This window comes from Vitis riparia, chromosome 3, assembly GCF_004353265.1.
Source record: "Vitis riparia cultivar Riparia Gloire de Montpellier isolate 1030 chromosome 3, EGFV_Vit.rip_1.0, whole genome shotgun sequence".
Taxonomy (NCBI): domain Eukaryota; kingdom Viridiplantae; phylum Streptophyta; class Magnoliopsida; order Vitales; family Vitaceae; genus Vitis; species Vitis riparia.
Genome location: NC_048433.1, coordinates 12,244,280 through 12,388,458, shown reverse-complemented (window position 1 = coordinate 12,388,458; position 144,179 = coordinate 12,244,280). Strand labels below are relative to the sequence as shown.

Below are 144,179 nucleotides of genomic sequence, written 5' to 3'. Positions count from 1 at the left end.
TTTAGAGTTGTATCTTTCGTTAATGGGGCCTCCATGGATGTAGTTGATGACAACTCTGAGAATTGCTGAAGATGCGAGGGCTTGAACGACTAGGTCTTGGTTCATCTCTCTTTGCTCGTCAGTTGTGCGGACATATTGTTTCAGGTGTTCGGCTTTGATTAGTCTTTCCATCAAGTAGTGGAGACTCCTACATTGTTTGGTGGTATGGTTGTGATCTTTATGATAAGTGCACCTTCTGCTTTGATCTCGTTTAGCCATATCTGTTTTGATTAGCTCTAGCCACTTGAAGTCAAACATATCACGGATCATCGGAAGAAGTTTCTCATATGAGATACTGAGGGGGGTCCGTCTCACCTAATTCTACTGATGTTGGCCATCCCACCTCTTGTTAGCTTCCCTTGATTGGTTTAAGGGCTTAGAGTTTCCTGCTTGGTCATGCCTGGTCGGACAATTAGTGACCAAGACTTATTGAGTAGCCACCCGAACGTCGTCTTCGAGCATGGAATACTTATTTGCTCATCTGAACAGGTCGTCCATCGTTGTCGGCAGTTCCTTTGCAAGAGACTCAAAGAATGGCGTGCCCGGACAAATGCTTCGCTTGAAGATATGCAGGATGACGTCCATACTGCAGGACTCCACTTGAAGCACAACTTGTTCGAACTGTTTTATGAAGTCTCTGAGGAACTCGTTTTCCTGCATCTTGATGTTCTACAGAGTGCTTATGTTCTGCTTATGGTGAGCTGAACATAAGTAGTGGCCCACAAAGGCCTCCGATAAATCCCGAAAATTGTTCATAGAATTCTTCGGGAGATGGTGGAACCAAAAGAGAGTTTGGTCGTGTAGGTTGACCAAAAATACTTTCCACAATAGTGCATCATTCCCTATATCAAGGGTCATGAGCTGCTTAAAGTGCATGATGTGATCAAACGGATCATTTGTTCTATCGTATGTTGTGAATTTTGGGACTATGAACCCTCAAGGTGGTTCATAATTAATAATATGAGGATCGAACGACGTAGAGAGCTTGTCATCCAGACGCCGACTGATGGAGTTAGGTGGAGCTCGATCTGTTGGGGCCCCTACTTATTGCTATCTTGACGGATGAGGTCACTCCGACATAATTGTTGCAGCTTAGGGACCTAGACTGGCCTCTAGGGTTTCCACCATGCCTGGTTTTTCCTCTATGCATGGCGTCTGAGGTCTTAATCGGGCTCGCATCGCATTTGATAGATGTGACCTTCTGTCGCACCTCATTTTCATTGATACTCAAGTAGATTCGGTGCTTTCGTCCAGCTACACTTGGTGAGCTGGCAAAAAATCCTCCTCAAACCATGTCGTGTGGTTGCTAGAAGGGAACTTTTCGTTTCCGGGAAAAGATGCCTCATCAGTGCGTCTTGAGGCTGTTCATTAGCTTTGATGTTGCCAACTTTTAGAGGGGCTCGATGATGACATTTGGGCTCGCAACTCTTCATTCTCTTCTTTAAGTCACCTTGTTTGGCGAAGCAGAGACTATATCTACCGATCACTTTCTCGATGGTGTCTTTCCATACTTTCACGCCAAGCAAAGTAGCCCTCACTACCCATAGCTGATGATCGAGTTATGGAGGGTGTTGACATCCTTAGTTCTTTCCACAGACGGTGCCAATGTTGAAGCTAATCTAACTAAAGTCAGGTCCGTGTAGCTTTACTAAAATCAGACAAACTTCTTCCTTTCTTTATGCTTCTTAAAGAATCTGTCTAGTTGCCCTGGAATCAAACGAATTTCTTTCCTGCACAAAAGGATCTTCGGACGGGTGGTCCGAGCACGCCCTTCCGAAGCTTAAGTCAGACAAGAGTAACTCTAACTATTTGTGGGAGAGAGTGAGAGTATGCTTGCCCGCATACCTTGTTCGTGCTTTTTGGAGGGTTTATATAGAGCTGATGATACTGTCATTGTAGTGTTAACTATGCACTCTAACCTTTTCTATAATGATAATTGTCCTTAGGGTAGCTGGGCAATCATCTTAGTTAAGGGCAGTTGGCAGGTGTCATCTATTGGCATGCTAAGATCTCAGACCGTGCAGTTGTTTGTCTATTTAACCTATCAACGTCTGGGATTATGTGCATAAATTAATTGACGTAGACTTGTGGGTTAAATGGAGTCTCGTCTACCGCTTGGATGTCAGGTGTCTGGGCCGACGTTCAGACATCAAGTGTGATTGATCATGCATGCCAGAAGTCTTAAAGACTTGACTGGACAGATTTTCCCGTCTGAGAGTCCAACAAGCCTAGGTTGTTGATTCTATATGGCTTTGTCGGAGAAGGGAATCCTCTCACTTCTATTGCCAGACGGAATGATCCCAAACAGGTTACATACTTGTCCTAGACGACCAAAGGGTCTTGAGCTTGAAAGGGACACATGGAGGGGAACCTCCCACAAGAACCATTTTTTTCTCATAGCACAAGAGTAACTTTTAACCTTCGTTTTCATAGAGAAAATTGGAAAAAATTCAAGGGAAATTACTTTTGTTTCTTCAAAAAACAATTCTTTTTCTTTTTATTTTCAAAGAAAGAGAAAAAAAAAACGCGTTCTTTCTTTTTCAAGGTGAAAGAGTTCTAAAAAAAATAAAAAAATAAAACTTTTTTTTTTAATGGCAAGTTCTAGGTGGTTTTAAAACTTGTAAAACTACTTCTCCATTTTCTCATTTATTGAGTCGAGTCAGATCAATAATAAAATATTTCTACATTTAAGATACTTTGAAAGAATCCAATGATTTAAAAATAATTATAAAACTATCATATTTTAATAAATATTTAAAAAAAAATTATTTCTCAAAATTCATAATAGAGCATGATTAAATTAAAAATAAAAATTTACCTATGAAATGATTTTTTATAAATTTAAATAAATAAAAAAACACTTAAAAAATAATCTATTGAATTTATGAATTTTTAAAAATTAAAAGAATTAAATAAAATATGATATTTGAAAATTAAATTTTCAAACAAAAATAAAGAGTTAAAAAATAAAGTATGGAAAGGAGAAAGGAGACAACCGTTGAAAACCATCCTTAATTTATTCTTATTTTAATATAGCTTTTTATGCATAAGAGATCTATTTATGATTAAATGCTTTTAATATGCTTATAGATTTTAATTTTATCGGGTGTTTGGTAAACCAACTTAATAAATTAATTTAATACATTAAGTGAATTAAGCATGTTTAGTAAAATAATTTAATAATATGACTTAAAGTAAAAAACAATTTTTAACTAATAAGTAAAAACAATGAACTTATTTTTAAGTTCACATATTTATTTTATCTTTTTATCCCCGTTTGCCCTAATTACCTCAATGATTTCTTTAACTATTCCACGACCTTCATTTTTGTCCAACCTCCTTTACCCTAATTATAATTTATGATAAATATGTCAATTTGATGATTTAAAATAAATTTTAAGTTAATTTTATCAAACAATCTTAATACTTAATATAAGAATTAAGTAATGAGTTTTAAGTCAACAACTTAAGTATAATTTAACTTAAAGAAAGTCAATTTAAGTTATTGAGTAATAAGTATTAAGTTTAACCAAACACCCCTTAAATGTGCAACTTAACTAAAATCTTTGTATTTCATTTCCATAGTCAATTGGGACATTATTTTCTACAACTAAAAATAACAAGTATAAATGAAGTTAAATATAATCTTATAGTCTACAAAAATATTTTTCTAATTAAAAGTGCCTAAAATTTATTTTCTTTATAAATTAATACTTTAAAACCGGTTTATAATTTGATTAATGTAATAAAAGATATGAGATACACATTCTCTAATGTAATTAAGAAATAATCTCATAAGATATAACAATCTAATCTCGTATCCATGATTATCATCTTGATGAAAACAATAAAAACATGTAGGGAGTCATGTTGACAACCCAATCCAAACTAAGAATAAGGTGGATCCAATACAAGCATGGGTTTACATCTACTTCTAAGATTCCTTGTCTTAAGGCGAAAATAGAAGAAGTCTACAAACTTTTAATTCTTGGATTTGGACTACCTTTTTGGTGTGGAGAGTGCTCACTCTGCTAATACATTGCTTTTAAATCAATAAAAGTATATACATGACTTCTTCGGTTGCACTAAGATGCCTAACATCTTTACAGCTTTTGGAAAGACATTGTCTCAATATGATGGCAAGCCTCTCTTGGATGCAATCTTATATCATAGCATAATTGGTGCACTCTTGTACGTGATCATCATGCGACCTGACCTTTCCTTTGTTGTTAACAAGACATGTCAATTCATGGCCAAAGTAACACATACACATTAGCTTGTAGTAAAGAGATTCATCTACTAATTAAAAGGCACTTCCTCTCATGGCTTACAATTGCAATCATCTTCCTTTCTTGATCTTCAAGTTATACCAATGCAAATTGGGCTTCCTACCCTATTGATCACAAAAGCACCAATGTTACCTTGTGTTTCTTGGCTCCAACTTAGTCTCTTGGTCATCCATGTTTCTCAAAGTAATGTTGAATCATACTATTGTGCATTAGCCTTTGTTGTAGCTAAGATTGTGAGGACTCAATCATTTTTCAAGGAACCATGGATTCTTCAATCTACTACCCTTTGGTTTGGTGTAATAATTAGAGTGATCCTTGTTTAACAGTTAATCCTATGTTTCACGTTCAATCAAAACATATTGAGTTTGATCTTCACTTCATCCAAAATAAAATTTTAAAAAAAGATTTGATAATTCATTATATTCCATCTACTGACTAGATCATCAATATCCTTACCAAGCATTTGTTAAGCTCCTAGTTTTTGGGCTTTTGCACAAAGCTTTCCATTGCCTCAATGCCTATGAACTCGCATGTGGAGGATAGACAACTAGTTTCCACCTAGTGTCACATAATTAGTCTCCATAATGGCCATAACTATTACTATTAGCTTCCTAATTAAACTTTAGGGAAATCATTAGAAGTTTTGTTATATCCATTAATCATTTTGTTAAGCTATCTTACATAACTATTTTATAAATACTATGAAGCTTAGCTCATAAGGGTAACAAGCAAATCTTTTCTAAACTTTGTTCTCAAGTTTCTTCATAAACTTTCATACCTTTGATATCTTATCTTTCTTGGTGCAGTGATTGTGAAGCTGGTTGCCACCATTTTTATTTAATCTTTTATTATGATCAAAGTATAAAGACATTTATAAATTATGGATGCTTTAAATGGTGTAGTTTATGGGTGAGCATATAAATTATGGATGTCTAATTGATGCTTTTCCCATATAGTAAGGTAACCTTTAGAGTTCTCAGCTACTTTTGCATAAATCATCAGCCCTAAAATATATTTATATTGCACAAACGTATGTGGATTAAAAAAATATAGAAAATGTTGAAATTAGTTTTGAATTTATCTTACATATATATATTTTTTTAACAAATAAGTTTTTAAAAATCAGTTTATCTTAAGATTTATTATCGAGAAAAAAAAAATTGAGAGAAGGAAGAGAAAGATAGATTTATAAGAGAATAAATGTGTGAGTAATACTAATGTTTTAAATGAATGTGTAAATAAGGTGATTTCGTAGAATATATCGAGGGTGCAAATATAAATTCTTATTTCTTAGTTAGACAATAAAGGTCCAATTGAGTGGAAATCCCTACTTTAGTCATGATGGGTGGGTCTAGTTTTCAACTCTACTCATTTTGTGCCCAATTATTCCACTATCGTGCTCAGAGTTGAGCATAGAAAATATGAGTATGTTTGATAATTATTTTTTAAAATAATTTTTTTTTTTTTTTTTTGTGATTCAAAATATATTTGATAATAAAAAATTATTTTTTTATTTTTTATTCTTAAAAACATAAAATATGATATTTTCAAATAATATTTTTTAATTATTTTTAGTTGTTCTCATTGTTTTTATTAAAGAGTTATTTTAAAAAAATAATTATATAAATATGTAAAATAATTAAAAATAAAATAATAGATATAAACATTATTTTAAAAACATATTTAAAATATTAAAAATGGGTTAAAAGCATTTTAGGTTTCTAAATAAACTTTTATTTTACAAAACATCAAAAAATTGTTTTTAAAAACTGTTATAAAAAACAGTTTTTCAAAATTGTTTTTGTTAAAACGGCTGCCAAGAGGCTTGTGTTTTTGTTTTGATTATATTTTTACCCATCTCTTTGGGGTAAGGCATGGGAAATTAAGTCGGGATTTTCATTGGCTCTTTTGGTATTCATTGATAAATGGCAGGTAATCACTGAATTAAAAATATTATTTATATTTAATTTTATCATTTTTGTTCATACCCGGTTAATCACTTTTGGGTGCCAAAAGACATGCTGGTATTTAATTTGTTAGGTATTCTTTTTTCTTTATTTTAATATTAATTAAATATATAAAAATAATTGTTCACTAGAAGAGCAAGAATGCAAGATAGTGAATGAATAATGTGATGGTGGTGGGAATGGGACTTGAAGAGGGAATTTTTTATAAGAGTATAGTAGTTTTGAAAAATAATTCAGGAAAAATATTTCAAAATCTATTGTAGTTTTGTCTCGATAGGAAAGAGAAAATAAATTGTAAGTGAAAAATTGTCTCTTCAAAAGACTATTTATGAACTTTAAAAAAAATTATAAAAAAAAATCGTCTTTCCAAGATATGATTTCTAAAATTCCATTTTTTATATGAGAAATCATCTATTGAAGAGACGATTTTCACAAAAAATAAAATAAAATAAAATAAAGAAGTAAGAAATCGTCTATTGAACAAACGATTTCCAAAAAAAAAGAACCAAGTGAGATATCGTCATTGAAGAGACGATTTCCACACAACAAAAAAAATTATATATAACAAGCATGAATTGAAATTTCGGTTTTTATTGTGACATTTCACCGATATATCGAAATTCAGACGACCCCAAAATGATTTTGAGCATCGATTATTGAACAGGAAGAATATTGAAAAAATATTGGGAAAATCATCGAAATATCGATGATATATCAATTTGGAACCGATAAATCGACAATAAAATCACAAGTGGAGCAACGCGTAAAGCAGTTGGGGAGAACGAAAAATATCGTCCAAAAATCTCAGATTTTTTTGGGGTTTTTTTTTAAAAAAAAATTTTGAAAATTTCCTGATTTAAATTTTTGACGATCCGATGGCCCAAATTTCACTTGTGTTTTATATTATCATTTTATTTTATATTATCGTTTTATTTTTAACACTTTCCATATTTATCTCATTAATCCTATTTCTAAAAATTATTATCACTTCACTCTTAATTTTTTTTTATATTTATCCTTTCAATTTTATTTAAATTTTAAATATTTTTTTTAAATATTAAAAATATAATTTTACCCAAAAAAATTGCTATAATATAAAAAATTAAGAAAGTTCTAATATTTTATAAATTAAAATTAATTTGATAAGATAAATTATTAATAATTTTAATTATTTAAATAAATTAATGTTAATAGAAAAAGTTGTTACTACATATTTTTAATAAAATTTTAGAAATTAAATCTCAAATAAAATATTTCATATAAATTAATTTAATTTTTTATTTAAAATGTAAATAAAAATTTTAGAAATTAAATCTCAACATGTTTTAATAAAAGTATTTTAAAATTTTTTAAATAAATATTGTCTTCAACAAGATGGACTCTCTTCATCTAACAATATGATGGAACCATATCGATCTTCATTTTGGTACTACATATTATTGCAATGTCATATGTATTATATTTATGTATAAATTGTTTTTATTCAATAAAATCAAAATTTTTTTAACTCAATTATAAATTTATACACTTCCAAAATTCATATTTATTATTCTTAAAATCCAAGTATCGAATCTACCAATATATCTCTACTTACCGATATTTTTATTCTTGATCATATCTATGTCAATTACACCTACAAAATAACTTTAAAATGTATATTCTTGTTTATTTTATCATTTTTTTTTTGGAGTTTTTCCAAACATTCTTATGAATTTTGAATAATTTTCGCTCCACCATATTTGTGAAAAAATATCCACTGATATTTCCAATATATCCGTAAAATCAAAGTATTGATAATGACCGATATTTTCATCCTTGATAACAAATGAGAAATTCTCACTTAAAAAAAAAAAAAAAACAAAAAAAAAAACAAGTAGGAAATTGTCTCTTCAAGAGACGATTTTAAGAGACCATTTCCATACAATATAAATATATATATAACAAGTGAGAATTCTAACTTAAAAAAAAAAAAAAACTTCAAAAATCCATTTTTTCGTTCTTTATCTACTTATACAATAATACAATTATTACAAATATATATATTATAAAATTTATTAATTTTATTTACTAAATTTAATATATAAATAACATACTAAATTTAATATAAGATAACTAATATTTATCTATTATTATTTTTCTCTTACTTTGAAATTAAACAAAAAACTATTATCAATTTATGTGAAAAATGAGTTTTAAAAAAATTGTTATTAATTTATTAAATAATTATTTATAAAATACATAATTTTGTTTTGCTTTAATTTTTAAATTAATTTTATTATATAAATTTTAAGATTAAAAACATTAATCTTTTAAGTTAAAATTTGATTATAAAATGAATAATTTCACATCTTTTTAAGAGAATTTAACTTACCACAAAACCTCCACTGCACGCATCATATCATTTCCCCAAGTCTAACAATGTACTACACCCATAGCCTGCAGGAGAATCTTACTTATTGCACTCCATCACTTCACACACTATTACACTACAATTCTATTAGAGCACTCAAACAATTTGAATACCGTTTGAGGTGTTGTCATTTTTTCTGAAATGTTTAAACACTCCACCAATTTGACCGTTTCAAGTATTGTCATTTCTTTTCAAACAGTCAAACGTTCACCCCCTATCCCACACACTACACTTATTCTACCTCTTTCCAACTTTACTTACAATATAAATTGACTTCAAACCTCTTTATTCTCATTTTCTCATTCTTCCCCATTTGAAACTCAAATTTTCACTTTCCATCTCATTTATCTAGGAACTTCTTCGCATATCTCCTCTCTTTTCTTCAAACACTCACACTGTTTATCTTGAAAGGTAATATTTTTGCTTTATTTTATTTCATGTTATTTTGTAATGTATGGTTTTTATTATTATATAAGTTTTTAAATTTATTTGGATTATGTAATATTTGTTTGAATAATATTTATACAAAATTTTTATTTTAAATAGATTAAATCATTAAAAAAATAAAAGTTATGTTACTTTATTCCTAGGTAATATTTTTGCATTTGTTTCGTATTTATTTTGTAATGCATGATAGATATTTATTACTATATATATATTTTTTTATTTATTGGATTTATGCTAATTTTTTTAGAATATTATTTGTTGTAAATTATCATTATATAGAGATGAATGGATTAAATCATTCAAAAAATAAAAGTGATATTAGTTTATTTAATTAATATGAAATAATAGGATTATTGTCTATGTTTATCAATCAAATAATATGTTTTATAAAATATTAAAAAAATAAAAATAAAAATAAAATAAAATATTAGAAAAACGAGAATGGAAAATAATAATAATAGAATAATTATATATCTATATATTTGCATAAAATATGATTTAAAAAAAATATTAAATTCTAAAAAATAGAAATACAATATTATCCGAAATTATAAATTTATCGCATATATTTTTTAAAATTTATGTTAGTCTTAAATCATTGAAAAAATTGTTGTAAAATAGTGAGATGTAAAAATAAAAATATAAATAAAAGTATAAATAAAACTAAAATATTATTTGATTTATTTAAATATATTTAAATGTATAATTGACATCTCTGAATGTCAAACTGAGAAAATAAGACTCTGAACATCATAACTGAGAAGCGATGATGACTCTGAATGTTGAGCTGTAAGAAAGTGGTGGCTCCCATAATAATAATATATATATATATATATATATATATATATATATATATATATATATATATATATATATATATATATTATTAAATATATATAATATGTAAATGTACATTTAAAATGTTAAATAGTAACGGTATATTTAAATGTATATAATATATAAATTTACATTTAAAATGTTATATTATATACATTTAAATATCTATTTTAAAAAGAAAATAAAGATATAGTTGTAAAATTTTAGAATATGTAATAAAAAAAATAAAAAAAAACCAAGCAGAAAATTTGGTATTGCAATTTCTTGAAAATTGGATGAACCAAGAATGCTGGTAGTATTAAATTATTTTTTTCCATATAATATTATTTCAAAAATATTAAAATATAAGAGATATAAATAGAACATTATTCGAAATTATGAATTTATCTTATATGTTTGAAAAAAATTAATATTAGTCTTAAATTGTTGAAAAAATTTCTTGTAAGATATTGAGAGCTCAAAATAAATATATAAATAAAAGTAGAAATAAAACTAAAATGTTATTTGATTTATTTAAATGGATATAAAATGTTAAATATTAACAATATATTTAAATGTATATAATATATATTTAAATATTAAATGTATATAATATATAAATTTACATTTAAAATATTATATTGTATACATTTTAAAAAGAAAAGAAACACAAGACAAAGATATTTTAACCAAGAAGATATTAAACTTATACAGAAAATAAAAGAACTTGTGAAATAAATTTACACTTAAAATGTTTTATATATATATATATATATATATATATATATATATATATATTTAAATATCCATTTTAAAAAGAAAATGAAGATATAGTTGTAAAATGTTAGAATATAAAAAAATAAAAAAATGAATTTAGTAATGGTTATTAGTATTAAATTATTTTTTGTATATAATATTATTTAAAAAATATTAAAATATAATAAATATATATAGAACATTATCCAAAATTATGAATTTATCTTATATGTTTTAAAAAAATTAATATTAGTCTTAAATTATTAAAAAAATTCTTGTAAGATATTGAGAGCTCAAAATAAATATATAAATAAAAGTAGAAATAAAACTAAAGTATTATTTAATTTATTTGAATGTATATAATATAACAATAAAAATAGTAACCGTGTATTATTATTTTTAAAAAAGAAAAGAAAGACGACTTGTAAAATACTAGAATATATAATAAAATAAATAATTGAATTTAGTAATGGTTGTTAGTATTAAATTATTATTTTTGTATATAATATTATTTAAAAAATATTAAAATCTAAGAAATATAAATATAAATAGAAATAAAGGTAAATTGTTATTTAATTGATTTTGAATGTATATAATATAACAATAAAAATAGTAGATGTGTATTATTATTTTTGAAAAATATGACTTTTAAAAAATAGATTTAGTAATGGACAATGCACCATAATATTAGTAAAATGGATTTGCAAAATACATATTTGTTATATGGTATATAAATCATTATCATAAAGTTTATTGATGATAATACTTTTTTGTTGATATTTTGAATAGGTTGATAATGGATGGTTACACCACTGTGTTGTGTTATACCAGTGGTGAAATTATTGATTGTGAATTTAAGGTATATTATAATCGTCTTCTTGAGAAAGGTGTTTCAATCAATAGCATGACAACATTTGATAAGTTAGAAACAAAATTGTGTCATGCTCTAAATATTAATCGTACTTACACCGAGTTAAATATGTGTTTCGATATCCAATTCACTTTCCAAATGGAAGAGGTATTGTTACTTATGTCCCTTTGCCTATTCAAGATGATGGTGATATGAGTATAATGTTTACTGTTGTTGGACAATCTCATCCTCCAAATATTATTGAAATGTATTGTCAAACTTCTTCAAATAATCATCACTCCATGCCAGGTAGCTTTACTACCCCAATGCCTATTGAAGAAGTAGGTCCAACTCAACAAATGGTAGAAGTGAATACCTTTTCCCCTATGTATATGCAAAGTTATGATAATGACATGGAACCTATAGTTAGGGTAGATTTGGTGGGGGTCACTAATTCAATCATAATGACAGTTGAAAATTATGTTGATATTTTATCTAGAAATGATGATGACAATGTGGAGTTATTTGATGAAAATGATGGTCATGAGGATATTATGGACATGGAGGATAATGAAAATATAGAAAATGATGCATCATTGCTAGGTGGTGGTGAACATGATGTCTCTTCCCCAATATTTTAAGAATTGAATTGGGATGTAATTAACTCCATGGCCGAAAAGGATTTGACAACACGCACTGGATTATGGAATGAATCGGATGAATTGTTTAAGGGTTTGGGGTTTGAGAGTAAGGTCGACTTACAATATGCTATTAAACATTATTCCATATGTAGGAATCAAAATTTGATTGTTATTGAATCTGAGCCAGATATGTGGGTTGTAAAGTGCAAAAAGTGGTCTGAGGATTGTAATTGGAGGCTTTGTGCATGTCGTCGTAAATCTCATGGTTTGTTTGAGATAAAAAAGTACATAGATCCTCACACTTGTGTTTACCCTAAACTATCACAAGACCACTCACAGTTAGACTCCACATTCATTACATGAGAAGTTCAAAATGTAGTCCAAAGTGATCACACAATTTCAATTGTTGCATTACATCAAATAGTGAAAGATAAATTTAGTTATAATGTTCATTACAAGAGGATTTGGGAAGCACAGAGGAAAACAATCATAAGGATATTTGGTGATTGGGATGAATCTTACCAAGCTTTACCTAGGTGGATGAATATTGTTAAACTTACTAACCCTGGGACTAAGGTTGTTTGGAAGACATCAGTACTAGTAGGTTACAATGGAAACATACGTTTTATGCACGTGTTTTGGGTTTTTGGGGGCATGTGTTGAAGGATTTAAGCATTGTAAACTAGTAATACAAATAGATAGTATTTTTTTTTTATATGGAAAATACATAACAAAACTTTTGATTGCAACATCAATTGATGCTAATGGTCATATCTTCCCTCTTGCATTTTGCAATAGTTGAAGAGGAATCATCGGATAGTTGGTCTTGGTTTCTTTATACATTAAGGAGTCAAGTCATGCAAAGAGAAGACATATGTCATATTTTTTATCGTCATGCAGGAATAGAAGCTATCGTTAGGGATCTTAATGTTGGATGGAACCCGCCTTATGCACACCATCGATATTTTCTTAGGCATGTGACAAGCAACTTCAATGATAAATATAGAAATAAGATGTTAAAAGACTTAGTATATAAAGCTAGGTCTCAATATCAACCATGAAAGTATGAGTCATGTATGACTAAGTTAAAACGATTAGATAAGAAATGCTTAGAATGGTTTAACAGGTTGGACACGAAAAAATGGACTTTGGCACATGATGGAGGACATCGGTATGAGTGGATGACTACAAATATTGCTGAATGCATAAATGGAGTGCTTAAAGGGGCTAGAATGTTGCCTATCACTACTCTTATTCGATTAACTTTCTATTGTTGTGTTTCATATTTTGAAACTCGTCGAACAGAGATACAAACTCAAATTGAAAAAAGAGATTTGTATACTTCCTATGCCATTAACAAAATAACAAAATGTGAGTCAAGGGCTACTGGACATACCATCAAAATCTTTCACTATTCAAATGAGATATTTGAAGTGACAACTACTCTCCATGGGTTTTATATGGATAAAAGAAATAATATACAAATTGTGAAGTTGAAAGAAAGAACATGTACTTGTAATAAATGGCAACCATTTGGTATCCTATGTTCACATGTGCTAGCTATATGTGCATATGCAAGGATGGATAGTTGGAAATTTATTGACAAACATTATAGGATGGATGTATATGGTTGTTTCTATACACCACACTTCAATCCAATTCCACATCAAGCATATTGGTCAGAACCTAATTTTCCAATTGTTCATCATAATCCAACTCGAGTATGTGATAAAAGAAGACCAAGATCTTCAAAGATTAGGAATGAAATGGATTGGAGAGAACCAAGTGTCAAAGTTCGACGTGGGCTTTGTAAATAGGAGGGTCATAATCGTCGAAAATGTCCTAACATATGGGAGTCTTCTAACACAACCGCTCAATAATATTGTAAGTTCAAGTTGAAAATTTTATTATTTAAATGGAAGTTTTTTGTAACATTAAAGATGAACATTGAGTTATTTCCAAATAATGTCATTAGAATGTCTTGTAATAAACTAATGAAATTATTTAAATGATGCAGGGAATACATTATCATGGATCCTAGACCTGTAGATTTTTATGTTCTATGTAACCAGGAAGTACAATGATCTTTGCTTATATGGAAAGTAAATGATCATGGAGAGCTCCATTATCAACATTGTGAAGCTAGTTTCTATCGTAATAGTGTTTCAGATGCACACATTATTCCATATTTGCAACAATCTGGATTCTACTGTGTTGCCCGATTAGGTTTCATTTCATTGGATTGGCACCTTATTACAACATTTATAGAGAGATGGCACCTTGAGACCCACACTTTCCATGTACCTTAGGGAGAGTGTACCATCACACTTCAGGATGTTAACATTATTTTAGGCTTACCGATTGATGGTGTTGCAGTTAGCGGTAACACATGCTTGGATTAGAGAAAGGTGTGTGCTACATTGTTAAGAGTAGTGCTTGAAGGTAGAGATATATCTAGACAAAGACTTCGTTTGACTTGGTTGACAGAGCATTTTCCTTCATTGGCATTTGATGCTGATGTAGAGTTCGTGTGATGATATGCTAGGGCATTCATCTTATAGTTGATTGAAGGTTTTATTTTTGCGGATATATTGAACAATAGGGTATATTTAATGTTTTTACCACTACTTGAGGATTTTGGAATTATTGGTACTTATAGTTGGGGTAGTGCTTGCCTAGCTTGACTATATCGAGAGATGTGTCAAGCATCCCATATTGATGCACATGATGTATCAGGTCCTCTCATTTTGTTACAATTATGGACATGGGATAGATTTCCCTTTATAACACCTATGCGCTTGCTTTTAGTCCTACATGATGGAGACCACAACCACCTTTAGGCATGTGGTATGTATTCAACCTTAGTTATAACATATGTATACACATATATACATAGATAAACAATTATACAAACTTCTAATATATATTCTTTTTGTAGTTGGAGAGATGAGTTTTGTACTACTTTGACGCCTATGCATGTGTTACCTTAGTATAGGTATCTACTTGATCAACTTATGATAGAGCAGGTGAGAAATTCATTATTTTGAATAATTTTTTTTAAACAATTTGTAATCAAAATATTATTAAATAATGTGAGTCATATTTCAAATTTAATGGTAGATTATATGGGAGCTATATACTGATGATTTCATCTTTGGACTCCCAGATTACTGTACTATTGCCTTTGACTTGTGGTTGACTATTTCACCCCTTATCTATTTCCACATAGTGGAGTGGCATAGACCTGATCGTTTTTTGAGGCAGTTTAGGCTACTATAACATATTCCCAAGCATTATGATACATAGTTGAGATTACATAAATATGATTTAAGGAGTCGACATGATTTGGATTGGATGAGTATTCATCATCACAATATACAAAGGTGGAAGGCTAGGTACAATAATCTTGCTAGAGCTGAGGTAACATCTACTTCTTATGAGTATAACCACCCATATATGGTGTGGTATCATTCTATCACTCGTCTTTTTCTTACTCCACATGGATCTTCCTGGGAGATAGTGGTAATTACAATGTCTTTTTATTTATTATTCTATTTTCTTCTACTTAGAAAAACATCTAACTTTTTATTCTTAATTCTTATAGAATTGTAGTTTGCAATAGATACATTTGTGGACTGGTCCAGATACTCCGAATATAGGTCATCATCATGAAATTCATCAATTATGTGCAACCACTTTAGAGGTTATACATGAGGCTGATAGGTTGCTTATTCCCCCCAATGTCATTGATACAAAGAGACAATCATCGGATGATGAGGTAGTAATGAGAGATTGTGGGGTACGAACTAGAGGTGGTGGGGTACAGACCAGTGGTGGTGAGGTACGGACTAGAGGTGGTGGGGTATGAACTAGAGGTAGAGGTGCACGAACACGTGAAGGCCATATTTATGATGATCCACACTTCCCTATTGATGATGCATCGCTAGATTTTCTATCATCATCACCTCTACAATATACTGCCTTCTTTTTTTCTACACTACTTAACCAATCACTTCCTCATTCATCAGTTCCATCCATTGATGAGGGGGTGATATAAGAAGATGTTGGGACATCACTCATCTAGGATTATATAGAGATGAATGGATGAAATCATTCAAAAAATAAAAGTGATGTTAGTTTATTTAATTAATATGAAATAATAGGATTATTGCTTATATTTATCAATCAAATAATATGTTTTATAAAATATTAAATTAACAATAAAATAAAATATTAGTAAAACGAGAATGAAAAATAATAATAATAGAATAATTATATATCTATATATTTGCATAAAATATGATTTAAAAAATATTAAAATCTAAAAAATAGAAATACAATATTATCCGAAATTATAAATTTATCGCATATATTTTTTAAAATTAATGTTAGTCTTAAATCATTGAAAAAATTGTTGTAAGATAGTGAGATGTAAAAATAAAATTATAAATAAAACTAAAATATTATTTGATTTATTTAAATGGATATTTAAATGTGTGTATATATATATATATAAGTAATTTTGTATAACATAAAATAGTAACCCTGAGTATTAAATGTATATAATATGTAAATGTACATTTAAAATGTTAAATAGTAACAATATATTTAAATGTATATAATATATATTTAAATATTAAAAGTATATAATATGTAAATTTACATTTAAAATGCTATATTATATACATTTAAATATCCATTAAAAAAAAAAAGATATAGTTGTAAAATGTTAGAATATATAATAAAATAAAATAAAAAATGAATTTAGTAATGGTTATTAGTATTAATTTTTTTTTCATATAATATTATTTCAAAAATGTTAAAATATAAGAAATATAAATAAAACATTATCTGAAATTATGAATTTATCTTTTAAAAAAAATTAATATTAGTCTTAAATTGTTGAAAAAATTCTTATAAGATATTGAGAGCTCAAAATAAATATATAAATAAAAGTATGAATAAAACTAAAATGTTATTTGATTTATTGAAATGGATATTTAAATGTATATATATATATAAAATAGTAACCGTGAGTATTAAATGTATATAATATGTAAATGTACATTTAAAATGTTAAATAGTAACAGTATATTTAAATGTATGTAATATATAAATTTACATTTAAAAATGTTATATTATATAAATTTAAATATCCATTTTAAAAGGAAAAGAAAGATATAGTTGTAAAATATTAGAATAAAATAAAATAAAAAAATGAATTTAGTAATGGCTATTAGTATTAAATTATTTTTTTGTATATAATATTATTTTAAAAAATATTAAAATATAAGAAATATAAATAGAAGATTAGCCAAAATTATGAATTTATCTTATATATTTTTAAAAAATTAATATTAGTCTTAAATTGTTGAATTTTTTTTTTTGTAAGATATTGAGAGCTCAAAATAAAAATATAAATAAAAGTAAAAATAAAACTAAATTGTTATTTAATTGATTTGAATGTATATAACATAACAATAAAAATAGTAACTGTGTATTATTAATTTTAAAAAAGAAAAGAAAGATGACTTGTAAAATGTTAGAATATATAATAAAATAAAAAATTGAATTTAGTAATGGTTGTTAGTATTAAATTACTTTTTTTGTATATAATATTATTTAAAAAACATTAAAATCTAAGAAATATAAATAGAAATAGAAATAAAAGTAAATTGTTATTTAATTTATTTGAATGTATATAATATAACAATAAAAATAGTAGCTGTGTATTATTATTATTGAAAAATATGACTTTTAAAAAATAGATTTAGTAATGGACAATGCACCATAATATTAGTAAAATGGATTTGCAAAATACATATTTATTATATGGTATATCAATTGTTATCATAAAGTTTATTGATGATAATATTTCTTTGTTAATCTTTTGAATAAGTTTGATAATAGATGGTTACACCACAGTGTTGTGTTATACTCGTAGTGAAATTATTGATTGTGAATTTGAGGTATGATATAATCGTCCTCTCGAGAAAGTTATTTCAATCAATAGTATAATAACATTTGATGAGTTAGAAACAAAATTGTGTCATGCTCTGAATATTAATCATACTTACACCAAGTTAAATATGGTGTTTCGATATTCAGTTCCCTTTCCAAATGGAAGGAGTATTGTTAATTATGTCATTTTGCCTATTCGAAATGATGGTGATGTGAGCAAAATGTTTACTATTGTCGCACAATCTCCTCCTCCAAATACTATTGAAATGTATTGTCAAACTTCTTCAATTGATCATCACTCCATACCAAGTAGCTTTACTACCCCAATGCATATTGAAGATGTAGGTCCAAGTCAACAAATGGTAGAAGAGAACACCTCTTCCCCTATGTATATGCAAAGTTATTATAATGACATGGAACCTATAGTTAGAGCAGATTTGGCGCGGGTCACTGATTCAATTGTAATGATAGTTGAAAATTATGTTGATATTTTACCTGGAAATGATGATGACAATGTGGAGTTCTTTGATGAAGATGATGGTAATGAGGATATTATGGACATGGAGGATAATGAAAATACAGAAAATGATGCATCATTGCTAGGTAGTGGTGAACATGATGTCTCTTCCCCAATATTTAGAGAATTGAATTGGGATGTAATTAATTCCATGGCCGACAAGGATTAAATTACTGTAGACTTACAATATGTTGTTAAATGTTATTCCATATGTAGGAATCAACATTTGATTGTTATTGAATTTGAGCCAGATATGTGGATTGTAAAGTGCAAAAAGTGGTCCGAGGGTTGTAATTGGAGGCTTCTTGCATGTCGTCATAAATCTCATGGTTTGTTTGAGATATCAAAGTACACGGGTCCTTGATTGGAGCCAAAATATGTGCTCTAATGGCACATATTCGATATGATTTGTGCACCAAAAGACATTCAAATCACCCAACTTGACCTAAATCAATGCTAAGGCCCTAGCCATGAGTTTAATCTATACTTTGGAGATTTATCTCAGGTTCAAGGGAAGAAAATTGTGCAAATTGAATGACTTTAGATTTTGAAAGATCAAGAGAGGGCTAAATGAGGAAATAAATGAGTCAAGACTCATTGAACGTAAAGAAAGGCAAAAAAAGGATATCATGAGGTTGGAGGATGATAAATGACCATTATGGAGTAAGAAAGAAGGCAAGAGAGCATGGGAAATGAGGCATAAAGCAAGATTGAGCTGCATGGAAATTTGGAACTCAAAAATCTGATGGCATTATATACTCTGACTTTGAGGACAAATTTGGAGCACTTTATGGAGTCCATTATATACATACTATATATCATTTCGAAGGTCAGTAAGTCAGGAGTCCAACGCTTCAAACGGTTTGCAAATCGGAGCTGAAATGAAGAAGTTATAGCCATTTGAAGACAACTGCACCAAGTTGGAGGGTCATTTCGAAATGATTTCGAAATTCAACTTATGATTTCGAAATTCAACTTATGATTCGAAATCCACTTCGAAATGACACCAATTTCGAATTCACCCACTGCCACTTTGATGTTCCGCCTCCTCTACCCCGAGAATTGCATCTATTCAACTTATGAATTCGAAATCCACTTCGAAATGACACCAATTTCGAATTCACCCACTGCCACTTTGATGTTCCGCCTCCTCTACCTCGGGAATTGCATCTAAAGCACTCCATCCGCCCTAGGTGGACCCCACACGACTAGAAATCACCATTTTATTGTTTTTTAATCATTTTTAGGAAATTATTTTGTAATAAGTGGCCAATGAGAGTGTGCCACATGTTAGGTAATTGAGGATATTATATAAACTCTCTCAATTCTAGGTTTTAGGGATCTTTTGATTTTTTCTGGAGAGTTTGACATTGAAGGTGGAAGAAGACGAGAACTTTGGTTTGTTTTCTTTTTCTTCTTTATTGAATATATTGTTTTTAGTTTCTTTTGATTCAAATTATGGATTTTTACCCTATTATGGATTGTGAATGTGACATCACCCCCATGAGAGGCTAAGAGCCAACTTGGGGCTTGAAGCATGAAAACCTAAGGGCTAGGAAACCTATAGGGACAATGGGTAAATTACTATAACAATGAGATTAATTATTGGTTGGGTGACAATTTATTATTATTTTTATCCTATCCCTGTGAGTTCGTTTATGGAATGATACGGTAGGTTATTACTTGATACTAGTGATTCTTGGTAATTCTTGATCATTTGTTATCCTCATCTTACCAACCATTATTTGCCCCTAAACAAAGCTATAAGGAGTAGGAAGGGTTAAAAAGCCAAATCTTAAATTGATAATCAATCTCATTCATTTGATGGTTTTAGGAATCTGTTTTAAAAAGGAAAAATTAGGTTTCAGATGCAATTTTGAGTTATAGAACTCAACTTGATCGCAAGTGGCCAAGGATCCCAAAAACCCTAAGATCATATTACTTAAAATACCCTTGTTTTCTCTAATTTCTATACCCTAGGTTGGATTGTGGAAAACCCCAAACTTGAATCAATTGAATTTAAAATCAATATTCATTTTCTCTTATTAATTTAATTTCTTTTACTTAGTTTCACATTATTCACATATTGTTTTTCACTTAAGGATTTAAACAAAAACAATTCATTTATTCTAGTATTGACAATTTTCATAAGCCAATCCTTGAGAATGATACCCGGAATACTACAAAAGCCGTAGTGACTCTTTCTCTAGTTTTTCTTGACTAGAGTTACTACGTAAAAAGGCTAAGTATTTTGGTACAATAGAGAATTTTCGGTCAGTCCTCACACTTGTGTTTACCCTAAACTATCACAAGACCACTCACAATTAGACCCCACATTCCTTGCACAAGAAGTTCAAATTGTAGTCCAAAGTGATCACACAATTTCAATTGCTACATTACATCAAATAGTGAAAGATAAATTTGGTTATAATGTTCATTACAAAAGGATTTGGGAAGCAAAGAGGAAAGCAATAAGGATATTTGGTGATTAGGATGAATCTTACTAAGCTTTACTTAGGTGGATGAATATTGTTAAACTTACTAACCCTAGGACTAAGGTTGTTTGGAAGACATCAGTATTTAGCAAGTTGCAATGGAAATGTACGTTTTATGCGTGTGTTTTGGGTTTTTGGGGCATGTGTTGAAGGATTTAAGCATTGTAGACCAGTAATACAAATAAATGATATTTTTTTATATGGAAAATATATAGGGAAACTTTTGATTGCAACATCAATCCATGCTAATGGTCATATCTTCCCTCTTGCATTTGCAATAGTTGAAAAGGAATCATCAGATAGTTGGTCTTGGTTTCTTTATACATTAAGGAGTCAAGTCATGCAAAGAGAAGACATATGTCTCATTTCTGATCGTCATGCAAAAATACAAGCTGCTATTAGGGATCCTAGTGTTGGATGGAACCCGCCTTATGCACACCGTTGATATTGTCTTAGGCATGTGGCAAACAACTTCAATGATAAATATATAAATAAAATGTTAAAAGACTTAGTGTATAGAGCTGGGTCTCAACATCAACCACGAAAGTATGAGTCATTTATGACTGAGTTAAAATGATTAGATGAGAAATGCTTAGAATGGTTTAATATGTTAGATACGAAGAAATGGACTTTGGCACATGATGGAGGACATCGGTATGGATGAATGACTACAAATATTGCTAAATGCATAAATGGAGTGCTTAAAGGGGCTAGAATATTGCCTATCACTACTCTTGTTCGATTAATTTTCTATCTTTGTGTTTCATATTTCGAGACTCGTCGAATAGAGACATAAACTAGAATTGAAAAAGGAGATTTGTATACTTCCTATGCCATTAAAAAAATAAAAAAAAAATGAGTCAAGGGCTTGTGAACACACTATCAAAATCTTTCACCATTCAAATGAGATATTTGAAGTGACAACTGCTCCCCATGGGTTTTATATGGATAAAGGTAACAATATACGAATTGTGAATTTGAAAGAAAGAACATGTACTTGTAATAAATGACAATCATTTGGTATCCCATATTCACATGTGCTAGTTGTATGAGCACGTGCAAGAATTGATAGTTGGCAATTTGTTGACAAACATTATAGGATGGATGCATATGGTTGTTGCCATACGCCACAATTCAATCCAATTCCACATCAAACCTATTGGTCATAACCTAAATTTCCAATTGTTCATCCTAATCCAACTCTTGTATGTGATAAAGGAAGACCAAGATCTTCAATGATTAGAAATGAAATGGATTGGAGAGAACCAAGTGTCAAAGTTTGATATGGGCTTTGTAAATAGGAGGGTCATAATTGTCGAAAATGTCATAACAAAGGGGAGTCTTCTAACATAACCGCTCAATGATATTGTAAGTTCAAGTTAAAAATTTTACTATTTAAATGAAAGTTTTTTGTAACATTAAAGATGAACATTGAGTTATTTCCATATAATGTCATTAGAATGTCTTGTAATAAACTAATGAAATTATTTAAATGATGCAAGGAATACATTCTCATGGATCCTGGACCTATAGATTGTTTTGTTTTGTATAACCAGGAAGTACACTAATCTTCACTTATATAGGAAGGAAATGATCTTGGAGAGCTCCATTGTCGACGTTATGAAGCCAATTTCTATCGTAATAGTGTTTTAGATGCACACATTATTCCATATTTGCAAAAATCTGGATTCTACGGTGTTGCCCGATTAGATTTCATTTCATTGGATTGACACCTTATTACAACATTCATAGAGAGATGGCGCCCTGAGACCTACATTTTCCATGTACCTCAAGGAGAGTGTACCATCACACTTTAGGATGTTAGCATTATTTTAGGCTTACCAATTGATAGTGTTGTAGTTAATGGTAACACATGCTTGGATTGGAGAGAGGTGTGTGCTACATTGTTAGGAGTGGTGCTTGAAAACAGAGATATATTTGGACAAATGCTTCGTTTGACTTGGTTGATAGAGCATTTTCTTTCATTGGCACTTGATGCTGATGTGGGGTCCATGCGATGCTATGCTAAGGTATTCATCTTACAATTGATTGGAGGTTTTCTTTTTGCGGATAAATCGAACAATAGGGTATATTTAATGTTTTTACCACTACTTGAGGATTTTGGTGTTATTGGTACTTATAGTTGGGGTAGTGCTTGCCTAGCTTAGCTATATCGAGAGATGTGTTGAGCATCCCGTATTAATGCACATGAGGTATCGGGTCCTCTCATTTTGTTACATTTATGAATATGGGATAGATTTCCCTTTATAGCACCTATGTGCTTACATTCGGTCCAACATGATGGAGTACTGCCACAACCACTTTTAGGCTTACGATATGTATTCAACCTTAGTTATAGCATATGTAAACACATATATACATAAATAAACAATTATACAAACTTCCAATATATATTCTTTTTGTAGTTGGAGAGATGAGTTTTATACTATTTCGACGCTTATGCATGTGTTACCCCAGTATAGGTATCTACTTGATCAACTTATGCTAGAGTAGGTAAGAAATTCATTATTTTGAATAATTTTTTTAAATAGTTTGTAATCAAAATATTATTAAATAATGTGAGTCATATTTCAAATTTAATGACAGATTATGTGGGAGCCATATACTGATGATGTCATCTCTGGACTCCCTTGTTACTGTACTATTACCTTTGACTTGTGGTTGACTATTTCACTCCTTATCTGTTTCCACATAGTGGAGTGACATAGACCTAATCGTGTTTTGAGGTAGTTTAGGCCACTATAGCATATTCCCGAGCACTGTGATACAGAGTTAGGATTACATAAATATGATTTGAGTGGTCAACATGATTTAGATTGGATGAGTATTTATCACTACTATATTCAAAGGGGGGAGGCTAGGTACGATCATCTTTCTATAACTGAGGCAACATTTACTTCTTACGGGTATAACCATCCATATATGGTGTGGTATTGTTCTATCACTCGTTTTTTTCTTACTCCACATGGATCTTCATAGGAGATAGTGGTAATTACAATGTCTTTTTATTTATTATTCTATTTTCTTCTAATTAGAAAAACATCTAACTTTTTATTCTTAATTCTTAAAAAATCGTAGTTTGCAACAGATACATCTGTGGACTGGTCCAAATACTCTGAATATAGGTCATTGTGATGAAATTCATCAATTATGTACAACCACTTTAGAGGCTATATATGAGGCTGATAGGTTGCTTATCCCCCCCAATGTCGCTGATATAGAGAGACTATCATCGGATGAAGAGGTAGTGAAGAGAGATGGTGGGGTATGAACTAGAGGTGGTGGGGTGCAGACTAGAAGTGGTGGGGTACGAACTAGAGGTGGAGGTGTACGAACATGTGGAGGCCATATTTATGATGATCCACACTTCCCTATCGATGATGCATCACTAGATTTTCCATCATCATCACCTCTACAACATAGTGCCTTTACTTTTTCTACACCACTTGACCGGTCACTTCCTCATTCATTAGTTTCATCAATTGATGAGGGGGTGATACAAGAAAATGTTGGGACATCATTCATCCAATAGTTATTGCATTCTTATATTGATGGGCCTTCTTTTCATATATCTATGTTGTCTAGTATCGAGGTGTCATTTACTTCACATACAACACCACTCATTGCTTTGTCACCACAATCATTAGGACATCCATTTGGAGACGATGTGGTGATACAAATGCAATACTTTCCTACACAACTTGTTGAACAATAGAGAAAGGATTAGGTTCAAGATCAAGGACGTGGACGAGGAAGAGGCCGAGGACGAGGAAATGGAGCAACATTAAATGGTCCCTTAGATCAATCGGAGTTGGAAAGATGTCACCAATGCCCACAATGAAGAAGAAAGCCTCCTTCATGTGGCACACATTGATGACTTTTATATCTTTTATTGAACATAAATTGATGATACATGTTGCTCTTTTGTTGCTTGTTGGTTTATTTGTATTGATGATGCATGCTAACTTTTATTAGTTGTTAATTTATTAGTGACGTATGTTAATTTATTGTCTGCTAATATTAAAGTTGTCATCTAGTAATGTTGAATTTTAATATTTTAGCTTTATTGGTATTCATCATTATTATTTTATTAGTTGTTAGGATGTTTGTTGGTTTATTAGTTTATATATATGGAGAACGTATTAGTTTTTTTATTCATAATAATAGTTGATCTTTGATCATTTAGTATTTGAATGCGTTTGATTGTTTAGAGATTGAACATATTAATACAAGTTGTCGATTACTTAGGATTAAAATATTAATACAAGTTATTGGTTGATATATATATATATTTGTTGATGGTTCATATGAACAAGGTTATTGGTTTTTTGCATTCATGATAATAATTAATTTTTTATCATGGTTGATATTTTATTAATTGTTGGGCTATTTGTTGGTTTTTTAGCATTTACTTGAAAAATGTTATTGTTTTTTTATATCATGATATTTTATTTTAATTTATTTTTTATATTTTATTCCTTTTATAGTGAAATTTGAAATTAAAGATTAATATTTAAAATTTTAAATTTTATATAATAAAATTAATTTTAAAATTAAAACAAAACAAAATTATTTATTTTTAAAATAATTATTTAATAAATTAATAACAAATTTGTTTTTTATAAAATCATTTTTCACATAAACAAAAAATAGATAAATATTATTTATCTTATAAATGAAAAAACAATATCAAACTAAATTAATTTTATTAGTTGTAATTAATTGAATTAATTTATAGAAAATTTTGAAGATTAAGAACAATTAAAATTATTTAATTTATTTTTTTTATATTTTATTCCTTTTATAGTGAAATTTTAACTTAAAGATTAATATTTTTAATCTTAAAATTTATATAATAAAATTAATTTAAAAATTAAAAAAAAATATTTGTTTTGTAAATAATTATTTAATAAATTAATAACAAATTTGTTTTTTAAACTCATTTTCACATAAAATTGATAGTAGTTTTTTTTTTTTTTTTTTTTTTTTTCAATTTCAAAGTGAAAGAAAAAAATAATAGATAAATGTTATTTATCTTATATTAAATTTAGTATATTATTTATAAATTAAATTTAGTAAATAAAATTAATTAATTTTATAATATATATTTATAATAATTGTATTATTGTATAAGTATAATAGAGAATGGAAAAAAGGATTTTTGAAGTTTTATTTATTTTTTGAAAATAGTCTCTTGAAGAGACAATTCCTCACTTTTTTTTTTGTTTTGTTTTTTTCTTTTTTCTTTTTTCTTTTTAAAATAAATTAATAACAATTTTTTTAAAACTCAATTTTCATATAAAATTGATAATAGTTTTTTTTTTCAAAATTCCAAAGTGAAAGAAAAAAATAATATATAAATATTATTTATCTTACATTAAATTTAGTATATTATTTATATATTAAATTTAGTAAATAAAATTAATTAATTTTATAATATATATTTATAATAATTGTATTATTGTATGAGAATAACATGGAATGGAAAAATGGATTTTTGAAGGTTTTTTTTTTTTTTTTAAAGTAAGAATTTCTCACTTGTTATTTTTTTTCTTTGTTGTGTGAAAATTGTCTCTTAAAGATTAATATTTTTAATCTTAAAATTTATATAATAAAATTAATTTAAAAATTAAAACAAACAAAGTTATGTATTGTATAAGTAATTATTTAATAAATTAGTAACAATTTTTTTTAAACTCATTTTTCACATAAATTGATAATAGTTTTTTTTAATTCCAAATTAAGAGAAAAAAAGATAAATATTATTTATTTTATATTAAATTTAGTATGTTATTTGTATATTAAATTTATTAAATAAAATTAATTAATTTTATAATATATATATTTATAATAATTGTATTATTGTATAAGTGGAATAAAGAATGGAAAAATGGATTTTTCAATTTTTTTTGTGAGAATTTGTCACTTGTTATATATAATTTTTTTGTTGTGTGGAAATCATCTCTTTCCCACTTGGTTTTTTTTTTTTTTTTTGTGAGAACTTCTCACTTGTTATATATATATATATTTTTGTTGTGTGGAAATCGTCTCTTCAAGAGATGATTTCTCACTTCTTTTTTTGTTTTTTGTTTTTTTTTGGTGAAAATTGTCTCTTCAAGAAACGATTTCTCACTTCTTAATGTTTTTTTGGATATCGTCTTTTTAAGAGACGATTTTTTACTTACAATTTATTTTCTCTTTCCTATCTAGACAAAATTACAGTAGATTTGGAATTATTTTTCCTACTACGGTAATTTATGAATTATTTTTTAAAACTGTTGTACTCTTATAAAAAATCCGGACAAAATTTAGAAGATTATAAAATTTGGTCATACAAATAAAATCAAAATTTCCAATCGAAGCTAAAAGAGAATTCAAAAATACATATTCTTTTGTTGACAAATTTCGAAAGGGAATAAATCTTTCAATGGAAGTCAAAAGACAATTAAAAAAAGTATTCTCTTGTTGGCAATTTTCCTTAATGAAGGAGACAAGTTACTAAAAATCAAGGAACAAAATTTTTTGAATTTAATTCCCTAATTTCAACTTCCTTTAATAAGGAAGACTTTTTCAGATCAGCAAAATGACTTTACACAAGCAAAAAGACTTCACAAAGAAAGAAAAGGTTTCATAAAATCTCTTTTCAAGTCTGACAAGCTGTAAAAGTGATACACATATTTCTTTCGCCATTCAACAAGTTCATTCGAGAAAAAACCACTTTAAGCCCTCAATTGATCTTCAAATCCAAGAAAATACTTTTGTCATCATTATTCAAATTGTGATAAAAACAAAAGAATTAAAGGAAAAATATTCTTTTGTAAAGAATATTAGCATTGAGATTGTACCTTATAATTATTAATTTTAATATAAATTTTTGGTCACATAATTTTTTGTATTTTTTTTTGCTAATTTTATAAGACTTTCATGAAATTTGTGCATACAAATTTTTGTCACACCCAATAAGACTTATTTGCCATTCATCTTTTTCATTAAAAGATTGATCACTACTACGTCAATAACATCCAAAAAGACTCAAGTCGTGTATATCAACAAGGGCAGTGACAAGATCGTCATTGCTTAATCAACACACAACACCACTGTGGATCCCATGACTTGTAGCAAAGTGAAATCAACACTTTCAACAAAACAAACAAATGAGCCTACTTGTTTTCTAAAACTATTAAGGTTGTGTGACAAGCACTAACCATTCATCACCTTAGCCTCCTTAGGGGGTAAAGGGCCACAGTCCTTGTAATAGGGAAAAACTTCCTTCACCATTAAAGGACTCTGGGGATAAGTCCCCTTACTCTATTATCGACACCAACACCATCATTAGCTCACATTCTAGATTACCAACTGGGATGTCTAAAGAGGATAGCTCCACCTATTCCAACTCATTTACTTCTTCCTTCTTGGCGACTATGCTAGTAATGACAATAGGCACTACATCCGTATAAGAACAATTGGTTGAGCTAGTCCATGCCATCACCAAACTCACCAAGATAATTGAGGAGAAGGATTTGCAAATAGTTTCGCTCATGAACAAGGTTGAGGCATAAACACAAAATACAAGTGAGTCAAGTGAAGGACTCAATCACATTTCGAGTAGTAGACTCAAATCACTTTCTGAATGTTACATCTCCTCCTAGCGATGCACCAAATGCAACTAAGATGGTGCAAGTCGGGAGGCAAACGGTGGAATCTGCCTTAGTGGCATCATTATTTATTTAAAAACTTCAAGACATGATAACTAACACCATTAGAGCGCAATACGATAGACTGTCACATAGTACTATGGATGCGCATTTTTCATGTGCATCACTCAATGACAAGATTCATTTTTATGAGTGAAAAATTATATTTTATAGAAACTAGAGTTACCACTTATTTTTTTATTTTTTTTAAGGGAAACTAAAATAATAAACTAAAACCCTAAGAAAAATGTGACTCCATAGTTTTGCAAAAGCATGTCTTCAAAAAACCTAAGCCTAGGTCTGGGAATTAGGTTACCTATCAAGATGGTACCTCAAGGAGGTAAAACCCCTCTAAGCCTTGAAAATGTCTCTACTAGCTAAATTGAGGGAAGTATGATAATTAGTCAATTGATGGAGGGTACCTAGGTAAGCCAAGGTGATTTTAAAACTCTATTAACACTAGCATGTTAGATAAGAATTCAAAACACAATCATGAAGAAAGGATAGCATTGCATACTTGAACCGCAACTTAAGCACAATCATAAGACATCATTGGTTAGTTTAGAAAATAAAACACACAACATGCATTTTCCCCTAGCCTCTTTATCATGGCAAGTCAAACAAACAATAAAAAAGATATGCTAAACATGTTGACAATCACATATGAAAAAAATACATAATGATCATATATAAAGCAATACATAATTTAGGGAACCAAGATACAAAGGTGAGTAGCATACTTGAATAGAATAGATAACTTATAATGCGCTTCTACAAAACATGGGGGGATAGATCAATATAGTAGTAATAAATAATAAAAGAAAGAAATCTTAGCATGCTTGGTATCTAAATAGAAAAAATGATCATAATATATGGAATCATCAATTATTACATACATCTTATATATAATTCCTAAAAAAATTGATGGTTATGACTACAACAAGTAGCAAAAATGTTAACAAAGATGAGCTTTGAAAAGATTCTTTTATGTTGGGGTATCATCAAGTCCCCAATTAATATTCATAAGTTTAGCCTGTGTATTACCATTAGCTTTGGATCACAAGTTCAAACCTAGGTGGAATAAAAAAACAACGTTTTGGAAAACCAAAAAGTAGAATGCAACTTATATGAAATGAGTTGCATGATTTTAAAGGAAAATATAGTCTTTGCCTTAAACCTAGAAAGAATATATATATATTTTTTCCAAATCCTTTCGATGGTTTAAATACTTTTGAAGACGATTTTTAAAGGAAGCAAAAATGGATCAAATTAACTAGTAAACCTTAAACCTTAAACAATATATACAAAATAAGGATTTTTGTTATTTCTTTATGAGAGGGATTTAAAAAAATAAGAAAAGTGAACTCGGATCCCGTTTTGGCTGCCAAAATTCATTTTTTGATAAGATATATATTTTTTTTCTTTTCTGACTCAAAACAATTACATTGTTTGAACCAATCAAACTTTAAAGACAAATAGATAGGATTCAATAAAATAAAATAAAAAATTATTAGTCACATTAAGTAAATTTGCAAAACAAATAAATAAGATTTAATCAAAATGGCTATTAATAAACTTAAACTACAAATTAAATACTACGGAATCAATCAAAATGACAACCAAAAATTCCAAAAGTAATTGAACTAGGATAAGATCTAATTGAAGACAAAATTAATGAACTCAAATATAAATTAGACATCATAACGCCTCAAAATAATAGCTAAAATTCCTAAGGCAATTAAACTAAGATAGAATTTAATCGATAACAAATCTAGTAAATGTTGGGAACCCTGGATTACTCCATTCACATGCCTTGGATCATGTAGGGTGCATGCAAATCTATCTTAGGCTCTCTAAATCTATCGCAATGGATAAACAGGTATTCAAAAACAATAAGAATACCATAGATCTAGAGAATAAAGTCACATACCTTTGGTTCGAATGTTCCCAGATCGATTCCAATCGATGTAGATAACCCCAAATTCGTAGTAGATCTCGTAAACACCATGATATTCTACCCGATGACTCTTTTTTGTGTCTAAGCACTAAAATGGTGGAGATCTCAAGGGTGGAGGCTAGAGTTCTCTCTCTAGACTGAAGAGAAGAATGGTAAAGCAATAAAACCCTAACCCCTAAAGGAGTATTTATAGGCTTCCTGTTAGGCTTAAGTGACTTAAGCCCACCATGGGCTTGGGTCACTTAATCTAGCCCAAAGAGGTTGCTAATTAATTAATTAACCATACAAGGCCCTAATTAATCAATTAACCTAGTCCAAAGATGTCACTCACTTATCCTTGTGCAACCTTGCGTAATTATCAAAATGCCTTTATGTTCAAAAGTGAACTAAAAATCTATCCAACTCTCATAAATTGTGTCATTAAGGAATATGAGCTCAGAACGGGGACCACTGAGATCCATAGGAGTATTGGCTTCTTCATAATCAAATTCTGAAATTGACTTAACATCCTACTATAGAGAGTTAATTAAACTCTAGTATCCTATGTAAATTACAACGAGACACCTCGTGCTCAGGTCCATGACCTACTATAGACTGCATGCAGACTCCCCGTTAACTGGTGTCCGTAAGCTAACAAAGTAATGTTATCACCTATCAAGATTACTTCTCAAATCCTTGAGTTACAAATCCCACTTATTATGTGATCAATTGACATACTTTAGCTCCAAGGAGCATATGTCAAATTCCACTAAAGGAATTATTGTGGCCATAGATTTCATGATCACATGTCCTTTAGATTACCCAAAGGGACACTCTGTTTCAATCCCATGAGATATCATCGTACCTCTATTGAGAATACTAGTTGCCACAAGCCTACATCAACAGTGACCCAATCCATAAGGATATATTACCACTTTAGGGTCTCACCCATAGGTTAAAGTCTCCTGTTGATTTTGGCACAAACTCAATATCCTCTCAAGGTTGAAAGTCCATGCAGTATAGTAGCTTAGTGAATCATGACAATTGATAGCCTTACATCATGATTCACTATAGGTCCTGTTCAGTGTGCATCACATACACTAGTATACTCACTATAAGAAACTCATGTTGATGGCCAAGACAAGTCATCCCTTCAATTAAGAGGTGGTGCACTATAGTCTCAACTGGATTGCCCAAATCTATAAACCAACTGTGGACAACTTATCTACTTACAGGGAACCCATGAAAAATTAACTTGAAGACATAGCATGGATTTAACAAAAACTAAGACTACAAAATATTAAAAACTAAATGAGATCAATCAAACTAAAATTAATAACTAAGACAATAGCATGGATTAAATTCAAAACTAAATATCTAAAACTCAAGAATTAATTAAAAACAACCAAACTAAAAAAAAAAATCAACATAAGGACATCGCATGGATTTAACAAAAACTAAGACTAAGATTCTAAAAAGTACATGTGATCAATCAAGCTATAATTAATAACTAAGACAGTAGCATGAATTAAATTAAAAATTAAAAATCTAAAACTCAAGAATTAATTAGAAACAACAAAACTAAAAACAAAAAAAAAATAACAACTTAAGAACAACCCATGGATTTAACAGAAACTAGGACTATAAGATTCTAAAAAAATACATGAGATCAATGAGGCTAAAATTAATAACTAAGACAATAACATGGATAAAATTCAAAACTAAAAAAAATCTAAAACTCAAGAATTAATTAAAAACAACCAAAACTAAAAAAAAAACCAACTTAAGGACAACACATGAATTTAACAAAAGCTAAGACTATAAGATTCTAAAAAAAAAAAAAACATGAGATCAATCAAGCTAAAATTAATAACTAAAACAATAGTATGGATTAAATTCAAAACTAAAAATCTAAAACTCAAGAATTAATTAGAAACAACCAAACTAAAAGAAAATATCAACCTAAGGACATCACATAAACAATTGAATATTAAACCAACAACTAAAAGTATGGGAGCCATAAATTCATATGAGATGGAGGGAGACTAATCTTAGAAATGTTCAATGAATTAACTAACATAAAATATTAAACATTTAATAACTAAGAATATAGAAACATAAGAAAAAAAAAACTCAATTGAAAACTAGCCTGTGCTGTGGAGAGAGCTTTCGTATGTGTGTTGGAAATATGTCAATGGAGCATCTTACTATTGTATCAGAGCGGTGTCGTACGTAGCCTTCAAGAGATTGTAGCCTTCGAAAATTTTAAGTCGTTGTAGCCCATTCGGATCGGCTTCATTGCAGCCCCAACTCCCCATCGAATAAATAAATAAATAAATAAAATGATTCCCTCTAAAACAGTAGACCGAGTACCCTCCGAAACACGAACTGATTCTCTATCCAAAACAAGGGATCTTCCTAATAAATAAAAGCCTGACTCCAGAAAAATCATCCTGAAACCTCTTTAATCTTTCTCAAATAGGCTAGAATCTTCCTCCACTCAGAAATCCTTCAAAAATCCTTCCTTCATCAAGATGGTATCTCCAAAAAAATCACGCTAACTTCTCCTTCCAACACCTCTCAATCCCAACTATTTTTTTCTCTCCTCAATAAAAAAATAAAAAAAAAACTCCCAAAATCATAATGGCCTGGATATCTCCTTCCCCAAATCATTCATTTATCCTTCCTTATGGTAGATTGCATTCCTTCTTTCATTCTTTACGTCCATCGCGGGCTGCATATCTCCACTGATCACAACCCGTCGACTACCTTTCTCACGTTTATTATTTTGTGAACGTGGATTGAATTTGCCTCCCTTTGACCTGCCTTATTGTTCTTTCCAATTTTTTTTTTCTTTCCTAGTGCAACTCATATATATCCTAAATGTCATCTAAATTCCTCCTCAAATAAGGCTTGAATTCTCCTTTGAAAAGGCAGCATGTCTTTCCCTCCCAAAGAAGCCAAACTCTCCATTGATAAATCTCCCTACAAAATTCCAAAGTTAATAGATTAAATGTAATAATAATAATTAAACAAATAAATAAACGTGTTTTACAAAGTTATTAGATAAGATAAAACATTTTACAAAATTATTAGGTTAAATAAAAACATTTTACTAAATTATTGGGTTAAATAAAATCATTTTACTAAATTATTTGGTTAAATAAAAGCATTTTACAAAATTATTGGGTTAAATAAAAACATTTTATAAAATTATTAAATTAAATAGACATGTAAGAAAAAGTGTTATGGAAAATTGACGAAATAATAGGAACATAAAATAAAGTAGGAAATAAACAAAATAATAGATGAAATAAATAAATAGATAATAATAAAAATGAAAAGTCATGCAACCATACAAAAACAAGCCATGTAGGTCATGCGAGCCATACAAGATGTGTCTAAAAGGGATAGGGTGCATCTAAATGAGCCTAAGGCGTGATAAAAAATGTGCCCAAGTGTCCTATGATGTGAATTAGTGTTGCTAAGTGTTTCCTTGATGGGATATCCTAAAAGAAAAACCTAAACCTTACTCGAGGCTAGCAATGGTCACAATGAGAGGTCAGATAAATCCCTCAATTAGAGTCTCCAAGGTGGTTAAAAAAAAATTAAGTTATATGTGTAGCAAAGGGCCACTTGGAACTATTATGGAGTACTGAAAGAGTACTTAACAAGGCATGTGCTAGGGGACAAAATGAAGGATCTACAAATATGCATTTTTTCGGTAGAGATCATGAGTGTAAGAAAATGTGAGCGGAATTGCAAACAATGACTGAAATGAGGTGAGCTCAAACACGGGGTCACAACAACAAGGATGGAACAACTATGCACAAAAAGGGTAATAAGGGAAGAAAAAAATGTGTGATGACTGCACAAGGATAGAAAGAGATGAAAAGAATGGCTCTAGATCATAAATAAAAGTGGACGACTTTGGGTCAGGAGCTTAGGGCTCTAATTGCTACAAACGACTCTAGTTCATGGATGAAAAAAACAACTCTAGGTCATGAGCTTAAGGTTCTAAATGTTATGAAAGACTGTGGGTCATGATAAGATAAATCACTTTGGGTTGTGAGATCAGGGCTCTAAATGCTAAAAATGACTATGGGTCAAAGATGAGATGAATGATTCTAGGTCGTGATCTCAAGGCTCTAAATGATTTGAATAACTCTAGGCCATGATGAGATAACGACTCTCAATTATAAGCTTAGGGCTCTAAATGCTATGAATGACTTTAGGTCATAGATGAGATTAACGACTCTGAGTTGTGAGCTCAACACTCTAAATGCTATGAATGACTCTAGGTCATAGATGAGATAAACGACTCTGGGTCACAAATGAGATAAATGACTTTGGGTCACAAATGAGATAAACGACTCTGGGTTATGAGCTTAGAGCTCTAAATGCTAGCTAATCAAGGTGCTTTCCAACTCATAGTGTCAAGTCAAAGTCACTTAGAGGTGACTAGAATGATGAAAATGGACATTTTAGGGATGCAGATGATGCAAATGACTTTGGGTCATGAGCTCAAGGCTGTGAATGTGATGAATAACTCCATATTGTGGATGACATGAATGACTCTAGGTCATGAGCTTAAGGCTTTAAATGCTATGAACAACTCAAGGTTGTGGAAGGGCTTTAGATGTTATGAATGGCTTAGGGTTATGGTTGACATGAACAACTCTAGGTCGTGAACTCAAGGCTCTAAATGCTATGAACAACTCAGGGCTATGGATGACATGAATGACTCTAGGTCATGAGCACAAGGCTCTAAGTGTTATGAATAGCTCAAGGTTGTGGATGACATGAATGACTCTTAGTCGTGAGCTCAAGGGTATAAATGCCATGAACAACTTAGGATTGTGGATGACATGAACGACTCTGAGTTGTGATGCAATAAGTAACTCAGGGTTACGATGAATAGCATAGGGCTATATGAACAACTCAAGGCTATGAGCTTCGAGTTCTATAACTGATCGACTAAAAGGAAAGTGTGATACGAAAACTTCAGGTCAAACCACTTAAGGGTGACTAAATGATGAAGGCTCAGTTCAGGGCTGGAAAGACTCTAAGCTTAAAAGGAAAAAGGTTGCCTTAGGGCTACGAGGCTCAAGGCCTAAGGAGACTTAAGGATATAAGGCCGAGAGCTTAGAAAGAAGAAAAATAACTCAAATCTATTAGGCTTAGAAGGAAATGATAACTCAAGGCTATGGGGCTCAGGGCCTAAAAGGAAATGATAGCTCAAGGCTACGAGGCTTAGGGCTTAAAAGGAAATGATAGCTCAAGGCTATAAGGCTCAAGGATTAAAAGAAAAGAATAACTTAAGGTTACGAGGCTCAGGCCTAAAAGAAAAAGAAAACTCAGGCCTACAATGGTCAAGGCCTAAAAGGAAATGTTAGCTCAAGGCTACGTGGCTCAAGGCTTAAATAAAAAGGATAGCTTAGGGCCTAAATAGAAAGGATAGCTCAGGGCTACAAGGCTTAGGGCCTAAAAGGAAATGATAGCTCAAGGCTACAAGGCTCAAGGCCTAAAAAGAAAGGATAGCTTAGGGCTATAAGGCTCAAGGCTTAAAAGGAACTAAAAAACAAAAGTAGACTTGAAAGCAAATAGGAAAGAAATGGGCTTTAAACTGTAGACTCTAAATACCAAGGATAACACTATTAGGCTTTGAAGGGGAAAAAAAAACCCTATCCAGGGTGCTCACACTACTAAAACAACTGATAAATCAATCATCTACTGAAATCAACAGGTCAAAAAATTGGTGTGTCATAATAAAAAACCTTTAAAAAAATTTGAACAAAAAAACTCTTTATGTCTCAAAAGATGCTCTGTTGGCAAATCACAAAAGGACAAATCTCAAAGTTTGTACATCACAACTCATCTAAAAACAAATCTTAAAGTGCATACATCACAACTCATTTGGATAACCTAATCTACGGAATAGTTGTGGTGGAAACAATTTGTCTCATAATGACTAAAGAGTCCATCAATGCTCCCTGGGTAAAACCTGGTGTGATCTACCTTTATCATAACAAAGATCATATGGGGAGACCCTAATATTGTAAATCATCGAAAGTCTGGGGCCATTGCTCAATTTGAAACTAAGTTGGCCATTGTCTCTATCTAAAAAATACTTTGTCAGGAACTGTATAATGAAAAAAAATCGAGACTTGAAAATGCTTTGATGGAGTCACATAATGAAATATCTTGAAAAGTGACTACTCATCTAAAAATGAAAATCTTTCAAGTGGACCGGGGAACTATGAAGATGAGGTAAATGATTGATCATCTTACCAAAGTGGGGGAAATATGCTCTAGTGTATAATGTTTGATGTCAAAGTCGAGGTAAGCAACCAACACTGATCATCCATCTATGCATCAACGCTAGAGTAAATCTCATCAAAGAAAAGGGAATATGCCTTAATATGACATTTGATGCGAAAATCTTGAGTCAAGAAAAAATCACTGATCATCCTTTTATGTACCAACCATCAAGCAAATCTCAATAACCCAAAGGAAATAGAATATGTCCTAGTATAATGTCTGATGCGAAGATCCTAAGTCAGGCAAACAACACTAATCATTGATTGAAGCCAAAATATGTGCTCTAATAGTACATATTCGATATCATTTGTTCACCAAAGGACACTCAAATCACCCAAATTGACCTAAATCAATGCTAAGGCCCTAGCCATGAATTTAACTTGTATTTCAGAGATTTATCTCAGATTTAAGGGAAGAAAATGGTGCAAGTTGAATCACTTTAGCTTTTGAAAGATCAAAAAAGGGTTAAATGAGGAAATAAGTGAGTCAAGACTCATGGACCATAAGAAAAGGCAAGACAAGGATATCATGGGTTTAAAAGATGAGAAATGACCATTATAGAGTAAGAAATAAGGTAAGAAAACATGGGAAATGAGGCATGAAGCAAGATTCATCAAGTTGTATGGAAATTTAGAACTCAAAATCTGGTAGCAACATGTACCTTGACTTTCAGGAAAAATTTTGAGTACTTTCTAAAGTCCATTTTAAGCATACTATATATCATTTCGAAGCTTGGGAAGTTAGGAGTCTAATGCTTAAAATGGTGTGCAAATAAAATCTTAAATGAAGAAATTATATCCATTTGAAGACAACTGCACAAAGTTGAATGACCATTTCGAAATGATTTCGAAAATTCAACTTATGAATTCGAAATCCAATTCAAAATGACCCCAATTTCGAATTCACCCACTACCACTTTGATGTTTTGCCTCTTCTACCTTAGGAATTGCATCTAGGGCACTCCATCCACCCTAAATGGGCCCCACACGATTATAAATCGCCATTTTATTATTATTTTTTTTTTTGTCATTTTTAGGTAATTATTTTGTAATAAGTGGCCAATGATAGTATGCCACATATTAGGTAATTGATGATATTATATAAAATCTCTTAGTTCTAAGGTTTAGGAATCTTAAATCATTTCTCGAGAGTTTGACAACTTTGTGGGGAAGAGAATGAGGACTTTGGTTTGTTTTCTTTTCTTCTTTATTGAATATATTGTTTTTAGTTTCTTTTGATTCAAATTATGGGTTTTTACCCAATTATGGATTGCAAATGTGACATCACCCCCATGAGAGGCTAAAAAACCAACTTAGAGCTTGAAGCATGAAAACCTAGAAACTAAAAAAAAAAAACATGATCAGGGAATAGATAGATTACTTAACTTTGCCAACATTGGACCAAATTGGTAAGTCATCATGTCCAAATATACTACACTTAAGTTGCCGATTATTGATAATTCAATCAATTTATTCACGGGAGACACATAATCCATCTTTGAACTGTTCATCTCAAGAATTTTCAATGATCCGAAGCCAAACATTAATCACCATAGAAAACCAAAAAAAAAAAAAAGGAAAAAAAATAAAACTAAGTTTTAGCCACTTACATATTCATCTATGATAATTTATCATCCATATCACATCTATATTTTTTTTTTAAACTAACCAAAGCATTTCCAAGTCTGGCCACCATTCATTCCCACATCTATTTGTTATTTTTTTTAGATTAAACAAAGCATCTCGTTAACATCCTTCCATGACCAGTATACATCTCCAAGTTACTAACTTTTTATTCAAAATAAAAATAGGGCTATCAAAACTCACCTTTGTATCTTCTTTGATGGTGATTGAAATCATTGATGATGAGTGCAGGTTAGAGAATATGACATGATCTTGATGGTGTGTGGCTTCTCTTTGGGTGGTTTTTTTTTTTTTTTTCCTTCTTCCTCACAACTCTCTGATTTTTTTTTTGCTCCTATTTTCCACCAACCAATCTCTCCATTGGTCCCTCTCTGTCTATCCCTCCTTTCAGTCTCTCACCCTAGTCTTTTCCAAAATTTTTTTTTTTCTTCACTCTTTTTTTCCTATAAAAAAAAAATATAACCACCCTCTTCCAGAACCTCTCAACCTCTCTCCCCTTTTAGTCTTTCACCCTGCTTTTTTCCAAAATTCTTTTTCTTTCTTCCCTTTTGCTTTCCTAAAAAAATCATAACCACTCCTTTCCAGAACCTCTCAACCTCTCTCTAAATCCTAAAGATCTCTCCTCCTCATTTTTCTTCCAAAAAAAAAAAAAAACCTTTCTTATCCTCCTCAGAATCCTTCCTCCTGAAGGCTTCCAAGTCCCTTTTTAAATCATAGCCTACCTCTTTTTCCATGCAGTTCAAATCTCTTTTCATTTCCCCAAGACCCAGTTTGTCCCTCTTTTTTTTCTAATTCTCTATTTCTTTTTCTCTTTCCTCATCTTTCAAATGTTGGTGCTCATGCCTAGTTGATTGCATGCATATAAAGAAGATGATGATGTGCACCCAAATGATCATGCATGGCCATGCAAAGGTGGGACCTCGGAAAAACTTAGGTGATTGGTGAGGCCTAGTTGAGGTGTAGTTCCAATAATGAATCCATGCTACATGATTTTTTTTTTTTACCTAATAAATAAGTAAATACTAAAAAAAACATTTTGAAAAAAAAAATGAAAAAAAAGAGTAATAATAATAATAATAAAAGAGACAAGATAACCAACCACATGAAATTTTTCTTAAAAAGGTAAATAAATAAAGAAAAATAAGAAAATAACTAAAAAAAAATAATACTAAATAAAAAATAAATAAATAAATAGGAAAATAAATAAATAAGAAATTAAGTACATGTGAGTGTTAAAAATGCAAATCATGCAAACTACATAAGCCATGTAGGAATTACCTAAAGGTTACCAAAATGGATCGAGATATGTCAAGATGGGCCAAAGTGTGTCTAAGTGGGCCTAGATGAATCTAAATGGGCCTAGGTGAACCTAAGTGAGTTAGGTACTTAGTGGGCCTAGGTGCCTAGTGTAATTGGAAAAGTACTTAAGTGACCTAAGGAGTGTCTAATGGGCCTAAATATGTCTAAACAAGTTGTCATAAAAGTGTATCTACTATCCAGAGTGGCTAAAAAAGGTAAGCTATATGAGTAGTAATGGGACACCAAGAACTATTGTAGAGTACTAAAAGAGCACTTAATAAGGGCATGTGCTAAGGTGACAAAATGGAGGGTCTACACATTGCCATCTAATTAAGTAATTAATTAGCGTAATCCAAAGACCTTGTTCACTATCCCTTATGCAACCTTGCATAATTACCAAAACACCCTTATTCACAAAAATGAACCTAGAGTCAATCCAACCCTCATAAACCATGTCATAATGGTATATGAGCTTTATGAGATCGAGTAAGAACCATTAGGACCCATAAGAGTACTAGCTCTCTCAAAATCCAATTTTAAAGTTGATTCAACATCTTAGTACAAATAATCAAACATACTCTAGTACTTTATGTAAATAACAATGAGATGAAGTTTGAGTTCGTGACCTACTATCCACTACATGCAGCCTCCCTATGAACTAGTGTCTGTAATCTAATAAGGTAGTCTTATCACCTATCAAGATTACCTTTCCAATCCTTGAGTTACAGATCTCACTTATTATGTGATCAATTAACATACTCTAACTCCAAGGAGCATATGTCAAATTTTCACTAAAGGAAATGTTATGACCATAGTCTTCTAGATCACATATTCTTTGGATTGCCCAAAGGGACACACTATCCCAAACCCATGAGATATCATGGTGCCTTTATTGAGAATACCTATTGTCACTAGCCTCCATCAATAGTGACCCGATCCATAAGGATATGTGACCACTTTAGGGTGTCACCCATAGGTCAGAGCCTCTTGTTGACTTTGACACATGCTCAATATCGTCTCAAGGTTGAGATCCATGAGGTATAGTAGTAGTTTAGTGAATCATGAAAATCGTAGCCTTATGTTATGATTCACTGTAGCTCTTGTTTAATGTGCATCATATACGCTAGTGCACTCACCAAGGGAAACCCATCTCAACGGCCAAGACTAGTCATCCTCCAATTAGGAGGTAGTGTACTACAATTTTTACTAAATTGCCTAGATCCATAAACTAAATATAGACAACTTATCTACTTATAAGAGACCCATAACTTGTATCCTCTATGCAACTCCTAATGCACCCAAATAATGTACAATGTAAGATATATGAGTTGAATACTCAAATCAATGTCAATGCATAAAAAGAATAACTTAGAGAAGGTAAAGTCTATCTTTGTTACATTATATCTTGTTTTTAGGGGCTCAATCCCAACACTCCCACTAAACAGGGTTCTAACACCATATTAAACAACTAATTTTCCTAATAACTTAAACTTTTAGGAAAATTGGTAGTTCAAGAATTTCAACTTTGTTTAAGAATGTTTTCAAAAACAATTCTCAACTATTTTTAGAAACAAAAAAGCCTTTGGAAACTAAATTTTGAAAAACAATTTTTTGTTCTAATGAACAAGAAGACATGTTTCGTTGAATCAATAAAAATAATTTTATAAATAACAAAAACAAAAAAAAACTTGTTTGGAATTTGTTTTATAAAATGATAATTTCATTAACATGATAGTGTAAAAACAAATAATTTATAATATTATATTTTTAAATATAAATATATACTTGATTAGAACATAGAAATTTTTCATCGATTCTAAAATTTATAAACATTTATTTTTGCATAATTTCATCTTTTTAAAAACAAAGAAAGCTCCTTCTACAAGGCCATTGTTTTGAACCCTTGTTTGGTAGTTGAGAATGTACACATAAATTTCGTAAAGGTCCTACAAAATTAGCAAAACAAATAGAAAAATAATGCGAACAAAATATTTATTGAAATTAAAAATATTGTAGGTACAATCTCAAATATAATATTCTTTACAAAAGAATATTTTCCCTCTGATTCTTTCGCTTTGACTACAACTTGAAGAACGACGATGACGTTTTCTTGATTTTGAAGATCAATCAAGGGTTACAAGTGGTTTATTCCAGAATGAACTCATTGAATGGCGAAGAACTCGTGTAGCAGTTCTTTTGTCATTTACCGAATTTGCAAGGAGATTTGATGAAGTTTTTTCTTTTGTTGTGAAACCTCTTTTCTCATACGAAGTCGTCTTTGGATTTTCTCCTTAAGGTTTAATTTCTAGATTTTTCTAATTTCTTATTTTTTTCTTCTCTTATTGAAAGAAGACACCTCTATTTATAGGTGAAGATAGAGAATTTGAATTTCAAATTCCCGAATTTCAGTTGCTTAATTCAAGGGATCTAGTTCATTGATTTTAGCAATTTTTCTTCTCCTGACAGGTTTTACCAACAAGATAATAATAATAATAATAATAATAATAATAATAATAATAATAATAATAATAATAATAATAATTTTCTTATTATTATTATTGTTATCATTTTTATAGTTGGAGATTAGGGAAACTTATCCATAAGAGGATTTCTATTAATTTATTATTTTTATTTATTTATTTTGAAGATCAAATTAGTGGTAATTTAATCCACTATTTTTTATTATGTCAACAAATGCCCCCACTTCAAAATGCATCATGTACATGCATTGTCATGTGGATGGGGTGAGTCTTGAAGTAATTTTTTTTCCCAAAGAAATATTTTAATAGGAAGTTTCCTATTTTTTTCAAAAAATATATTTCTTTCCCACTATTTTCCAAACTCCAGTTTACCTTCTTGTTTTACACTTTGAATCCTCATCCAATTCATTTTCCTCCTTTCTTTACACTTTCAATCCTCTTCCAATTTGTCATCCCTATATACATTTTTAAAAAAAAATATAAATTGGACAATAGTTGAGAAACTTGACTTGAACTTTTTCAACGAGCTCTTTTGATTTTTGGTGTTCTTCAACCCAACTTGAATTCTTTTTAAAAAAATTATTTCATTTTTTTGGGTGATCTCCAACCCAATTTAGAGAAACTCAGCTTGAATTCACTGCGAGAAATCTTCACCTCTTCAAACCTGTAAGTGTTTTTTTTTTTTTTTGTTATGTATGCATTAGAGATCATGTTGTGTCGTTCAACATCAAGTTGTGTGGAGGCATCCACAATGGCCGAGTATAAGAGGTCATTTTTGGCGTGCATGCCGAAGTCAGTGGAGACGTGCCAAAGTTAGTGGAGATGCAAGCCACAATGGTGGTTACCTTGGAGATATGATTAGCTACATATATATATATAATCTCCTGGAAAAATGGTAGAGATTTTCTTTTAATATATATAATATGCATGAAAAAGTCAAACCTTCCATAAGTGAATTGATATTGACACGTGTTCTCCTTATTTATTCAATTTCTTTTTTTTTTTTTGCTAACTTTTTTTTTTCTGAAGGAAGAAAAAGACTTACATTTTTCGAACACAAGTCGGCCTTCATCATTTGTAAAGACGAATTTGATTTCAGGTAATTTAATTTTTTTTTAAATCACCTTAATACTTTAGAGGTAATTTTTAATAAAATTAAATATCCATAAAAAGTATGAATATTTAAATTTTGGCCCTCGTGTAATCAAGTTATAGCCCTGACGCGAAACAATGTCGTATTTTCGGCACTTATGTGCTAAGACTTCACCCATGCAAATTGGTTTGACTTGAATGCATAGTGGTGTTTAAGTTTTAACATTTAATTAAAACCAGAATAATACTTAGTATCTATGCAAACAAGTTGTGGCCCTGATGCTATGCAATGTTGTATTTTCGGCACTTATGTGCTAAAGTCTTAACCTATGCAAATTAGCTTGACTTGAATGCATAGTCGTATCTAAAAACTTAGACCCATATTTTATTCATCTCTCTTTCTACCTTCCTTTTTTTTTTGTGTAAGATGATGTTCTTCAAATGTTTCAAGGAGAAGACTGTAATTATTCTTGAGGATGATAATGAAGATTTTGAGGAGTGGACTACTTTGTCAGTGCATAAGTCACTTACCGACCTTCAATCTTTAGGAGTAATGGATTTGACCACGTCAAGTCCCCATGCATCAAATGACCATGATGCAATTGTAGGATGGAGTGGCTCAGAGGGTTAGTGTATAAAATTTGAGTGGAATTGGCATGATTGACATTTTTTTGCATATTCCATATAATCCTTAACCATAGTTGGCTAATAGTATCCCATTATTTTGATTGAAAAATGAAGTTTTGGCCCTGATTGGTGAGCCCGCAAATCCCAGAATGAGCTTCTTCAATTGCTTGATTTATCTTTTCTCCTCCTAGGCATCGAAGAAGTACTCCATCGAATGAGCGTTGATAAAGTGTTTCTTTGTAGTAAATGAAGTGTGGAGCTCGACGTCGTATTTTTGTTCGATGCCTTAGTTCATCAGGTAACTTCCCATGCTCTAAGTAGTCAATTAACGGTTGTCGCCAATCTTCACTATCAATAGTGAAGACTAATGTAGTGTTTACTTCTTGTTGTTGTAATATTGGCAATAGTGGCAGTACCCACTTATGAAAAAAAGGGACATGTACAGTCTTGTCCTTAAGCAATGTCAAACTTGCAGTTAGATTAGCTAGAGCATCTGCCATTTGGTTTTCTTTTCGTGGAATATGAACTAAAGAGATTCTCTCGAAATTTTTCATCAATTGGGTAGCATATTGGAAGTAAGGAACTAAGTCATCACTTTTAACCTCATGCAAGGCTAAAAGTTGATTGATTACCAACTTAAAACCCCCACATATCTCTAAGCTTGTGATTTTCATTTCAATCACCATTTGTAGCCCGATAATTAAGGCTTGGTATTCAGTGACGTTGTTGGAGCATCTCTCACTAAGAACAAATGAATATGGTAGTATCTATATTTGTGGTGAGACAAATACAACTCCTACACCTATTCCATCATAGCATGCTAACCCATTGAATATCATCATCCACGAAGGAAAAACATTAACATAAAAAAGCTCCTCAGTAGGGAAGTCTTTTGAAATTTCCCACGCTACAAGGATAGGATGATCTGCCAAGAAGTCCGTAAGTGCTTGTCTTTTGATTGCCTTTTGAGGGAAGTAGATTATTTCATACTCAGTGAGTAACAACCCCCATCTTGCTAATCGTCCTGAAAGAACTGGCTTTGATAGCACATACTTAATGGGATCAGTGTGTGCTATTAAGTGTACCGTGTATGCCTGCATGTAATGTCTTAGCTTTTTTGTCGAGAAGATTAAAGCAAAACAAGTTTTCTCTATTGGGGAGTAATTTAGTTCTAATCTCGTTAGAGTTCGACTTAAGTAATACAATGCCCTTTCTTTGTTCTCCTCATTTTCTTGTGTAATACAAGTTTTCTCCATAGGAGCACCTAAGATTAGTGGATTAACCATATACTTTTTTATGCTCTCAAAGGCATTATGATAAGCTTCGTCCCAAACAAATGGGACATCTTTCTTCATAAGTCGGTTGAAGGGTTGACATCGTCCTACAAGGTTTGAAATAAATCGTCAAATGAAAGCAAGATGTCCTTGAAGACTTCTAAGTTCTTGAAGATTCCTTGGCTCTAACATATCTCGAATGGTTGTAATCTTATATTGATCCACTTTAATGCCATGGTGTCGAACAATAAACCCTAGAAACTTACCAAAAGTAACACCAAAAGCACATTTGAGCAGGTTCATTTTGAGTTGGTACCTTCTTAACCTATCAAACACCATATGAAGATCTCGCAAGTGGTCTTCTCTATTCCTAGACTTTGCCACCAGGTCATCAACATATCACTCGATATTCTTATGGAGCATGTCATCAAAGATTTTTTGCATGACACATTGATACGTTGCACCTGCATTCTTTAGTCCAAAAGGCATCACTTTGTAATAGTAAATACCCTTTAGAGTACAAAATGCAGTAAGCTCGTCATCCTTTGGTGTCATTCGTATTTGATTATACCCTGATGATCCATCCATGAAAGATAAAGCTTCATGAGCAGTAGTTGCATCAACCATAAGCTCGATGATTGGTAATGGGAAGTCATCTTTTGGACAAGCATTGTTTAAATCTCTGAAATCAACACAAACACGGATCTGCCCATTCTTTTTCTTAACTGGAACGATGTTTGCAATCCATGTTGGGTGTTTTACCTCCCTAATGAAACCAGTTTCAATCAATTTCTCAATTTCTATTTCTATTTACTTTGAATTCAAAATAAATAAGCATGAGATCAAAGTAAGGTATCTAAAGAAAACTCATGTTTATTTATTTTGTTCATTAAAAAAGTTTATGGATCACATCCATCCTTGAACGTAGTTCTAAAAATTAGTCACAATCCATCTTGCCCATGGAACTTTGTCCAAATCCCAAAAAATGCAAATATTGAAGCCAAACCTTGCATATATTGGTGCACTGATTTCTTCAAATTTCTTAAACTAGACAACCATAAAATAGTTTTAAAGCACAAAAAGCCAAACCTTCCATGCATAGATGCATTAATTTTTTCAAATTTCTTGAATTGAACAACCATCTATTAACAAGAATAGTTGTAAAAACAAACAAACAAACTTTAACAATTAGTTATGGTTTCTCCTACTCAATGTTTTAAAAATCGGATCGAACCAACTAGTCTAATCATTGACTGATAGGCTTTCTAGTCTGGTTTAGTGAAATGGATCATACAGAGGTTGGACCACCGTTGAACCGCCGAAGCCATTGACCGAACCAGCAAATCGGACGGACTGTCCAATTTCATGCAAACCAATCAACCATCATTTGACCAAAAATTAGATGGTCTTCCCATCCTTATGGCCCAAGTTTCTTCATTCCAAGCCCATATACTTCCCTCCTAATGTGTGCAGGTATAAGTGGTTTGTAGATTTTTTTATGTGAGATAGGTTTTGGTAATAATAAAAAGAGCTTTGCATGGTAGGGAATTGAACTCAGGCATATGGTTAACAAAATAGGTAGCATGACCATTTGATTAATAATATGGTAAATATGGTAAATATTTATATATACTTCTTTTAAATTTTTATCATATAAAATATTTAAACAAATACAAATATTTATATCTACTATTATTTTTATAATAATTATTAGTGATAAATATGAAAATAATATAAATTAATTAATATAATAATTTTTAAAGTTTAAAAAAAACAAAATACATAGATATGTAATTGCATTAAATATCATAATTTTTTTTTTCATCTTAATTATATCTTCATATTTAAATATTATACATATTTTATTTAATAAAATTTAATATATTATATATTTATATTTATAATTTAATTTGACATAAAATACTATTAAAATTATAATTATTTTTAATTTTAATAAAATATAAATTATATATATATGACATTACTGATTTGACCATAGTTCAACCACCAATCCTATCAGTGAATTGTGAATCAATAATTTTTTCAGTTCAATATCCGATTCAAAAAACATTGCTCCCACTAACTTCTCCATTGATGAGGATGAAATCGATCACCATAAATAGAGGATAAAAAACTTGTTAAAATAGAAAGCAATTTTTTTTTTTTTTTTTTGAAAAAAAAAACAACGAAACAAAACAAAAAGCCCAACATTTTCGACTCCAAATGAAGTAAATTTTTGTGAGTTTTCTAAGATTTGTTTTCTTCATTTTTTTCATTTAATAAAATATAAATTATATATTTATAATGTCACTGATTTGACCACGATTCAATTACCAATTTGACCAGTGAATTGTAAACTAGTAACTTTTCCAGTTCAATATCTGATTCAGAAAACTTTGCTCCCACTAACTTCTCCATTGATGAGGATAAAATTGATCACCATAAATGGAGGGTAAAAAACCTATTAAAATAGAAAGCAAAAAAAATAAAAAAAAACCAAACATTTTCAACTCCAAATGAAGTAAATTTTTGTGAGTTTTCTAAGATTTTTTTTTCTTCATTTTTTCCATTTGAGATCACTAGATCTGTATGTTGAACTCAAAAAAAATAAAACACACACACATAAAAACCCAAAGAGGATGAACTAAGATCTTCACATGATGCAAGTTTGGCAAAGTTTTCCAAAAATACGAAAGTGTTTTTCGTTCTCATAATAGTAGCAAAAGTAAAGGAAAATTATTTAAAGGTGTTTTCCAAAAATAAACTTTTGTTTTCTAAATTATTTAAAGGTGTTTTCTAAAAACAAACTTTTATATTCCAAAATATCATACAACAATTCTCACAAAATAGGTAGCATGACCATTTGATTAATAATATGGTAAATATTTATATATACTTGATACTTCTTTTAAATTTTTATCATATAAAATATTTAAACAAACACAAATATTTATAGCTACTATTATTTTTATAATAATTATTAGTGATAAATATAAAAATAATATAAATTAATTAATATAATCATTTTTAAAGTTTTTAAAAAGCAAAATACATAGATATGTAATTGCATTAAATATTCTAATTTTTCCATCTTAATTATATCTTCATATTTAAATATTATACATATTTTATTTAATAAAATTTAATATATTATATATTTATATTTATAATTTAATTTGACATAAAATACTATTAAAATCATAATTATTTTTAATTTTAATAAAATATAAATTATATATTTATGACATTACCAATTTGACCATAGTTCAACAGCAATCCTATCAGTGAATTGTGAATTAATAACTTTTCAATCTAATATCCGGTCTGGAAAGCATTGCTCCCACTAACTTCTCTATTGATGAAGATGAAATTGATTACCATAAGTAGAGGACAAAAAACTTGTTAAAATATAAAGCAAAAAAAATTAAAAAACAAAACAAAAAGCCCAACATTTTTGCAACTCTAAATGAAGTAAATTTTTGTGAGTTTTCTAAAAATAAAAAATTCATTTAATAAAATATGAATTATATATGATGATGTCATTGATTTGACCACGATTCAATCACTAATTTGATTAGTGAATTGTGAACTATTAACTTTTCCATTTCAATATCTGATTCAAAAAACATTGCTCCCACTAACTTCTCCATTGATGAGGATGAAATTGATCACCATAAATTAAAATAGAAAGCAAAAAAAAAAAAAAAAAAAACCATCAAATATTTTCAACTCCAAATGAAGTAAATTTTTTTTGAGTTTTCTAAGATTTTATTTTTTCTTCATTTTTTCCATTTTAGATCACTAGATCAGTATGTTGAACTCAAGAAAAACACACACACAAACCCGAAAAGGATGAACTAAGATCTTTCAAGATCTTCACATAAAGCAAGTTTAGCAACCAAAAATACGGAAGTGTTTTTCGTTCTCATAATAGTAGCAAAAGTAAGGAAAATTATTTACAGGTGTTTTCCAAAAACAAACTTTTGTTTTCTAAATTATTTAAAGATGTTTCTTGAAAACAAACTTTTATATTCCAAAATATCATACAACAATTCTCACAAATTATTTTTTAGTTTTTAAAAACTGATCCCAACATAGTCTCGGTTATAAATTATCAAAAGTAATAATTACCCAATAACTTTTTCAATTTTTTTTAATTACAAATAGTTGTAACCAATGAGTAATTTAATTTTTTATTACAATTCTTTTACATGTTTTATAATCCCATTTGTTAAAATTTGGAGAAATCTAATAGAAAAGTTGTTTTGGTATCATAATCTAACCCATGCCTCTAAGGATGATATTAATTTCATCATTGTTTGATTTGATTTAATGGTGGCACCCATCTATGATACTCTCATACAACCACAACAAAACTGGTTTATTGGTGCTGCTGGTTGTAGATTTGGATTGAAATGACGGATGAGTGAATGTATAGTAGAATGAATTAAAGAGATTTAATTGAAAGAAGAAGGGCACTTGGATTAAGGGCTTGTGCTCCGCTACTTTTACTTTTACGTTTACCCCATAGCTGTCTGCTGATATGGTGAGTGAATTTGAAGAAAATTTGTCTTTTTTAACACTTTCACATAAAAGGATAAGGGTTTAATGCACCTTATGTGATCTAGGGTTAGAGAATATTCGATTTCCCCTGATTGCTTGTTTGACCCTTAGAGTCAAACCTTTTACCCAAGGTCTTGAGTTCTAGATTGCTCAAAATTTGAATCATGATAAAGAAAAATTGTAAGCCAAAAAGAAAAAAAAAATAAATTAGTTCTAGTTTCCCCCACTACCTTCTCCATCGATGAAGATGAAATCGATCATCATAAATAGAGGATAAAAAATTGTTAAAATAGAAAATAAAATAAATAAATAAATAAACCAACATTTTCAGCTCAAAATGAAGTAAAATTTTGTAAGTTTTCTAAGATTTTCTTTTTCTTTTTTTCATTTTTTCCTTTTGAGATGAGTAGATGATCTATATGTTGAACCTAAAAAAACAAAACAAAAAAAAGACGATGAACTCAAACCTTTGAAGATCTTCACACAAACCAAATTTATAAAAGTTTTTCTGTGTATTTTTAAAATAGTAGCAAAAGTAAAGGAAAATGATTTAAGCATGCTATCTTAAAACATTGTATTTTGGGAACAATTTCCTAAATATCGATTTTAGAGAAATTCAAGCAAAATATGTTTTGAATTCAAAATGATATTTTTTTGTTTTCAAAAATAGAAAACTGTATTCCAAACTAGATAGTTAGGCTACCAAACAAACTTTTGTTTTATAAAATACTATATAACGGTTTTCATAAACCATATTTTAGTTTTTAAAAACAAATCCCAAACATCATGTAGGTTATAAATCATTAAAGTTACCTCATAACTTTTTCAATTTGTTTTTACTACAAATACTTATAACCGTAAATTAATTTTTTATTACAATTCTTTTACATATTTTACAATCCCATTTGCTAAAATTTGGAGGTATGATATTGAAAAATTGTTTTGGGTATCATAATTGAAACCATGCCTCTAAGGATGATATTAATTTCATCAGCGTTTGATTTGATTTGATGGTGGCGCCCATCTATGATTCTCTCATACAACCACTGCAAAACTGATTTATGGCATGGGTGCGGCTGGAAGTAGGTTTGGATTGAAATGACAGATGAGTGAATGAATCAATGAGATTTTATTGCAGGAAGAAAGGCGCTTGGATTAAGGGCTTGACTCCTCTACTTTTACGTTCACCTTCACCTTTACCTTCACCTTTACCCTATTGCTGTCTGTTGATATGGGGAGTAAATTTGAAGAAGATTTGTCTTTTTCACAGAGTCGCAGAATGAAAGAGCTCTGGAAGGAGGAGGAAGAATGAAAGCCAGCGTCAGCAGCCACATTATGAGCCAATCCTCCTTGGACACGTCTCCGGAGGAGTTGTTAGAAAAAGAATCCCAGCAAAGCTGAATTTAAAGAAAAGGCCCCACGAAAAGACAAAAGCTCCTGCAATCCCCTGGTCCCTACATACCTGCTCATCCTGCCCAACCCCACTCCTCCAGTACTTTGGCCCGGCAGAGAAAAGCTAAAGAGAAATGAATGGTTGTGACTGGTGACTGGGGAGGTGAAGAGGGGGGAGAGACGGAGGAAGAGACAGAGAGGTGTGAAGAGACAAAATGGGAAGTCGAAAGTCAGAGTGCAGTGGCTTTACTTCAAAGCCCCCATCTTTTTTTGGCTTTTATTTTGTTTGTTTCCTTTCTCTTTATCTTCATCCTAATTCTTCCCCATTCTTGTGTGTGTGCTGGCACTGCTAGTATCAGTGCTTCAGGCACTGCCCTCACCTGCTGTAGTACTCTACCATCCCCATTTACTGGGTCCCCAGATTTAGGATTCTTTTATTATTTCTTTCCCTTCCTCTCTCTCTCTCTCTCTCCCTCCCTCCTGCAGCAATTCTTCATGCTGCTCTTGTTGCATGCATGAAGAAGGGAAAAATGGAAAAATGGAGTATAGTACTCACTGGCGAGGGCCACACTTGTAACTTTAACCAGATTCTTCTTCTACACCATTTCTCCTCCTTTCTATTCCCAAACTGCCCCCCCATTTCTCTCTCCTCCTCTTCCTTTATTCCGGCAACTGTTTTAGGGTCAGCTGCAGGAGCAACCACTGTTTTGCTGTTTTTCTGTTGTTTGGTTTGGTTTGGTTAGTAAGGAGCAGAGAGGAGTTCCACTCAATCTAAGATGATGCTTGTTTCCTGTTACATATATACATACATATATGAGAATCTTTTGCAATTAATTTGCTTAAATTTGAATGTAACATATAAGATTATATTACATCCATCCATGTGGTGTAATTCAAGAATTCAAGAATTCATGAAAAAGCATATCAGCAATAGAACATTAGTTTCTTAACATTCTCGCTGAGTTTGGGTAGAGGAGTAGTCTTAGGAGGGGCAGCTCGGGAGAGTGCACAAGTACTACTTGTAAATGTAGTGAATTCTGATCGCTCGAGGTAGAGTCTGCCTCTGTATGCAGCCAGGTGGGCATAGTAAGCCGGTGGGACCAACGACACAGGCTTTGTACATCTCACAAATGTGTAGCATAGACTGTAAACCAGCTTCTGTACTTCATCAGAAGTGAAATGGTTTTCATCCCACAATATATGGTAGTGGGTTGGTCGGCTTGTTCCCTTCACCCCCCAATGGCTACAAAGATAGAAATCAAATTCCCTTGGGTGTGTAATCACAGCATCCACAACTGTCCCTGGGGGAATGTTCTCCTCCAACAACTGGTTTCCTGTGGAAGATGGGTGGTTGCTTTCATTCCGAAACAACCTCGTGTGGTGCCTCTTCTGCACCACTGCAAAAGTAATGGGAGGTCTGTAACTGGGAAATCTACAACAAGCCACTCTTATAGCTTGCAACTCCTCTTGGAGCACCTTATAGAACTGGGTTTCGCTCACTCCATCCCTGAAAAAAATGATCCTCTTGGGGAGTTTGGATACTTGCTGATAAAAATCATCCAGTATTTCTCCAACCATGGCACCAAGATCCTGGATGATTTCTTGACGATGGGTCTGGGACCTCATTCTTGAAACATACTTGTTAGCTGCTGGCCAGTTCATGCTCCCAACCACAGCAGCAATGGAGGGGCTGAAATCATCAAGAGGATGAGGATGAGTCACATCAGCACCCATAAAGATGACTGGCTCATCAGGCCGAAGCAGCCGTGGTATCTGGGAAGGAAGTGAATTGTACAAGGCAACAGTGCATCCTCCCATTTTGGCATTGATCTTAAGAGCCAGGTTTGCCAGAAACTGTGAACTCGACTTGCCAAGATTTTGGTACAAGCAGCACTGACTTACAACCCCAATGCTGGTCTCAGCAATTCGCTTCAAATCTGCATACCCTTTGTGCTTTCTCTCCATTATGCATATAAGGAGCTGGAGATTATTCAATGCAGCTGTGTGGATTTTCTTCAGTTTGGATTCCAAAAGGGAGACATTGTTGAGAAGTTGGATTGGTTCAAACTGGGGGCTCATGATAGTGTTTTTGTTAAGAAGGATGCCCAATTGTTCACACCTTTGAGAAAGCTGGATTATGAATCTGGGAATATTGGATTTCTGATCAGGAGTGCCACCAAAACTAATCAGTGCCCACCTTTCTATGCAAGTCCCTTCAAACACATGACTGTCCAAAAGGTTCCATTGCCGGTCATGACGAGAAGGAATTAGATCTCTTACATGCCCACCCTCACCAAGTTTTAGCTTAGGAGGTTGAAGAACTCTTCCATTCAATCGTGTCATTTCTCTTGAAACATGGAGTTTGAATTCTCTTTCCTGGCTGCCACTGTCAAAAGCCAAAAGAAACCAAATTTGTTAGAAACAATTGGAAGAAAAACCAGATTAATTTGTAGGTGTTGAAGAGAATATTAAGAACATTCTTCTTCTCTAACCCACCAACCCTATATTAGAGATTATCATGTGATTACCTTGTTGGCCCAACTGCTCCTCTCATGACCCCATCAATAATGGCTTTTCTTTCTCTTGGTCTTTGGCAGCCCATTTTAAGTATTCTTGCAGTTTGATCATCAGAGAGCTTCCCAAGAAATTTTTGGCCTTCACAGATCATACAAAGCTCCATAGGAAGATAGCATGGTTTGCTCCTACTAATCTGCAAACATGGCAAGTTCCTGAACTGTATATCGTAGCCATAGTGATCCTTGAAGTAATTCACCAGCCTCAGAATCTTCCCATCCCTGTCTTCAAACCAGAGATTTTCTGTAGTTTCCTCAGTTAAGCTATGCACCCGATATCTCTGAACAGTCGCTCTATGACGTACAAAGACCCTGATATTCTTCAATACCTTCTCCACTTCTTTCCTTTCTTCACCGGTCAAACCTCTTGTCTTCCTTTGGGAAAGGTCTCGAAGAAACTCAACTCGCTTCTGCAAGTAGGGTATTATTCCAATGCTCTCATGGAAAGCAGTCACTGAAAAATCCACATTGAGAGCAAGTCCTTGTTGGGTTGGTCTAAGACTCTGAAAGAACCCTCTTAATCCAACCGCTCCTCCTCCAATATCTTTAGTCCCTCCCATTGAGCTCGAGTACAGGGATCTCCCCACAGGCAAACACTTCTCAGCAGGGCTCTCCCTCAAAACAATATCCAGAGCATGAAGATAATCCTGAGGAAGTGGAATCCAATCATCTCCCTCTTTGCTCAAGTAGCTATTCAATTCCTTTCCATCAAATTTGGACACAAGCTTGATGTTTATGCGGAAGAGCTTAAGCTGTCGATGCTTCTCTTGCAAGTCTCCTGAGGGGGACAATGACTTGCTAGTGGGAATTGGAAGGCTAATGAATAGCTCAAGCCTGTCATTTTGGAATTCAACTGGGCTGTAGAGATTCTTTCGTCCATCAAAGGCAGGAAGAGCACCAGAGAGTTCAACAGAGTTCTCCTCTACTAGTTTTCTCTTGATCATTCGAGCAACTTCCTTGGAAGGATTTGGAGAGATCTCAACATCATAATGGAAAATTCTCTGCAAAGAATCAAATTGGACAAGAAAATGGTTTGCCAAGAGAGAGATAACTGGCCCTTCTACTCCACCAGAATCCGGTCTTCTTGCAGCCACCAGTGCTTGTGTGGCACCCATGACCTTCCTTCCATTTTCTCCTCTAAGGGGGGAACTGGCTCGCCGCTGGGTGTCCTCCGATGCTGTTTGGATGGGAGACCAGAAACAAGAATGTAAGCGACTACTTAAACAATCTATGGAGTCTAAAGCTAGACCAAGTGCGGCGGTAGAATACCCAAAGATTGTAAAGAAAAAGACAAATAAAAAACTATGAACTTTTCATATTAGAATTGGCAAGTTCATCAGTCTCCCCTTGCTGATTGATTAAAACACAGTATATCAGAAAGTCATATTTGGAAAATAAATAAACAAATATGTAACACAACAATCAAAGACCATTGGGTTTTCAACATATTTTGTTGCTGAGGCATCCAACCAAGAATCTCTAATGTTCTTGCATAAAGACGATTGCTTGCCTCTGTGAAGATGGAAAACCTCAACTGGGTGACACCTTGATGCTGTCACTCAGGCATTACTCCATAGAGTTGCAAGGCTCACACAAATCTTAAAACAACCGTAACATACTTCGCTTCCAATTCGAAAACAGATTCTTCTAGTCATTTATGCAGCTATGGGTGGATGCATGACTGAATGCCACTCTACAGAATTTATCCATAGACGACAAAACCAAAATATCACAATCCCCTTCGCAAGAAAAGTGGGTTTTCTCTTAATCAAACTCATATATATGCTCTTATAAAGATGGGGGAAAATGAGAACAGAAACAAAGAAGAAAAAGAACGAAGAAAAGAAGAGGGTTCCCCTACAGTGTGTACCTGGTAATACTGTGAGTACTGAGACCTGGGTATCGGAGGAGGTGGCACGAGGGGGGTTGTTCTGCTTCCATGAAGGTTTATGCAAATGGGTTTTTGATCTACAGCTCTGGTTTTGAGGCAGAGGTGGGGTTGCAGTTAGTTGCAAAGGTATGGGAGGAGGCAGAGGGAGAAGAGCTGGGTAGCTCTGGTACTGGTTCTGGTTAGAGAACCTGGAAGGATTTGAGTATTGCAACAACTGATGGTCATGAGGGTTGGTCCTTCCTCTGAAACTCCTTTTGGGAGTGCATTTCTTGTTAGCATTGGACTCTTCTGTTTCTTCCATGACTTGATAGAGAGGGAAAAAAGTGGGAGAGAAAAGGGCCGTTGAGCATGAGAGAGAGAGAGAGAGAGAGAGAAAGAGAGAGAGAGAGAGAGGCTATGTTTCTGATATCTGTGGGGGAGTTCTCAGCAGAAACTGTAGTTATTTAAGAGTGAGAGGAGAGGGGTGTTGGTCTGGGTTTTAGTTCTTCTGATTCTTTATGTCCAGTTCTAAAATCTGAAAGAGGTTCTGATGGTGATGAATGATAAATTCAAAGGGAAAAGGGAGGCACCTGGGTTCCTTAAAAAGAAAGGAAAAGGCCACACACACCATGAGGCGGATATGTGAATTTGGAATTGGAGGTATGCAATCTGTGCATAATAAAGAGTATTCCTATGATCCTATCTGTGTAAGTGGGAGTTTTGTTATCATCGATGGACTACCTGTCAAAAATATATAAAAGCCTATGCTAGCCCTTTTCCTCCCCTCTTTTTTTCCTGGAATCTTTTTTGAAGTCAAATGAAGAGGAAGAAGCAAGGTTTATTCTCCTTTTTTACTCTTTAATCATACTGCCGTCGAGAGTGATTGAACTCTTCATGTTCTCTTTGGCTCAATTTGATTAACGTGTTATTTATGTCTTCGCATCCTGGACTTGATCAATTGGATATGATATCCATAAATAAAGTTTTTAGCATATAGACATACTGGATCCTACTGGGTCCATTCCGCAGACCCAAAAGATAAAAAGGGTGGAGGACAGTGGACAGAGGAGGGGCATATAGAAGAACCCCATTACAATAAGTAATTATTAGTCAATGAGATAGGTTGGCAAAGAGATGTCAGCAGGGTCAAGAGTTGAGGGGGTTCTTTCTTTCTTTCTTTCTTTCTTAATTGCTTATTAGACATATCACATTTGCTGATTGATGCTGGAGCTAGGTATTCCCCTCTTTCTTATTCAATTTGCCTGAACCCAATCCCCCTTGTACCAAAAACAGGTGAAAAACAATGGAAGGTGCCCTTGCGCCTGAGGACCCTTTTTCATTTATTCCATCCACTTCTGCTTACAAGTAACAGCCCCCCTTTTGCTCCATCTTTTGTCAACATGTTCAATGCTTAGTGGGATGACAAGGGACCATTCCTGCACTTGGGAAGGGGGAGGTGGGTCTTTTTGATTTCTAAGGATAAACATTGTTGGAATGTGGTGATGGGACAACATAATTAGTATGGAGCCTAGGGTTTTCAACTCAATTTTGAGTTGGACCACATCACACTCATCGTAGTCCCACTTCTTTTTTATACGGATTCCTTAGTGTAGGGACAAAAAAATTAGGGCTGTTGCAAGCTGACACTTGGCTCAATCACATTGGCCATGTGCCTCAATTACCTGCCAAGAGGAAAAGAAAGTTACCCACCTTGCTGAAAGCTTGAAATTGGGTGGCTGTTATTTAACCCTCACTGAATTGAGAGAGGAAATCTTAGGCATCCTAATCACTAGCCAACTATAAAGTTGTGATGATGGTCTTATCTTCACTTTAGTTTCATTATGATGGTCACAAAGAAAAGCACATGTGCTTTCTGGTATTTTAATGGAAAACTACAGCTCTGGCCAAATAAATATTCAGCTTGTCCACCATAGCCACAACAGACCATAACTGTTTCAGTTAGAAACTTTAGTGTGATAATACCATCAACTGGGTTGCCAGGTAGGGTTTTCGTTCCCTGTAACATCAAGTATAGACCCCTAGAAAAATGGAAGAAAAAAGGACAAGTTATAAAGGGATAGGGAGATGTGAAACCTTGCTCTCAAAGTAAAATCCCAAAATGGGTTACAACAAAATCTACAATAGGAAAGAAAATTTCCCACCCCCTTGGTCTTTTTCATTGAGATGGAAGTCAACATGTTTTCTTTTACCTTGATTTATTATTTTAATCATGGCATAATGAAATATAACTTGAATTTCATTTTTTTTTTTTTTAAATGGAGGATAGCTGAGATGGGTGATCATATCATTGTACATATGGCATTCAAGATAGTTGATAGGTGAGGAGTTATCTCTGTACTAGGTAGAATTAATGAATCCTGCAGTGCCCAGAATAAAGTTACAGTACCTAATGCTTGCCTCTTGACTGTTTACATGTTCTTTACTGATTCTGCAAATAAAGTAGCAGTCCAATGCTTTCTCTAGACTTCATTTGAAAAGTTAAAACAAGCAAAGACAAGCTCAGTAAAAACAATACGAGGGATGAGGGACAAATGTGAATCACAATCCGTCTATCACATTCAAGTTATATTGGTGGTCTTAGAATTATTGGACCTAGTCCTATTGGCAGGTTCATTGAATTCAACAAGCTCAGTGACAACCTACCAGTTTTTCCTTCTAATTAAGTATATATATTCTCATCAAACACACAATCTATAACAATCCCCCCCAATCATACATACAGGTATTGCCCAGAGCTGGCCCAATGGGGTCTTGGGGGATTTAAAACACATCTATATGATCAAAAGATTTTTCACTTATCCAATGTGGAACATCACATTATCATCATGCATGAGGTGAATTGAGAAAGAGCTGAGCACAGTGCCTAGATGCCAAGTCCCAAATTTCATCCTATAATTCATGTATGCTCTGATTCACAGTTTATGTGATTCCTAGCATTTGTCCTTGTGTTCTTATAGTGTCATTGACTCACAAAAAGATCAAGGTTGTTTGGACAAGACTAACTCTAGGTTAAGATGGAGCATGGCTAGCTGCTATGTGCTCTGCATCTCTCAATTCAAATTTGAGATGATAGCATCCAATGAAAGAATCTCAAAGTTAGCAATGCATATCATAATTGTGTCGTTGATCACTCTCTTTCTCTCATTAAAATATAGTTTGAAAGGAGTCATTCCATAAACATGACTTAAGCAAATGGAGATAAAGCAACTTTTGACAATCTGCTCTGAATCGAGAAAGAAGATTGCTGTCCTTACCTTTTCTGATCAGTACTGTTCCTATGTTATGATATTTTGCTTCATCATTGTGATTTTGATTGGCCTAGGAGAAAGCAATAATAGAAATGGAGATAAAAGTTTTATTCCTATTTCCTATGTTATTAGTCAACAACCTTTATCCACCATTCATATTGCAAACAGTGAACTTTTAGTGACTCATTTACATTGCACACAGTTGGTACATTTGCCAACTTTTGATGAAGCATAGAAGAGAAGAGAGAAAGTGATGAGTTGAGATACCACATATGCATTCATCAATAGTTCATGACAGTCCACATTTCCATCTGGATGGAACACAGCTCATCATCAACAGTAGATGGTTGCTTTGCATGCCTATGCTCAATCTACAAAAATTGGATAAGATGACCCCCAACACAATGAGGGAAGTGCTTTCCTTTAGGCACTTGCTCATAAAGAAAATCCAAGCATCACAACATAATGCACACCAACTGTTTTAAGTCACCTCAGCATCATGGAATGCTGACCAATACCCAGCCTCAAACATCAGAAGAGATAAGGGGACTGGTAAGGCTGTCCCTATTTGAAGAGTATTGAATTGGTGCGAGAGCAGGATCCTGATAGGCAGTAACCAGTTCATGGAAAAATTCATCCATTGAAGGCTCATTCTGGTCTTGTCTGTCCCTCTTTATCAAACTCTGAAAACACAGAAGCATTGGAAAAGATAAGGGCCGAGAATTTAATGGAATGGCTGAAGTAAAGTGATACAAAGATTTCATACAGTGAGATCCCCTTGATGTATCAGGTTTACATTAGCTAATATGGTTGTGATTTTACCACTCTATTTCCTTTTCTGATGTCCATATTTCCAAATAACAAGAAGAAACAATATACACCATCAGATACTGTTTCCCCCAATTTTTTTTCCCTTCGGTTTCCTAGAGAACAGAGGAAAAGAAAACTAAACATCAACAACAACAATTTCAGTATTGTATACGTAGACAAAACAACCACTGTAAGTATTAGGCCCAAACCTACATACCTAGACTCTAAGGTTCAAATGCATCACCTTGTCCTTTTTCCTTGAACCATACAGTGGTGAGACAGTAGAACTGAAGGTAAAAGCCATGAACGGAACTCATTCAGAGGTGAAAGTAGAGTTATCATATCAATTATCAAATTAGCCAGTTTGTATAATTTCTCTGTTAAGTGAATTTTTTTCTTCTTGTTATTTTTTGGTGTGGATTGTGTGGAAACCTTTGTTCAATTGATGTGAAAGGCTGTGAGGAAAGCATGAAAGGGGTGGGCTTAACATTATTGTTGAGCATGGATTACATGGTCATGATAAAAATCAATAGATGATGATACCACCAACAAATCAATTTTTTCTATGTGCCAAAATTGTGTTCAATCACAATGTTATTTTATAATACAATGCCATAAAATGATCTAAATAATTGTTAAGGCTATAACTCAAATAAGTTTGATATATATTGTTGATCTATCACATATTAGTTTAAGTTTTTAGGGCAATTAGTAGCATACATGACATTAGAGCCTAGTTTACAGGAAGAGGCTTCTTGTGAGACATGGTGTTAGGGCTATTAGCCTAAATGAGCTTGATATGCATTATACCATGTACGTGCCTAAAAAGAATATTTCCCGTGAGACAAGGTTTTAGCACAAATAAACTTGATATATATTGTTGGCCTACTACCTAACTACTCAAGCTTTTAGGTCAGTTGATAGTTTAATAATAACGATACACATTTATTCAGACCTAAAACATATAAATTTATTCTTTTTTCTTGGTGTATAATATGTCATGATACACCATGATCACTTTGGATGATCTCTTCTAGTAATCAGTGTTAGACCACTTTCTTTATTATGCCAATATCAACTCTTGGAATATAGAAAGTACAGAACAGATAGTCTCCACAATTTGAATTATGATTCAAATTCAGAATAATCTCATTAGTAGAGCAAAGTTGAAGCATGCAAGGGTCTGATGATGTTACAATGGATAAACATACCTCAGCTGAGTAAGCAATAAAAATGGGAAGGAACCGTTTCCGACAATACTCATTAAAGAGAAGTGTGAGGACTGGAAGTGGAAATATTAAAGTTGACGCTAAGGAGAGCTTCTTCACTGTAAAGATTCCAATTGCAATGGCATGCATCAGTACCAAAGAAAATATCATTGAATTGTGGACAATAGGCCAAAACTTCCCTGCAGTTTCATACTTGGGAGCATACACATTTAAGAACTGCATTATAAAATATGTTGGTAGAGTGTGTTAGTACAAGCTTCTCCAAATTAATTCCAAAAGATTTGAGCAACATAAAAACTAGCCAATAGAAAAAATATGAAATGAAGAATTGCAGTACCCTCGTTTTCAGTACCCCTTTAAAACAGAGAAATATCTTAATAGGCATGCATAAAAGGCTTCCTAGCGTATATAACTCATCTTCTAAAATAAATACATTTATACAATAATAATATCCTACATGGGTTTGAAATGCTGTCTGAAAATTTTGGACTGTCCTGATCATCCAATTAAGTGGTGAACATTACATGGAGCTGACAGATAGGACCTGCTCAACAGTGTGATTTTTACTCAAAGCCCAATTCAAAGTTAGCTGAATGATAACACCGTAGTGATAATTAATCGCATTTTATCTGACACATTTTGCCTTAGATGAACAGTAGTCCAGCATGTGAAAGGAGTTAATAATGCAAAAGGCCAAAGTATGCACTGTTTGATCATGTATGTTCATGCAAAAATGATTTATCTAACCAAAGTGAATTTCAATATAACTAGAGTGCCTGTATGGAAATGATAAAACTGGAAGGCATCAAATATAAAATTCATGGTTCAAAAGAACTGAAGGATATCCAACTGACCTGATTACGGAATATGATGTATCCAAGACATAGGTACACCAAAAGGAAGGGCAGAATCAGTGGAGCCAGGAAGAAATATGTTATACCAAGAAGACCAAAGAAAAGGATTTTTGGAATTTCTTTATGGTAGGGAATAGATGGAACTTCAATGTCATCATCTTCACTTGTCACAAAAGGTTTTCTTATTAAGCTGCAAATAAAAGGGATCACACGAAAGAGTTCCGATGAAACGCCCGTCCATCCTGATGTGACAACGTAAGCAATGAAAAACGATGCCTACATCCAAAATTACCAATGTTAGAACAATGAAAATAAAGCTAATATCAAAACGATGAAACTTGATTGTATCATGGGATGGTATTAAGTATTCCTTTTTGGTATCTCATGGACCAACTAAATTGTAAACTTTTCAGACTGAGTTTGCTAACACTTATTAAACAATCTCAGTGATGTACTTTCTTTCCAAATTAAACCTGTCTCTACAACTTTGGCTTTCTTCAAATGAGATACAACAATACACAAGGAATGCAGCTATGTCCCTGAAGGGCACAACTGCCTCCCAAAAAAAGGATGGCTGACTCTATAATTTGGTCCGATAGTCAACTAGAGGCTTATTACTGAGCTAAGTTAATGCAAAAAAAAATCAACTGTCCCTCCTGAAACAACGTATTCTACCAAAATCATTAGATAAAACTGTAAATATTTTTCCCATAGATGAAAATATTCTCACCTGTGCAGGGACAGCAACAGCTAGCTTTGCTGGAATATTCTTAGGATCAAGAATGATGTTAATTAGATATAAAGCTGATCCAGAAAGCACGTTTGCAAAAAAAACATTCCAAATTGTGAACCAAAGTACTTTGTTGCATGCACTTTTTTCTATGTCACTAAGGGCCATGTATCCTTGAATGGAAGAAAAGAACTCCATTATTGGAGGCACTGCTTTCAGGAACAGCTGAAGTATCAAGCTGGGAAGGTATCCTGTGATTACTTCACTGACAATAGTTCTGCAAGAAGACTTCAAGTTTCAGTACTTCCATCAAATTACTGAACTCAATAAGATTTGAACATGAAAATGTTAACTAATTACTACAATTTTGGTTCTGAAACTGCATAATATATGCTACAGATCATACAATAGCACAAATCACTCCAATGATAATTGCCAAAAAGTGAAATTTTTCTTAAGCATGAAAAATCAGGGAAAACACTTTCAACAAATATATAGTAATATTTGTAAAACTACAGATAGAGAATTGACACAAATAATTTTAAGCGCCTGAAAATGCTTGAATCAAGAGAGAACAACATAAAGATATTATTTCAACTGTCTGAAATTGCTTGAATTAAGAGAGAACAACATAATGAAATAATTATAAGCGCCTGAAATTGTTTGAATTAAGAGAGAATGAGAGAAATAACTCCATATTCCTAATGCAGTGTGCTTGTAATCACTTGAATCTTGTATTTATAGAGACTAAATTAGGATTACAACATAAGTTGCCATGACATACTCTCTCAAGTCCCTGTAAACCCTGTGTATACTCATTGTAAATTCCTCCATCAATACAAGAAATACAATTCCATGATGGTTCACAAGGTATCAGAGCAAATTCTTTCTCTGTTCTTCAGCCTTAATTGTCATAACTAAGTGCAGTCTTCTTGCTGCAACTTTAATGATTCTTGGCCTTCATTGCCAAAATCAATAGACAGAAATACAACTGTCATTGGTGGTTTTCCCATGCTCTCTATATTTTATTTGTTTTCTCAATATGTTTGAAATATCTAGTAATGTCCAAATCTTCCCCCCCACCCAAAATTCCAATCAAACCGTGACAGCTGAATGACACAAAGTTTGTTGCATGGAATGAAGAGAATTCAATTATAATGTCTTGGCTTTGCAACTCAACGCAACCACAAATTAGGAGTGAAGGAGATTCGGAAGGCCGTTAAGCAATCATACTCCAAGGTACAACATGCTACTCAGATTTATGAAATTAAAACAAAGATCTCATCCATCAAGGTACTTTGTCTATAATTGATTACTATAATAATTTAAAAAGTTTGTGGCTTAAGTTGGACTATTATCAAAATTTCAAGATGAAAAGTGAAGATGAGCCATGCTACAAAAATTTGTTGAAAGGAAGAGAGTTTTTTAAGCTGGATTAAATGTTAAATATGATCAGGTTAAGAGTGCAGATTCTTGGAAAAGAAACACTTCCATCTCTCAATGAAGTGTTGTCAATTGTAAGTTAGAAGCTAATAGAAGAAAGAGTCATGTTAGAAGGCCCACCAAGTAAAGGATCGTCTTTTGATGTAGTCAAGCCAAATACCAATCGGCAGAATAATGGTGTGGCTATAGGAGAGACAAATGGGAAAAATGAGACTTGGGAGCTTGAAAACTCGATGGTGAGGTCTTGGTTGCTGAATTCTAGGCAGCCAGAGATCAGCAAAACATACCTTCTCTAGTGCGGCAGAAGGTTTGTTTCGAAACGAAATGGAAAAACATTCAAGAACAAACACAAAGATCACAATAGAATTTGAAAATTAGAGAATAATTCTAATAAATTATATTGAACTACTTCTAACAATTACAATAAGCCTTTAAATACTGTTTGTAATGAAAAAATAAAGGAAATAACTGAAATAGGAAACTAGAAATAGGAAACGAAGATAATTAGAAACTAGGAAAACTAGGAAAGAAATAGGAAACAAAGATAATTAGAAATTAAAACTAGAAATAGGAAACTAATGATGAACTTAAAATAGACACTAATAATGATCGTGTGCTACATCAATCCCCTCCACTTGAAGAAAACTCATCCTCGAGTTTTGTGGCTACAAAGAAAACTCATCTGAGGGAAAGTATTCAAAGATATCAGCAACGTTGAAAGTATTGGAAATGTTCATATCAATTGGAAGATCAATCTTGTAAGCATCATCACCAATCTTCCAATAAACCACCTATCTTGAGATGTGATAAGTGCATCTCCTCATTCTTACTGTAAATGAGAATATCATCAAAATAAACCACCACAAATTTTCCAATAAATGGACGAAGCACTTGGTTCATCAACCGCGTGAATGTGCTTGATGCATTTGATAGCCCAAATGGCATCACTAGCCATTCACAAAGGCCATCTTTAGCCTTGGAAGTCATCTTCCACTCATTGCTTGGTCGAATACAAATCTAGTGATAGCCACTTCGTAAATCAAGTTTGGTAAACACCACAACATCTTCTAACCCTTTTATATATATATATAAGCCACAAAACCTTCTAACCTATCAAGCATGTCATTAAGATGTGGGATCGGAAAGCGATACTTGACCGTTATTTTGTTGATAGTATGGTTGTCCACACACATGCGCCAACTACCATCCTTCTTAGGGTGAGTAAAGCTGAGACTACACAAGGACTCTCATGCTCTCACAAACCAAGCCTCTATCAAGCAACTCCTTAACTTGTCACTACAACTCTTCATACTTAGTTGGGCTCATACAATAATGTGGCAAGTTAGGCAAACTAGCTCCAAGTATTAAATCGATATGGTGTTGAATATTTTGCATAGGAGGTAACTCATTAGGTAATTCATTAGGAGATAAATCAGGAAAATCAGCAAGTACCTCTTGAACCTTGGTGGGAATATCAATAGTTGCTTCACATTGGCCTTTAACCACCAATGCTACAATAAAATTCGGCTCCTTGACTTGCTAAAAGATATCTGGGCCCATTATATTGGTGACTAGTGGCTTATCTTTCTTAGTAACCAAATTGTTTTTTGACAATTGAGATAGTGGCATCAAAACAATCTTTTTGTCAAACCATCAAAAGACGAAAGTATTATCTCAACCCTTATAAGTGGCACCAACATCATAATGCCACAACCTCCCCAATAAAATATGACAAGAATCCATATCCACCACGTCACATACAATCTCATCTTTGTAATACTTCCCAATTGACAAAGGAACCTTGCAAACTTCCGGCACTTGAATTTCCGGACCCTTTTTAATCCATGCAATCTTGTATAGAGAAGGGTACTTCTTAGTCTTCAAATTTAGTGTTCACTAAAGCCTTGGAAACAACATTCTCGCTACTGCCACTATCAATGATCACATTGCACACTTTATTATGAATAGTGCATCGAATCCAAAATATTTTATGTCGTTGAGAGTTGTCTAGCTTCTTTAGGGGGCAAGCAAAAGTTATTGGATAATGCATGTGACTTCTTTCCCCACATCCCCTTCTGCAAACTCAGCACTCTCATAGATATTTGCTTCGAGAACTGGTTCCTCTTTATCATCTGTTTGGGCAATTATTTGAAAGATGGTCTGGTCGGTTGCACTGGAAACATTTCCCAAGATTTGGACACACTTAAGGATCATTATTGATTCATTGTTGCTGCTAGTTCTAGCCTTGAGTATTAGATCAAACAAGAGCTGAAGTTCCACTTCGATTTTGCACTGAATTTTGAGTTGAAGGGGCCTCTTTATTGTTATTATCGTTGTTGCCTAAAGTTGTTGACCCCTTTGAAGCAAAAGAAGTTTATTGGGTTGGTTGCCAAAAGTTACTCTGAGTGCACACTGTGGACCTATTGATCTGATTTTCCACTTTCACTGCCAAATTAACTGCATCTGCCATGGTCCAAACCCCTTGAAGAGCCAGTCGATCTTGAATAACTAGCTTTAAGCCTCCAATATAACGAGCAATTGATTGATCCTCTGTCTTGGACAAATTAACTCAGGCATTTAATCAATAAAATTCCTCCATGTATTCGTTCATTGTACAGTTGGCTTACTGACAATTTTGATAATGTTGGTATAAAAATGTTCATAATTCGAAGGGAGAAATCGCCTTTGTAACAATCATTTCATCTTGGGCCAAGTACAAACACGTTATTTTCCTTGCCGTTGATGACTATATATAAGTTGTTCCCACCATGCAGAAGCTCCATCTTTCAACTAGTATGCCACAAGCTTTACTTGATTTTCTTCTGAAATATTCAAATAGTCGAAAAAGTTTTCATCAGTATGGACCCGATCAAGAAAATCTTCAATATGTAATCGGTCGTCAAAACTCAGTAAATTCCTCTTCATCTTAAATCCTTGTTATTTTAACCTTGATCGTTAGCATGATAATCAAAATGAAAATCATCTTCTTCTCTAAATGAATACTTCAACCTCCATTGCTGCCTTTGTTGAATATTCTTCCATTGTGGAAGTAAAAAATCATCACCATCTTGAAAAAGTGGAAAAACTCATCTTGTTCATCAAAAACCCTTGCAGCCACTCGTGGAAAGCCACCACTAGCCTCAAACTTGCTGTCGTTGTCAGCCAGAACTCCTTGTCGGAGGTCATCATTGTCACATCGCCTAGGAGCTCCCCAATTCCGCCACTCATACACTCGTAATGGAAAGGGCTTGCAAAAATTACGATTCATGACTGGGCCCGTGCGAACCGCGCCTCTGTTGTTTCTGGCTCAATCTGTGGCCGGCATTGGTCGTTGTAGCCCCCACAAGCCGGTCACCACACTAGTCTGGTCGTTGCTCCATGGGTTCAGGTTTCCCTTTGATAGTCAACGCAGCCACCATATGTGTGAGGTTACGAAGAGTTTCGCCGATCCCGTCGAGTCGTTACTTGATTTTTTTCGAACAATTGTTCATCGTCGATGGTTCATTTCCCACTGGAACCGTTGTTAGCCATCAGATCAAGGTAAAAATCCTTGCTCTGATACCAATTTTGGTGCTGCAGAAGGTTTGTTTCAAAACGAAATGGAAAAACACTCAAGAACAAATACAAAGATCACAATAGGATTTGAAAATTAGGGAATAATTTTGATAAATTATATTGAACTACTTCTAACAATTACAATAAGTTTTTAAATAATGTTTGTAATGAAAAAATAAAGGAAATAACTGAAATAGGAAACTAGAAATAGGAAACGAAGATAATTAGAAACTAGAAAAACTAGAAAAGAAATAAAAAACAAAGATAATTATAAACTAAAACTAGAAATAGGAAACTAATGATGAACTTAAAATAGAAATTAAAGGAAACTAATGATGAGCTTAAAATAGAAACCAACGATGATCATGTGTTGCATCATTCTCCTTCACACAACCAAACACATTTAGGAAGTTGTGAATAAAACCTACTATAACATAGGTTTCGCATCTCAAAATATTGAGATAAAATGGCATATTATCAAGACAAGGCAAGGATCATCCAACATTACAAATTGCTACGACACTCTTAAAAGTTTACTAATAGAGTTAGATCTTTATCAAAAGGTTAGAATTGAAGTTTGTTGCCAACACGAAGAAGTTGAAAGATGTGTTGGAGATGGAGTGAGTCTTTCAATTTTTGGTGGTACTTAACCTTGAGTTTGATGAAGTATGTGATAAGGCATTGGAAACACAATTTTTTCGATTTTTTCCCTTTCCTGATCTTGAAAAGGCTTTTGTGCTTATTTGTGAGGAGAAGACCTCTGAAGAGTTGAAGAATGGAAACACAATAGTTATTATTTCTTAAAAACCTTGTTTTCTCAATACTTGGATCATAGATTCACATACTTCTAACCATATGGCTAGTTTCAGGAATCCAATGTTCAAGAAGGCAAAAAATTAGAGTTGTTGATGGAACATATTCACCCACAGCTAGACAGGGAAATGTACAAATTTCTCTTTATTGTCTCTTAACTTTTGTTTTACATGTTCCAAAACTCTCATATAACTTGTTCATAGGAAAGCTTACCAAAGATCTTGATTGGTTGGTTACATTTGTTCCAACCGGTTGTCATTCTTAGGACCATGTTAAAGGAAGATGATTAGGCATGCTAAGTTGAGAGATGGAATATACCACTTAGATACAACTTGGAGGCATGAAAGTCTATTAAGGATTGGTCTCAAATTTCAAGAAAACTTATGAAAAGATTTGGCTATGACACTACCATTTAGGACATCCTCCTTTTCTAGTCTTAACAACACTATTTCCTTCATTATTTAAAGATAGTAATTCTAGTAATTTCTATTGCAAATCTTGTGTCCTTGCTAAACAACATCGAATTTCTTTTTTAGTAAGAGATTGTTGAAGATTTATGAAGTTTAGGAATTAGTTTTATTCTAATTCAGTTTTCGATTCCTATTTTGTAGATAGAATTCAGCACACATAGTTGTATATAAATAAGCATCTGTATTCCTATTTTTCTTAATGAAAATAATAAGAATTTTTCATTCTTCTCTTAAAACTGCATTCATGGAATAGAAGCTGGTTCTTTCCCACGACTAGTGACTTATTTGCAATCTAGTTTCTTTGCCAGATTATAAAAGATTATTTTTCTATTACTTTTATCTATTCGGGATGATTTAGCTATTAGGAGGAGATATCATAAGTGAATATGAAATTTCTGGAGACACCACAAAATTTGACAAACCAATTCCATCACAAAGTTCTAGAGATAGTAATTCCCTACAAACCACCTTACACCAGCTGAATGGACAAAATTTCCTGCAGTGGTCTCAGTCCATGAAGCTCTTTATTAGTGGAAAAGGGAAGTTAGGTTATTTGACAAGCTCTAATACAACTCCATCAGAAGATGATCTAGGTTTTCCACTGTGGGATTCAGAAAACTCCATGATTATGGCATGGCTGGTGTATGGAAACTGAGATTGAATAGACCTCTTCTTATCAAATACAAAAGAATTGTGGGATGCAGTAAGTGAAATGTACTCAGATTCAGGTAACTCAACACAAGTGTATGAGATCAAGATAAAGATTTAAGAGACCAATTAAGGAGATCAAAGTGTAACCAGGTACTATAGCATCCTCAAATGATGTGGGACCACATACACTCCCAAAAGCTTAAGCTAATGAGGGGTAGAGGTAGCTCCACATATAAGGCCTAACCAATGTTAGTAATTAGCCAATGTGGGACATTGGACTTCTGTCCATCCTACGCTAGACACCTCCACTCAATAGTTGATCCCCACGTCAGCAAGCTCGGAGCGTGCTAGGCCAAACCTTGCTCTAATACCAAATGATGTGGACCACATATACTCCCAAAAGCTTAAGTTAATGGGAGGGTAGAGGTAGCCCCACATACAAGGCCTAACCACGTTAGTAATCAGTTGATGTTAGACATTAAACTTTCGTCCAACCTAGGTCATAAAAAACTTATGGCAGAACTAGATATGTTTTATGATCTTGAATGGAGTTGTGTAACAACCCGTTCCCAACCACGTAGAAATTGTCCATTCTAAGCCCAATGATGCCCTTTTGGCTTTAAAACACATTTACATGCTTAAAAACTTATACATATATAGTGTCAAGAACTTTTTCCCCAATTGATGTGATTTATCACAATCACCCCCTATGCAGATACGACGTACTTGTTGTATCCCATAGAATTGTAGGACCAAACAAATAGTATAAAGGCTCAAATCTAGATTAGGGATTGGCTCAGGTACCATTTGTAATGATCTGCTACCAACTATGTTGATATCATCAACTCTAAAAAGTGTCCTTATATGACTTTAAAGCTCATCTACATGGTTAAAAGGAGCTCATACATATATAGTGGTAGGAACTTTTTCTACTAACAGATGTAAGATATCACAAATTATGCTAATGATAATGCTTGGTTTGAGAAGATACTCGAGAAAGAAAGAGTATTTCAATTTTTTTATAGGATTGAATAAAGGATTTGTTGAGAAATTGAAGATTTGGTTCAATTAATGGAGATTTAAGGGATATGATAGTTGTAGTATACATTTTTGTATTTATGTTGTTTAGTCAATCCTGTAAATTAGGGATATTAGCTAGACAGTAGTTATTCTTTCCTAATTTTGTGCATTAGACTTTCCTATTTGAAGGAAACGTGTATAGCTATGTAAATAATTCGTCTTTGTTAAGAAAAGAAATATTCTTTTTCTTCATGGTATCAGAGCAAAGTTGGGTCTCTATTTTCTCCTTTTAAAAAATTTCCTAAGAGCTCATTAAAATATTTTGTTCCATTATTAGAAATGAAGGCTACATATTTTTCTTTGAAACTGGTTTTCAACCATAGTGTAAAACTCTTTAAAAAAATTTTCAACTTCAATTTTTTCCCTCATCAAATATATCCAGCACAAACAAGTGTGATCATCAATAAATGTCACAAACCTTTTTTTCCAATACTAGTAGTAACCCGAGATGGTCTCGAAACATCACTATGTATTAAATAAAATGGTTTGGTGGCAAAATATGGCTTGGATAAATATATAGCATGTTGGCTCTTTGATGAATAACAACTTTCACAATGAAAAAATAAACAATCAATATTTTTAAATAAAGCAATAAATAAGTGTTTAAGATAAGGAAAACGAGGATGTCCTAGTCTACGATACCACAACATTATTTGTTCACAAATAAAATTTGAACTAGTACTACTAAAGACCTGATCTTTTTTATTACTAGAGGAAAGTTCATCAAAATAGTAAAGCCCTTCGATCATTCTAGCACTGCCAATCGTCCTCCCTGACCTCTAATCCTAAAATTCACAATGAGATTCAAAGAAGGTGACAGGACAATTAGCATCTTTGGACAATTTTCCGATAGACAAAAGATTACAAGCAAATTTGGGACGTGAAGAACAAATTTAAGATTTATATTCTCATAAATTTTTATCAGCCCTTTTCCTGCAATAGGTGAGAAACTACCATCAGCAATAAATAAAAATTTCACCACTAGAACAAGGTGAGTAAGAACTAAAAATATTAGAAAAAATTGTCATATGGTCAGACGCTCCAGAATATATGATCCAGGGAGCAGAATTTGAACAGGATAGGGCTTTAGAATTAATACTTGTTTGTGCCAAAGAAACACTAGGAATACCAGATGAGGAATTGGATTTTAGCAGTTTTAGAAGGTGATCCATTTGCTCTTTGCTGAAGGGTCAAGAGTCTGCTTCATTGGCTGATGGAGTTACACAAGAAGTCCTCTCTTCCAGTTTGTTGTTTTTCCAATTTGCAAGCTTGCCATGAATTTTCCAGCAAGTTTCTCGAGTATGGCATGGCCGATTACAGTGATCACACCAAACCCAAGGCGTCTCATCCATCCTGCATTGATAATTGCTAGCCTTGTTGGAAGTAGCATCTATAGTAGTCAAAACAGAATTTTCAAATGGCTCATCAACAGTCTTTTTTCCTAGCATGAAAAGTCTATAGCTTTCCTCTCTCCAAACTTCAAAAAAAGCTTCATTGATAGAGGAAAGAGGAGATTTGCCAATAATTCTGCCCCGCACTTCGTCAAACTCGACATTGAGTCCAGCAAGAAACTTGTAAATCCAATTGTCCTCCAATGTTTTCTTGTGGTGATTACAATCTTCTGGGGATTTTCATTCATAATTGTTGTATAAATCCAGGTATTAACACAACCTAATAATTTAGAAACTCAAACTAAGGAATTGAATGTTCTAAATACTGGAAATATAGAAAATCCTAGCTTATCCTTGCCTAGTATAGATGTTTCACAAACTGGGAGAGAAGTACTATAGAAGAATGTAAATCGCTTGAATTTTGAGTTTCAAGTTTATACTCGAAGGAAACTTCATCATCAAACAAAAGACCCAACTATCATACCAACACAAGATCAATCAAACACTCCGGGAAATGGTCATCTAAATATTTCAGGTACTCTAAATCCTCTTATTTCTTCATCCATTCCTTCTAATACCATACCTTTGGATCTAGATGTGCCTATAGCAATTAAAAAAGGAACCCGCTCCTAAACTAAGCATCCTATCGCCAAATATCTCTCTTATACAAAATTGTCAAAAAATCATAGAGCCTTTATCTCTAGGAACTCTCACTTGTTTGTTCCGAGACATATACGGGCAGCCCTTGGTGATCCAAATTGAAAATTGGCAGTTATTGAAGAGATGAACGCTCTTAGAAGAAGTGGTACATGGGAAATTGTGAATTTTCCAAAAGACAAAAAGACAGTAGGCTGCAAATAGGTGTTTACCATGAAGTGCAAATCCGATGGAAGCATAGAAAGGTACAAGGCAAGACTTGTGGCAAAAGGCTTTACACAGACTTATGGGATTGACTATCAAGAAACATTTGCTCTTGTTGCAAAAATAAACTTTATTAGAGTTCTATTGTCCTTAGCAATTAACTTCAATTGGCCATTGTACCAACTGGATGTAAAAAATGTCTTTCTCAATGGCGATTTAGAAGAAGAGTTTACCATCAAGCTTTAAGGAGAAACTTGGGAGTGACGAAGTCTGCAGATTAAGAAAGTCCTTGTATCGGCTTAAGCAATCCCCAAGAGCTTGGTTTGAATGCTTTGGAAAAACTGTAACCAACTATGGTTTTCAGTAAAGTCAAGCAGATCATACTTTGTTCTATAAACACTCGAAGGAAGGAAATATTGGAATTTTAATTCTTTATGTTAATGACATGATTCTAGAATGGTTCAAGAAGAGACTTCCAAGAGACTTTGAGATCAAGGACTTAGGTATGTTGAAACATTTCCTTAGAATGGAGTTTGCAAGATCTAAGAAAGGTATCTTTGTTAATCAGAGGAAATATGTACTTGATCTGCTTAGTGAGACAAGCTTGCTTGGTTGTAAAGCAGTTGAAACTCCCATTGAACCTAACTTGAAGTTACAAGTTGCCAAACCTGAGGATGTGAAAAATACAAAACAATACTAAAGACTAGTTAGAAGGTTAATCTACTTGTCTCATACACGCCCGGACATAGCCTTTGCAGTTAGCATGGTGAGCTAGTTTATGCACTCTCCAGAACTAGAACATTTTGATGTTGTTTATAGGAATTTAAGATACTTAAAAAGGACACCAGGAAGAGGGTTATTATTTAGAAAACATAGCCACTTACAAGTTGAAGTCTATACTGATGTAGATTAGGCGGGAAATATTATGGATAGAAGATCAACATCAAGTTATTGTACCTTTATTGGAGGTAACCTGGTCACATCGCAAAGTAAAAAACAAAATGCGGTGGGCAGAAGCAGTGTTGAGGCAGAATTTAGAACTCTTGCGCATGGGATTTGTGAAGTAATGTGGATCAAAAGGATACTTGAAAAGTTGAAGATTCCTAGTCCATCTCCCATGAAAGCTTACTATGATAATAAAGCAGCTATCTCAATATCACACGATCCTAAGCATGTAGAAGTGGATAAACTCTTTATCAAAGAAAAGCTTGACAATGACTTGATTTGTATGACATACATTCCAACAACTGAACAAGTTGTTGATATAATAACAAAGGGACTACATGGGAAGCAATTTGACAGTTTAGTTGGCAAGCTGGCTATGGAAGACATTTTCAAACCAGCTTGAGGGGGAGTGTTGAGAAATTGAAGATCCAGTTCAATTAACCAAGATTTGAGGGATATGATAGTTGTAGTATAGATTTTTGTATTTATGTTGTTTAGCCAATCCTACAAATTAGGGATATTAGCTACACAATAGTTATTCTTTCCTAATTTTGTGCATTAGACTTTTCTATAAGAAGGAAACGTGTATAGTTGTGTAAATAATTTGATAGTTTAGTTGGCAAGCTAGCTATGGAAGATATTTTCAAACCAGCTTGAGGGGGAGTGTTGAGAAATTGAAGATCCGGTTCAATTAATCGAGATTTGAGGGATATGATAGTTGTAGTATACATTTTTTGTATTTATGTTGTTTAGCCAATCCTACAAATTAGGGATATTAGCTGGACAGTAGTTATTCTTTCCTAATTTTGTGCATTAAACTTTCCCATAAGAAGGAAACGTGTATAGTTGTGTAAATAATTCATCTTTGTTAAGAAAAGAAATATTCTTTTTCTTCAAGATTGGATGAGGTTCATGGACATGTACTTGGTAAAGAACCTCTTCCTTCTGCAAGATATGTTTTCTAAGAAGTCAGAAGTGAAGAAAGTGGAAGAATTGTAATGAAGGGTGAGACAACCGAACCTACTATGGTTTCCAAAAATTCTGCTCTTAGCTTTGTCGGGAATTGATGTATATTCTTAAGTGGATTAAACTTTTTTGCATAGCTTTCCTTGTATAGTGGAGGAGTTTATTCATGATTTAATCAATTTCTTACATTTCGTGGGGAGGACCACTCATCCTTCTCATGTTCTTTTTATCCATAATAAATGTTTGTTTCTGATAAAAATATATATATAAAGCCAAAGTGTGCCAGAAATGAGATACTGCTTGCAGGCATTTGTCAGCAGATTTGTTACCCACTTTTAAATATCACATTTCATATTTTAAGGAATTCAAATCTGTCCTCTTCCATTCCATAAAGGAACCATCACAGTACAAGAATCAAATCAGTTTGCACTCATGAATTTAATGGACTAAATCATTTATTTTTAGATATATAGCTAGAAAAGGAAACAGAAAGTATTTTCTATTGAATTAAAAAAAATGAAGCATTCTAGATAACTGCACAAAAGTCAAAGAAGGTGGACATTACTATCCGATTGCTAAACAAGTATATACATTTAGCTAAAATGCTTGAACTATTACTGGAAAATCATCATTGGTCTATCCAGGCTTAACCATGTTTTCACATAACAAAAATACTGGTGAATATTATCTTGAAGACTTTAAATGCTTTAGCTTTCCCTTTTATCAGAAATATTTATTAGTAGTCAATAGTCATTGCTCACCTCAATAGTACTGCTAATAAGTGTAGGAATTCGGAGAAAAAAATCCCTATTAAATAGGGGATTAGTTGACCTGTTTATCTCCTTTTAAATACAGAGATATGGATCAATTAATAGGGATTAGTTGATCTGTTTATCTCCTTTTAAATAAAGAGATAAGGATCAATTCCAAATCTCATTTTTGTATTTCAATTTTACATGTTTATCCCTTAATTTTAAGGATAACTTTATGGTCCTAGAATTAAGGAATTATCCATGGCAGGTTGTTGCCATCTTTCCTATTTATGTACTATTATTGCTCAAGGTGAAAAACAAGAAAAATAGAGTTTTCCACTATCATTCTTGATGGTATCAGAGCCAAATTTGGCTACTAAGAGTTTCAATTTTTTCTCAAGCCTCCATCACTGGTTGTTTAAGAACCTGTAGAAATCTGTCTTTTGAAAATAAAAAATAAAAAAATTCTGCTTTGTTTTTTAATCCGAAAACAGAGCATTTCTTGCTGTGGCTTGCATTGCTGCAGCCTTTTCATGGACGATCACATTTTCTGTCCCAGCACTGCTTTATAACCCCTTCCCCTTCCTCAGCCTCCATTCTTGTTTTTCTCTGAAAAATTGAACTGGTGAAATACGGCATGGTGACGGATAGGCAAGAATCCTCTTCTGAGGTAATCTTTGGTCAAGAAATCGTACATCCAATAATCATGGTGATTTAGAGAATTCTGTTCTTCCCATCACTAGGCACAAACTCGATGACCAGAATTATCTCCAGTGGTCGAAGTCAGTAATGATGTTTGTGCGTGGAAAAGGAAAAGATGATTACCTCACTGGAGTTGTCACCATGCCTCCACCTGAAGATCCGAAGTTCAAGACATGGAAATCAGAAAATAGCATGGACATGTCTTGGCTTGTAAACTACATGGCCAATGAAATTGGTGAAGACTTCATGTTTTATGAGATGACTAAGGAAATCTGGGATGCTACAAAGGAGACCTACTCAGACAAGGAGAATACATCCAGAGTTATTTGAGGTAAAGGAATCCTTAATGATCTGAAACAGGGAGAACTCATAATTACACAGTATTTCGATGTGCTTAATAGGTGTTGGCAACACCTATACCTATTTGATGAGAATAAACTTGGCTGTCCAGATTGTTTAAGAAAATTGTTGAGAAGGAGAGTCTTCAAGTTCCTGTTCGGACTCAATAAAAATTTGGATGAAGTTAGAGGACGAATCCTCGGAACAAAACCTCTTCCTTCCATCCGAGAGGCATGTTTTGAGGTAAGAAGGGAAGAAAGTAGGCAGAAAGTAATGCAGGGAAAAACCTCCTCGACATCCTGTGAGAGTTCTGCTCTTGCTGCTCATGATTCAAATCAATCCGCCTACGACAACAAGCAAAAGAAGAATGGCAGGCCTTGGTGTAATCATTGCCATAAACCTGGGCATACAAAGGACCGTTGCTGGCAAATATATGGCAAACCAGCAGATTGGAAACTTCACAGCTTGTCCAGAGAAGGTCAAGGTCTAGCAGCCAGCTTGGGGGAAAAGAAAGAGCAGCAGACTTCCGATAACTCCACTTTTTTCAGCAAGGAACAAGTGGAGATTCTTCAAAAACTGATCACTCAGGCAACCTTTTCCCAATCAACTCCAACAGGAGTAGCATCCGTAGCTCATAGAGGTAGATTTTCAATTGCCTTTAACTCCCAAAAGGAGAAGAAAAACCATTGGAGAATCGACTCTGGGGCCTCCGATCATATGACGAGTAATGCTGATTTATTCCACATACAGCCCGTGTTCTGAAAATTTTACAGTTCGTATTGCTGATGGTACTATGTCTAAGGTAGTTGGAATAGGATCAATAGTCATTACTGAAGATTTAGCACTCAAATCTGTCTTGTTGATTCCAAATTTGACTGACAACTTGCTGTCAATAAGTAAGATTACGCATGACTTGAATTGTGTTACTAATTTTTATCCAACACACTGAATTTCAGGACTTGGAATCGGGGAGGATGATTGGCAATGCTAGGGAACATGTTGGACTCGATCTTCTTAAGGTTCCTAATAATCCTGAAAAACGATGCCATTTTGGCCCTGTTTTTCGATCCATCCCCCTTTCCTGGTTGTCTTCAACCCGACAACACCCCCAAATTTTGCCCTGTGCTGTGAAGAAGTGAAGAAGACGAAGAAGAAGAGGAAAAATAGACGTACCTTTCTGGGACCTTGTTGATTAAATTGAAGTTTTGGATGATATTTGATGATTTATGTATTTAGGACAAATAAATGATTGTTAAATTTGATTATACTATATAAAAATATATATGTAAATTAGGGTGCGCCTCACTTCACTAAAGCCCGTGCCTTAGGTGCGCCTTGCGCCTCAGGCTCCAGGAGTACTTTGCGCCTCGAGCCTTTTAAATCTATGATATGAGCAAACTTGACCCTAAAGCCAACAAATGTCTTTTCCTTGGATATTCCCCTACACAAAAAGGGTACAAGTGTTATTCCCTTGTTACCAAGAAATTCCATGTCACCTTGAATGTCACCTTCTTTGAAAATCAACCTTTTTTCACCAAAAATAACATTCAGGGGGAGAACACACAAGAATGTGATTTTTTGTTTCAAGGAGTTCCCAGAATTAAACCTAGCGCTTCAATTAACCAACCTGTACCTAATATACCTCAACCTATCCTTTCTAAAATTCCCGAAATTGCTCCTGAACAACTTGTCCCTTCAACCTCTCAATCTGAGCCAACTATTCCTACCTCTTCTTCTACACAACATGCAAATAACACTAAGTTATGTGTTTATTCAAGGAGGAAAAGGCCTTAAGAAGAATTAGAGGATCACACTGTTCTAGAACAAAACCAAGAATTCAATCCAAGATCAGGAAGTCCAGGTAACTCAATTCAAGAAACTGAAGTTTATGATACTCCTAATGATCTTGATATGTCTATTGCTCTAAGAAAAGGCGTGAGATCATGTACCTAGCATCCAATATCTAATTTTATTTCTTATGATAGATTATCATCAAAATATCATGCATTTGTTACTAATCTATCAAGTATAGAGATTCCAAGGAGTATCCAAGCTCTAGAAAAACCTGAATGGAGGCAGGCTATATGTGATGAAATCAAGGCATTGAAAAAGAATAGGACTTGATAATTATTAGACTTGCCGAAAGGGAAGCAACCAGTTGGATGTAAGTGGATCTTCACTGTTAAGTACAAGTTAGATGGAAGTGTAGAAGGGTATAAGGCAAGACTTGTGGCCAAGGGATTCACTCAGACCTATGACATAGACTACTAGGAGACTTGCCCCTATTGCCAAACTTAATACCATGAGAGTATTGTTGTCTTGAGCAGTCAATCTAAATTGGACTCTTCAACAATTGGATGTCAAGAATGTTTTCCTCAATGGAGATCTAGAAGATGAAGTCTATATGGAAATCCCTCCAGGATTTGAGAATAAAGCCAATGTTGGTAAACTTCAGAAATCCTTATAGGGACTTAAACAATCTCTCAAAGCATGATTTGATAGGTTTACTAAGGTGGTTATGAAACATGGGTACATACAAGGCCAAACAGATCATACTCTATTCATTGAACATTCCTTGAATGGGAAGATAATACTATTCTTATTATTTATATTGATGATATTATCTTGATAGGGAATCATACAAATGAAATGGACAAGTTGAAGGAAGTATTGGCCAATGAGTTTAAAATAAAAGACCTAAGACCTTTCAAATATTTCCTAGGCATGGAAGTGGCTTGCTCAAAGAAAGGTATTGTGGTTTCTTAGCGGAAATATGTTCTAGACTTACTAAAGGAAACAAGGATGCTAGAATGTAAGCCTTCAGATACTCCCATGGAATCAAACTACAAAGCAAGACTAATGACAAACAGCCCCCCGATTGACAAAGGAAGGTACCAACGACTTGTAGGGAAACTCATTTATCTTTCCCAAACACGACCTGATATTTGTTTTTCAGTTAAGTGTCATAAGTCAATATATGACCAATCCTAATGAAGAGCACCTTGAAGTTGTGTATCGAATTTTACGGTATTTAAAGATGACACCAGGAAAAGGTCACTACTTTAGGAAGGGAACCAACAAAGGGATTGAAGTCTACTCTGATGCTGTTTGGGCAAGATTTGTTCAAGACAGAAGGTCAACTACCGGCTATTGCACGTATGTTTGGGGGAATCTTGTAACTTGGAATAATAAGAAGCAATCTATTGTAGCAAGAAGTAGTGCTGAGGTAGAGTTCAGGGCTCTTGCTCAAGGTACTTGTGAAGGAAGATGGCTGAAAAGATTACTTGAAGAACTGAGAATTGAAGCTGACGAAGTATGAGTGTTTTTTTGTGATAATCTAGCAACAATCAGTATTGCAAAGAATTCGGTTCATCATGACAAAATTAAACATGTTGAAATAGATCGTCACTTCATCAAAGAAAAGATTGAAGGGATACTCAATTTGATCTATACTCCGACTCGTCTGCAAGTAGTTGATATTTTCACAAAAGCTCCTCCAAGGGTGAAGTTCAAGGAATTGATTTCCAAGCTGGAAATGATAGACATCTATTCCCTAGCTTGAGGGGGAGTGTAGGAATTCGGATAATAAAATCCCTATTAAATAGGGATTAGTTGACCAGTTTATCTCCTTTTAAATAAAGAGATACGGATCAATTAATAGGGATTAGTTGATTTGTTTATCTCCTTTTAAATAAAGAGATAAGGATGAATTCCAAATCTCATTTTTGTATTTCAATTTTATGTGTTTATCCCTTAGTTTTAACAATAACTTTATGGTCCTAGAATTAAGGAATTATCCATGATAGGTTGTTGCCATCTTTCCTATTTATGTACTATTATTGCTCATGGTGAAAAATAAGAAAAATATAGTTTTCCTCTTGATCATTCTTGAATAAGCAATTAATTAGCAGTACTAGATAGATTGTTCTATTGATGCTGCTTCTGATTACAATGATAATGAATAATCAAACATATAAAATGAACACTTACATGGTTAAAATGCTTTTCAAGAAGGGAAGCCAAGTTTCCAACTGATTCAGGTTGGTAAGACCTTGCACAATGACAACAGGAATAAGAAATAAAATTGTAAGAAGAATAAATGCAACTATGACCAGCAGTTTAGAAATCCATCGTCGCATGAATGATGAAGAAAAGAAAGGCCAGTAAACATCATGAGGTTCTGGAGCTTGCTGTGCGACCCACTGTGTAGGATCGATTGATTGTTGCAAGTGAAAAGCAATTGCAGCATCATAACGAGACTTGAAGGACACAAAGGCAGCTCGAACATCCTTTTATAGTGACAAGACAGCACAACAATAGTCTGCATCAGTAATCCAACAGATTTCATCTAAAACTACCTTAACTGCAAGTGCTTAACACCCTATCCAACAGTTAAACGCATAAGGTATATATCAATTAATCAATGAGAAAATATGAGTTTAACAACTCTGTCATTACCTCAAGGTAAAAGCATGACATAACATCGCAGCAAAGGAGCAAAATTGCAACGGTATTTAACCAGAAAAATTTGATATGCACAGCATTTATGTAACAGATAATTAATAAAGAACCATTCAAACATGTAAATTTTTTTCAGAAATTTGAAAATCAGTGACAGAACATACAGTTTTTCTAGCACTTCATCCACATCTCTGTTACATCACAGCTTGGGATGAAATTGTTCAAGCGGACATTCTCATTTCTACAAAGTGGATTTTCCCACTTGTGCAAGAATTGGAACATCAAAATGCTAAAATATAAAATTCTGAACCAAGTTAATGGAAATGATCACTATTTGGAATCTGCCCTGCCACCAATTTACACAATTTTTTTTTTTTTGATAAGTGCCACCAATTTATACAATTCCTTTATTTCTTTCCCTACTCTTATAGGTATATTGATGTAGCATTCCATATATTGTGTCTTCCTGCTTTGTGAGCACTTAGGAATGCTATTAACTGCAGAAGAAGCAATCTTAAGCATAATTATTATCACATGAGAGACCATGAGACTCAGAGAGGAAGAAGGTTCAATTGCTGAAGGGCAAGGTAGGAAGGATGGTGTGATAGTATGAGTAATGGGATTGAGCTGCTCATGTGATGTGGTAAGGGAGATGGTTGAAATTATAGGATTGTTGTCTGGCAGAGTTGGATGAGAGATGTGTGAATTGGATGATGGCTATCGCTGCCTGAGATATTTAATGGGACAGGATCAAATGTGATGGATGGTGTAGTGGCCACTATAATATTGAAAACAATTTTGAAATAAGCCAGTGGCAGTGAAGAGTACAGAGGGTGGTGGAGGCTGGTGACTTTAGGGGTTACATATAAGTGGGATCCGCGAGATGGCAGGTTTAAAGTTGTGGAGAAACACATTTGTTAAGGGGTTTTGACTTTGTATTTTATGTAAATAGATTAAAATCTGGAAGATAATGCAATTCCTGATTTTTTTTGGATTTAATCCCTGATTTATAGAGATTTAGTTTACTGATTTACAGGGATTTGATTTAGGGTAATTTTAGTTTTCTATAACACTCCTAGGGCTCATCCTTTTTTAATATAACCAGATGGGTATTCTTTTGAGAATAATAAGATTTTTCTTCTCAATTTCTCCACATGGTATCAGAGCCTTAGGCTCTCAGAATTCACATTCTTTTGTCCTTTGTCAACCTGGTTATCTTTTTAAGACCTAGTAGTTTTCTTTAGTCAAGTTTCTGGTTAGCTGCCACTTGTTCAATCCAAGTTTCTGGTTCTTTGCCCCTTATTCAATCAGAGTTTCTGGTTCTTTGCTCCTTCCATTCAAAAGAATCAGAAAAAAACCCACCATGTCTAAGACATCTGAAGCCACCAACATTCCTGCAGTACAGCCAATTGAAGGGCTGCCAAATCAGTCCAATGGAGAGCTTCAAAGAATTCACACCATGTATCGATTGAATGGGAAGAATTATTTGCAATGGTCACAAGTTGTGAAGACATTCTTGACAGGGAAAGGAAAAATCAGTCACTTGTTGGGTACGGGACCAGAGCAACGTGATCCCAAATTCCAGATTTGGGAAGAGGAAGATTCCATGATTATGTCATGGCTTTGGAATTCAATGCTGCCTGAGATTAGTAGCACTTTCATGGTTTTGTCCACAGCTAAAGAAATTTGGGAGGCAGTGAGACAGACTTACCCAAAGGTACATGATGCAGCACAGATATTTGAGATAAAGACAAAGATTTCAGCCACCAAACAAGGTGAGCGATCCGTGACTGAATATGCCAATCTCCTGAAAAATTTGTGGTAAGAGATGGATCATTATCAATGCATTCAAATGAAGGATAGTGAGGATGCTGCCATATTGAAAAGATTTGTTGAGAAAGAAAGAATTTTTGAATTCCTAGCTTGTCTAAATCTGGAGTTTGATAAAGTCCAAGTTCAGGTCCTAGGAAAAGAGGACCTACCATCTCTAAATGAAACTACTTCTACAAATCGAGCGGAGTGAAACACCTATGATAGAAAGCTCAGCCATGCTGTCAAACACAGGAAATATGAAAAATGTTATTGCAGAAAATCAACCCAATGCTGCAAACAAACAACCAGATTCGTCCAGGTGGTGCAATTACCGCAAGAAACCTAGGCACACTAAGTATACATGCTGGAAGTTGCATGGAAGACCACCAAACTTCAACAACAATAATAGGGGATGGAGACCTAATGGCAGACAACAGCAAAAAGTTCAAGGACAAGCAAATCTCACCAATAGCAATCCACCAAACGATGAGAATGACAGATGGAGAGTTCAAGAAGGAGGATATTGAGAGGCTGAAAAGATTGTTGGAATCATTAGAAAAACCCTCTAGCGCTTGCTCCTTAGCACTTTCAGGTAAATACTCAGTTTCTCATACATTTAATGTCTCAGACTCTCCTCTTTCAGACTCCTAGGTCATTGATTCAGGAGCCACGGACTATATGACCAACTTTGCTTTGAAATTCAGTTCCTACACACCTTGCCCAAGTAACAAGAAAATTTCCATAGCAGGGCTCTTTGACAACAACAGTTGGTCAAGGAAAAATTCATATAAATTCATCTCTTACCTTAGAGAATGTCCTTCATGTTCCAAAACTTTCAACTAATCTTGTGTCCATACATCGGATCTTCAAAGATAAGAATTGTCATATAGTCTTTTACCCTTCTCATTGTGTTCTTCAAGACCGGAGTTCGGGGAAGACAATTGGACTTGCTAAGGAAAAAAAGGGGCTTTACTATCTTGATGTACCAGGTGATCAAAATAGGATTGAGAACAAATTTCCTTTGTCATACCTGACCGAAAGCTCCATCTCAAATAAGGACAAGATTTGATTTCATCATCTTCGTTTAGGACACCCTTCATTTCATATACTCAAAGTTTTATTTCCTTCATTGTTCCAAGAATTGGATGTAGAGAGCCTTCATTGTGAAGTTTGTGAACTTGCAAAGCATCGTTGTGCTTCCTTTCCAGTTAGCAATAAAAGAACCTCTATTCCTTTTTCTCTTATTCATAGTGATGTTTGGAGACCTTCTCAGGTTCCTAATATTTCGGGGCCTAGATAGTTTGTTGTGTCTATTGATGATTGTACTCGTGTGTCTTAGATCTTTCTTCTTAAACAGAAATTTGATGTCAGCAGTGTCTTTCCAAACTTTCATAACATGATCAAAACTCAATTTGGTGTAAGCATAAAGAAGTTCAAGTCTAATAATGCCCGAGACTACTTTAATCAAGTTTTGTCACCCTATTTTTCAAAAGAAGGGATTATACATGAGTCATCTTGCATTAGTACACCCCAATAAAATGGGTTACTGAAAGAAAAAATGGTCATCTTCTTACTGTTACTCGTGCCTTCTTATTCCAGAAAAATGTTCCTAAACACAATTAGGGGGAGGCGGTGCTTACAACTGCCCACCTCATCAATAGGTTACCTTCTCGAGTTTTAGGGTTCAAGAGTCCTATGCAAGTGTTTTCTCAGTTTTTTCCTAACTTCAATACCTCAAATAATCTCACTCCTAGAATATTTGGTTGTGTCTCGTCTGTCCACATTCATGGTCATAACAGAGGAAGGTTAGATCTACGTGCACTTAATTGCATTTTTATAGGATATTTTCCAACACAAAAGGGTTATAGATGTTACCATCCCCCCTTCTTGGAAATTTTTTGTTTTCGCCGATGTAACCTTGGTTGAAAGAGAGGATTATTTTACCCATCCTTATCTTCAAGGGAAGACATCATTCACGAAGGATAAGGACAAAGATTCATTCTTACTTGACTTTCCCTCCATTTCACAATCTCCCTCATCTGAGCCCGCAGTTAGTCTTAATCACCCTCTTGTTTTGCCTATTGTCAAACCATCCTCTTCTAGCCTCATGTCATTTACTAAGGAAAGTGTAACACATAATCCTATTGGACCACTACAGGTATATTCAAGGAGAAAAGAGTCTATTGTTGAACCTGTGCAAATCCAAGAGTTAAAACCAATCTCTGGAAATGAGGTCAGTGCTTTACCAGAATCTTCTTTTGATAATTTATGTGCTACTATTGATAATAATGATCTTGATCAACCCATTGCTCTCAAGAAAGGTACATGAGAGTTTACCAAACACCCTTTTCACCTATTAGCTCAGTTAATATCCTATGATAGATTGTCACCTTCTTACCGAGCCTTCCTTACCCAACTAAGCATTGTTAATGTTCCTAAAACCCTATCCGAGGCATTAAATAGTGAAAAGTGGAGACAAGCCATGAGTGTTTAGATGGAAGCACTAGACAAAAATAAAACATAGGAGATGGTGGAGTTGCCAAAAGGAAAGAATTTGGTGTGTTGTAAGTGGGTGTTTACTATAAAATACAAGGCAGATGGATCGATTGAAAAGTATGAAGCAAGGCTTGTTGCCAAGGGTTATATACCCCAAACTTATGGAGTAGATTATTTAGAGGCCTTCGAACTCATAGCTAAGATGAATACAGTTCGGGTGTTGTTATCCTTGGCCGCCAACTTTGAGTGGAATTTGCAACAATTTGATGTTAAGAATGCTTTCTTACTTGGGGATCTTGAAGAAGAAATCTATATGGAAATTCCTCCTGCATTTGGCAAGAATCTAGAACGTAGAAGAGTGTGTAAGCTTAAGAAGGCTTTGTATGGTTTGAAACAATCTCCTCGAGCTTAGTTTAGGAGATTTGCGAAAATGATGATTAACAATGTATACAAGCAAAGTTAAGGCGATCACACTTTATTTATCAAGCACCCAGCTTCAAGGGGAGTTACGGCCTGGTTAGTTTATGTGGACGATATATTGTGGCTAGGAATGATAAGAAGGAAAGAGATAGTTTGAAGAAGTGTTTGATGAAAGAGTTTGAGATTAAAGAACTGGACTAGTCGAAGTACTTCTTGGGTATTGACATGGCATGATCACAACAGGGAATTTTTGTGTCCCAATAGAAGTATGTGCTAGATTTGTTGAAGGAAACTGGGAAGTTAGCTTGTAAACCAACAAACACGCCTATTGAGCCTAATCATAAGATTGGTGATAATAATAGCAATGCTAGTGTAGATCAAGGAAACTATCAAAGATTAGTGAGTCGATTGATCTACTTATCACACACAAAACCCGATATTGCATATGTTATTAGTGTGGTGAGTCAATTTATGCACAATCCAAAGGAAGAACATCTCCAAGCAATTCATCGAATACTACACTATCTCAAAGGAACACTAGGGAAAAAGATTCTATTCAAGAAAGGAACAAGTTTGACGCTTGAAGCCTATACAGATGTTGATTATACATGATCTATGGTTGATAGACTCTCAACATCAGGTTATCTTACATTCCTTAGTGGAAACTTGGTAACATGGAGTAAAAAGCAGAATGTAGTAGCAAGGTCAAGCGCCAAGGTAGAAGTTAGACCAATGGACTTGGGATTCGTAAATTACTATGGCCGAAAATAATTCTAGAAGATCTGAAGATTAACTAGGAAGTGCCTATAAAACTATACTATGACAACAAATCAACAATCAATATTGCACATAATCTTGTGCAACATGACTAGACCAAACATGTGGAGGTAAATAGACACTTTATCAAAGAAAAATTGGAGAATGGTTTCATCTACACACCAAACGTCTCCTTAGGCGGTCAGTTAGCAAATGTGTTTACCAAAGGTCTGAACAATACCATGTTTCAAGCAATAATTGACAAGTTGCCAATGCATGTTATTCACTCACCAGCTTGAGGGGGAAGTATAGAGAAACATGTTTCTTAAGGGGTTTTGACTTTGTATTTTATGTAAATAGATTTAAATCTGAGAGATAATGTAATTCTTGATTTTTTGGGATTTAATCCCTGGTTTATAGGGATTTAGTTTACTAAATTATAGGGATTTGATTAAGGGTAATTTTAGTTTTCTATAACACTCCTAGGGTTTATCCTTTTTATATATTAACCAGATGGGTATTCTGTTTAGAATGATAAAATTTTCTTCTCAATTTCTCCACCAAATGTGAGAATGGTGGGCAAATGTCTAGATTCTAATGAGAATGACAATGTTATAGTGGTAAAAAAGTTGGGTCGATGATGACTATGGGTGGTGGATCAATCATAATTATAGGAGTTGGGTTCTGTGATGGTTGGATCTTGGTTCAAAGGCCCATCACTTGTAAGGTAAGGGGTTATGACCATGGTGGACTTGGATGTTACGTGTGCAATGGACAAAGAAATAAAAATAAAATAAAAATCTAGGGAACCAAGGCCATCTAGTTGTCTTTGGGTTCCCTCCCAAAGGAAGGCCTAAATAAGACAAAGGTCACTCTGACACTCTGCGATCCAAAACCGAAACCAAACTAGACAACAGCTCCTGCCTAGTGTTAATACCTGAAATGGTGTTTTTTTCTAAGGTGGTTTTTAAACCAGATACTTGCCCAAAAACCAAAAGGATAATCTTGAGGTTTTGAAGATGTTCCATAGAGGCTTTAGAGAAAAAGATGGTGTCATCAGCAAACTGTAACAAAGACACTCTAGTCCTATCCCTCCCCACAAAGAAACCCTCAGTTATCCCAGTTTCCTCTGCTCTGATCATCAACCTACTTAGAACATCTGCTACTAGAGTAAAAAGGAAAGGAGAAAGAGGGTCTCCTTGTCTCAAACCTCTAGAGGCCTTAACCCAACCCTTTGCATTCCCATTAACTAGGATTGCAAAACTAGATGAAGACAAACAGCCCCTCATCCAAGATCTCCATTTCTGGTTGAACCCCTTCCTTTGTAGCACATGATCTACAAAAGCCCCAATCCACATGATCATAGGCCTACTCAAAATCAATTTTGAAGACTACCCCTTCCTCCCCTGACCTTCTTTTCTCATCCACCACTTCATTGGCTATCAACACAGCATCCAAAATGTGTCTCCCTTCCACAAAGGCTCCTTGAGAGCCAAAGATTGTTTCATGAAGAACTTTGCGTAAACGCCCTGATAAGACCTTAGCAATTATCTTATATAAACTTGTAACCAAGCTAATAGGTCTATAATTTGAGATTTTAAAAGTTTGGCTTTTCTTAGGCACCATAGCAATGAATGTTGCATTTGTACTTTAATTTATTACCCCCTTAGTGTGGAACTCAAGAAACACCCTCATAAGATCCTCTTTTATCACATCCCAACACTCTTGATAAACTGCTATAGTAAAGCCATCAGGGCCAGGGGTCTTTTCCTTATTCAATTGGAAAACTGTCATTCGAACCTCCTCTTCAGAAAACGGTCTATCCAGCCAAACTGCACTCTCTCCAGAAATAGGGGCCTAATCAATCCCTTCAATCCTCCAAGAGTCACCTTCAGGTTTGGAATAGAGTTTCCCAAAGAAATTTACAATCTCCTCATAAATAACCTCAATGTTACTTAAAGTCTCCCCCCTCTCAGAAATCAGAGACTTAATGAACTTCCTGCTTCTTCTTCCAGTGGCCACTCTGTGAAAGAACTTAGAGTTGCAATCCCCTTCTTTAATCCACTTAACCCTATATTTTTGTCTCCATTGAACCTCTTCCTTTAATAACAAATCCTCTAGCTCCTTCCTTCTTAAGGTCCTTTCTGATACCAAATCAAGATTTAAATTCCCTTCTTGTTCAATTAGATCAATTCTGCCTAAGTTCGAAAGAATGTGCTTTTTCCTCTCTCTTAAATCTCCAAAGGTCATTATATTCCACTCTTTCAACTTTGATTTAATAAACTTTAGTTTCCTCATGAACTTGTGACCTTCCCAACCTTCAACCGTACACTCTTGCCACCAATCTCTAAACTTCTCTTTAAATTCAGGATGGAGCAACCACATATTCTCAAACCTAAAAGGAGTCGGTCAAAAGGATTAGTTTCCAAACAAATTGGGCTATGATCAGAGGTCCATCTAGGAAGGGCCTCTTGAAAACTTTGAGAGAAAAAAGAATCTCACTCAGAAGAGAACAAAAACCTATCCAATCTCTTGCAAATAGGATCCACTTGCATGTTTGACCATGTAAAAGCCGCATTCCTTGGAGGGGGATCCAACAAACCACTCTCCCTTATAAACTCATCAAAACACCTCATGTTGACTGTTAACCTAGAGTCACCCATCTTCTCAGATATCCTCCTGATAACATTAAAATCCCCTCCTACACATCACCTTGGGAAAGTCAGACCATACAGGTCTTGAAGCTCTAACCAAAAGACCTTCCTCCACAAAGGCTTATTCAGACCATACACTGAGGTTAACCAAAAAGACCCTTCCTCATCAAAGTTCAACTTTACAGTTACAGAGAAGGATCCTAACACCTTCTCTGTACACTTGAACTTAATTGAATCCCACAAAATCACAATCCCCCCCGAAGCCCCACAAGCAGGAAGAGCAGCCCACTCCAAACTTCTGCCTTTCCAAACACTGCTCACAAACCTCCTGTCCCAAATTACTCTCTTTGTTTCCTGAAGCATCACAACATCTGGGTTTTGAGTACTTAAAAACCTTCTCACAGTCCTCCTTTTCTTCCTGGAACCTAATCCTCTTGTATTCCAACTTAAGATCTTCATGTAAACAAGAACAACCCGACACAACCAGCACCTAGAACTATTCCTCTCCTCGGGTTCCAGAGTCATTTTTCCTCTTTCTTCTGGAATAAACCTTATCCGCATAGAGAGTACTCTTGTTCTCTCCTTCCACACCTTTTCCATTATCCCTGACAATTCTAATCCTTAAACTCTCCAAAACCGACTGAACCTTGACCATCTTCCTAGGCGTGAGTCCCTCAACCTGAAAACCTTCCAACGGGAGGGTTGAAGGTTTTGGCTCTGGGGACGAAGCCTTGCCTGAGACACCACGCTCCTTTGGGTTACTGAGTGTTTCCCTAAGGAAAGGCCGGTTTTAAATTTTCGGTTAGAGGTTTCTAGGGGAAACGCCACACCTTCAAAACAGGATGCACCACCACGACGGCTGAGATCCACAACAGGAGAGATAAAAAAGGAACCACGTTGAACGGAAAAGCTTGACTCCAACGGAAACGAAGAAGAAGGCTGACAACGAGAAGGATGAACCAAAGAAACAGAGGAGTCGGGAAGAAATTTTGGCTCAAAAGCCCCAACCAAAGGAAGATCCTGCTCGGATAAAGCTAAGAAAGGAGGATGCACCTTATTGACCAATTTGCATCGCGAAATCCCCTCGACTCCCTCTGTCTCGCCGGTAAAAACTTTGGATGTTTCTGAACCAGGAGAAAGATCGCTCTTACTGGAGAGAGATTTGCCTCGAAAAGTGTCTCGATTTGCCTCCGATGAGCCACCTCCTTCTAGGTTACGCTTCAGGGTAGAAGACGCCTCTTCTAATCTCGGCGGCCAGCTTCTTGCTTTACGCCTTGCGGAGACTGAGGAGCCTTTTAGCTTTGACGACTCTTGAGGATGAACTTTCGGCATTATCTTCTTTGCAGAGGACCCTGGGCGTAGGAGCTTTGAAGACGAAGGCGCTACTGGGCCACCATTAGAAGAACCTTCGTGGACTGGACCCGTTAGGGGCCCAAAATCTTTCGCCCCAAATTGGCCCCAATCAGAACGGGCTTTAAAGGCGTCTAGTTTTGTTGGCCCAACGTTGCTTCCCGCCATTGGGCCCAACATACACCTTCCCTTTCCTTTCTCCCCCTTGGACGATTTTGAATCTGGAAAACGAGAATGGGAATGATGACGAGGCCTCCAGCTATGGCACTCATTGTCCCTAGCAGTAGCTCGTAGCCCCTCAGCGATCTGTGGCTTCTGAAAGACGCAACCCCCCGCTGACCTCAGCTCGTCCTTGCTACGATTTGACTTAGGCCTGAGAGAGTCTTCTCCGTCATCTTCTCCGATGACTGTAACTGCAACCGTGTATGTCCAATCTCCATCTTCTACCTCTAGTAGTGCTGGAAGCACGACATTTGGAAGCATCTCCACCCACAATTTTACCTTCGTCAAGTCAACAAGCTTCAGCGATTCCCTCGCCACCTTCGTTACCTTCCCCCACTTCTACAAAATGTATCTCAACTGCACCTCATCCCACAGATGGAAGGGAAGGCCTCTTAGTTCCAACCACCCCCGTCTAAATTTTCCATTAACGACTGAGTTCTCTTTTGGCGACCATCTCCTCAGAGCAATAACCTCTCCTCTCGCTGTTAAGCTCCCTTGATCTTGAATCCACTGAGCCCTCCTTGCAGAATCCACAAAAAAACACCCCTTGTAAGCAGAAATGGGGGTTACAGACACCATTCCTTTCATACCCACCCTTCTCGCTATAGCTTTTCCAACATCACACCAGTCTCATATTTTTCCTTTGCTTTCACAAACTACAGCTCTTGCCCATTTTCCAACTGGCATCACTGCACCATTCCTAGGTCCTTTCTCTGCAACCACATCAGCATAGGACCACTCTCCTCTGTACATTCCTTTGCTCACTTGAGGCTTTTTTAGCTTCTCCTTCGAGGCTCTTTCAGCTTGAACAGACAAGTCTTGGACTGAAACAATCGACTTCCTAAGATTTTCCCACCCATAGCCTTTAACACCTTCAGGAACAACTAAAACTAAAGGTTTTCTCTTTGCAACAATTTCTGTGATTTTCATATATCTCCCTCTGCTATTAAAACATATCTCCATCAGATGAGTCCTAGTTTGCCCCTCATCTTTCGAATGAAACCCCTGGAAGCCTCCAAATCCACAGCTTTCTTCAAATGCTCCAACAACCAACCCAACTCATCCTCTCCAAAACCTAACGAAACCACAAAACCTCAACTTCTCTATGTTATTGAAATCCACGTTCCCCCATTGAAGCCTTCAAACTTTACCTGGAAAGCCTTTCTCTCCACTTCAAACGACTGATTTCGAAACATCTTTTGAGTTATGGATTCAAGTACTGCTCTTGCGAACCCAGGAATCAGCAAACACAGCCCACCTAGGGAAAATCTGCCTTTCTGTTTTTTTCTTTTTTTGTGTGTTTGTTTTTTTAATTTTACTTTTTTTTGGTGTTTGCAGTTCATGATTTTTCCTTTTTGTGAAATACCTTAAAGGTTTCATCCTAATCAAAGCTTTTCCATACTAGTTTGACTCCTCAAATTTGAAGGATTGTCAAATTTTAGCTATTCTTCCTTTTTTGGGCGGCATCTTTATTGTCTTTCTCAAGAATTCCTATTTTCAAAAGGATTGCTTTCATTCTCAAGAATTCCTAGTTTCTAATAGGATTCCTACTTACCTTAAGGGTGTTTATATGTCATTATTGAAGGAGGTGTGTATTTTGATAGAGATATAAACGATTGTTAAAGGCAAAGGGGATTATTGTACTTAACTTTGAGTAAGTATAATTCTCCCTCCTTATTAAGGTTTGAGTAATATTCCTTTTTCTAATAAGGAGCACTTTCTGTTAATATTTTGGTTGAGGGGGATTCAAAGATAGTTTGGTTTTGGTGGTTAAACGCTATAGAAGGTCATGGTGATACGACTAATAAGGGGGAAGGATTTTGGACCTCATTATGGTGTTAGGAGCTCTTTCTTGTGAATGTTTGAATTGACAAATTGGGAAGTAGATAAGGCATGATGAAGTGCAAAGTTGAAAAGTTTGAAGTGGAAAAAAAGTCTTTTCAGGTAAAGTTTGAAGGATCGAATGGTGGAACTTGGGTATCAGTAACAAAAAGGAGCCGTGGTTTTGTTGTATCAGTAGGATTTGGAAGGGAGGAGATGGATTGGTTAACGGAGCATTTGAAGAAAGCTGTGGAGTTGGAGAATACCAGGGGATTTACACGAAAGTTCAGGGGCGAGAATAAGATTCATTTGATGGAGATTTGCTTCAACAATAAAGGGCGATTCATGAAAATCACTGAGATTGCTACAAGAAGGAAACCTCTACTTCTTGTCATCCCCGAGGGTGTTAAAGGTAATGGATGGGAAGTCCTTAGGAGGGCGATTATTTCAGTGCAAGATTATTCTGATCAAGTCGGAGAAGAGTTGAAGAAGACGTTTGGCAATACTCAGATGAGTAAAAAAGCATATATAGAGGTGGTCGGTCATACGCAGAGGTGGTTGCAGAGGATGGAATTAGGAGTGGAGTTCCATTATCAGCTGGAAAATGGGCCAAAGCCGTAATATGTGAATGCAAAGAAAAAGTCCAAGACTGGACTCATGAAGGCAAGGCCATTGCGAGGATGATGGGTGTGAAAGGTATGGTGTCTATAAATCCCATTTCCGCCTTCAAGGGGTGTTTCTTTGTGAGTACAGCAGGAAGAGCAAAATGGTTCCAGGAGCAGGAGAGACTTTTAGTGAAAGGAAGGCCTGTTCTCCTAAGAAGATGGTCGCCAAGAGAAAATATGATTATTCTTGGAAAATTCAGAAGGGGCTGGTTAGAGTTGAAAGGCCTTCCTTTTCATTTGTGGGAGGAAGACCAGCTGAAATTCATCTTGAAGAAGTGGGGGAGGGTGACGGAGGTAGCTAGGGAAACCGTGAAGCTGTTGGACTTGACGAAGGTGAAGCTGTGGGTGGAGATGCATCCTAATGTCGTGCTTCCAGCATTGCTTGAGGTGGAAGACGGGGCCTGGAAACATACAGTGGCAGTTTCAGTCATCGGAGAAGAGGGTGAAGACGACACTGTCACGTCCGAGACATCCCACTGCAAGTACGAGTGGTTGAAAGAGGGGGGTTGCATCTCTCAGACGACAAAATTTGCAGAGGGGCTACGAGGTAGTATCAGGGGTAATGAGTGCTACAGTAGGGAGCTTCTTCCCCGGGCACGCTATCGGTGCTCAAGTACAAGCATGGCGGCCAAAAGGGAGAAAGGATGGGAAGGGAGCAGATTGGGCTTAGTAGAAGAGAACTTTCTTGGGCCCATAGTGCCTGAGACTTCAACTAAAGCCCATCCAGTAAGGGCCCAAAGAGGGAGAAGGAGTCGTGGGCTGCAAGCTGGCCCAGACGCCCCTCAAGCCCATGACGCAGCGGCATCACCTTCTTCTCTCCAGCGAGTGGGCTCCTCTGCAAAAGCGACCACGCAGCCTTGTTCAGGCGATGAGAGGGCCGGCATCGAGGTAATACATGGAGAGGATGGTCGGGCCGATGAGTTACAGAACCAGACTTTATCCAACCCTAGCCCACCTTCAGAGATAGAAGATGATAGTTACGGGCGTCGGACTGTGGGCTATAAGTCAATAGGCCCATCGGGGTTGGGCCAATTTCTAGGAGGATCGAAGTCCTCTAGCATGAAAGGTAGGTCTCGAGAGGAAGAAAGCGCAGTGAGAAAAGGGAAAGCTCCAATGGTTCAGATGGAAAACTTCACGCAAGGGGAAAAGACGATGGATTCAAGGAAGATGTGGTCCAAACTCTTCCTTCCAAGCGCGGCTCGCTGTCATGGACAACGGAGTAGCAGCGAGCCTCTTCCCCTACGGAGCGCAGCGCCTCTTAGTGAAGTCCGCAATCTGGAAGTGGAAGGCGGGATGGGATCTCAACAGATACGAGGTATCAAAGAGAGTCCCATCTTCCGTTGTCTTCTGCCAAGGAAATGCAACAGCTGGTCGAAGGAAGAGATCTCGACGTCAAGTGGAGAGATGGACCCGCGAAAATCCCAACTCGAAGACGACAAAGGAGGATTTACGGGCCGAGTGGGGTACGATCCTTGTGGTTCTTCAGTCACGGAGTCACCTTCTATTCCAAGAACCAGAGGTAAAGAAATCATTTTGGGAGGAAATTGTGAAATTCCGGGAGTGGAAAACTTGGAGGAAAGTCAGCCTTTTTCTTCTCAGCCACCCGAGCCTTATTCCTCTCCTTTCTGTAATCTGGAAAAGTATCTACCGAGTCCCTCCGGTCCTCATCTCCCAAATTCAGAATTTCTTTCCCAGTCTCCTTCGGTAAATCAAGGTAAATTTAAAATTTTTCCTGAAATAGGCGATGTTGGCCCCTTAAATTTTGTTGGCATCCCTGTCCATGTTGAGGAGGAGAATCAGAGAGCTGTTTCTAACCAGATGTCTGAGAGATCTACCCCTGGGAAGTCTTCTAACCTGTTGTCAGGCAGTCCAGGGGTTAATGTGGCATCCCCACCGGAAGACTTTCTTATCGATGGCCTGTCCCCTAGGAAAATGGCTAAAGTGCGAGAGGTTCTATGCTCTCTAGACATTAAGGTGTACTCTAGGAGGAAGAATAGAGGCCCATAGGCGTTTGAATCCAGGTGGATTTGGTTTGGAGGGTTAGGGCCTGAGTGTTTTTCCATGAAAATTATCAGTTGGAATGTTAGGGGTTTGGGTTCAAGTAATAAGCGTAGGGTGATTAAAGATTTCCTTAGGTCAGAGAATCCGGATGTTGTGATGATTCAGGAAACAAAAAAGGAGAAGTGTGACAGAAGGCTAGTGGGCAGTGTCTGGACGGTCAGAAATAAGGATTGGGTTATTCTCCCAGCGTGTGGGGCTTCAGGAGGGATTTTGTTCATTTGGGACTCAAAAAAGTTGTGCAAGGAGGAGGTGGTATTAGGCTCTTTCTCGATATCGGTCAAGTTCGCCTTAGAGGGCTGTGGATCTCTTTGGATTTCTGCAGTTTATGGTCCAAATAGTCCCTCACGTAGGAAGGATTTTTGGGTGGAACTTTATAACATTTATGGTCTAACTTTTCCGTTGTGGTGTGTGGGCGATGATTTTAATGTCATAAGGAGAAGTTCAGAAAAATTGGGGGGCTCTAGGCTAACTTCAAGCATGAGGGACTTTGATAGTTTTATTAGAGAATGTGAAATGCTTGATCCACCTCTTCGGAACGCATCATTCACTTGGTCAAATATGCAAGAGTCTCCCGTGTGTAAGAGATTAGACCATTTTCTTTACTCAAATGAGTGGGGGCAGCTCTTTCCCCAAGGCATTCAAGAAACCCTTATCAGAAGGACCTCGGATCATTGGCCAATTGCTTTGGATACCAACCCGTTCATGTGGGGCCCAACACCTTTTAGATTTGAGAACATGTGGCTGCAACATCCTAGTTTCAAGGAGAACTTTAGAATTTGGTGGAGGGGTTTTCAAGGAAACGGATGGGAAGGCCACAAGTTCATGAGGAGATTACAATTTGTTAAAGCCAAATTGAAGGAATGGAATAAGATTTCTTTTGGAGAGCTTAATGAAAAGAAAAAAAGTATCCTCAAGGATTTAGCTAACTTTGACGCCATTGAGCAGGATGGGGGTCTCACCTCTGAATTGTTAGATCAAAGAGCCTTAAGAAAAGGGGAGCTAGAGGAATTAATTTTGAGGGAGGAAATCCATTGGAGACAAAAAGCTAGGGTGAAATAGGTTAAGGAAGGGGATTGCAACTCTAAGTTTTTTCATAAAGTGGCTAATGGCAGGCGAAATAGGAAATATATCAAGACTTTGGAAAATGAAAGGGGCTTAGTGTTGAATAATGCCGAGAGAATCACCAAGGAGATCCTACTTTACTTTGAAAAACTCTACGCGAGTCCTATAGGAGAGTCTTGGAGTATTGAAGGATTAGATTGGTCCCCTATTTCGAAAGAGAGCGCGATAAGTTTGGATGCCCCTTTCACTGAAGAAGAGATTTCTAAGGCCATTTTTCAGATGGATAGGGACAAGGCTCCAGGGCCTGATGGCTTTACTATTGCAGTATTCCAAGACTGTTGGGATGTGATTAAGGAGGATTTAGTGAGAGTGTTTGCAGAATTTCATAGGAGCGGAGTTATCAATCAAAGCACTAATGCCTCTTTCATTGTTCTTCTGCCCAAAAAGAGTACGACAAAGAAAATCTCAGATTTTAGACCCATTAGTTTGATCACTAGTCTCTATAAGATAATAGTCAAAGTGCTCTCAGGGCGTCTAAGAGGGGTTTTACACGAAACCATCCATTCTACTCAAGGCGCTTTTGTTCAAGGGAGACAAATAATGGATGCGGTTCTCATAGCAAATGAGATAGTAGATGAGAGAAGACGATCAGGGGAGGAAGGTGTCGTCTTTAAAATTGACTTTGAAAAGGCTTACGATCACGTAAGGTGGGATTTTTTAGATCAAGTGTTGGAGAAGAAGGGGTTCAGTCCTAAATGGAGAAAATGGATGAGTGGATGTTTGTCCTCGGTATCTTATGCAGTATTGGTGAATGGTAGCGCTAAAGGTTGGGTTAAGGCATCGAGAGGATTAAGACAAGGTGACCCTTTATCCCCCTTTTTGTTTACTTTAGTAGCAGATGCATTGAGTAGGATGCTTTTGAGAGCAGAGGAGAGAAATATGTTGGAGGGTTTCAGGGTGGGTAGAAACAGAACTAGGGTATCTCATTTGCAATTTGCCGATGACACCATCTTCTTTTCTAACACTAGGGAGGAAGACTTGCAAACTCTCAAGAGTCTTTTGTTAGCATTTGGGCATATTTCTGGGCTTAAGGTCAATCTAGACAAGAGTAATATTTATGGTATCAATTTGGATCAAGCTCATATTTCAAGATTGGCTGAGACACTTGAATGCAAGGCTTCAGGCTGGCCTATACTCTATCTGGGTCTTCCTTTGGGTGGGAACCCCAGGGCAGGGGGATTTTGGGATCCTGTGATTGAGAGAATTTCTAGAAGATTAGATGGATGGCAAAAGGCATACCTATCCTTCGGAGGGAGGATAACTCTCATCCAATCTTGTCTTTCCCATATGCCCTGTTACTTTCTTTCTTTATTTAAGCTACCCGCTTCAGTCGCTGCAAAAATCGAGAGGTTGCAGAGGGATTTTTTATGGTCAGGGATTGGGAAAGGCAAAAGGGATCATTTAGTCAGGTGGGATGTCGTGTGTAAACCGAAGGAAATAGGGGGTTTGGGTTTTGGGAATATTTCTCTGAGGAATCTCGCTCTTTTAGGGAAATGGTTGTGGAGGTACCCTAGAGAGGGTTCGGCTCTATGGCATCAGGTCATACTTAGCATTTATGGTTCACACTCCAATGGTTGGGATGCTAACACATTAGTCAGATGGTCACATCACTGTCCTTGGAAGGCCATTACTCAAGTCTTTCAGGAGTTTTCCTCGTTTACTCGGTTTGTGGTAGGAAATGGGGAAAGAATTCGGTTCTGGGAAGATTTGTGGTGGGGGGACCAACCTTTGGGTTCCCAATATCCAAGTCTATTTAGAGTAGTCTTGGATAAAAACATACCTATTTCTTCAGTTCTTGGTCCTACTCGTCCTTTCTCTTAGAATTTAAATTTCCGTCGTAACCTGTCATTTTCTAAGATAGAGGACTTAGAAGGCCTCATGCAATCTCTCGATGGATTGCATTTATCTTCTTCGGTTCCAGATGCCAGATTTTGGCCCTTATCTTCTTCAGGGCTTTTTTCAGTTAAATTTTTCTTTCTAGCTTTATCCCAATTTTCTGGATCTCCTCAGGTTTTTCCTTCTAAGTTCGTTTGGAATTCTCAAGTTCCTTTCAAAATGCAGTCCTTCATCTGGTTAGTGGCACACAAGAAGGTGAATACTAATGACATGCTACAAGTGAGAAGACCCTACAAAGCCCTTAGTCCGGATATTTGTATTCCGTGCATGAAGCATGGGGAATCAGCTGATCATATTTTTCTTCATTGCTCCTTGACGATTAGGTTGTGGCACAGGTTATTTTAGTTAGCTAAGATGGATTGGGTCCCCCCGAGGAGCATCCTTGACATGATGTACATCAAATTTAATGGATTTGGTTCGTCTAAGAGGGGGATAGCCTTGTGGCAAGCTGCAAACATCGCTCTTATTCGGATTGTGTGGTGGGAAAGAAATGCGAGGATTTTTTAGGATAAAGCAAGGAATTCAGAGTATCTTTGGGACTCTATTGTTTTCCTTGCTTCTCTTTGGGCTTATTGTTCCAAGGTTTTTAAGGGGACCCCCCTTAATGTGATACAACTTGATTGGATAGCAGTGTGTACTCCTTAAGGAGTGGTCTTTTTAGAGTGTTTGCTTGTTTTTCAATGTATTTTTCTATAGTTTAGCTTTCTTTGGCAGGAGGATTCCTCATCCTTCTTTTGTACTTATTTTTATCTATCAATAAATCTTTGTGTCGTTTCCAATAAAAAAAAAATAAGGAGCACTTTCTACTTTGGTCGTACTTGCTAACTACCTCTACTGTTCTTCCTACTACCTTTGAAGACACTACTTTTTCAATGGATAGAACTCCCTATAAGGGCCTTTGGAGTAGAACACTCTTGGGTTAAGGATTTGGCCCATCTTGGTGGTTGAATCATATAGTCAATAACACACTTTCACACTATTTCATAGAAACTATTAAAACATAAAGAGGATAAATACAAAACTCAAGGCCTAAGAAAATACCATGTCTCCTGACTTCTAATATCTTCAACTTAAATTGAGATCAGAAACATTGTCATGTTCTCCTACCTCATATCTCCATAATCCCCAATCCTTATGACAACTTAAGGATGTTATAAACTCAATTCCTTAATAAGAAAGGAATGTTGTTTCTATAAGAAAACCTCATTACAAGAAGCATTCCCAACAGAAAATTATTAAGAGAATTACATATTTAACCAAAATAGTTATTCTAAACTTTTCCCGAAAATTTCTGCATTGGCTCAAATTCTACTGAGTTAACCTTTCATTTGTATTATATGCTTTCACTATAGATGAGCCTCTTTCAATGTACATAATGTTAAGAGCATTAGGCGATTTAGATTAAGTTGGTAATTTTATTTCATCCACCCTTGTTTAGGACTCTACGTACTTTTCTTTGATTCTCCATTTGAAGATTAAAGGTTGCTGCATAATCAACTTGGGATTAAACAAGTATGGTCAAGTTAAATGAGAATGATGACATAAAAGGGCATAGAGTGGACTTACGTGAAAATGGGGAATAAAATTAATTTAGAAACAATTTTAAATTGAGAATTTGAAAAGAAATCTTTCCAAATAATAGAAACAATTTGGACAAAAAAAAAAAGTTCAATTGAGAATTTAAAAAAGAAAATCTTTCCAAATCTTTGAAGAAATTTGGAAAGGACTTGAAGCTAAGAATTTAAAAAGGAAAATGTTTCTAAATCTTTTTGAACTTAGAAAAGAAAATCTTTCTAAGATTCTCAAGTTTCTAAATTGTTTTTTTGGCAAAATATGAAATCTTTCCAAATCTTTCAAATATGATTTCTAAATTGATTCCAAGTCCACTAGGTTTTTTCAAATATATGCCTATTGAGAGAGTTCTCTCAAGAACTCATGCGCCTAGGCATTAAGTCATTATTCTTTACGCCTAACTAGAAACTCTAAAAAATCATGATTTTGTTTTTTGGGTTCGTAAGAGATATTTGCATCTGAGCATGATGGTGGTGCATCGCAAATGTGAGATTAGGTGTAGGTTTTGAGTGGATTATAGCTCTACAATATTTAACCTTTTTGTCTTTGAGAGGGAGGATTACTTTAATTCAGTCTTGTTTGTCTCACATCCCTAGCTACTTCCTCTCGCTCTTTAAAATTTCAGCATCAATAGCTTCAAAGATTGAGAAGATGCAAAGGGATTTTCTTTGGTCTGGGGCGGGGAAAGGGAAGAAAGATCATCTTATCAGATGGGATGTTGTTAGTAGACCAAAGGAGTTGGGAGGTTTGAGATTTGAGAAGACTTCTCTGAGAAATATTGCTCTCTTAGGGAAATAGCTTTGGAGGTTCCCTAGAGAAAGGAGTGGTCTTTGGCATAAGGTTATTGCGAGTATATATGGAACACATCCTAATGGATGGGACGCCAACATGGTGGTTAGATGGTCACACAGATGTCCTTGGAAGGCTATTGCTCAAGTTTTCCAAGTTTTTTCCCCTTTTGTCCGCCTAGTGGTGGGCAATGGGGAGAGAATTCGTTTTTGGGAAGATCTTTGGTGGGGTAACCAAACTTTGTGCTCTCAATTTGCTGATCTTTATAGAGTTATTTCTGTGAAAAACCTCACTGTCTCAAATTTCCTTGGCAATTCTTTTCCACTATCTTGGAATTTTAATTTTCGCCACAATCTTACGGATTCAGAAATTGATCTCCTTCAAAGATTAATGTCCTCCCTTAGTTCAGTGTTTTTCTCTCCTTCTTTGGCAGATTCAAGAGTGTGGTCTTTGTCATTGTCAGGCTTGTTTTCAGTGAAATTTTTTTTCTTGGCCTTGTCAAAAGTCTCAAATCTTATCTTGTTCCTTCCGACCAAGTCTTTGTGGAGTTCAAAAGCCCCTTCAAAGGTTAAGGCCCTCGCTTGGTTAGTAGCACATGGGAAGGTAAACACCAATGATAAGTTGCAATTGAGAAGACCCTACAAATCCCTCTGTCCTCAATGGTGCATTCTTTGCAAAGGAAATGGAGAGTCGATCGACCACCTTTTTCTTCATTGTCCTATTACCATTGGACTCTTGCACAAGTTGTTCAATCTAGCAGGGTTGGTTTGGGTCCCTCCAACGAGTTTTGAGGACATGTTGGTTATTGTTTTTAAAGGCTTGGGGAACTCATTAAGAGGCAAGACACTTTGGCAAATCGCTTGCCTTACTTTGATATGGATGGTGTGGCAAAAGAGAAACAATAGGATCTTTGAGAATAAGGGGAGAACGGAAGAGATGTTATGGGATTTGATTATGTTCTATTCCTCTCTATGGGCTTCTTGTACTGCAGCTTTTAGAGAAGTTCCTCTAAGTGTTTTACAACTCAACTGGATTGCGGTTTGCGCTTCAAAAGTTTGAAGATTGTTAGGGTTTCTCTTTGTTTTTAGATTTCTATTGTTGGGAGTTTTCTCTTTTGTTCAGTTTGTGTAGGAAGGACCTCTCATCCTTCCCTTGGTTTCTTCTCTTTCTTTTGTATCTTTTCTTTCTCCTGTATCTTTTCTTTTATTAATTTATTTTTCTTTGTTTCTGATCAAAAAAAAAAAAGCAATCATATGTTTCCCTACTCCACTTGTCACTCATATCTCTATTATATTGACATACCCATACAACTACAACTCTCTCCATTTCATAACTTTTTCCCTTATGACATAGTGAAATAAGGGAATCATTCAGTATATAAGAATGCTATTCTCATAAGTCAGTCACAAAATTGGAAACCTCCTTTACAAAAATCTTTTATAATAGGAAATTCTTAAGGAATTAGTAGGTGAAGCAAATTAAGAAACTAAGACATTTTCAACAATTACACCTTAGCTCAAGTTTTATCGAGTCAATATTCATTTTCTAATAAACAGTTCCTCAATTTGCATCCAAGGCACCATGATCATGGCAATCAATAACATACACTCCATTAAGAAACCTGTTACAATTCCTATCTTTGTACTTGCCTTGAAATAACCACATGGAAATGCTTCACAGGACTCAAGATGCTCTATCATTTCCACCTTCCATAATCCAATATATGGATAGGACTACACTTATTTTAGATCAACCGTGTACATGCTCCATGTGTTCACATGTTGATGTAAAAACAACTAATTCTATTTTCAATAAAATTCCCTTATGGATATCAGGTTGAACTTGTACTGTCTTTGGTTTCTAATAATTGCATGATTTGAATGAATCAAATCCAACTGATTAAAATTGGATAGTTTCCATTTTCTACCAGCATTGCCACTTTTCAGCAGCCTAGTATCAACCCTAAGGACTTTAGGATTGACTCCAACACCTAGGATCAATCCTAGGGGTTCCAAGGTTGATCTTTGGCATGCTAATTTCCTATTTAAATCTAGAAGCCTATTGGATAAATCTTGATCCAAACTCATCATATTTTCCTACTTGTGTCATGTTGACTCTAAACTCTTTATGAAGGATTTGAATTCTTCAACCTTGTCTCCTGCTCTTAACCTAATGTCATACTGATTAATTGTGGCAGTGGAAGCTTTGACATTACAATTTGTACAATCACATGAACGATATGTCAATGCATACATAAAGAGAGACACAGGGTTCTGATGCAATCTGGCGAAACTATGCCCACATTCGCGAACAAGATAAATGTTTTTTTATGTGACAAAAACTGTTAGAGAGCACATAAAGAGATAAATGCATCCATAAAGAGAGCACATACAAAACCTAAACATCAAAACAACCTTATGTTCCCTTACCCCTAGTACCCTCACCCTAACCTCTAAGTCCTGAAATAATATTACTAGGTCCTTTAGGTGTCTCCCATCTCTCCCTCATGTCTCTATATATGCTGTATAACTGCAGACCTATATCCATCTTGTAATAAGTATTTCCCCGCATTATACAGGAAGCCAATTCCTTAGTGAATGAAGAATCCTATTTCCATAAGGAAACCTAAAAATAGGGAACCTCTTTTATAAGAATGTTTTCTAATAGAAATTTCTTAACGAATTAAAAGGTGAACTCTACATTATGAAATTAAGGCATTTGTCAACACAAATTTATTCTGTTTGTTGCAAATGGAAGATGATTATATTATAAAGTTTACGTTTCATATGATCTCAAGAAAAGCACACATTGAGGCACTATTTCATTCACAATCTGTTGAATCACTTTGTTTATCACACATATTGCATAAAATTGCAAGTACAAAAATTCAGATAAGAAAATATGTGTACAATTGAAGAAACAAGATAAGAAAACAGTCTACATACTTCCTCTGCCAATGAAACCTCTGACTGCTCCAATCTTACATTCTCCTCTAGATCTTCTAGCTTCTTTTCATATTGATCCACAAGATCAACCTTCTGGCCAACCAGCCCAAAACAGAAACCTCGCTTAAGCTTTGGTTGATTAGGCTCTGATTGTAAGCGAACAAGTTTTTTATACAATTTCTTTGCATCAGTCTGGAAAAGGATGAACAGTTGTTAAACTCAAGGCATACCAAAAAGGTAATGTAGTATGTGATTCTATTTAGGCATGCAAACCACAAAACAAGCCTTCCATTTGCTCTGCAACTTACTTCCAGAAATGAACAATACATGGATTAAAAGTATCCACACTGATATGAAAAAAAATAGAGACAAATTTACATGCACATGCCACAGCTTCATAGATAGATTTATTGTTGGTTTTGTAGCATTCCAATGAGAATTCTCTTTAATCATGAAGATGAAGTTCAACATTATGATGCTTACAAACTAATCAAAGTAACTACAAAATCAAACAACAATGTCAAATCTTAGGCCCTAGTATTACAATCCTCAAAATGAAAAGGATTCATTCAATATCCATGTGGTTGCTTTTGCAAGTCTTGTTCATGATATAAAATATTTATATTTTTTATAACCCTCTTAAATCACAGTATTCTCTCCAAGTAAGGTGGCATAACAGTTGACGAGGCTAACTTGATGTTCAAAAAACTCAATAATTAGATCTCAGTATTCCACATCATAGCTGTTTCATGCACTATTAGGTTGCTTGCATGATTTTGCATAGTGGTCTTTCAGTTACCCAAGATAACACGAGGGGAATTGAGAATTTGGGGAAATGGAAGGATGACTAGACTTGAAAAGAAGGATGGAATTTTTATTTGACCTTACCCGAAGGTTTCATTTAAAAAACTAGACAAATATTCAATTTAAACGCACAAGCATATCTAGATTTTATTTGAAACTTAGACTGAAATTTCATTAAGATTTTGTTCAAGGTTTCATACTTGGATAGATAAATTTTCTCATTGAGTTTTGTTTAAGTTCCCTTCAATTTCAGAGTACTTCTGCATTTCATGTTTCACCAATGATTTTGGACATTTTATTTTTCAGCTTCAGTATTGCAGTGTGCCTCCCAAATCTGCTTCCATTATTAGTAACCATGGTCAAGACAAGAATTATCCTATAAATACAAGAATTACCAGCCAACTATGTTCTGATGTTGACTGCTATTTTCTCCTTCTCAGTTAAACAAGATGTTATTAGAGCAAATCCATGTCTGATTCTGGTCTACTGCCCCTTCTTTCCATATCCACCATTTCTTCTTCTTCTCTCTTCTCTTACTTTCTTTATTCTTTCTTCTATCGTCCTACCTCATATCTACTGGTGGTTGCAAGGAAGACCATTGTGCCTAACTGATGTAAATAAAATTTGCACCAATTAGTCTCGGTTGATGATTTGTCAACTGTTGAAGCATAAGGCCTAGAATATGTTGCTGTATTGATTAAAAAAAAAAAAAAAAGGCCTAGAATATGTTGCTGTTGGTGGCTGATTCTAGTTTTTGCTTAATTAAGGCCTTCCTGCTGTGATTCCAAAATTCTCACTGCTTGAATATGAAATAGTATTACTATATTCTCTTTAATAGTTTATTTTTGTCCAAATATTCCTAAATTAGTGGTTGATTTGTTTCCATGTATAATGATTTATTTTCTTGTATTTCTTCTCCATTTATGCATAGCAATAGTTGAATAATTTGTTTAGAAAAGCTTAGATTTGGCAGCATTCTTGAGAAGAGATTAAATTTGATAGTCTACTTTCTTTTTTCTTGTTTATAACTGAGTGTATACAACACCAAAAGTAATTGCTGAAAATGATAATAAAGAGTATTCCAATTTTTACTCTCCAACATGGTATCAGAGTACTGATTTTTTTCTGCCTTCATTGTAGAAACCTGAACTTGTCTAAGTTTTCATTGGAACTAGCCGACATGATTTTTCCAATAATTTAGCTATAAGTATTTTTCATAAATAAAATTAAAATCTAAAAAAATAAAAATAAAAAACTCCAAAGAAAATGCTTACAATAAGACCCCGAAGTCGGTTTGTTCGACGAACCACCACATTTGATAGATATGTAGAAGGATAATACTCGGTAAAAAAATTTTCAACTGTGTCACCAACACTGCTCCCAGCAGAAACAGGGATACTGTGAACTAAGATAGTAAACTGATGTGGCTGTGGCTTGGATGAATAAAAGTAAGCAATCCTTTTCAAAGAAATATATTTATATTCCTGCAGAATCAAGTACCATTCAGCACCAAGTTCAACAAACTAGTAACTGTAAAGAGAATATTATCTGCGTTATGAAACTCACAAGCAATAGAAAGATAAAATAAATACAGAGCCCACATTGCTTTAATAATCATGTTACATGTAAAAAATAAATAAATAAATAACACTCACATCTCATATAAATGGAATAAGGGCTTAAATATAACCAAATCCTGTTAAATAAAGAATTAAGACATTATCACAGTAGAACTGCATAAAGATATGACTTACATAGTAAAGAAGATAACAGACCCATACAGTGACAATATATACAGAGCAGAAGTGAAGCCATAACCTGCCACAAAGGTCAAAACTAATAAGGTTTTCTTCAAACTTTTCTTGAATTCAAGAGCACAACACAAAGCTTTATTCTGTATGCAATCAGAGATCCCTCTCCCAGAAATGCACAAACAGATAATTCTTGAAGAATATGATGTGTAGTTTGGTTGCACGCAGATCAACCCAAAATGAAATATATGGTACACTACTTTCAAGGTTTTGATTAAACTAGAAACTTGTTCTCCATGACAAAATGCCTAAAATGCCACTCAAGTTCTAGAAAGAATACCCAAAAAATTATTTAAATACGTTGTTTGATTGCTCTTGCTGTTTGAAAGATATAGATCTTTGAACTCAAATGGACTGTTCTCTTTTAAATTCTTCTTTATACTTTCCAAGAGAGATAACCTGATTCCAGTTCCCTCAATCAAATTTATTTGAAAGATAAAGGTCCCACCAAAAATAAGGATCTTTGCTTAGTAGCTAATAAGAAGGTCAAATACCAAGAACATCCTTCAGAATAGGAAAACTTTATAGGGCCATTAGCCATGACAAATACATCTCATACAGCAAGTGTGAGAAGCATCACCCCATCTTTTTTGGTTGCATTATTACTACAAACTGTGACAAAGATAGTTCTCCTCATGGGGCTGAGTCAGCAGCTGGAGGAGCATTCTTGATATGATGATTTTCTCCAAGGCTTTAAGAGGAACCTTAAACCCTATAGGTAGGATTTTGGTGGTGAGTTTACAGGGAATTTTCTTCCCTTATTAGTGTTGTTTTGATTTGGAGGTTCAATGTAGTTGAGATTTTGACAGTTGTTTTATACACAAGACATACACAAGGGTGCCACAAGGAAAAGAACAAGAAGAGAGAAACAGAAAACATTCTCCTCTTTCTTGCTACCTAACCTCTAAACCCCTTTTAAGCTCTGGATCTAAGAGCTACGTATTGTCAAAGGCCCTTCGATTTTACTCTTTCTAAATAGTTCAAAACGAATACAAAGGAGTAGCTTTCCATGCTTTTTTCCGCTTCTTCCTGATGAAGGATCCATGAGAACTAGAAGTGTTGTTTTAACTGTAGAATTTTGCACCCGTACTATTCCAAACAAGGAGAAAACCAGCTACCATAGGATTCTTGCTTTGGCATAGTGAAGTAAGACCTTTGCACATAAACATTTATTCATCAAAGTCTATCCTCTCCTCTTCACCTTATCCATGGTCAAAATTTATTTCCAAACTGCTTCCTAGGCACCAAAAAAAAAAACTCACTTCAGTTAGAACCAATGGATTCCAAATAACATCTGCCGAAAAAGGCTGTAATTCCCATAATCCGTCCAAGAATAATAAGATCCAAATGAGAAGTTTTCACTTTTGCAACAATCCACACCGACCTATTTTCAACACCCCTCTTTACTGATTTTCTTTATGATCTCGATAGGAACACTTCACCACCAACAACTTCCAGTAATGGAATAGTCTTCAGAAACAAGGAGTGCAACACCCCACGTTCACCACATCCAAGACTGCCATCAATTTGTAGGAAGCTCTCAAAAGGAGACCCAGATACATGGAAGGGAACACCCCCACTCAACACCCTAGTACAACCACCAATTGCTCCATATTAGTAATACCCACAATTGGAATTAACTTACTCTTTTCCGGATTGATTTTCAATCTGAAAATTGCCTCAAACCATATTAAAAAAACCAAACAATGACAAAATATTTTATCTATGCATGTCTCACAAAAAATAAAAGTGTCATCAGAGAAGAACAGGTGAGACACTTCCATCTCGTCACCTCCCACCTTAAAACCTAAATGAAACCCCTTTAGAAGACAACGAAAAGCCTCCATCATAACTAATAAATATGGAAGATGAGGCCTTACCTCAACCCCTTAAAACTTTTAAGTCTATCTTGAAGACTCAATTTCAAAGCCAAAATTCAACTACAGAAGCCCCTGAACATGTAGCTCATCCACCAATTTTTATTCAAGTCTTGAAACTTACACCTTAAGCCACATATTCTCACATCTAATGGGAGTTTTTCCCCTTCTCACTCCTCTATCTAACAAGATACATATGTGATCAGAAATCAGACATAACAAATTACTCTGTAAAAGCCCACTAAATGTTCCTACCAATTTTATGACACTAGAAGTTGATCCAGCCTTAAGATAAACTGAATGTTCATGCCTCCACACTAAATCAAAAGCCCTCCATTCAACAAGAGATCCTGCAAAGTCAGCTCCTTAATTATCTTCAAAAATTTCCTCATTGCTGAGGTTATCCTAACACAATTCCTCCTTTCCCCCAGATAACTGACCATGTTAAAGCTCCCCACCCCTGCAAATATAGCAAGGATCATCCTACAACCAATTAATGTCCCCCAATTCTGCCCAAAGATCATCCCATTCTCCCCCTCTAATGGACAAGCCCACAAACTCTTATAAAACCATCACCACAACTTTTAAAATGATAGGAAATTGAAAAGGATCCCACTTTCGTTTCTAAAAACTCCAATACCTAGTTGTTCTAGAAAACCACTATACCACTAGCTGATGCCCTAACATCCATAACTCCCTACTTTAGAAATCTCCTCACAAATAGGCTTCTCACTAATTGCAACGACATCTCTCGCACCTTAGTTTCTTGCAAGAAAACCATATTAGCCTTCTGCATTTGTATCAAGAACTTAATTACCTTATGTTTCTTCCTGTCATTAACCACTCTAATATTCTAAGACAACTATAATCTTTATTAAGAAAGCGTAGCTAGTTCCCACCCCTTGTTGCTACTTCCCGTTCCTTTCCCCACTTTTCTTGTTGTACCATTATACTTCAATGAAAATTCCAATTTCCAAAGCTCACTTTCAATTTTGGATGAGAAAGCTATCCTCCTTATCTTTGCTCCATAAAGGACCCTTTTCCAACCCTTTTGTATCCAGTCCCAGAAATCTACTGAACAGAGGCAATTCACTATTTTACCCATCATAAGTGAGATCCATCCCCATCCCAATGCCTACAACACTTTTCCCTACTATTGTTTGACCCTCATGCAATCATCACCCTCTAAGATCCCATGGCGGTTCAATCCATTCTTAAGAAACTCCACTAAACAGCCATCTTGTAGGATCATTCCTCATGCCAAGTAGTGACAACAAGCCCCCTCAGACAATTTTGACTCGGACTTCTATCTACATAAGACTTCTTAATGACAAAGATTCTTATAAAGGCGATATCTTGTTTTGAGGTTTCCTTGTGAAAGTAGAATTCCTTATTTATTATGGAATTGGATTAGGAATATCTATATGCATAGCCTAGATCATGAGCATAAAACACATGAGACCCTACACAAGGTATATACAAATATAAGTTTTATAGATATGTAAGAGAATATTGACACCCAGTGGAGCAAGGCAACATGAGATTACTTTTGAGTTAGGGTTTTGTGTCTACAATCTCTTTCTTCAATAACGTTCACTGTAGAAGAGTCCGGAATAATTCAAATTATTCAGATCTGATTAGTTAGGGATTATCTTATTTATTTTATTTCTTTTTATTATTTGCATAGGGTTTTATTATTTGAATCAGGTTGTTATATCTGGTTGTTTTGGAATTTGAAAAATCCTCCAGATTGTTAGGGTTGTTTTTCAGTTTCCTAGAATAAAGGAGATGGTTGGATAACCTAGTCTATATATCAGAATGTAATATCTTTATTTTCTAGTATGATAATTAAGAAAGCAGTGTTTTATCCGTTCTTTCTCACTTCTGGTTACATTCACTATTATATAGTGGTGTGAGTTATCTCATGTGTGGGAATAGGCATGGTTTTGCATGACATTAAACCTCAAACTCTTTTGAGTTAGATTGTTTCTTCTTTATTAGATTATACAACACTAGCCATCAAACTTATGATACCACAACCGCTTGTTTGCAGGGTGGTTGGAATTCTTTTGTCTTGTCTTTGCTGTATGGTTGGTCTTTCATTTTTGGTTCTTTTTTTGTGTGCTTCTTTTGGTTGAAGAATCTTTCTTTATAAGAGAACATTATGGTCTTTTACAATAAAGGTTTTCTCTTTGTTCTTGGCACTTTTTGTTGTTTTAACAACCTACCTTCTCTTTCATTTATAAAGTGTCTCTTTTCAAAGAATAATGATATTGTCTTTTTATTAGGATACATAAGATAAAACTACATATAAATGTTTCATTGTTGAAAAACAAGAAATGGGTAATGCAAAATATAATCCTATGGACAATGCTAGTGAAACCCCATAAGAAACAAAGTACAAAATATACTTGCCAAAATTTCTAGCCACTCATGCCTTTAACACACAAGAAAAAGTTGCTTCAATCATAAATGGGTTAAAGCACTTTAGTCAAGTTGATTTTTTGTCATAGAAGCCTACTACTAACTGCATTGTCAGCCCATGTCTCCTTGCCATCCCAAACATTCTAAATTTCACAATAACTTCATTCTAGTTCTGCAACATGTTATGATCTAGTGTTAAAGTAATTACCATTTTGAGCCATTCTTTACATTTGAAATGGTAAATAAGTCCAACGAGTTATTTGAAAAATCAGAGAAGTCTATGGACTTAAGCTGATCTCCCACACAATTCACTGGAAGAAGAACAAAGATCCCTAAAATCCCAGCAACCAGAAATACTCTGAAACTGCAAAAAAAAGAATGCCAATAAAAGCAAGAATGAAGATGTATCATGATGAAATATACATATATTGTTATCAATCAAATCCAAAATACACACAAACACACATCAAGAGGTGCCATCCATATATATATATGGCAGTGGGATATGGCAATGGGGCAGATTTTCCCGAATACCTGCCCAATCCCACTCCTAATGGGAAGGGTTTAGGATAAAAGACAAACAAGTTCCAGGCGGGTTTGGGAAGACGGGTTTAGGGAGGGTTCGGGTATGACTTTGTCCCACTCCACCCCATCCCGATTATATATAATTTTAAATAAAAAATTACTTTAGTTGATTTTCTTTCATTTTTCAATTTTTAAAAATAAATAAAACATTGCTTTTCATAAAAATAAATTATAAATATTTATAATATTTTTTATTTAAAAATTATATTTATTTTTAATAAAGTTTAAAATTTTAAAAATTAAAAAATTTTGAAAAATGTTGAAAAATTTTAATTGGCATAGGATAGTTATGGGAATTTTCAATACTCGTCCTACCTTACCCCACTTAATTTTTTTTTTTTTTTTTTTTTTTTTGAGCAGAGATGAGAATAAATATAAATAAACGGGACAAGATTGGGATGGGATAGCCCGTTCTATTTCCATCCCTATATATATGTTAAATTATTCAATTATTCTATCAAATTCAAATCTTTATAATCACCTTTGAAACCTTCATAATCACTTTTGAAATGTATCTTTTAAGAGCTATCACTGATTATTACAAGGTTTGTTTATTTAGACCATTTTTTGTTTTTATTTTCAAAGAAAACAAAAATCAAGTTTACAAATATGTTTGGATGATATTTTTTATTTTTATTTTCTAGAAAACTAAGCTCAAAAAATGGAAAAAAGTAAAAACATCATTTTCATATTTTGAAATTTTTCTTAAAAAACAAAAAACCTTTTTAAAAAAGTTGAAACCAATATAGAAGGCTTTGTGAGACCAATATAAAGGGAAAATAAATATTATTCGTATAAAAGAAATATTAATATAAATATATAGTCTACCAAGAATAAAAATAGTTATATCTTATATGAAATAAAGATTCTATTTTGTCAAAACCAATTCTAAATTATATTAATTGAACAAGAATCATACACATATTTATACAAAGTTGTTACCAAATAAGGCAAAGATTCTACAACCATTTCTAACTATAATACAATTGTCCTATAAAACAATAATAATGGGCTAATCTAACAACTAATTACTAGGAATATACAAGGTAACAAATTAACAATCAATTAGATACTTAAAATTAACGAATTACACAGATCTCTAATACTCCCCCTCAAGTTGGTTAAAAAATATATTGCATGCCCAATTTGCTTGCTTGCCATAGACATGAAACTTATTCCCGCAATTCCTTTAGTAAACAAATCTATTGAAGTTTAGTAAGAATGTTAGGACTACAAACAATCTCAACCTCAATCTTCTCTTTAATGAAGTGTATATCAATTTCAATATGCTTACTTCTGTCATGTTGAATTAAGTTGTGAGCAATGTTGATTGCAACTTCGTTATCAAAAAATAGCTTCATAGGTTCTTGAATCTTTACTCAAAGCTCCTCCAGTAGAGTCTTAATTCACATAAGTTCACAAATTTCGGGCAATGAATCATTTGGTCAATTGGGATCTAATGTGTAGGTCTAAGGAGTTCAGTGGTTTAGGGTTTGGGAAAATTGCTCTGAGGAATCAAGTTTTATTAGGGAAGTGACTTTGGAGGTATCCTAAGGAAAGTTTCGCCCTTTGGCATAAAGTTATTTTGAGTATTTATGGGACACATCCTAATGAATGGGACGCTAATAATATAGTCAAATGGTCACATTGTTGTCCCTAGAAAGCCATTGCACTTATTCTCCAGGTTTTTTCTATATATACTCACTTTATGGTGGGTGATGAGACCAGAATTCGTTTTTAGGAAGATTTATGGTGGTGGGATCAACCTTTGTGTTCACAATTTCCAAAACTTTTTAGAGTCACCACAACTAGAAACCTATCCATTTCGGTCATCTTAGGTAATGAAACCTCATTGTCTTGGGATCTTATTTTCCATCGTAACCTAATTGATTTGGAGATTGAGGATCTTGAAAGACTAATGACTTCACTATTCCATGTACATTTGTCTCCATTTACTCCAGATGCAAAAGTTTGGGTACCTTCTTCTTTAAGAGTATTCTCAATAAAATCTTTTTTCATAATCTTGTCCAATTTATCAGATTTAGTTCCTTTCCACCTAGCAAAATTTTTTGTGAAAATCAATAGTCCCTCTTAAGGTCATGGACTTTTGCTTGGTTAACGGTACATAAGAAGGTAGATACCAATGGCATGCTACAACTAAGGTCATTCAAAGCCCTTAGTCCTAATTGTTGCATCCTATGTAGGGGAGAGTTGAGAGACGATTGATCATCTCTTCCTACATTGTCTGATTATTTTGGGTGATGGCAAAAGATATTCTCACAAGCTGGGATGGTGACAGTATTCGCAATATGATGATGATCTCTTTCATGTGTTTTGGGAACTCTACTAGAGGAAAGATTCTTTTTTTTCTTATATATCAAAAACAAACATATGTATTAATTGAGAATAAATAAAACATGAGAAGGATGAGAAATCCTCCTCGTGAAATACAAACTTTGATAAAAATGATATGAGTAAACCTCCACTATACAAGGGGTTATACAAAAAGTACAAAAAGCCTATACAAGTGTAATAGCTCCTAACCCTGTAGACCCAACCTTAAGGTGTACAAATCGAAAGCCAACTAAGTTGAATTACACTCAAAAGATAGGATTTAAAAATGTTCGTACAGTAAGCCCAAAAAAAAACAAGGAAATGAAGCAAATCCCACATAATCTCCAACATCTTCCAAGTATCATCAAAAATCCTAGTGTTCCTCTCTCTCCACACAATCCATAGCAAAGCAAGACACGCAATCCTCCAAAGAGTCTTACCTTTAATAGAGTTCCCAAAACACTTGAAGGAAATCATCATCATATCACGAATACTGCTTAGTTGAACTCATGTCATCCCCACCTGTGAGAAAATCATATGTCATAATCCCAAAGTAATCGGACAATGTAAGAAGAGATGATCAACGTCTCACTATTCCTCCTACATAGGATGCACCGATCAGGGCTGAGGGCTTTGAAAGGCCTTCTCAACTGTAGCATGTCATTGGTATTTACCTTCTTATATGCCACTAACTAGACAAAGGTCATGACCTTAGAAAGGACTTTTGATTTCCACAAAAAATTAATTGGGTAGAAAGGAACAAAATCTGATAAATTAAATAAGGCTAAAAGAAAAGATTTTACTGAGAAAACTCCTGAAAAGGACGATGCCTAAGCTTTCGCATCTAGAATAAAAGAAGTCAAATGAACATGGGAAAGTAAGAACACTAGTTTTTCAAGATCCTCAATCTCCACATTTGTTAGATTGCGGCGAAAGATAAGATCCTAAGACAAAGAAGTGTCATTACCCAAGATGGCTGAAATGGGAAGGTTTTTAGTTGTGGTGACTCTGAAAAGTCTTGGAAATTTTAAGCATAAAGATTGGTCCACCCACCACAAATATTCCCAAAAATGAATTCTGGTTCCATCACTCACCACAAAGCAAGTGTGTGTAGAAAAAATTTGGAGAATATGTGCAATGGCCTTCCAAGGGCAACGATGTGACCATCTAACTATATTGTTGGCATCTCATCCATTAGGATGTGTTTCATAGATACTCGAGATAACCTGATGCCAAAAGGTAGAACTTTCTTTAGGATGCCTCCAAAGCTACTTCCCTAATAAATTTTGGTTCCTCAAATTAATTTTCCCAAACTCTAACCCACCAAACTCCTTAGGTCTACACACTATGTCCCAACTGACCAAGTGATCCCTTTTACCCTCCCCAGAACCTGACCATAGAAAATTTCTTTGTATCACAATCCTTAAAGTTATTGAAGTTGGAATCTTGAAAAGAGATAGAAAATAGCTTGGGATGTACAACAAACAAGACTGAATTAGGGTAATTCTACCTCCTAAGGACAAGAAAACTGGTTTCCATCCATCCAACCTCCTAGAGACTCTATCCAACACTGGATCCCAAAAGGAAATTGATTTTGGGTTCCCTCCTTGAGGAAGACCCAAATATATTAAAGGTCATTCAAAGACTGCACAATCAAGCAAAAAAACCAAATTGATGGTTTGATCCTGACTAATGTTATTCCAAAAAGAGTGTTTTTATTTAGATTGATCCTTAGCCCTGACAAATGCCCAAACACCAACAAAATTTGCTTATGAGATTGCAACTCTCTAGTCCTATTTTTGCCCACTAAATTTGCTAGAAAAACAGAAGGTGTCGTTAGCAAATGGTAAATGAGACACCCTAGTCCTATTTTTGCCCACTAAAAACCCCTCGAATAAACCTCTTTCCTCTGCTCTCACTATCAACCTACTTAAAACATCATCCACAATGGTGAAAAGAAAAAGGGAAAGGAGACCTTGTCTTAGACCTTGGTATGCCTCAACCTAACCCTTGGCATTTCCATTCACTAAGATTGCAAAAATCGCCGAAGATAAGCATCCCCTCATCCAAGACCTCTATCTTGAAATAAACCCTTTTCTTTCAAGTGCATGGTCTAAAAAGTCTCGATCAACATGACCATAAGCCTTTTCAAAATCAATTTTGAAGACTACCCCTTTCTCTTTTGATCTCCTTTTTTCATCCACCTCATTAGCAATCCAGACAACATCCAAAATCTGTCTCCCCTCAACAAAAGCACCTTGAGTAAAAAAAATAGTGCCCTGAAGGACTTTACACAATAACCCTAAAAGAACCTTGGCTATGATCTTGTACAAACTGGTAACCAAACTAATGGGTCTATAATCTAAGATCCTGCTTGTTTGACTATTTTTTTGGCACTAAAGCAATGAAGGTAATGTTCGTGTTTTGATTAATTATCTCATTATTGTGAAACTCTAAAAACACTCTTAAAATATCCTCCTTAATCGTCTCCCAACAATGCTAATAAAATCCAATGGTGAAACCATCTGGCCCGAGGGCCTTTTCCGTATTTAAATGCAACACAGCATTGTGAATCTTCTCTTCCAAAAAAGGGAAATCCAACCACTCGGCACTTTTTGCTAAAATAGGAGACCAATCCAAACCTTCAATCCTCCATGAGCTTCCTAAAGACTTGAAGAATAAATTCCTAAAATGGCACTTGATCTCCTTTGAAATGCTTTCAAGATGATTTGGAAGATTGTTTGTCTCACTTTGTTATGGATTGTGTGAAGAGAAAAGAATGCTAGGATTTTTTAGGATACTTGGAAGATGTCTGAGATGATGTGGGACTTACTTCATTTCTATTTTTTTTTTGGACCTACTGTATTGATGTTTTTAAACCCTTTCCATTAAGTGTCATTCAGCTTAGTTGGTTTTCGATATGTACATCTTAGGGTTGGGCCTACATGGTGAGGATCCCAAATGAATTTCAGGAGATGTTATACTTATAAAGTCTTTTTTATTCCTTTTGTACAGTTCTCCTAATAAAGTAGAGGTTTTATTGGATCTTTTGATCAAGTTTGTATCTCACAGGGAGGATTTCTCATTGTTCTCATGTTTTCTTCACATTAATTTATACATCTATTGTTTCTGATTGGGAAAAAAAAGACCTCCAACAAAGGTATAGCCAATAGTTGACCTTTGATCAATTAATGACCATGCCTAATCCGCATTTGTATAGTCTTCAACATGTAAATGATTATTCTTTGAAAATAGGAGTACTTTCCTTGTGGTAGACCTTAGGATCCTTATCACAACATTTGTGTGTTCTTCAAGCAAACAATGCATGAATTGACTTACAACTCTAACAAAATATGCAATGTCTAACCAAGTATGATATAGAAAAATCAGCCTTTTTGCCACAAGCCTTGATATCACCCTTTATCTAAAAGAACACTACCTTCTTTGGCTGCTAACTTTTGGTTTGGATCAACAAGAGCATCTACAAGTTTACATCCTAACATAACCCTTTCATTACTTCAATGACAAGAAAATACCACAAATTTCCTAAATCTTTCATTTCAAATTCCTTAGCCAACTTGCTCTTCATCTAATGAATCTCTTCAAAGGCATCACTTGTCATAATAATATTTTTAATATAGATGATAAGTATGGTTAATCTTTTCTCAAGGGGTTGTTTAATGAGTAGGGTATGATCATCTTTTCTCAAGGGGCTATTTAATGAATAGAGTATTATTATTATTTTTTTTTTATCAGAAACGAAGAAGAATATATTAATAGAAGAAAAGATACAGGAGAAAGAAAAGTTACAAAAGAAAGAGAATAAACCAAGGGAAGGATGAGAGATCCTTCCTACACAAATTGAACAAAGGAGAAAACTCCCAACAATAGAACTCTAAAGACAAAGAGAAAGCCCAACAATCTTCAAACTTTTGAAGCGCAAACCGCAATCCAGTTGAGTTGTAAAACACTTAGAGGAACTCCTCTAAATGCTTCAGTACAAGAAGCCCATAGAGAAGAATAAAACCGAATCAAATCTCATAACATCTCTTCCATTCTCCCTTTATCCTCAAAGATCCTATTGTTTCTTTCTTGCCACACCATCCAAATCAAGGTAAGGCAAGCGATTTGCCAAAGTGTCTTGCCTCTTAATGAGTTCCCCAAGCCTTTAAAAACAATAACCAACATGTCCTCAAAACTCGTTGGAGGGACCCAAACCAACCCTGCTAGATTGAACAACTTGTGCCAGAGTTCAATGGTAATGGGACAATGAAGAAAAAGGTGGTCAATCGACTCTCCATTTCCTTTGCAAAGAATGCACCATTGAGGACAGAGGGATTTGTAGGGTCTTCTCAATTGCAACTTATCATTGGTGTTTACCTTCCCATGTGCTACTAACCAAGCGAGGGCCTTAACCTTTGAAAGGACTTTTGAACTCCACAAGAACTTGGCCGGAAGGAACAATATAGGATTTGGGACTTTTGACAAGGCCAAGAAAAAAAATTTCACTGAAAACAATCCTGACGAAGACAAAGACCACGCTCTTGAATCTGCCGAAGAAGGAGAGAAGCGCACAGAACTAAGAGAGTACATTAATCTCTGAAGGAGATCAATTTCTAAATCCGTAAGATTGCGGCGAAAGTTAAAATTCCAAGATAGTGAAAAGGAATTGCCAAGGACATTTGAGACAGTGAGGTTTTTCACAAAAATAACTCTGTAAAGATCAGCGAATTGAGAACACAAAGTTTGGTTACCCCACCAAAGATCTTCCCAGAAACGAATTCTCTCCCCATTGCCCACCACTAAGCGGACGAAAGGGGAAAACACTTGGAAAACTTGAGCAATAGCCTTCCAAGGACATCTGTGTGACCATCTAACCACCATGTTGGCGTCCCATCCATTAGGATGTGTCCCATATATACTCGCAATAACCTTATGCCAAAGACCACTCCTTTCTCTAGGAAACCTCCAAAGCCATTTCCCTAAGAGAGCAATATTTCTCATAGAAGTCTTCCCAAAGCCCAAACCTCCCAACTCCTTTGGTCTACTAACAACCTCTCATTTGATAAGATGATCTTTCTTCCCTTCCCCCGCCCCAGACCAAAGAAAATCCCTTTGCATCTTCTCAATCTTTGAATAGAGTATTATCACTCTGACTTTATCGATAACCAAACTTGAGAAGAGATTGAGTAAATCTCCCAAATCACGCACTTAAAGATTGTTTTAACTCATATAATGCCTTCTTAAGTCTACAAACTTTCCCTTTGTGGAATTGGTCTTTACAACCAAGTGGAGTATCCATAAGACTTCTTCTAAGTTGTTGTATAGAAGTGTATTCTTCACACTAAATTGTTAGAGTAGCCAATCACGGTTTGCTACTTGAGATAGTATGATTCGAATGGAATTCAACTTTTCTACTTCTGTAAAAGTTTCTCCATAGTCAACTCCAAATGTTTGTGTGTATTCCTTTGCTACAAACCATGCCTTGTACCTTTCCATGGTGCCATCAGCCTTGTACTTGATGGTGAACACCCACTTACATCCAACTAAATGTTTCCCTATAGGTAAATTAGAAATCTCCCAAGTTTGATTCTTGTTTAGTGCCTTCCTTTCTTCATTTATAGCATCTTTCCATCTGGGATCAACAAGGGCTTCCTTCACATTCTTCAAAACTGTGTCCTTAGCTAATTCAGTTGTAAAGGCTTTGTAATTGTTGTTTATCTTGTCATAAGACATAGAATTGGACAAGGGTGTTTGGTACAACTCCTTACACCTTTTCGGATTTCAATAAGAATGTCCACATCAATATCAGCAACAAGAGTGGAGTTAGAAGAATCTGGTGTGGAATTTAAAGGATTATAGTTGGAAGTTGTATCTTCTTCTAGAATGAGTATGGGTCGTGCATATGGAGAACAAACTCTTGTACCAATCTACATTCCAAAGGTCATTTAGAGTAAATGAGTAGTTCAACATCTTTTTTAGTATCTTTTTCTCCTTATCGTATTGTTTGATTGCCCTCATTTCTTTCATTTTCCTAAGTAGGCATAGGTAAAGGAATAGAACATGATTGTGATTTGATCTTCACCTTGTATTTTCTCCCCTTGCTAAGCACCTTTCTTCTTCAAAAAAAAAGTTACATCATTAGTAATAAATTTCTTCCTAGATGGAGGATGAAAACATTTATATCCCTTTCTTGTAGGTGAGTATCCTAGGAAAAGGCATTTGATAGTTGTAGGATCAAGTATAGATCTATACTTACTAGGAACAAGAGCATATGCACTATAACCAAAGACTTTGAGAGAAAGAGAACCAAGACTTGGAATATGCAAGAATTGACTCTTCAAGATTGTTAATGGAATATCAAAGTCGAGGGTTTTAGAGGGCATTCAATTTATAAGTAGTAGTGCAAATAGCATTACCCCAAAATGTTCAGGGACATTTCTTACAAAAATTAATGCTTGAGCCACCTCAAGTAAGTGCCAATTTTTCTTTCCACCACTCTTTTTTGTTCAAGGTTCAAACACAACTAGAATGGTGAACAATACCATTTTGTGCAAAAAAAATCCAACTTTTTCATTGAAGTATTCTCCTCCTATTTCAGATCTAATCACCTCGTGCACAAAATTGAGTTTGGAATCATCTTGTAAAATAGCTTGAGTGTAGTTATTGCCTTAGCTTTTTCTTTTAAGAGATAAATCCATGTTATCCTGTAGCAATCTTCTATAAAACTTACAAACCACTTAGCACCACACAAACAATGAACCCAAGAAGGTCCCTAAACATCAAAGTGAATAATAAAGAAAGGAATATCACTTGGTTTATTACTCAAAGGGTAGGAAACACAGTGATTCTTTGCTGACTCGGACACATAACATCTAAGTTTGGAAAAATCTAGGCTATTGCATATCCTCTATGTTAAGAGAGAGAGAGAGAAGAAAACATTGATTCTCATTCATTTAGTGTCTACTTACAATTGAGAAAATATATATATACAAGGCTAGGAGTCCTAACTACCATACATGTGACCTATATTAAAAAAAGGAAAGATTGTACACTATAAATTCATTATATTCAACACTCCCCCTCAAACTGGAGCATATACGTCATATGCACCAAGCTTGTTACAAATGTATTTAATCCTAGGACCTCTGAGAGATTTAGTGAAGATGTCTGCTAGTTGATCATTTGAATTAACAAAACTTGTAACAACACATCCTGATGCGATCTTCTCTCTAATGAAGTGACAGTCAACTTCAATATGTTTGGTCCTTTCATGAAAGACTGGATTGGATGCAATATGTAATGCAGCCTGGTTATCACAGATGAGTTTCATCTGTTCATCCTTTCCAAATCTCAACTCTCGAAGAAGATGTCTCAACCATATGAGTTCACATGTTGCCAAAGTCATAGCTCAATACTCAGCTTCAGCACTAGATCTGGCCACTACATCTTGTTTCTTACTCTTCCAAGATATTAGATTACCTCCAATAAAAACACAGTACCCTAAAGTGGAACGTCTATCTGTGGGTGAGCCAGCCCAATCTGCATCTGTGTAACCAACAACCTGAGTATGACCTCTGTTCTCGTACAACACACCTTGGCCTGGTGTACTTTTGATATATCGAAGAATGCGGATTACGGCATCCCAATGGCTATCACATGGTGACTGTAGGAATTGACTAACAACACTCACAAGAAAAGAAATGTCTGGACGAGTAATGGTGAGATAGTTCAATTTACCTACGAGCCGTCGATATCTCCCAGGGTCTCCTAAAGGCTCCCCCTGTCCTGGTACAAGTTTGACATTCGGATCCATAGGTGTGTTATCGGTTTACAGTCTAACATACCAGTTTCTTCCAGGATGTCTAAAGCATACTTCCTTTGGGAAAGGACCACACCGGAACTGGATTGAGCTATCTCAATTCCCAAGAAATACTTGAGTTTCCCCAAGTCTTTGGTCTGAAAGTGGGTAAAAAGATGTTGCTTTAGTTTCTGAATACCATCCTGATCACTGCCTGTAATGACGATGTCGTCCACATAAACAACCAGATAAATACACTGCCCCAAGGAGTTATGATGATAGAAAACTGAATGGTCCGTTGTACTGCGAAGCATGCCAAACTCTTGAACAACAGAACTAAAACGGTCAAACCATGCTCGAGGAGATTGTTTCAAGCCATAAAGAGAACGGCGTAACCTGCACACTAAACCAGACTCCCCCTGAGCAACAAAACCAGGAGGTTGCTCCATATAAACTTCCTCGGCAAGATCACCATGAAGGAAGGCATTTTTAATATCCAACTGATAAAGAGGCCAAGAACACATAGCAGCCATGGAGAGAAGCAAGCGGACAGAAGCAATCTTGGCAACAGGGGAGAATGTGTCACCATAATCAGAACCATAAACCTGAGTATAGCCTTTAGCAACTAAGCGGGCCTTAAGGCGATCAACCTGACCATCAGGACCAACCTTAACTGCATAGACCCAACGACAGCCAACTGTAGATTTACCAGAGGGTAAAACAACAAGATCCCAAGTGTCATTAGAGTGCAGAGCAGCCATTTCATCCACCATTGCCTGTCACCAGCCTGGATGGGAAAGAGCTTCATGGGTGCTCTTTGGAAGAGAAACAGAGGATATAGCAGAAACAAAAGCAGAATAGCGTGCAAAAGGGAGAGGAGCAGCGACACAAGGGCGACGATGATAAACCTGAAGTGGTCGAGGAGGCACAACATTAGATGGGGAGACAATGGGAAGGGGCAAGACTTCAGAAACAGGAAGAGACTCAGAAGTGGTGGAAAAGAATGGTGAGTCCTCAAAGAAAGTAACATCAACAGAGATAAAGTATCGATGAGTCTCAAGGGAATAACAACGATAACCCTTCTGAAGTCTGGAAAATCCCAAGAAGAGGCACTTCATGGCTTTGGCGGAAAGCTTGTCCTGTCCAGAAGTGAGAATATGAACAAAGCAAGTACAACCAAAGACACGAGGAGGAAGGAAATAAAGTAATTGGTCAGGGAAGAGAAGGAAATGAGAAATCTGATCATGTAAAACAGAGGAGGGCATACGATTAATCAAATAACAAGCGGTAAGAACAACGTCCCCCCAAAAACGAAAAGGAACATTACTATGGAGGAGGATAGTATGAGCTGTCTCAACAAGATGTCGATTCTTGCGTTCAGCTACCCCATTTTGTTGAGGAGTATGAGCACAAGAAGACTGATGAAGAATCCCATGATGAGACATAAATGAAGTAAATGGGGCTGAAAAATATTCTCTGGCATTATCACTGCGTAACACACGAATAGAAATATTGAACTGGGTCTGGATTTCAGCATAAAATTTCTAGAAAATAGAGAATAACTCAGCTCAATTTTTCATTAAAAATAACCAAGTACATCGAGAATAGTCATCAATGAAAGTGATAAAATACTGAAATTCTAAAGTAGACACAGTCCGACAAGGACCCCAAACATCAGTGTGGACAAGCTCAAAAGGAGACTTTGCCCGATTATTCAAACGCTTTGGGAACGAGACACGAGTATGTTTCCCAAGCTGACATGACTCACACGAAAGCGACAACAAAGTGGAAAAACGAGGGACCATCTTCTGGAACTTGGAGAGACTAGGGTGGCCCAAACGACTATGAATGAGGAGAGGAGCATCAGTGGAAATGCAAACAGTAGGAGATGAATCCGAGGTGAGGTGATAGAGGCTTTGAGACTCACGTCCTATGCCAATCGTCTTCCCCGTACTCCGGTCCTGCAAAGTCACAAATTTATCAGAAAAGGTAATAGAGCAATTAAGAGTACGAGTGATTTTGCTGATGGAAATAAAATTAAAAGGACATTCAGGAGTATAAAGGACAGAAGTGAGAGGTGGAGAAGGCAAAGGAAGGGTCAAACCAATACCTTTAGCTACAGTTTGAGAACCATTAGCTAAGGTAACAGTAGGTAAAGCAGAGGTAGTAGTAATAGAGGAGAAAAGATCCTTATTACCAGATATGTGATCAGAAGCTCCAGAATCTAGAATCCAAGGTCCAAGAGAAGATGTGTGGGTAAGGCAGGCAGAAGCATTACTAGGCTGGGCAATAGAGGCAACAGAAGCCTGAGATGCCTGAGATGCGGAGGAGCTCGGAGGCTGAGGCAGCTGAGAATCCGAGGACTGGGCCATATGGGCAGTGCGAGGAGGCCGTCCATGTAACTGATAGCAATGATCGCGAGTGTGGCCAAGTTTATTGCAATAGGTGCAATGAGGACGTTGGCCTCTAGGTTACCACTGCGTCCTCCTCGAGAGGTAGTGTGAGAAACTAACACAAAAGAATCTGAAATGCTATCAGATGGCAAAGTCTAAGTGGACGAGATACGAAGGAGGCGAGCAAACACATCATCCAAGGACGGAATTGATGTACCACCAAGAATTTGATCGCGGACAGGCTCAAGATCCGGACAGAGGCCAATAAGAGTAAGGACCATGAAGAACTTATCAAACTGTGTTTGTTGAACCCCAACATCAGGAGTAAGAGGCATCACAGTCAAGAACTCCTCCTTAAGAGAGGCAATCTGGCCAATATAAGTAGATAGATCCAAGTCCTGTTGGCTGATATGGACAATAGCAGAAGCCACCTTATAAAGACGTTGGATATCATTCGTGTATAATCCTTTGGCCTGAGTCCAAAATTTAAAACAAGTTTTGTAGGCCCGAAGATGAAGAAGGATCTTGGGATCAACTGATTGCCATAATACACTACATAACTGGGCATCTATCTTTCTCCACTATACGCGCTCAACCTCAGGGATATCTGCCTCTTGTGTAACCAAGTGATCCTCATATCCTTGTCCCATAAACCAAAGTTCAACAGAGGCAGACCAAGAAAGATAATTTTCACTGCCAACCAATTTCTCCGAAGTAATCATAGGAGATCCAGATATGACAGAGGAAAAAATGGAAGTTTTAGTAGCCATATCCACTTATCTGGAGAATGAAGTATATTTGGATCGAAGAGAGCCCTAATACGGCTTCAGATGCAGCTGAAGAAGGAAAAACCAAAGAATCGCCCGTGTGAGAGACCAAATAGAAAAGAAAAACAACCGTGGCACCACCGGAAAGGTAGAAGAACGCTTCCCAAGGCACGTGCAGGGATTGGTGTTGAGAAAAAATAGCCGGAGGACGTTGGAAAAACTGTTCGGAGGGCTGGCGGAGGCAAAAGAACCCCAAAAGAGGCACGTGCAGGGCTCGGATGGCAGAAACAGGTATGAAGGGTGGCTAGTCGGCATCAGGCGAGGCTGGAGGAGGAAGCGCGTCGCCGGAAAGTGGCTCACGCGCCCTCACGTGCCGGCGCGTGAGATGAAGTCGCCGACCGGAAAAACGCGCGTGGCCGGCGCGTGGGTGGTTTTCTAGCTCCGGTGCTTTGGGAAAAATTGGAGATCTCCTCCAGGCACTCCTTGCGGTGTCGGAAAAAGACGTCACCGGAAAAGTTCGCCGGAAAATCGGCGGCGGTGAATGTTTTCTGACGACGATTCGACCGACCGGAAAGCTTTAGGATCTAGGGAAGGTGACCGGAATGAAACATGGTCACAGGAAGGTTTCCCGGAATTGATGACACGGGGAAACTGGAAAGAATTAGGTTTTCTCCCTTGGCTCTGATACCATGTTAAGAGAGAGAGAGAAGAAAACCTTGATTCTCATTCATTTAGTGTCTACTTACAATTGAGAAAATATATATATACAAGGCTAGGAGTCCTAACTACCATACATGTGACCTATATTAAAAAAAGGAAAGATTGTATACTATAAATTCATTATATTCAACACTCTAAAACAATTTCAAAAAATAAATTAATTAATTAATTAAAAGGACCTAATCTTTCATTTAGCAACCAATGTTCTTACTCAGTTCTTTCCGGAGTTCCCTTTATTTGATAGGCTTGAAGCTTTTTTCTTTGCCTATGTTTTAGATAATAAAGTTCATCTTTTTTGTTAGCATTGCCAATCATCCTTCCCAAAGACACAACCTAAAAAACATAACAATTAGGATAGAAGATGACTGAACAATTACTGGTTTTTGTAAGTTTACTCATTGACAAAAAATTGCATGTCATTTTAGGAACATTTAAAACTAAACTTATAGTAATTGCTGGTGAGAAAATCACATTTCCTTTTCCTTTTACAAGAATAAAACAATAATTAGCAACCTAAACCTTTTCCTCAGAAGATGTACATTAGGACACAAAAGAATTAGATTTTCTAGCCATATGGTCACCAGCCCCAAAATTATGAATCTAGGTGTTGGAATTAGAAACCGAACCGATTTTATAGGCCTTACCATGTGATCCAAATTGTGCAAAAGCACAGGAAGATAAAGGAAACTCATATTTTAGCATGATCTTGTAAAAAAGATCAATTTATTCCTTAGTGAATGGCATGTCCTCAGTAGGTGGAGTATTCATAGTAGCATCAGTGGATGTTGTATTTGCAATAGGTACAAACTTAGGGTTCAGCCTTTTGTTACTTATAGAGTATCTTACTCCCTTGTTTCCTTGTTGGGGCCTTCCATTCAATCTCCAACATTTTTCTCAAATATGCCATGATCTCTTGTAATAGTTGCACCACCTTAGATCCATTTCTCCTCCTACAATGCCCTTCTCAACCATGATATTCAGGGCAAAGATTTTAGTTGATGGTACAAATGGTGTTTTCATCATGACTTCCAACCTGGATTCCTCAATACATACAAGGGAAAAAGCTTGATGTGAAGAAGGGAATGAATTTTTTCCTAGGACACGACTTCTTACCAAATCTAACTCAAAGTTTAGACCAACAAGGAATTCAAATACACATTCTTGTTCAAGCAAGTTAGCAAGTTTAGCAGCATACGCAACAGCTGATAAATGTCAAGTTCCTTACATAATACTTCCAGGCTACTATGATATGAAGTCACATCGAGAAATACACATATGTAAAGTTGATATACTTTTTTTTTTTTTTTTTGAAAAAAAAAGGTCATTTTAAGCCTTTAAAGCTTCATTTGTTAGTAATAAACTCTTCTTTAGAAACAACTGAACTTACCTAAAGATGAAAATGCGCATAAAAACCACTGTATCCAAGCCTGAGGATGATAATAATTCCTCCTCTGAAGGCTGCCATGCCCTTCTCACCCAACCAGGAGAAGGTAAGAGCCTCTCTAGGTTGAAATGGCTTATCCTTTTAGACTTTCCTTCAGCCAGCAAGCGTGGTGCATAAACTTCAAAATTACCTGGCTGTTTCTTCAGTATAGAATACAACATAAAGAATAAAATACACAGGCCGAAATTGATTCCCAGAGACGTTAGAAGAGAAGACACAAGCATTTCTTCAAGGTAATCTCAAACTCTTGGTAAAGATAACCAATCAAATCCTCATAACCAAAAGATTAACTGCAACAGCACAAAGGAAATACTTAGGAATGCCAAACTAAAATTCATATGGACTCTACAAGGCACAGGTTGTAAGGTGCAGAAGGAACTGTCTCCATAAACCAAGACCTAAAATGAAAAGAAGTTTGTTGCATTTTACTCATTTTTCTGACTTCTATAACAGAAAAAATAAAAATAAAATATTATCACTCCCAAGAGAGATAGGTTAATGCACATGATAAGCAAGAGGTATACAGCAAAATATAAAATCCTCCAACCTTCCCAGCCCCAAAAAGATAAAAATAAAAATAAGGGATGAAAATAAAACAACATTGTTTTGCTTTTCTTGATCAACTAGAACTTATGGTCATCTTGGTGCATATGTATTCCTTGACCAAAACCAGAGCATGAATCATGTTATTTTGTACTTAATTTACTAATCCACAGTATAAATGCTTCAAAAATGAAATGTATGGAACAATTATTCAAAATTTTGAAGTAGTAATGAGCATGGGAGCAAAGTTGCAAAACTCGGCTTATACTTCAACTACTTGAGGATTAGAAAAAATCATTAGATAGTTCATGCAAATTTGAGAAATCTTGAATCCAAAGACTTAACTTAGGCATACAAGATTTTAAGCTAAGACTTCTTATGAAACTTATGGAGAGATTCACTAAATCCAATAAAGTTTATGAAATTTTGTAACCATGAATGAGATGTCACTAAGACTGTTGTTGTTTTCTTCAGATTGTTTTTCTTTTATAAGCCTTATCCTTTGTATACCCCATCCTTGTTACCTACCAAAAGAGAGAAAATAAAGGTCGAAAAAAAATATCACCCAAACAAACAAAGAAATGATCACATACTAGAATTCAAAGCAAATATCCTGCTATTTACACCCAATAATTAAGATAAGCTAGCTTGGTATTGTACTACTAAGTTATCTCACATACTGTGACAAACAGAGAATTTAAAAGCTGTATGGCCTGTCAAGCATTACACCTAATCATGCATCCAAAGTTCTTTAGTCAGAATGCACAACATTCAGAAAACTTTACCATCATGCATAATTCAACAATGCTGACTCACTGATATAGAAAGGTATATAATTATTCAATTCATCAAATCCAAGCTCAGGCAAGGATTACTGATCCAAGTATTAGGGTCAAAGACCCTAAGCTCCAAACTGCCAAAAAAAAAAAAAAAAAGAAGCGCCCTGGATGGACTTCAATTTAATCAATCTCACCACACTTCATTTCCCCTCCGTACAAAAATTGCCTCTTTCAATCAATATGAACATAAAAATCCCATACATGAACTTCAGTAGCCCCAACAAGAGGGTAATCGAAAGACCGCCACAAGAGAGACACTTACAAACACTATGGGTGACCAGAAAAACAAAAGAAATAAATTAGGCACACAAAACTATTACCATGCCCATGACCCAAGAAATTAAAATATCAGGAACCAAATCCAGTTTCCTTCATTCAAAAGAAAAACAGAAGTTCTTAGTTTTCTGAAACCCCAATCCACCTTCCTCTAAACATGCAGCCAACTTACCATCCATCAGAACCCAATTACCAGAAACCAAAAGTTGAGGTTTTCTACTCCAGAGAGGGACAACAACATAATGCCCATTTCACAGACTTTGAACAAGATCTTACCATGTATAGCACTCTCTTGCCAACCCAGGCGCTTCAGACCATTCACCAAACCCAGACCCAAATCTAGCTAATAGAACCCTAAAACATTAACCAATTAAAATAAAAGGCAACGAAGCCCAGAAATTTCCACAACAGTGAAAAAATTTAAAAGCAAACGAAAGAAAATCAAATCTCGTTTACCTACGCGGATTGATGACACGTACTGAGCAGCAGTGATCTATTTACTTTGCATAAATAGTTTTTCAAAAAGCAGCAACCCCCTGTTGGGAAAGAGGCGGTGAATCACAACGTGCTGTCCAAGAAAGAAGAAAAAGAGCGGAAGTGAATTGGCATAATTCCATTGGTTGACAACGACTGATCGGTGGACCGGTTCCGTTGTTAAGGCGGGGAGGATCAGTCGGCCAACGGCCAGTCAAAACTATGGTCAATCCAAACCCTTTCACATTTGGAACAAAGGCTTGGCGTGTTGTCAACGGTCCAAATTCAAAATTACAATGGCCACCTCACCAAACTTCACATCATATACTTTGGAGGCAGATGAGAAAATATATATTATTTTAATACCATTTCATATTAAAACATGTCCATTTATGCGCCAAATGTAAAATTTTTAGAGCACGGCATCAAAATGGTTATCTATACCACACTTTTTGTTTCTAAAAATATCTTTGTCAATTTCTATCATATACTTTTCTATCTTATCATTATTATATGTAATTAATTCAGATTTCTTATCATTATTATATGTCCACTTTCTTTTCCTTAAATAACATTATCATTTGTATTATATGTGTTTATATATCTTATCATTATTATATATAATTAATTTAGATAATGTTTTTAGACAACCCATTTAAATAATATTTTTCTTTTATAAAAATTATTATAATTGAAAAAGAAAACTTGATTCTTATAATTATGCTAAGGTTCTTACTTCCTAATTCTATATCATAACATTTAATATTTATAATTATTTTTATTTTTTCTATGAATTCCTTAAGATCTATACAAAATTGAGGTATATAGCTAATGACAGCTTAATTTTGGTTCATATTAACTTCTGTGTTAACTAAAATAGCTTGTCCTGCTATATTATTTTTGGTATCTAAAAGGTTAATATTTATAAGCACTTCAATTTCTTTACAATTGAATCATATTATTCCTATTAGAATTATTCCTAAATGCGTATATTTATTGGTTTTATTTTTAATAGTTTATGTTTTGTTTTTGGAGATACCAAGTCTAAATATACAATATTTCCTATTGAACTTATAGTATGTTGGTTTAAAAATCTAGTTATTTTAGAATTTTGAACTAATTGTTTTTTATAAGGTGTTACTTTTTTTGCTAGCTTTTTAAATTTTTCTTCGATAAATTCTTTTACATTATCTTTAGGGTTTATAGCTTCTAATATTTCCATGGTTTTATTGTTAAAATTTTTGGTTCAAAATGATTTATTTTCGTTCCGTTCTAATTATTGGTTTTTCTCCTAAACTAAAGTTTTCAAATTATTTTAAAAGGTTATTTAATTTTTATTCTTCTGATGATCCCGTCTTTCTTTGTTCTAAAAGTTTATCTACCTTTTGGTTAACCTTTTCTTTAAATCCTAATATATAGTTAAATTTTTATTTAATGTGTATATAGTTAAATTTATTTAAATCCTAATATATATAAAATAAATTCTAATGAAAATGATTTTTTATTAAATATTTTTTTAGTGATAGGTTATCTTCTATTTCATTTTGAGATTTTTTTAAACATTTGGAATTACTAATTTACGAATAACTACACAATTATTTAAGTTATACGGTTATGTTTGATTACCGAAAAATTTGAGGGAAAATGTAAGAGAAAGAAAATAAAGTGGTAAAGTGGAATGAAAGAAAAAAATGAAGAAAAAAAAATTAAAATTAATAAATTATTTTTATATGTTTTTTTAAACTCATTTTACTTAATTTCGTCCATTATATAAATATTAAACAATTTTAAAATGTATAAATTTCTAACTAATTTTAATTATATTTAATTTAAAAAAAAAAATTATAGTGAAACCAAATATGAGAAAACCATTTTCCTTTACATTTTTTTTTTCTTTCTACTTTCCAAAAACCAAACATAACTTACATGTTATTTAATTGTTAATAAAATTAAATTTTATTTAAATATTTGATATTTTATCAAGTGATGCATTTTGAGATTTTTGCCAAAGTTTCAATGATGACAATAAATATCATCGTATTATATAAATAACTTTAAATAAAATTGATCATTATCAAGTGATTTATATTTAGTAATTTCAAAAAAATCTAAAAAGTTTACTAGTTAAATACTTAAATCTTCTAATAGTCCAATAGAAAAAAAAAATTATAAAATATATATAGTTTTTAGTAGTGAGTTATCTTTTATTTGATTTTAAAATTTTTAGGTTAAATCATGTAGTTACTAATAATAATTATTATTTAAGTGGCATGTTATTTAATTGTTGACAACACGTCTCCTCGCATTTTTCAAATATACTTATATTTTTTTCGTTTTAATCCAATCATCCAATCAAATATCTCATATCATATACATATACTACATTTATTTATGATAAGGGAATTTTTTTTATATCATATAAATTTGACAAAAAAAAAAAAGTCATTTTAATATCATTAAGTTTATCCCAAGTATTTGGGTGATAGAATTTCACTCATTCTTATCCTTGTAATTTAATTCTTTTATGACTTTTTAAAAAGGATTTATCAAATAACTATAAAACATCTCATGCTTACGTTTTAAAAATAGGAAAATAAAATTTTTTTAACAAATTTTATAAAGTTAAATATTGGTAAATATCTAAAACCTCAGTCTTTTTTTTTTTTTTTGTCTTTTCAAGGAATCTAATCTAATTAATAGTCTGATCTTTTATAAAACAAATAAGAATGAAAGATATTAACTAGAAAAATTGAATAACTTTTACTCATGGTATCACGAAAGTATCTTTTGTCGAAGAACCATGAATCATACAAAATGATGATAAAAACTAATTGTCATCTAGATAAATAACAAAACTTTATTTCTAGATAATAACATTTAATCCCAAAAAAATAAAAATAAAAATCTAGATGATAAATATACTAGAATCTCATACTAAATCGATAGAATAATAATATCGGACAACATACTTGAATCCATTGAGATGTTGTATTTGGGTCTTGTCTTCCACATCTGAAACGAGTATTACAGGAAATCTTCAAATCACTTACTAATGAGATGTGTATAATATGCAAAAAAAATTCTCCTCGTTTAGACTAGGTACCATAACCCATTTTATACCCCTTATTATTTTATTTTATTTATTATCACATTATTAATAAATAAAATAAAATTGGTCTTTACACATTGTAAAGCCCATATAATGTATATAAGAAATGTTTTGAGAGCCCAAAAAATAACTTAATTGATCACAATTAATTAGGCTAAAATAAGATATCTTAATGTACAGTGTTAATATGTAGCCCCTAAAATACCAAACAATCTCCCACTTGGGCCACATATGTCATTAAACAATTATACATTACAAAAATAGTGAGCTCAATATTTGCTATCTTAACTGTAAGCATCTCAAAATAATATGGACCATCAATTATACCAATATAGAATCAAGACGATCGTCGTTACATATTTCATAACTAGACTCATCAATGATCACCACATTAATACAATCAACGAAATAGATCAAGTATGGATGTGTAGCATGGAAATTTCATATAATGTGATCACATATCATGCCTATTTCCAATTGGTCCAACTTTATCACTCAAAATAGTTCAACACACTTTCAAACTTTATGCAATACTGCAATTGAAAGAATATAACTTTATTTCAGAGTTTTCAATAAACAAAATAAGAATAATATTTAAGTCAGATAAGAAAAACCTGTCATTAACTAATGAACATCAATTAATAGACTCCCACTATACAAGCATATATCACCAAGATGAACCACAGCCATACGAGCCACATGCTCATGAAACAGTTTAGGTGGTACACCTTTGGTAAGCGAATCTGCAATCATGAAGTTTGTACTAGTATGTTTAATAGACACCTGAAAACTTTGAACTCTCTCCTTAACAACCAGAAACTTCAAGTCAATATGTTTCGACTTTAACAAGCTTCTGTTGTTTTTAGAATATAATTTTATCCTTAATGGTCTCTCAATGCCATCAACAATACGCAATCCACTGATAAAATTTTGCAACCATATTGCTTGGTTCGATACCTTATAACAAGCTATAAATTCTACTTCCATGGTGAAAGTAGCTATGATTGATTGCTTAACACTCTTCCATGAGACATCTCCTTTAGCCAACATAAAAACATTGCCAGAAGTGGATCTTCTGTTATCGAGGCAACTAACAAAGTCTAAGTTGAAATACCCTATGATCTCTAAATTAATGATCATATCTCTGATATGTGAACAAGAAATCTTTTGTTCTTTGTAGATACCGCATGACCCATTTTACTGCCTTCTAATGAACCATTCCTAGGCTACTTAAATATCTGCTAAGCATACCAACTACATATGCAATATCCGAACGAGTACAAACTTGAGCATACATAAGATTCACTACTGCTAAAGCATAAGGGATGTTCTTCATTTCTTTTTTCTCAATTTCATTCATTGGGAATTAAAGAAAACTAAATTATCACCCTTAGCAATGGGCGTATCTCCTAGTGCACAATCCTTAATGCCAATCTACTAAGCATTTTATCAATATATGCCTTTTATAATAAGATAAGAATACCATGAGACCAATATTGATAGATTTGTATGCCCAACACAAAGGATGCATTACCAAGATCTTTCATTTCAATTTTTTTTGAAAGAAATCTCTTAGTTTCATGCAACAGGTTGATATCATTGCTTGCTAGCAGAATATCATCAACATATAACACTAGAAGAATAAATTTACTCCCACTGATCTTGTGGTAAATACATTAATCAACAGTGTTTTCCTTAAAACCAAAAAAAGTAATCACTTGAACAAACTTTTGATACCATTGATGAGATGCTTGCTTTAAACCATAGATGGATTTCTTTAATTTGCATACCATAAGTTTGATTCTTTGGATTCAAAATTCTCTGGTTACACCATGTATATGGTTTCTTTAATGTCACCATTGAGAAACGCAGTCTTCACATCTATCCAATGTAACTCCAAATCATAATGAGCTACAAGTGCTATAATGATTTTAAAAGAGTATTTCAATGAAACTGGAGAGAAAGTCTCTTTATAATCAATGTCTTCCTTCTGAGTGAAACCTTTGGCAACTAGACGTGCTTTATATCTTCAACATTGCATTTTGAATCATGCTTGGTTTTATAAATCCATTTACAACCAATTGGTTTTGCTCTTTCAGTTAATTCGATAAGATCCCAAACATCATTATCTTCCATTAATTTCATCTCATATTTCATGGCTTCTATCCATTTTTTGGAGTTTACACTTTGTTTAGCTTGATTGAAAGATATTGGATCATCTTCTAGTCCCATATCAAACTCATGTTCTTAGAGATACACAATATAATCATCTGGAGTTGTCATTCTCTTCTCCCTAGTAGATTTTCTTAATGACACTTTCAATTGAGGTTATTGTTGTTCATTCTCATGAATAAGAGTAGGTTTTTCAATATGAGTAGGAGATAACTTAGGATTGTTTAGATTTGCATCTTGAATAATGTCAGGCATAATTACTTGATCATTTTCAGTTGCAACTATAGGAATAATAACATATTCCTCTTCAAAGACAAAGCTCCTAAGTCCAGTACTCCCACAATATTCAACATCCTCAATGAATTTAACATTACCCGTTTAAAAAAAAAAAGACTTAATCGAGGGATCATAAAAATTAAAATCCCTTGACCTTTTTTAGTACTAACAAAGTAGCAGCTTACTATTCTTGAGTCTAGTTTTCTTTCATTAGGCTTATATGACCTAGCCTTAGTTGGATAACCCCAAACATGAAGATGCCTAATACTAGGTTTTTTTCTAGTCTATAGCTCATATGGGGTTTTAGCTACTGCTTTGCTAGGAACTCGATTAAGGATATAAATTGCAATTTTTAAGGCTTTTCCCTAAAGTGATTATGGCAAAAAAATAATGATTTATCACACTTCTTACCATATCCTTCAAGGTTTGATTTCATCTCTTAGCTACACCATTTTGACTTAAAGTCCCTGGCATGGTGTACTGAGGAACGACGTCATATTCCTACAAGTATCTCGCAAAAGGTCCTAGACGTTGTTCACCTAATCCATCATATCTACCATAGTACTCACCACCACAGTCATATTTAATGGCTTTAATTTTCTTTCCTAGTTGATTTTCAACTTCAACTTTATAGAATTTGAAAACGTCCAATGATTGAGACTTCTCATGAATCAAGTATAGGTACCCATAATGAGAATAATTGTTTATGAAAGTAATAAAATACTATTGACCATTCCAAGAAGTCGTAGGGAATGGACCACAAATATTAGTATGAATTAATTCCAAGACACCTAAACTCATGTTGGTACCAACTTTTCTGACGTTTGTTTGTTTTCCCTTAATGCATTCAATGCATTTTTTCAAATTTGAAATTTTAAGGGAATCGATAATTCCTTCTAACACAAGTATGTCCTAAACACGTGTGCCACAACATGGAAGACATCAGTTAATTTACGCCTTGTACCACAATTACTTGCATGCAAGAATTTATTAATATGTGAGACATTAATATCGAATTTATATAGATCATCAACCAAAGAACCTGTACCAATCATATTTGAATATTGAAAGAAAAATAACTAATTTTTCCATTTCCAAATGAACAAAAGTAACCAGATTTGTCCAAACAAGAAATGGATACCAAATTCCATCCAAATGACATTACATAAAAAGTCTCATCCAAATCCAAATAACAACCATATTCTAATTGCAATCTAAATAAACAAATCACCTCAACATGAGCTTTGTTGTCATTTCCCATATAAATGAATCTTTTAGCATCAATTGATACTCGACTCCTTAGACAACTCTGCATTGTAACACTTATGTGAGTAGTTTCACTTGTATCCATCCACCAAGTGTGATTTGGTATTAAAGTTGAGTTAACCTCATAACAAACAAAGTTAAGAAGTTTACCTTTTTTGATGAGTCATTTTGCATACTTAGAACAATCTTTCTTCGCATGTCCACATTTCTTGTAAAAAAAACAAGTGATGACTTTATCCTGTTTCTGTTGCACCTTAGGTTGTGAGGTCCCACTGTTTGCATCTCATTTTCTTTTACCATCCATTTTCATTTTCCTGTTGGCAGCATTGTCATGAGAGGAAGTAGCTAAGTGAGCACTTTCTATATTTTTCTTGTTTCAATCTTTCTTCCTCTTACACACACTAAGTAATGAGCTCATTAAGAGTCCATTTTTCCTTTTGAGTATTATAATTTATCTTAAAAGGACTAAATTGTGTAGGGAAAGAGATCAAGACCATGTGCACAAGAATGTCATCAAATAACTCCAAGTTTAGTGCCCTCAGTTGAGTGACAAGATTAGACATTTCCATAATCTACTCCCTTATGTTCCTTTTGCCTTTGTACCGCATTAAAACGAGCTTAGATAGAATGGTGTTCATTTCAACCTTTTCAGATCCAACAAATCGATTTTCTATTTGGCTTAAGCATTGCAACCATGATGGTATCTGGAATAGAGTGTTTCATGATCATAAGACTCATGCGATTAGAATGCTCCCACTTTTCAAAGTTAGTTTTTTGTTTCGCAATACTATCATCAGTAAGGGCGGGACGTTATTCAGTTCAGATTGCATAGTCTAGATCCATACACCCAAATAAAATGGTAATATGCTTTTTCCATTTTTCGAAGTTATTGCCATTAAGCACTAGAATGTTGTTTATGTTAGCAAATATAAAAGAAGCATTAACTTAATGTAGAATAAAATAATAAGCTCACAATAAACAACAATGTCATTTACTTTAAGCATGTAAGATGTAAATAAAATTAACCACATGTATACACATGACATAAAAGCAATAAGATAGGCTCTTATAATATATCTAATATAACATTGATATTTAGTTTTTGGACAGAAATAATAATTTGTAAATGGTACTATTATAAAAAATGTAGTTAATAAATATTGATAACAAATCCTGCCAACAATATGCTTATCTTTGGATCGACTTGTTGCATGCATAGACATCACCAAAATTTCACATATTTACTACTACAAGTGTCTAAAATCTAACAAAAAATAACCTTCCTTTTGGCCGATTATTTTATGCATAGATTTAGATACTATTCAATACAATTCCTTAATAAAATCCACATATTTCAAGATAAACAAATTTACATAATAGAGCTCACTTTGGTGATATATAATTTCAATTTAATTTATATTGAAATATTGGATTTTAAACATGCAAAGAAGGTTTTTTTTTTTTGTCAACAATCAAAGTCAACGGTCAAATCGAGCTAGTCAAAATGGTAAGCAAAGGTCCAACCGAATCGGGTAAACAAGTTGATCAAATGTCAAATGGGTCAGTCAAAAGCCTAATTCTACCCATCACTTGACTCAACTTAAATAGACTTAGGTCCAACAATCCAAAATGACCCAATAGACTAAATGGCTTAGGCCCAACATCCAAATGACCCAATAGATTAAATTTATCTATATGCAACAAGATAATGGCGAAAAATAGGTCATTATCACCCAACCACTTCTTATGTATTCCCAAAATTCTCAAAACACTTAAATTATCTCCCAAAATTATGCAAAAAAATCCAAGAAAAAATAGTTTTCGATAGAAAATATTGATATTTACTGGGAAAAATGATTTATGAAAAATTATTTACAACATAAAATATGAGGAATTTGGGTTAAAAAAATAAATAAATAAAATCCTTACAACCAAACATAAAAAAACAAGGGTGGATAAATGAATGGAAATCAAATTCAAAAAACTCTAGCCACCATGAATCACCTTTAATTAAAATAAATAAATAAAATCTAATCCTGATAGATTTAACAAAGGTGGCATTGATACCACTTGTTGGAGAACCATGAATCATACAGAATGAAGATAAAAACTAATTGTCATCTAGATAAATAACAAAACTTTATTTCATGGATAGATAATAAAACTTGATCTCATAAGATGTTGTATTTGGGTCTTGTCTTCCACATCTGAAACAAGTATTGTAGGGAATCCTTAATCACTCATTGATGAGATGTGAATAATATGTAATTTTTTTTTCTCCTGGCTTAGACTGTGGACCATAAACCATTTTATACCCCTTATTATTTTATTTTATTTATTGGCCCATTATTAATAAATAAAATAAAATTGGTCTCTACACACTGTAAAACTCATATAGTGTATATAAGAGACGTTTTAAAAGCCCAAAAAATATCTTAATTGATCACATTTAATTAGACTAAAATAAGATAGCTTAATGTACAATGTTAATATGTAGGCCCACAATTACCAAAATACCCAACATCTTTTTGTTTTTATTAATTAAAAATGACAAAAGAAAAAACACTTATATCCCATTTTTAAAATATTTCAATTGAGCATTATTTTTCATTAACTAATTAATTCTACAACATATATTTTCATTAACCTTTAAATATATATATATATTTTATTCCAAGAATAAACTCATAAATGAGAATAAGAATTTAATGATTTAATGTATACTTTGAAATAAATTCAAAGTTGATGAATTAAATATGAAAGTAGAGGGAGAGGTTTGGATCATGTATATTATGAAGTGTTCTTTGTGAGAAAATGGATTGATTTGGTAAGTTAATAATAACATCATAAATAACTTTAATTAAGATGGAAGTATTAACATTGATGTTGGTTTATGAAAAGTTGTGTATTGAACTTCACTATCATTTATTTTTTACTTTAGTTATTAAGCATCTTGCAAGTCTTCAAGAGATAACCCATAGGAGTGTAAGACTTTTAAAAATAAAATAAATCACACAAGTATTTTTTATTTAAAATAATAAATTCAACTACTCAATATTATTAATTATTTTTTTTGAATTTACCAACCCACAAGAATAGGATGAGATATGATGAAAATCGCTATTACTTAATAAATTTTGATTCAAAATAATTATTTATAGTAATTAATTAAAAACTAAAAATCTAGATGATCACCAAAAACAAATATATGAACTATGACTGTCTCCTGTCTCTAATAATAGATAAATGTTATCTATGCCTTTCTCTAAGACTATGATTACCTCCTCTATGGCTTTTTATTTTTGAGATCAATAATATTTTTTATGGATTGATTTCGTAGAGAATTATATTGTATTTTCTCGAGGATTGTATTGAATTTATTCATAGTTCTTATTATTTTACAAATAAATAAATTTCAAATTTATTTTAAAATATTTTTCCTTTGGTATTTTCTTTTCTTAATCTTGTAAAACTAACTATCTAAGAATGTTGCGTTATCATTGTAGCAGGCAGATGGTTCCGGTAATTTTATAGTAAGTTCGATTATAAAATCTTCTTCTTGAGGGATTGTAAAAGGTTTAGGAACTATAGTATGTTCTAAAGGTTGATTTCTCCAAATAGACATTGTTTTTGTTTGTCCAATAAGATGAAATAATTATTTCGAGTTGGTCTATGGTCATAAATTTGAAAAGCTCTAAATCAAGAGAAAAATTATGGAAATTCATTTGAATGAGTTATTTCCCATTCTTGTTCTTGTTGAGAAATGAGTGATTCTTCATTATGTTTTATATAAACATGGTGGTAAGTTGATAATATTGATCCAACAGTTTGGAATAAGGGTGAAATGGTTTTAAAAAAAATGTCGATCTGAATTTCGATTTTAAAAAAATAGATTAAAATATCTTTTAATTTTTTCAAAAAAATTTCAAGAATTTAAGATATAAGGTTTATGAAAATAGTTTTTAAAATTCCCCAATCTATGAACTGAGGTATAAGATAAAAAATTTCTTTATTTACAATAAACATATTTACATAAGCAAGATATATAACAAAGAAGAAATCGAGGTCTTGATATGCCACATACCCTATTTTTATTCCAATATGTTTTGTTTTAAAATGTTTATACAAAAGTTCTTGGTTTTTAAGAGTTTCAACTAAAGAGTAATTATCATTTCCGATTATATTTTTAACAACAAGTTTTTCATATTGTTTAGAAATAAGAGCTAACTTCCTAATTAAATTAAGCATTTCAGGTTGATTATCGAAATTGGTTTGATTGGTTGATGTTGTGCTAGTTTTCAAATCTTTTATCAATTTTTCTTGGTTTTCTTGAATTTTAAGGTTTTGAAAATTTTGGGTTTCTAGGACAATAAGTTGATTTTGAAGATTTTGTAGGTGTTGGGCTAAGGCTGACACAGTTTTTTCATAGGCTTATTCTAGATTTTGGTTAAAAAAACATTGCGATTTTAAAGGCAAAAAATTATATACAATAACCTTATCTTCTTTAAAAAGGTTTTGGGAATATAAAAACTTAAATCTTAAATTTGGAATTAACACTTTGTTCAAACATATGGTTCTATATTAAAAGGTTCTGGCTTTAGTTTGTTTCCTTTGAACCATGTTCTTGTAAAATAAAATTAGTCATCAACAATTATTTACCTACTTAACCAATCTGTTCATATATTATCTTTTCTCTTAATATGATCAAATTTAGGTTTAAAACCAATAAAAGAGTTTTCAAACTTTATCCATATTTTTTTTAGAATATTATGAAGATTTTTTATTTTCAAAGAATTTTTTAATATTTGCATAGTCAGTTCTTAAGGTAAACTGTTCTTGGTTTAAAAATAATTGAAAATTTTCTAAGACTAAAATTATTACTTCTATTTCTAAGTTTGTAGAACTAAGGTTCTTTTAGTAGTCATTGAAAGTTCCACTATAATATCTACAAAGTTTTTTTTTCTCCATTGTTAGTTATTGCTAAAAGTACACCTCCCTACCTTGTTTGGCTATAACATCAGTTTGGATTATTTTGTATTCACTTTTTAAAGGTAAATGTAAGGTTGAAAGATGTTTTATAAGCTTCTTTATTTTTCGTACAAGTTTAATATCTTCTTGGTTAAAATATTTTTGGCATCTTCTTTTAGCTTTACTATAAAAGGGTCTAGCTAATCTACTAAGGTTTTTTATATAAGGTCTAGTATAGTTTAATAATCTTAAAAAGTTTTGAAGGGTTTTTAAATCTTCTAGTTTGTTCGAAAAATTATTTATTTTTTGCATTACATGGTCTTGCAATTTTATTTGTCCATTTTCTAATTCTAATCCTAAGAATTCTATTTGGGTTTTGAATAATTTTAGTTTCTTTTTACTTACTATTAATCCATGACTAATTAATTCGTCAAAAATAAATTCTAAATGTTTTATATGTTCCTGAAAAGTATGTGAAAAAATTAGAGTATCATCAATATATACAAGAACAAAGGAATATTTACTAAAAATATTATTCATCATTCGTTGAAATATTTGTGGAGTATTTTTTAGTCCAAATGGCATTACATTCCATTCATATAACCCACAAGGACATGAAAACATTGTACATAGTTTGCTATCTTCATCTAATCTAATTTGCCAAAATCTACTTTTAAAAATCTAACTAAGAAAAATATTTACATCCTTGAATAAAATTAATTAAAGAATCTTTATTTGATATTTTATAGTCATCATCGTATGTATTATAATTTAATATTTTATAATTAATAACCATCCTAGCTTTTCTTTTTTTTTTCTTCATTAAGGTTTCTAACTAAAAAGCTTGACAATCTATGAGGACTAAAGCTTGGTCTAATGAGATTGTTTTGCAATAGTTCTTCTATTTGAATTTAAATTCTTTTGTATTTATAAAGTTACATGTTACATCTATTGTTTTTATTTGTTTTTACAGATTCCTACTCCAATATTTTTTAGGATTTTCTCCTATAATTCCCATTTTCTTTTGCTTATGATATTAGGTTTTTTTTTAACTTAGTTGCATTCTCTAGTTGTTCTAAATAATCATTTATTATACTATTCTTTTGTTCTTCTATTTTGTTAATTTGGTGAGAAATAACGTTATGAGATTTATTTCACATGCTTTCTGTATTTGTATAAACAATTGTTGTGGTTTTAGAATGAAAACTAACAAACTTGGTTATTTTGTTTTGTTATGCCTCCATGTAAAGAAAGTACAAGATTTAAGTCTAAAATAAAAGGGTATAAACTTATAATGGAAACAAGATAAGTCCGAGGTAGTATTCAGGTTTTATTATTAATTATGATAAGTATATTTGAAATATACTTAGTTAATATTAGTTTTTCTTGGTTATATTAGACTAATTCTAATGGTTGGATTAATATTTGTTGGTCTTCTTGAGGTACTAAGGTTCCAAATAAAAGATTTTTGTTAGCTCTAGTATCTAACATTACATCTAGTTTTGATTCTAAGGTTTTTAATTTAATTGTTGTTGGAAATATAATATATTTAACTTTATTCGCCGTATTCACTTGTTCTTTTGTCTGTATGGTTGTATTTACAAGATTTATTGGTTCTCTCATCTCCCGAGAGTTTGAATTGTTTTTCTTTTCTGTTGGGATATTCCCTTTTATTATTATTTGTAAATATTTTCACAATGTTTATTTTACTTTCTAAGTGTTGTTTCTAGATTTAAAAGAGTTTTGTTAAGTTGATTTTCTTCATTTTCAATAATCATACAAACTTCATCCTTTTCAGTTTCAATATCATTTAATATATATATATACACTTAAGTTTTCGCTTTCAAAATCTAATTCATTAATAAGTTCTTCTTCACTATCTACTTGATATTTATTTATTAGGTTAATTTTTACTTTTGTTATTTCTACTTCATTCATTTGGTGGTTTTTTAAGTTCAGAACATTTGGGTTTTCTGTGACCTTCTTGACCACAAAGATAATATTTACACTGTCTTTTCCTTTCCTTGGTCCTTTTTTTTGTCCAAAAGTTTTCGGGTTTTTATACCTTGTTTGAAAATGTCAGTTTTTATAAAAGGTTTTTGACTTCCTTCTTAAAAATCTTTTGTAATTCTTGGGTCTTCTAAAATTATATTCTCTACATCACATGTCTAGATTTTCTCCTATATGTAAATTTCTATAAAGTTGTTGATTTATATCTTGTTTATTTATTTGACTTCTTCCCCCTATACTTATACATTCTCTTTCTAACCATTTTTTTACAAATTCTATTCTAGCACCTATAGAATGAGAGTTTTTGTATTCAAAGGTTGAGAATTCATTCCATAATCTAAGTCCAACAGGTTCTTGTATTTTTAATATATTTATTTATTTATTTATTTATTTACATATTAGGTGTTTTGTCTACTCTAGAAAGAATTGCATATTTCTTAAATTTTTGTTCATACTCCTTTATATACGACAGGTTACACAATTTCAATTGTTCTAGCTTATGGAGATATATTGCATGTTCGTTTATATCTTCTTGGGTTGTTCCTAAAAACTATAGTCTTATTAAATTTATAAACACAGTTATGCTAAAATTATTTCTAATTTTCTAAAAATAGCTATTGTTTTCTTGTTCCATGTTTTTAAAAAATTGTAACACATTTCCTCTAAGGGTACTTTTACAAAATTCATAAATTTCTTGTTGATTTTCAAAGAATACTACTATACCAGGTAAATTTAAGGATTGTTCCCAATTTTCTTAAGGTCTTGAGTATTGTTTATATGTAACATTGTTCTATATTCATATATTGGTTGCAAAGAACTAGAGGGTTATGTTTGTGTTTTCCATTGAGGTCTCTTTGGTTTACTATACCTTACTATTTCAATTTTTACATTTACCAATTCCTTTTTATTTTCTTCTTTTATCGTATTTACTAACTCATCTAGAAGTATTTTTTGTTTTTCTTCAACCCTTGGTTGAATAATAAATTGATTTATTGTTTCTATATCTACAAGTTTTTTAATCAAATCAATTTTATAAAGTTGTTCAATTATTTGTTCATCTGTATAGTTTTTACACATTATGTTAGCAAAAATTTCTTGATCACATGTTCTATTAATAATGTTGGGTTGCTAAATTTTTCTAACATTATATTATTTAGTTCTAAATTCCTATATAGATTTTCTTCCATTTCTATGTTTAACAAAATATTTTCTTGCATTGTGGTAGGATTCATAGATTTGATGTCACTATCTGATTCCTATCTCTACATTTACGATTTTATAGTTTCCAAAAATTATACTAGCACTCCCATCTTTATTTTCATATAGACTACTAGAGGTTGAATATTTTATTACTGGTTTATTTATTTAGGGTAATTCTCATTCTCGTCCTAATAAATAGTCTTCTTTTACA

The 144,179-nt window shown here is 34.0% G+C and overlaps 2 protein-coding genes across 6 annotated transcripts; both read right to left on the bottom strand.

The window, feature by feature from the left end:
- Positions 1-52,342: 52,342 nt before the first annotated feature.
- Positions 52,343-57,160, bottom strand: LOC117911161 (protein argonaute 7-like). The gene is made up of 3 exons (XM_034825387.1): positions 55,974-57,160; positions 54,059-55,280; positions 52,343-53,916 (listed from the first exon to the last, which is right to left on the bottom strand). Exons 1-3 carry the CDS (start codon positions 56,293-56,295, stop codon positions 52,455-52,457), a joined length of 3,006 nt encoding a protein of 1,001 aa, XP_034681278.1. The 5' UTR covers positions 56,296-57,160; the 3' UTR covers positions 52,343-52,454.
- Positions 57,161-59,326: 2,166 nt separating this feature from the next.
- On the bottom strand, positions 59,327-129,185 carry LOC117911162 (CSC1-like protein At1g69450). Of its 5 annotated transcripts, XM_034825389.1 has the most exons (14): positions 128,950-129,184; positions 128,770-128,847; positions 126,779-127,125; positions 111,000-111,155; positions 106,434-106,497; positions 105,954-106,163; positions 103,876-104,067; positions 80,824-81,122; positions 62,866-63,142; positions 62,136-62,411; positions 61,264-61,497; positions 60,297-60,339; positions 60,065-60,165; positions 59,327-59,925 (listed from the first exon to the last, which is right to left on the bottom strand). In XM_034825389.1, exons 3-14 carry the CDS (start codon positions 127,057-127,059, stop codon positions 59,767-59,769), a joined length of 2,292 nt encoding a protein of 763 aa, XP_034681280.1. In that variant the 5' UTR covers positions 127,060-127,125; positions 128,770-128,847; positions 128,950-129,184; the 3' UTR covers positions 59,327-59,766. The 5 variants fall into 5 exon arrangements, with proteins under 5 accessions (XP_034681280.1, XP_034681279.1, XP_034681282.1 ...); XM_034825388.1 differs by lacking the exon at positions 128,770-128,847; XM_034825391.1 differs by lacking the exons at positions 111,000-111,155; positions 128,770-128,847 and having other exon boundaries at positions 128,950-129,185.
- Between the last annotated feature and the right edge of the window lie 14,994 nt (positions 129,186-144,179).

Bases quoted from the DNA above. Each gene is read 5' to 3' on its own strand.
- LOC117911161 (XM_034825387.1), bottom strand. From the start codon at position 56,295: ATGGAAGAAACAGAAGAGTCCAATGCTAACAAGAAATGCACTCCCAAA. The intron at 55,281-55,973 runs GTACACACTGTA...CCATCCAAACAG, and splicing joins AGTACTCACAGTATTACCAG to CATCGGAGGACACCCAGCGG. The intron at 53,917-54,058 runs GTAATCACATGA...GGCTTTTGACAG, and splicing joins GGAGCAGTTGGGCCAACAAG to TGGCAGCCAGGAAAGAGAAT.
- LOC117911162 (XM_034825389.1), bottom strand. From the start codon at position 127,059: ATGCTTGTGTCTTCTCTTCTAACGTCTCTGGGAATCAATTTCGGCCTG. The intron at 63,143-80,823 runs GTAAGTGTTCAT...GTCTTCTTGCAG, and splicing joins TTGAAAAGCATTTTAACCAT to AACTATTGTCAGTGAAGTAA. The intron at 62,412-62,865 runs GTGAGAATATTT...TTTTGGATGTAG, and splicing joins CTGTTGCTGTCCCTGCACAG to GCATCGTTTTTCATTGCTTA.